The sequence below is a fragment of the Monodelphis domestica genome, chromosome 8 (assembly GCF_027887165.1).
Source record: "Monodelphis domestica isolate mMonDom1 chromosome 8, mMonDom1.pri, whole genome shotgun sequence".
Lineage (NCBI taxonomy): Eukaryota > Metazoa > Chordata > Mammalia > Didelphimorphia > Didelphidae > Monodelphis > Monodelphis domestica.
In genome coordinates, this window is record NC_077234.1 from 44,722,664 (window position 1) to 44,866,842 (window position 144,179).

Below are 144,179 nucleotides of genomic sequence, written 5' to 3' on the forward strand. Positions count from 1 at the left end.
TTGTCTAGAGGCCTTGATGTGTGACCAGTAGCCCAGAGGCTGCCCTTCACCCCTGGCCTTATTCTGCCAGGGCTCTGCCCACCCACACGGACACAGCAGGGGGAAGGGTTTCAGAGGAGGCAGAATCAAAAGCTGAGGGATGAGGAGGGGGGAAAAAAGTGCTTTTCAGGGTCTGATGTGTGGGAATCAAATGAGAGGCCTAGCTCAAATCCGGTCGCCAGGCAACCATAGTGATATGCTGAGGGAATATCATTAAAGTTGGGAAGTAAGCAGGCTCTCTGAATTAGTAAACCTGCCCACAGTGCAGGGGATGGAGGGGATGCGCCCCAACTCCACTGGCTCCCCAGCACAAGCTCTGCAAGGAGGAGGAGAGGTGGGGGACTTGGTAAAGTGGGGGTGGGGGTAAAATATGGGGCCCAGAGAGAGAGAGAGAGAGAGGGAGGGAGGGAGGGAAAGCAGCTGATTTGTGGAGTTTTCATTAAAAAAAAACTACCAAGACAATGGCTGTCCAGACATGGAGTTGTGGTGAAATATGGTAGATGCCACGGCTGCAGCTGGCTCTCTGACACAAGATTAATAAGGTGCCGTCTCCTAGCCGACCAGAACCTAGTGGGAACTATCCAGCATTCGGAGCTTGAATTGTGGGTAACAGCCTTCCTGCAAGCTGGCCTAGTTTACGGCTCTGTTTTTTCCAGCTCTCCCAAAGTGCAGCGAACATCTGTGACTCTAATGAGGTCATCATCGAGGGTGTCCAGAGAGCTGGGCCCTGAGAACCAACCTCGACTGCCTTGGCCTGGACGGAGAGTATGAGGGCTGTTGGGAAGCTGGGCTGGCACTGGGATGGGAGGGAAGGAAGCTCGGCAAGAACTTGGGGCTTGTTTGTTGGTTTGTTTGGTTTTTTTCCTGTGAGAAACAGCAAGCAGGAGAGAAAAAAAATAGACAGATAAGAGGAGAGAGGGAGAGAGAGAGAGAGAGAGAGAGAGAGAGAGAGAGAGAGAGAGAGAGAGAGAGAGAGAGAGAGAGAGAAAGAGAGAGGGAGGGAGGGAGGGAGGGAGGGATGGGGAGAAAGAAAGAGACAGAAACACAGAGAGAAACAGACACAGAGGACACAGAGACAGAGACAGAGGCAGAGACAGAGAAAGAGAGAGGCAGAGGGACACAAAGAGAGAAAGGAGAGACAGAGAGAGACAGAGACAGAGAGAGACAGAGAGATGGAGGAATGAAGAGAGAGGAAGAGAGATAAGAGGAAAGAGGGGAGAGAGAGAGGAGAGAAGCACAAAGAAAAGAAAGACAGAGAAATACAGAGACAGAGAGAGAGGAGAGAGAGGCAGAGAGACAGAGATAGAGATGGAGAGTGGAAAAGGACAGAGAAGGAGACAGAAAAAAGAACAGAGAGAGAAGAGGGAGAGACAGAGAGGATAGAGACAGAGGCAGAGAGAGAAAGAGAGAAGATAGAACGAGACAGAGACAGAGCAAGAGAGGAGACAGAGAGGAGAGAAGTGGAGACAGAGAGAGAGAGATAGGAGGGTAAGAGAGAAAGGGATAGACAGAGAGAAGAGAGGAAAAGGAGGAAGGGAGCAATGATAATACACAAGGGCTTTGGAAGCCTTGAGAAATAGATTTAGATCATGTTGATGAACATTATCACTGACAGAATAAGCAAAGTTTATTGAGGTTTTCCTTCTTGAAAAGTTGAATGAAACTGAATTGCTCAGTCTTGAATACCTCCACATTTTGGTGGAAGGGCTTTGAGACAGGCCCATCAGATGACTTCCACTATGGCTAAGCCTGAGTACAAGCCTTCAGCAAGTATCTATTTACCTTTTTGACGAGAGAAGCTAAAAGGCAATGTGACAAGGTGAGCTGTTTTATGGGTGACTTGATCATGGATGCTTTGGCAAACAAGTCAAGCTTTCCTACAATGTCCTTCTCCTCACCCTGGCACAGCAAGGGAAGTCCCAGTATGATGAAAACAAACACACAAGGAAGAAAGAGCACTGTTTAGTATCCCTTGTGCCCTCCCTTCACCTCTCCCACTCCCCAGGGGTCTTCCCAATGGTGCATGGTCATTGAATGAATGGAAATGGCCCAGAGGCTAGGAGAAAGCTGTTTTCTTTTGTAGTTCCATTGATGAGTAAGGCAAGAGAAAGGTAAGATTTTGAGAATTAACTCACTTTCATAATTTCTACAGGGGTGTTGGTCACCTATTCCTTCATTCAATGAGCATTTAGGACTTACTCTGGACCAGCTACTGGAAATACAAAGACAAAGGTACAATTATCTTTAACCTCATGAAGCTTCATTCAGTAACACTCAAACAGAGGTATGTGTCATTTGTGAAAGAGAAAAGTGTTACCAAAAAAATACCCCCCCCCAAAAAAAAAGAGGAGAGAGAAAGATGGAGGCTGAATCTATGGCACAACTAAAGTACCCTTTAGCATCTTGCAAGGATGCAGCTTCAAGTCCCAGGTACAGCTTCTGTCATTATAGCACTTTAAGATTAGTAAAGCACTTCATATACATTACCTCACTGGAGCCTCACAAGAAACCTGAGATATTTGTTTATAATTTACAGGTGAGGAAACTGAGAGTTATAGGATTATTCCAGGGCAGAGTCATGCAGCTAAGATGTGTCTGAGACAGGATTTGAATTTGTGTTTCCCTTACTACAAAACTAACCCTAAACTTTTGTTTTGATTCTAAGCAGAAGACAACCAGGATTGCAAGATACCCAGACCTGGTACACACTCAGCTGTCTATGCTGAGCTTCTTTTCTGGAGTAGAAGTTAACATGCTGAACTTGGAAACAGGAAGGGTTGCATCTGAATCTTACCTCTAACTCTTATTACTTATTGGACCTAAATACAGGTCATTTTGTTTCTCTCAGCCTCAGTTTCTTCATCTGTAACATAAGGCCACTAATTGCCACGGTGCCTCCTTTGTTAAAAAGATAATGAGGCTCAGAGAAATTACAGCTAATTAGAATCAGATAGAGGACAAGAAGGTAGATTTCTTGCCACTCACTCCAGTGTTCTTATCATTATATGTTACTAGGCTAGGAAGTAAAGGTATGTATACAGTATGTGCTCACGACAAGTTGGTTCACTATAAAGTCTTACCAAAAACCTGCTCAGGACTCCCATAGTTCTTCCTGCATTTCCCACTCATCCAGTTTTTTAGCATGTACCACATCGTGACATCTCTCACTTTGCACAAACAAATATAAAATGGCAACTCTTTATTTTTGAAATGTTTATTTAGTCAATTTAGAACATTTTTTCCTTGGTTACAAGAATCATATTCTTTCCCTCCCCTCCTCCTACCCCTTCCTGTAGCCAATGCACAATTCCATTGGGTTTTACATGTGTCCTTGATCAAGACCTATTTCCCTATTATTGATGTTTGCACTAGGGTGATCATTTAGAGACAACATCCCCAGTCATATCCCCATCAACCCATGTAACCAGGCAGTTGTTTTTCTTCTGTTTCTATTCCCTCAGTTCTTCCTCTGGATGAGGATAGCATCTTTCTCATAAGTGCCTCAAAATTGTCCTGGATCATTGCCTTGCTGCTAATAGAGAAGTCCATTACGTTCGATTGTACCAGTGTCTCAGTCTCTGTGTACAATGTTCTCCTGGTTCTGCTCCTTTTGCTCTGCATCAATTCCTGGAGGTCTTTCCAGTTCACATGGAATTCCTCCAGTTCATTATTCCTTTGAGCACAGTAGTATTCCATCACCAGCCTATTCCACAATTTCTTTAGCCATTCCTTAATAGGAGGGCATCCCTTCATTTTCCAATTTTTTGAAAATGGCAACTTTTTGAGTGTGGGGACTGCTTGATTTTTTGCTTTTGTATTCCAAAAACCCAACCAGTCAGTCAATCAACAAGCATTTATGAAGTGTTGTTTACTTTGTGTCAGGATCCAGGCTGAGCATTAGAGACACAGAGGAAGACAACACAAGGTCCCCAATAATGAATGCTGCATGGACTTTCAACTCCTTTGTGTGTTCTCCATATTTAGAGGACATTCAGAAAAGGGGTTGGCATATATAATGTGTAATGTTTTGCATATCATATTTTGTGCTAGAAGATATTTAATTTTACACATGAAAGGGATATGTGCGTGTGGTAGAGGAGGAGGAGGAGAGGAGAAGTGGGGCTCCTAAGGATAGGGATTGCTTGATTTATTTTTCTTTGCATTCCTAATACCCAGCAAAGTGCCTGGAATATAGGAGGTTCTTAGTAAATACTTTTTGAATTGGGCTGAAACCATTATTAAGGAAATATAAGAGTAATGTGAAAGAATGAATGAATGAAAAGGCACTTATTAAGCACTTACTGTATGCCAAGCACTCTGTGTAGGTCTGTGAATACACATCCAACCAGTCCTTGGCTGTGAGGATGTTACAAGCTAATGGGGGACACAACACACATGGAGAGGACAGACCAGGAAAGGAATTTTTGGTCCAGGAAGTCCCTGACATGCCTTTTCTAGAAGCAATTATAGTACTGATTAGATTACTTTTTTCAGAGCAAGCAGTGGGAAGTGAGGGAAGAGAGTCTCAGATGGATGACTTAGAAGGGATGTCAACATGGTCTAGGTCTGGGTCATCTAGATATGATGGACTTGATGACTTTACACTAATTAACTGATTAAGCAGGCTTAGCCTCAGGGCAGGAGTTCCAGAGATGCATTGGATTAATTGCCTTAGAACTTGATTTATGGAAGTCTGGTCCCGAAGATGCAGAGCCAGATGTGGAGAATCTGCATAGCAACAGGATGAATGGCAAGATAGCAAGTGACTAGAATGGTTCATTAGGAGTATTGTAGAGCTGGGCTCAAATTCTGCCTCTGAGGCTTACTAAAGATGACCACAGGAAAACCACTCATGCCATCTGAGCCCATTTCCTCATCTGTAATAATAATAATAATAACTCTTGTGGTACCTACTTAAAGCATTATTTAAATATCAGGAATCGTTGTTATTGTCTACCTATTAGTAGTCATTACCCATGACTCCTTTATGGTCCTGGGTTCACAAATCTAATGTAGGAAAGGACTTTGAATATTACCAAGTCCAAACTCTTCCCTCTACAAATGTTATGCAATGAACAAACATTTCTGAAGCACTTACAAATGCTAGACACTCTAATAACCACCAGGGGTACAAAGAGCTCTCATTCTAAATGGGGAAAGAACACGCAAAGAAGTAGGTACATACAAAATACATAGTAGTTATTTTTAACAGAATAAGGCAATCAGTGAAGGGCAGAGACAGAGTCTTAGTGCCCTGGTTATCATTCTTATTATTGTTCTTACCAATAATAATTTTACATTTATGCTGCCTGAGTATTTACAAGATGCCTTTCTTACAGTAACGCCATGAAGGAAATAGCATAAACATTGCTGTTTCCATTTTTCAGATAAGGAAGCCAAATGTGAAGTGACTGATCAGTCTGAGGTCATTCATTGGGTCGACTTTGAACCTTGGTCTTCTGGTTGCAAGCTCAGTGCTCATTTCTCTACATGAGCTGCCTATTTCTTGAATAAAATAAATTTCATTCAGTCTGGATTGTGGCCCAACTGGACTTCTTTCTTTCTCATCCTGCCCATCTCTATCTCTAGAGAAAGCCATTCACCAAGCCCAGAGTGTATTCCCCTTTGTATTGTAGTTGTAGGTGTGTATGCCCATGAAATGGGCAACCTGGTAGAGGGACCAGCATGCTGGTCTTGTAGACATGAAAACCAGGACTTGAAACAAACTCCATCTCTGACACTTGCTAGCTATGTTACTAATGGCAAAGGATTTAACGTCTCTCTAAGACCAAGGGAACCCTCTTAGAAGACTCCCTACCGGAGACTTGGCCACATACTATATTTTAGGTAGTCTGGAATTTCCGAAGGTGAAGGAAACAGCCCCCACATTGATGAGACCACAGACCCAAGATGCATGAATGTGCAGATATCTCAGATTCCCAATTAGAATATGAACTTCTGACTGGCCATATATAGTAAAGAGAATAGAGTCCTGCAAAGTACAGAGTGAGATAAAAGGGAGTTAGATAAGGGGAAGGGGGCAGGTGGATGAATAACTCAAAAGGACTTAGAGTTAGTAAGGAGGAACTATGTGGAGTGAGTTCAGGGGAGAAACTCAATGAGGTAGGAAGGCTTGCTTCAACTACAGCACCAGATGACCAGCTGGAAAACTGGAGAGCTAGAACAAATCTGACTTAGCACTCCACCACACTTGTCAGTGCTTCAGCATTGCATTCTAATAAGAAATAAATAATGTATTTTCCTCTATGAATTAAGTAGTCAAGATTATTATTCAAAAGGCCCTCCATGATCTTATCTTTTAGCAACAATTACAAATGACCTCTTATGGGAACCCAGAGTATTTTCACTTCCAATCCAATGCAATTTCTACTACGTTGTGCAATTTGGAGGAGTAAAGAGAGGAGTGATCTGTGTGACAAAGTGGATAAAGGGATAGACCGAGTTTAAGTCTGTATGTTGTCATATAATAACACTGTCACTATGAATGTCACTGAAATCAACAGTGCCCCCAGGCAGCTGTCTAAGATTACAGACAACAGGCAAATTATTAATCTCCATAGATGAGTGGACTTCTCATACTGGCAGCTCCCAATACTAAGTCACACTTTTGGAGTAACCTGTGCCTCCTCTCAGGGCAGCTGGGTGGCAGTGGAGAGAGTGCAGGGCTTGGAATCAGAAAGACTCCTCTTCATGAGTTCAAATATGGCCTCAGACACTTACTAACTATGTGATCCTGAGCAAGTGACTTAACTATTTGCCTTTGTTTATTCATCTGTAAAATAAGCTGGAGAAGAAAATGGCGAGCCACTTTGGTCCCTCTGCTGAGAAAACTCTGTGTAGGGTCACAAAGAATCAGACATTACTGAAACAAATTAACAACAAAAATCTCTCCCCTATCATACACATATATGATACTTTTCATCTTTAACCTGATACTCAATATCAACAAGCCCTCCTACAGTCCCACAGTGGCTCTTCTAGAAACCACTCTCAGAAACAACACCAACAGGGAAGCTGTATATATAATGGAAAGTGAACCAGCTCTTGAAAGAGAGTATCTGAGTCTAAATCCCAACTCTGACATTACTACCTTTGTGTCCTTGGACAAGTCATTTCATTTCCTTGGGTACCAATTTGTTCATCTGGAAACCGTAGACATGTGGTTAGATGACTTGGCCCTCCCAGCTCTGGAGCTCTGATGTGAAACTTTGCATCAGAGATAAGATGGCTTTTTATCTCAGTGGGTGCTAGGAAGAGTTTTTATGTGCCCATGGAGCTTTTCTTGGTAGCAGAATTAAGGCTAACACTCACAGTTCTTGAATTGAGGACTTCCTCATGAAAATTGCCATGCTGTACACATGCCCACAAAATACAAATATGGAGGAATATATTATATCAAAGAGAAAACTAAAGGTGTCCCTAAAAGTGGTGACTTTATTAAGGATCTCTCCATGTGCTCCAGGTTAAGCACATTTCAAATCCTGGGGACTCTTGGAAACTGGGAGCAGCCCCTGATTTTCTGATCAGTTGGAAAACGGGATAAATAGCATGCCTGCATGGAACTCAAATATTGATCTGAGAGTATTTTTCATAGTGCATTAGTTGTGGTTCCCAAGGTGTTTTTCATGGTTATAATTTCACATCCTGGAGTAAGTTAGTTTTGAGCTAGAATCCTGATACTGAGATTTGTTGTTACCTAGAGAGGACCAATGAGGAAGCTGCACATTTTTTACTCTTTGAAGTTATGATAAGTACTTAATAGGTATGGGAGGCCAAGGTAGAAAGAAATATTATCTGTTGGAAGCAGAGAAAAATGGAGTAAGGTATGAAATATCCCTTAAAATACATTATCCTTTGTTTCTATATTCGACAAGGTGGCTCCTTTCCCTTCAGAATTAGGACTGAAGATTTTTCAAATAGCCTAAAAACTTTCTTGCACTTTAGGGATCAAATCCAGCCAGTCACCCTGGATATCTTCTTGCTTTTCAAACTGTCTCTCCATGGTCTGGACCACCTGACTTCCTAAGACCATGCCCTGGGCAAATTAATTCACTCAACTCTGGAACCAAGCTATCCTCATTGGTGAGCAAATATAAACTCATATAGGCTATTATATTCTGGCAGGACGGCTTCATATATCCCATCCAGTGAGTCATCCCAACCATCTTCTTGTCATCAGCTATGCCAATGTATATATACATCCATGCCTGTCCCCCTTCCCCTCTCACTCTGGAAACTAAGTAAATCGATGCTACATTGCTTCTGGAAAGGGTTTGTCAGTCAACTCTCTTCTGGCTCTACTCACCATCCCAGCGACTTTTCAGACTCAGGCATCTTTGCTTGCCCACCACTTTCCTTTAGGATTGGTCTTCGCCTATTTGAGGGCAGGCACTATCCTGTGGTAATCTCCTTGGGGGTAGATACCATCTTGCCTTTGAATTTATATCCCCTCCACATGGTAGAGTCCCTGAATATAGTAGGTGCTTAATAAATGCTCTTCATTAATTCCTCAGATTAGGTACTGTGATGACCCATTTACTATTTTCCAGATATACCATCCTATCTCCCATTTGCAGTCCCCTTCGCTGACTTTAGTGCATAGAATGAATTACCTTCTTACCTCTGAAGATCCTTGACTTCCTTCAAGGCTCAGTTCAAGTATCATTTCCCAAAGGAGACCTTTCTTCATCCTTCCATTGGCACGTTCTTCACTCCCTCACATTTCAGTGCACCTTTGAATTTACTTTTCATATATACTACCTTTATCTGTGAACACATTATTTTCCACCAGTAGAAAAGAAGCTCCTAAGTGCCTTCCTTGAGAAAGAGATTTTTTCCCCCAAGTGCCTAGCAAAATGTCTGGCATAATACCAATTAGATGTATACTTATCAACCTCCTAGATCAAATTCTTTACAGTGCTTTGCAAAACATAAAGTGTGATCTAAATGTTTATTATTATTATTAGTAGTAGTAGTAAGTAGTAGTTCTGTTTGTTGTCGAGTCATTTCAGTCATGTCTGATTTCTTGTCCCCATTTGGGGTTTTCCTGCAAAGATACTAAAGTGGTTTGCCATTTTCTTCTCTAATTCACATTATAAATGAGGAAATTGAGACAAACAGTTAAGTGACTTGCCCAAGGTCACAAAGCTAGTAAGTGAAGTTGTATTGTACTCTATCTTCCCTTTGAATGATGGTTTACTCAGAAAATCCTAGAGATTCAGCAAAGATAATGATTGAGATAACTAATAGCCTTGATAAAACAATAAGAATAAAAACAAACCTACAAGGGTAATTAACAATTCACCTTATGGACTCAAAATGAATAAAAGACAAAAAGGGTCCCACCAAAAAAAAAATAGAAGAAAACTGTATCGAGGCCTTTCACAGGCTAGAAGTAAAATTATTAACCAAATGAAAGTCAGTGGCTATCAAAAAAGAGAAAATAGATTTTATTATTATTATGTGAATTTGAAAAAAACAAAACTAATGCATTCAGGTGGAGAAAGGAAACTCTGTATTCAGAAAATAACACTTTGAATCAAATATCTCTAAGGATTCAATAGCCAAAATACACAGTGAATTCACATAGATATATAAGACCGAGAGTCATTCACCAAGGGAAAATGGTCAACAGGTATGAAAAGGAAGAATTACAAACTATTAACAATCACATGAAAGAAGGCATCAAACCCTCACATAGAAAACTGGCAAAATAAGGAGAGCAATTCATATTGGAATACTATAAAAACACAATACATTCTTGGTGGAACTTTAAATTACTTTGACCATTCTGGAAAAAAAATTAGTTATACTAAAAGGTGACTAAAATAACCGTACTGAGATCCTATTGCCAGGTATATACCACAAAAGGATCAAAGATGGAAAGGCTTCATATAATTGGAATATTTCAAGCAATGTTGTTTTTTGGTAGTAGCAAAGCACTGCAAACAAAGTAAGACATCCATAAATCAGAGAATGGCGAGTCCAACTATGGTACATGAAAATAATGGGATGTTAGTGTACCAGAGAAATTTGAGTATGCCAAACACAGAGAAATATGGAAAGACATAAGCGAAATGATGTGTGAAGTAAGCAGAACCAAGAAGGTTAATACACAATAATGACAGTGTATTCAGAAATAAGTAAGACAATATAACACACGCATAATGTAATTATGTCTGTAGAAAAGGGCTGAGAAAATATGTCTCCCTCTTTCCTTTTTTGCAGAGCTGAGTAACTAGATTTGGAAAGTTCTATATCTTGGCTGGTTTTGAGCATCCTGGCATTTGTGGGGGGTTTTTGTTTGTTGTTTGTTATTTTATTTTGTTTTTGGATTCATTTTAAAATTCTTTTTACAAGATTTGGATCTCTGCGTGCAGAAAATAAGAGTTATGTAAAAACAAAAAATTGATAGAAATAAGATTTTAAAATGAGATGATTTTAAAAGTTCGTTAAATGATTCAATGAATTGGGTAGTGGAAAGAGCTCTGTTTGGAATTAGAAAATCTAGATTTAGATTTCAGCTCTGTTACTTACTACCCATATGACCTTAGACAAGTCCTGCAACCTCACTGGGTTTTTGTTTCTTAATCTGTAAAATGAAAGGTCGGACTAGATGATTACCTTCTCAGTTTAAATCTCTTGATAAAACTAGATGACCAAATGTTGGTCTTTCTTAATATACTGGAACTAATGAGATGATTTCGAAGTGCTAACACTGAAATCAAATGAATTATTGGGCAGCTAGATACAAGCTTCAGTAATTTCTGAAATTAAGAATGAAAAGTATCTTCCTTATTATTCAAAAGCAAATGAGTCAAATAATTCAATGTTTTTTTTCAAATATTATGGTATATATAAAATATTTGCAAACTTTGAACTACTAAGTAAATATATATTATTATCAACTGAAGAATCTATATAAAAGTATTTTATACAGTTGTAACTATTGTTTATGTAGAGCAAAAAAAGGCAAAGGAAGGGAAAAAAGAGTCAAAATCTGACCACTGGAATAGTTACATTGAAAAGGGATAGTCTCACCAGGGACTGTGAAGTAGAGAAGACATGGGTACAGTGGTTGCCCTGAGAGGAAGACCCCCTCTCCTGTCCCAGTGCCCATTCCATTGCTTGTTCCACTCCATGTTGTTGATCTTTTGCAAAACTTCCTTATAATCAAGCTAGTCCCAATTCTGGCTTTATAGGATTTGTTAATGCCCTTAAAATAACTATTTTCATAAAGTTTTTTTTAATATTAAACTTAATCTATTTTGCAAAAATTTGTTTTCCATGCTTTGTTTTTGTCTTTGAATTTTAAACGCTTTATGTAGAACTTAATATTGATCAGTATAACCCGAACTTGCTTAATGCCTATTGCATTTAAAATGAATTTTGGAAGGGTTGGTCATCAATTAAGTCATGATATAAAATTTTAATGGAACCCTATCGTGGCATAAGAAATGATGAACAAGACAATCACAAAAAATAATTGAAAGACTTATATGAAATGATGCAAAGGGAAAAGAGAGCACAATCAGGAGAACACTGTACACAGTACCAGCCATAATGTATGACGATCAAATGTGAATGAGTAACTGTCATCATCAACAAAGCAAGGTTCAAAGACAACCCCAAGGAACTTCTGACAGGAAAAGGTTATCCACTGCCATAGAAGGAACTGAAGGAGTTTGAATGCTGATCGAAGCATACCATTCTTCATTTGATTTCCTCTATGAATTTTTCTTTGGTGTAAGTGATATGTGTCTTCTTTCACAACATGATGAACATGCAAATACCTATTGAATTATAACACATGTACCATATGTATCATATTACCTTCCATTGTGGGGAGAGGGGAGAGGTGGGAGGGAGGGAAAGAACATAGGATTGCGAATGCCAGAAAACAATTATTAAGAATTACATCACTGTTAAACAATTTTAAATTTAATTTTTTAAAATTAAATGAATTTCAATGAAAAATGTTCTAGCACTGTCAGCCCCTCTATGTTCCAATCCAATCAGAATCCTGTGTCCATTCATTCTCAATTACTTTTCACATGAGCATAGTTTGTTTATCCTGCATATTTCTAGCTATTTTTATTTTGCACTATTTCATAAAGATCTTTTCAGATTCTTCATATTCCTAATACCAATCAGTTTTAATTTAATTATGAAATTCCATCAAATTCATGTTCCACAATTAATTTAATCATTCCCCTATTTAGGGAATTTTGCTCCTTTCCTATTTGTGATTATGAACAATACTACTACAAAAATAGTTGGACATGAATCTTTTTTGTTTGGATTTTTAATAACACTTTAACAATTTTGTCATACTTTACCGTTGGATTTAATTTTTTTTTAAATAGCAAATGACAAAGGTTATGATGATTTGGTATACATGATTTAAAAAAGAATAAGCAAGAAATATATATTGGAAAAATAAATACACCCAATTAATTCATGTAATGAATGCCATGCAAATGAATGAATAAAAACATTTATTAAGCCCTTACTATTAACCCATGCTATGTTAAGTAGAATGGATACAAATTTTTAAAATGAGATTCCTCAAGAAGTTTATATATTTTTAATTTTTTTATTTTATTTAACTGATAAATTAAGAGAATGTTTTCATGGTTAAATGATTTATGTTCTTTCCCTCCTCAAGGAGTTTATATTCTAATGGTGGGATTCACCACATTTGATGGAGTAACAAGAGAAAAGTGTTTTGCTCTAAGAAGTTACTTTCATGGATGGTAATAAAGAGTAGCTTTGTGATTGTCATATCCTCTCCAGCATAGTGGTGTAGATTTGGTTAATTGTGAGTTCCCATAACAAGAGGTGGAAATGGAGGGCTTTTTATGTGCAGCAGCAGGAAGAAGATGGCTCAGGTGCAGAAGTATCTTGGAATCTGGGGGCAGTCCAGTTTGGAAGTGTAGAGCAAGAGATAGGGCAGAAGATAAACAATGAAAAGAAGCATGGCCACCTCTCAGGCAAAGTATGGGTGCCACTAGTCAAGAGTAGCCTAGTTCCAAGACAGGAGTTCAGAAGCTGAATGGCTATTTTTTCCAGGGCATGGGTGTCTGGAGATCCAATTCAGAAGGTATCACAGCAGTGATAAGATGAAATATCTGGGCTAAAGTAGCATGGCTGGGTCTTGTACTGGTCCATTTGAAGTATTAGCCATAGCAACAGAAGCAACATGGCAGATGGCCATAGTGGGAACGTTTGGTCAAATCTGGGACTGACTCCTTATAGTGATAGTTCGAGGATCATCTCATTCTTACAAGGGTATGACACCCCTGAGAGGCACCCTTCAGTAGCTCACTGAGAACAGCAGCACCAAGAAACCTTTAGTTAAAGAAAATTCAGAAGAAGCCAAAGGATGATGCTGGCTAAACATAAAAATATACATGTAGAACAGTTGTGTATGTCAAATGCAGAAAACTCGTTGTCAAGCTAGAAACCTTGTTGATATTACTATCCAACCACTGCAGCCTAATCCCAAGCAAGATCTCAACTTCCACTTGCCCCATGAGCTATTTTTTAGTATTCTGGTTTTCACCTTTCCATTTCAGACACCATTAAGTGATTTCTAACCCTTTAGCTCCATGACCACATGTGTTCTTGACCAGTGCCAATGATGTGAAGTATGCTCAAGTCTTGCCTTGTTTCAAGACAGGAACTGCTTCTTTATGATTCTAACCTCTGTCACTCCTATCAAGAAATCCTGGCTTACAATCAGACCCTAAACACTGACTAGCTATGTGACCCTAGACAAGTCATTTGACCTGTCTGAACCCTAGTTCCCTTCTCTGAAAAATGAAGGCATTGAACTCAGTAGTCTCTAATAACCCTTCCAGCCCTAAATAATTAGTTTCATGATTTTTTGAATCCTAGAAACGAGGAAGCTTTCAGTCAGCACCATGGTCCCTTCTAAAGTCCATTGTCTCACAAGACAATTTAACCACTGAAGCAACTTTTAAATATAACGGGCACTTTAATTTTTCAGAATAGCAATTAGAATTTTTACATTTTTTTCTAATTCAATTAGTATTGCAAAATGCTGATGAACATTGCTGCCAACCACAAAAAGGCCAATCAGAAACACACCCTGGGTACTAAAAATATGGCACTTGGAAATAACAAGGGTTTAAGCTGTTGGTGACACTTTCACAGAAACCCCTTGAAATTCAGAAATTATTTTCATGACCCAAAGTCTTCTCTATCAATCAACCAAGTCAACAAGTGTTTAGTAATCTCCTTCTATGTTCCAGGCACTATGATAGGCAACAAGGACACAAGTACAATGAATGAACACAATCCTTGTATGGAAGGAGCACTTTGTACATCAATGGAGGAGATAACTACATTAATATACAGAGTAACTATAATCTTATAGAATAACTATCAAGAGACTAAATACAAACAAATTAGTTTGGGAGGCAAAGCAAAATCATTTGGGAGAATCAGAAAAGACTTCATGTAAAAATTGATATTTGAGCTTCATCAGGATGGGAGAGAAAGATTCTATGAGGCGAGCATGAGCAGAGAGTGAATTCCAAACTTGGGGAATTGCCAGTCCAAAGGAACAGAGACAGAAAATAGAGTTTTGTGTGCATGAGAAGTAGGGAAAAATAGTTTGACTGGATTGCAAAATGGGGAAGGGGGAGTAATATAGAATCAGGCTTGAAATATAGATCAAGGAAAAGTTATGCAAGACTTTGAAAGTCAAACAAAACAACGATTGATAAATGGTCAAAGAATACAAGTAGGCAGTTTCCAAAAAAATAATCAAAGCTTTCAATAGTCATATAAAATGCTCTAAATCATTACTTTAAAAATCCTTACCTTTTGTCTTATAATTAATACTAGGTATTGGTTCTAAGGCAGAAGAGCAGTAAGGGCTATACAATAGGGGTTAAGTGACTTGCCCAGGGTCACAGAGCTAGGAAGTATCTGATGTCAAAGTTGAACCCAAGATTTCCCCTCTCCAGAGGTAGCTCTGAATATATTGAGCCACCTAACTACCTCCTCTAAATCACCACTGATAACAAAAATGCAAATCAAACAACTCTGAAATACCACTTCACCTATATCAGATAGGCCAATATGACAGAAAAGATATACAATAAATGTTAGAGGGAATGTGGAAAAATAGGTACACCAATGCATTGTTGGTGGAGTTGTGAACTAGTCCAACCATTATGGAAAACAATTTGGACCATTTCCCAAGGGGCTCTTTGACTCAGTAATGCTGATATTAAGTCAATACCTCAAAGAGATTAAAGGAAAAGGAAAAGGACTCATAATACAAATATATTTCTAATAGCTCTTTTTGTGGTGGCAAAGACTTGGGAAGTGAGGGGATAGCCATCATTTGGGGAAAGGCTAAACAAATTGTGGCATAGGATTATGTGATATCCCCCAACATATAAATTATCTCAAAATCATGTTCAAAAATCCCTAGCGTCTTCCTATTGATTCTAGGACAAAATACATCTTCAGCCCGTTATTTAAAGCCTTTCACAGTCTGGCTTTTGCCCCTCTTTTCAACCTTATTTTGCTCTGCTTTAGTTGAGCTAATCTGTTACCTATGCACAAAATCCCACTATCCAGCCTCCAAGTCTTTGTGCAGACAATTCACCATGTCTGGAATGGACTCCTTCATTGTCTTTATCACTTAGAATCCCTAGTTTCCTTCAAGGCCACAGTTTTGGTGACATGATCTTTTCTAATCCCTCAAATTATTAGTGTTTTCTCTCTTTGAGATGACTTTGTTCAACTTTGCATTTGCTATTCTGTGGATTGTGCCTTATTGCCCTTCCCTGCCATCCTCATCCTCAACAGAACATAACTTTCTGAGGGCCAGAATAGCTTTTTTCCCTCTTCATTCCCAGTTCCTAGGCTGCTGCTTTATACACAAATTCCTCACTATTTCTTGAGCTCAATGGGGTTGAATGGAATTGAAGAAAAGTTGAGTTTTACCTAAAAATCTGATTTTTTTGCAAAATGGCCAAAGCTATTTTCCGTTTTTCTTATAACTGGCATAAGATGAAGATGAGAATTAATAAAAAATAACAATGTCTTATTGGTTTTTTAATTGCTTTCTGGCCTTACAGTTGCAAATGTGTAAATGACATCAATGGTAGAGATCTATGATCACCCATAGTTCAGAAGTAAAAAAATAATACAGGTCTTGATGCTTTGGAATTCAGCGGGGTGCTTAGTATGGTGCCTAGCACACAGTAGGTACTTTAAGCTGTTTATTGTCTGACTGACTAATGAGAGATCATAGAAGAGCTTTACCAATCAAGTGCAAACTGGTTGTTTTTTATATGGAAGCATCCTCTTTTTTTGGGGGGTGGAGGAAGTAGCCCATATAAGATGATGTCCAAACTATATCCAAACACAGAAGGATCATTACGTATGTGTTTTTAACTTTACTTATCATGCTATATGAAATTCTGAGAGCTGCAAATCTAATTTAAAACTATTTAAGTCACCCCAATACATCAAATATAGAAATAGACTGATTTTCCAGGGAATCATTGCAAATGTATCAGCCTTCAGGATACAATGAATTTGCTTCATCCATGAAAGAACAGTTGTCAGTTGATATTAAATTTGTAATCATGTTGACACTATATATATAGGAGGCAGCGGAGCAGAGTGGATTAAATACTGTTTATAGAGTCATTAAGCTCTGGGTTCCAATCTTGCCCCCGACACTCCTTAGCTGTGCAGGCTTGTATCAGTCACTTAATCTTTCTAAGGCTATAAAACAGGAGTAATGATGCCTGTAGTACCAACTTCATGGTTTTGTTTTGAGGCTGCAATGAGACAATATGTGTATAATTTCTACTTGCAACAAAGCACTATCTTAAAAAGGCCATTATGACTTTATTGTATGGATGCTGCTCCCCAGGAAAGGAAAATCAACTTTCTTAAGAAATGACACTGCATTCATATTGTCAACAAGGAGAAGAAACTGTCTCCTTGTTTGAACTGTCACCTTGTTTGAAATTTGCTTTGATTTTTTGTGGTTATTTTTTAAATAAATTATGTCAATCAGCATTCCATTCTAATGGAGGGACTTACAGTTTAGTGAAGTACTAAAAGAGAGTGTTTTTATTCAGTCCTTTTTCAGTCCTGTCTGACTCTTTGTGACCTCATTTAGGGTTTACTGAAGTGGTTTGCCATTTCCTTCTCCAGCTTATTTTGTAGATGAAGAAGCTGAGGCAAACAAAGAGAAGTGACTTGCTCAAGGTCACACAGATAGTAAACATCTGAGGCTGGATTCAAACTCAGGAAGATGAGTCTTCCTGACTCCAGGCCCAGTGATCTGTCCACTGTACTCCCTAGTATCCCCAAAGAGAGAGTAATGAAAATTCAGAGAAGGATATATCCAGAAGAAGATGGCCAAGAGTATCAAAGGCTACACCAAGTCAAGAAGAACAAAGATCAAGAAAAGGCCATTTGATTTGGCAATGAAGAGATCATTGGTGGCTTTGGAGGAAGTGGTTTCAGTTGAAGGATGAAACTGGAAAACAGATTGCAGAAGGTTCTGAAGAGAATGAAAGAAAATCCTAATTGACTTTCTCAGGCAGTTTAGCTGAGAAGAAAAGGAAAGATCTGGGATGATAACTGCCAGGCACAATAAGATCCAGGGAGGGTTCTGTAAGGACAGGGAAGACCTGGAAGGTACCAGGAGAGCAAGATTGAAAGGTAGAGCTTGGGAATATTTATGAGAACAACCTCTTAGAGATGATGGGAGAAGATGGGACTAAAGACTTCATGAAGGAAAGTTCATCTTGGAAAGCAGAACCTTATCAATAGAAAAAAGCCTTATCATTAGAAAGTGGAGTGAAAGGAAAACTAGCATTAAGTGATGTCAGAGGGATGCCAGGAGGATGAAGAAAGTGAGTGGTCAGTGAATGAACTCCTTTTTTTTTTTGTCCTCAACAGAGGCAGGAAGAGGCAGGAGTGTCATGGAAGGCTTAGGAGGAAAGAAAGTATTTGAAACAGCCATTGTGATGACATAGATGGAGTCCACTCATACTCTTCTAGCTCATGGATAGGATTATAAAATTATTATAATTAGGTTGAACATTATAAAATAAAATCAAGCAATTTAACAAACAGTTATCCAACGTCTGCTATATGAGATACATTGTGTGGTAAAGACAAACATGATACACAGTCCCTGCCCTTAAATAGTCTTTTGGGTGGGTAAGGGACATGAACACAGGCAAGTAAACATAAACTAGATTCAAATACCAGGTAATTTGTCGGAGAGGGTTGAGAAATATTGGAGGTGCCACTTGAACTAAATTTTGAGGCATGCTATGAATTTTGTATGGCAAAGATAAAAAAGACATGCATTCTGGGTATGGGAGTAATCCTATACAAGGTCATGGAGATGGGAATTGAAATGCCATGTATGAAGAACAGACAAGTAAGACAGCTTGGGAGGATATAAAGAGAAGCCATTTATAAAAGCTTGAAGAGGGATAATGGAACTTAGATAGAATATGGAGGATGTGAAGAGGAGCCATGTATGAAAGCCTGAAAAGGGTAGGGGAACCGAATTGTAAAGGATTTAAATACCCAAGAATTTATACTTGATCCTAGAAGTAACAGGGAGCCAGCCACTGGACCTTCCCAAGCAGGGAAATAACAAAGCTTTGGAAAAATACTTTGGTAGCTGTGTGGCGGGTAGATCAGAAAGGCAAGAGTCCTGTGGCAGGGAACTGATAAATAGGTTATGGCAATAGTCCAGTAGAGAGGTGATAAGTACCATGACCTAGGATAGCAGCTATGTGCATTGAGAGGAGAGTATGAATGTAAAAGACGTTTTGGAGAATGAATAAATAAGACTTGGCCATTGATGAAATATGGCAGGGGTTGAACGAAGAGGCAAAAGTGATTGAGGCTGCTAACTTAGGTGAGCTGAAGGATATTCACACCCAAAATACCAAAGTGCAAAAGAAGGAAGGTCTTGGGAAAGATAATGGGTTACAATGGATATGCTCAGTTCAGATGTCAATAAGATGTCTAGTGTTGCAGATATCATATAAGCATCTGGTCATGTGGGATGATGTTCAGGAGAGAGATTAAGACTGGGTATCTAAATCTGGGACCCAGCTGCATAGGAACTGGTTGAATCCATGAAAGAACTGTGCAGAAAACCTAGTCCCAATTGTTCCCTTTCCTACTCTATCTTATAATAGACTTTTAATATCTTGGTTCATTCTAAGAGTCAGTCTCTGCTACCAGTGGCTGTACCCAATGTCTGTTGCTATCTTTACCAAAAAATCAACATCACCAAAGGTTTTTGCTAGCTCAAGATCAATCATGGAAATATATTTTTTAAAAGATCTGAACAAGGGAGATGGCTTAGGAAAGGCAGAGCCTGAGGAGGTGGTGGCAGCAGATGATCGTGGAGGGGCTTGTTATGATATTGTCAAATTAATTTCACATATGATATGCCCATTCAGAATTGCAGCAAAACACAAAAACTAGCTCTCCTTCACTTTATTCTTTGTTTTAACAAGACACTTCGCTGTCAATGCTGCGTGTAAATGAATAATGAAATTGATGCCTTTGGGGGAAAAAAGAGAGGAAAATACTTCTTTACTTTGAATTAAGAATACGTGACATCTTTGCTGTCAGTGATAGTGAAGTGAAATACATCCCAAATATGTCTTGACATAACTTGACAGGAACGTATGTCTTCTTTTCTCTCATTTATTTATTTTTTGTGATAAGAATATGTGATTTGGCTGCCAAGGAAGCTTGTAATGTTGTAGGGAGATGGCAGTGAAATTGTGTTGGGGACATCCAATTTCCCCTGACAGAAGAAGTGGCATTAGCTGAAGTATGCAAGCAGTTGGAGGCAGTGAAGAACGGGCCAGAGCCAGCCAGTGCTGTGTATCGACATTTGTCAAAACAACTCCTCTCTAGGCATCCAAATGTGCCTCTCTTCTTTGTTTTATTCAGATGGGCTCCAGTTCTGTACTTTAGCATGTGATGACTGCCAAAGAGCCAACACCACTCGTTTGGAGATGGCATTGCGAGAGTGGAAATCACCCTTTCCCTTTCTGTCCCACCAAAAGAATGCATGTAATAAGCATCTCAATCTTGAGTTTCTACCAGGCTCAGTTCAGTCATCGCCTTCCATTGGAAGACTGTCCTGATTCCTCAGTTGTTGCTGCTCTCTTCCTCCTCCTGAAATATATAGATGCAGATATTTATTATACACACATACACACACATATGTATACATATATAATATATCTGGATATGTGTACTTTTAGAGTAGAATTCAATTCAGCATTAAATTATTAAGCACCTGCAAGATGCCAGGCATTGGGAATACAAAGACAAAAAACAAAGCAACCTCTTCCCTCAAGAAGTTTCCATTCTATATTTGGCAAATAACCTAGACCCAGTTCTAATCACACAGCATGATGAGGCATAGCTAACAGCTGGAAAGGGTAATCAGTCTATGGCTCAGGAGTGGAGGCAGGGAGGCTGAGCATTTAAGGAAATTAGGGATTTTAAGAGGAAGGATAAGGACATAACTTCTGACTTTTGCCTCTTACAGTTCCTGCCTTCCTTCAAAGCCTAGTTAAGGTGTCGTCCCCTACAAGAAGTCTTTCCTGATCCCCTAGTTATTTGTGACCTCTACTTCCTTTTTTGACCTCAGACAAATCACTTTATGTACTCATAAGAGGAGGAATGGGCTTCATGACCACTGAGGACCCTTCCAGGTCTAGCTCTGGTTTTAAGAACCTAGCCTTCTCTTCCTCCTCCTCCACCATTATCAAAGATGACTGTTTACAGGTTTTCTCTTTTGCTTCCCCAGAAGAACATAACCTCCTTGAGGGCTGAAACTTATCCTGTTTTGTCTTCAAATTTCCAAAGGCACAGTGATTTTTGAAAAGTAGGTGCCTAAAAAATACTGGCCAGATTGGATTAGATTATACTAAGTGGCTCTAAATCTTTCAGTATCACAAATCTATGTGGTTAAAGAAGCCTTTGCATCCATTTAATTAATTTAGAATATTTCCCCATGGTTACATGATTCATGTTATTTCCCTCCCCTCCTCCTCCTGCCCCCCCCATAGCCAATGCCCAATTCCACTGGGTTTTACATGTGTCACTGATCAAGACTTATTTCCATATTATGATAATTGCACTAGGGTGATCATTTAGAGTCTACATCCCCAATCATATCCCCATTGACGCCTGTGATCAAGAAGTTCTTTTTCTTCTTTGTTTCTATTCCCACAGTTCTTTCTCTGGATGTGGATACTGAAGAAGCCTTTGCATCAAGCAAGAACAAAGGATACTCATATTCTTGGCTCTGCAGGAAAGAATAGATGCTTAATTCAAACTAATTCCATTGAGCTAACATGTATGAAAAGCCTACTGTGTACCAAGCTAGACGATGGATATACAAAACCAAAAATGAAAACAGCCCTTGCCCTCAAGGAGCTTACTATTGACATGATAAATGGTATGTCTTTCATTGGGACTTTACTGATGGAAATATATCAAGATGTGACATGTGAGAACTTGACCACACTAGCTCTCAGCTTCAATAGTAACTGTTTTTAATTCCTTTGTGGTCCATTGAAATGGCAATATTCCTTGCTTGGCCGAGTCTGAAGTATTGTTTCTTTCAGTGAGTGGCCAGTATCCTGATGATTATTGTCTTATAGAAGCACTTGAAGATACTGGGGCATCAATGGCCCCATGGAAATGAGGTGGAGGAACCAATTATTTAATTATCAGTAGCTATTAGAGCAATGGTGTCACAAAAAGAAGAGGATTAATCCGAGCCAATGACTTGATGTGCCCTTGAATTTCTTTTTCTTTTCTTTTCTTTTGGGTCCTTTTAAGGATACACACACACACACACACACACATACACACACACACACACACACACACACACACGCACGCACATACAGTTTTTCTAGAAGCCTGGCAACAATTTCTACAATAAATGGTGTTTGAAGCAAGAAGCCCTTCCCTAGTGCAGGCAGAAAGGGAATCAGCCCAGCAGTGTAATCATTGCTCGGCTGTTTGAAGGAATACAGAGCTCAGATGCCTCCGGATAGCCCACCAGGCCCAGAGGCACTGGACAATGAAAGGGGGAAAAATAATAGAAGCGGATGCTTTATTAAGTATATTTTTTCTCACTTAGGTGCCCATCCCCTGGCCAGACAATTAGTTGAAGTTCTTTCCAGAGAAAGTGCTTACCCACCAAGAAAAACTCTTTTAACCTTTCAAAAATAACAAATATCTCTAATGACTTTCATCCCCCTTTCCATTGACATCACAGATACAATGTGGCCTGTCTTGAAGTCAGGCCCAAATTGAAATAACGGCTGGCGGGGAGAGGAAAAATAGAACCCTCGACAATGAGAGTGACAGATGAAGCCTGGGTAGCCTTGAAAGAGAGACTAACCCACACTATGACCTGGTGCAGAGAGACCGTAGCTTAGTAAGATACCTGCCCAGGCTGTAAGCTAATAAGCAGGGGCATTTGTGCAGGATGACTAGCTGAGCCCAGGACTTCACGTGTGTTACCATTTTTCGTTTTTGTGGCTAAAAGGAATCTACAAAATGCTTTCAAAATAAGGATCTTTTTTTTTTATTATTATGTTACAAGAATTCAGCCTCTACCTCTCCGTCCAGTGTTTTTTATTTTGTGTTGCGAAATGAGAACAGCCTCTTGGAATAGTTCAGAAGACTACATCTCCTAAATCCAGCAAATTCCTACCATGTCCACCTTGAAGAGAACAAATTACAAATAACAAGCATTTATTAAGTCCCTTCTTAGTGTTGAGTATTCTTTTAGGCACTTGAGATATAAAGACAAAACAGAAATAGTCCCTGGCTCTCAAAGTCATTATTTTCTCTTGGGATTTATAGTATTTGAGATATTTGCCATCTCAAAAAATTATGATTTCCCATAAGACCTCTGAATCTTGCCATCCAGCCCCTTCCAACATATGATCATCTATTTCTTCTCATTTCATTACTTTATGCAGATAAGGTCCTCCCTCCCTTCCTCTCCTAGAATCTCTAGGTTCCTCCAAAGCTGTGCTCAAATGTCATCTTCTAGATGAGGCATTGCTCAGTTTTACTTTCTATTTCCTTTGTATGTTTTTGTATTTACTTATGCAGCAGGCGTTGGAAGGCTTCCCTCTATTCTACCTGCAGAGACCTGCCTCCCAAACTCTATTCCATTCATATATGAACATGCAGTTTCCTCCAACAGAATATAAGCTTCTCAAGGGCTAGAATTGTTTTCTTATTATCTTTGTCTTCCTAGCCCAGAACCTGGCACACAGCACATACTCAATAAATGTTTGATTGGGTCAGGGAAAAAGATCAACTTGAGAAGGTATTTCGGCAGTGAGTGTACCCAAGACTCATTCCAGTGTTTATCTCTAGTTCTGTCCCAGATCAAGGACATGACAGTGAGCCCAGATTGCTCCTAGAAGAAGTGATGATTTCTGTCCCCATACAGGAATACGGCTATAGATTTTGTCACTTAGCTTAAGCTCTGTGCCACCCACCTGCCCACACTCTGGAACAAGGGAACTTGGGAAGGGGAAGCCTCCTTTACCTAAACCTGTTTGGGGGTTCGTCTGAGCCCTGGTTGAGAATTTTCTCCATGGGATGGCCATTGTGGGCTTGACAGTTTGAAATCTTGCAGATTTCCCTGATTCTCATAGAAGAGAATTGAATTCAGGCAAAAAATGATCAGAGAATGAATGATTGGATACGCTTCCATATGGTTTAAACTTGGTTTAGAAAATAAATACATGGTGGATACTTTTATAATGTAAGCACTCATGTATTTTATGTGTGTGTACATATATATATATATATATATATATATATATATATATATATATATATATATATATATATATATATATATATATATATATATATATATATATACTTGCCCAGAAGTTCAATCAGCACAAAACATTTCGCCTACCCAAATAAGCATTTAACATCCCAGTAAATTAAATACAGTAGCCTTTGTTGCCATTCATATTTGCAAGTCCTTGGTAGAGGAAAAGGCATTTGAATCATTCCATAGGGAATAATAGAAGAAAGTTTATTTCTCTTTCGATAGAAAATGAAATGAATGTGGCAGCTCTGGGTTCTCAGTGACCTTGCCATCCATTTTTTTGACATTTGGGATTTTCTGTCAAATGCTAAAACCATTTTGCTGGATGTGTTTTCACGCCATTTCTAAACCAATGCGTATTTTTAAGGAGAATTTAATCCATATGTTTCTGTTTAATTTTCACTAAACTCATCAACATGGTCTTATGTAAGAGCAATCTGGTGTCCAAGAAGTTTTCTGAGTCTTTCTGTAACGAGCCTTCTTAAAGCTATTTTTCTTTGAAACAGGAAGTCATGTTTTGCCAACAGTAAAGAAGCTCAAACCCCCAAAAGGGTTGAGACCAGTTTGAAACATGGAGCCCCAGGCTCTGGCGGGTTCTACATTTGGCAAAACTGAACTGACTTTCCTCCTAGCTTTGAAGTACCTTATTGTTTTCCCCTAAGAAATGGTTCATTTTATTCTTCATTAAAATTGAAGTACTTAAAACTATCTCCTAAATTTTTTTCTGCTGCATTCCAAAATATATGCCATCGAAACCAAAGTCGAATGTTTTCACTTCAAGTCAAATCAACTTCACTGGACGTTCTGTTTGTATTCATTCCTCTCTTAATTTCACCAATCTCAATCTCTATTCCCTGTGATTCACAGGAAAGGTGATTGATTATGGATGGAGATGGTGTGTTAGAGGAGTGGGATCCGGACACCATTATCCTTTAGTTCATTGCCCAACAATGAAAGATTTCCATTTTCTGAGTATCTGAACCAAGTACCGAATTCTACATTTTTGGGACATTCTCTTTTCACCCTAGGAAAGAATCTGAGAAAGTCTGTCCTCATCTGCTGAGAACTAAAAACTCAATAGAGAATATTGTTAAGAGTCACCTCGATGAGGGAACCCAGAATTTTTTTTTAGCCATTTAGGAGTATGAACCATCATCCAAGGTCTTTATCCATTGCCGTCCTTCCTGCAATACTCGTATTAGAGTGGTTTGCTCCTAACACGGCGAGGAAGGCTGCTGAGGGAGACCCTGGAGAATACATACAGTCAATGAAACACCCGGGTCACTCTGGGCCTTTGTCCTTGTTTCCTTTTGGTAATGAGGTGGCACTGCCCTCTAGTGAACATTCACCAATATTAGACCGCTGTTGGATCTTAGTTCAGAGTTCTTTTTAAATGTCTCTTTCTGAAGTCTCTCGGGATTAAAATCTGCTACAATTGGATCATTTTTTAAAGGAATAAATTAGAAGCAAACAGTAGATTCCTTCAAGCAAAAACAGAACTTGGGGACTTGGAGCTGAATAGGGCTCCTGGAAGCTCACAAGGAAAAATGTCGCTGCTGATGGTAAAAATAAGTGTTAAATATACATGTGTATACATCTCTGCACACATATCCATCTTCCTAGAGCAGCAATGTGACTTGGCTTAGAATCAGAAAGACCTCGATTCAAATCTTGCTTCTGACATATACTGCCTGTGAGACCCTGGGCAAGTCATAACTTCTCAGTGTCATCACTCTGTTCCCTCCAATCTAGACAACTCTCTAAGATTAGAAGCAACAGACCCAAAGATGCATGGAAGCAGCCCTAATCCTTACACACCCATGAATGAAATCATAGACCCAGACAAAACAAAACTCCAAACAATAAACCTTCCTGAAGCTACAATTATCCAAAGGGTGAATTTACAATATAAGAAAACAATTCTCTTCCCTTACTACAAGGTAGAAAAGCTTCCTGAGACAGAAATGATTGTGAAATAATTTGGAGAGTAGAGGGAGCTTGGTGGAGTAGATTACGAGGCATGAGAGTCAGTCTGGAGACACAAGAGTAAAACAATAAATATCTTAGGAATTGAAAAGGCTTCTATTTGGCTTTCTTAACTGAAAGGAAAAGTGACCATAGAGGCTAACACAGTTAAACCATGACAGTTGTAAAATTGGTCATTAAAAATAGTTGTAAAAGTAAAAAAGTTTTTAAAAATTGTGCCATAATGCCTGGCCAGAGCAGTGGTCTCTAAGTCAGCAAGTCATGTACCTTTAGGAAATGCACTTTCTGTCCCATTAAATGGGGTTAGTAATTATAATACTTGACCACCTAAAGGGGTTTTTGTAAGAGTCAAATGAAATGAAATGTGAATGTATTCTTAATTTGGTATGACATATGAACAGAAGGGATGAAAGAATCAAATCCATGTGGTGATACCACTGGTATGATCTGGGGCCAAGAACTTTCTCCCCCATCCAAAGCTTCAGTGTCTTTATCTATAAAATTAGAAGATTGAACTTATACCCTGTGGGTGGAGTTGTGAAGTGGTTCACCTCTTCTGGATAGCAATATGGAATTATGTTAATAAAATGACCAGAATGTCCATCCCTTAGCTCTAGAGATCCTACCATTGGGCATGTATTACAGAGGAATCAGAGACAGGAAGAAGAGTTATATACCCATCAACTTGTCCAAGTAGCACTTTTTATGGTAGAAAAAAAAATGGACACATCGTGGGTCCTGAATGTAATAGAATGTTGTTAAGCTATAAAAAATAAAGAATAAAGAGAAGCATGGGAAGAATATGAACTGATGCAAAAGGAAGTATACAGAACCAAGAAAACAAAATTCACAGTGAGGACAATAATGTAACTACAAAGAACAACAATGACAACATTAAAACAAAATATTGAGAAATAATTAAAAAGCTGATCCTTAGGAAAGATGAGAAAACTAACCACCCTCTCTCACCATCCTTGCTCTCTCTCTCTCTCTCTCTCTCTCTCTCTCTCTCTCTCTCTCTCTCTCTCTCACTCTCTCTCACTCTCTCTCTCTCTCTCTCTCTCTCTCTCTCTCTCTCTCTCTCTCTCTCTCTGCAAAGTAGGAGAAAATGGGTGCAGAGCACTAAGGATTTGATGGATATGCTAACTAATTTTGCTAAACTGATTTTTTTCTCCCTTTCTTATTTTCCTTCCATCTTTTCTTTTCCTTCCTTCCTCCCTCTTTCTTTCATTCTTTTTTCTTCCTTCCTTCTTTTCCTTCTTTACTCTTTTCTTTTTTTTTTGCTTTTTCTCTATCTTTTATCTTCCTTTTTTCCTTCTCTTTGTCACAAAGGACAGCTCTTTATAGTAAAGGAGGGAGAATATAAATGGAAATTAAACTTAAAAACAAAAAATATAAATAATTTTAAGGAGATGATTAGAGGAAATAATTTCTAACATCCCTTCTAGTTATAAATCCTGTGATCTTCATAGAACCTCCTTCAGACCTTTAAGACCTCTCATCTGGAATATTGATATTCCCTTCTAACTGGTCTCTGCCTCTGATGTCCACCCTCTCTGATTGACATTCCATAGAATTGTAAACTATATTATTAAGCATAGACCTGATTTCATTCTTTGGTTGAGAAATTAGCATGGCTCCATATTTGTCTGAAGCATAAAATATAAACACTTTTGTGTGGCTTCTAAAGCAAGTCCCAATCTGGCTCCAGCCATCACAATGAAGATGCCATTTTCCAGATTTATTAGATAATATTCTGGTTTTTACCCTTTAGATCAACTAAACTAATCTTTTCCCTGTCCCTCACACACATTATTCTATCCTTTATATTCTTGCCTTTGCATGGGCTGCCCTCCATGCCCACAATGCATTACCTCCTCTTGCCCCTATCTCTCTTAATGCTTGGTTCAAACAAGAACTGGTCCACAACATCTTTCTTGACTGCAGGAGCTTCTAGAGGGTTCTCCACCCAACACCATCCCACACACATTGTTTTATATTTACTTGGTATATACTTTAGCTCCAATTCTATAGGTACATATTGTTTCCCTTAGTGGCTGGGTACTTCTTGAAGGTCCTGGGCAATTTCCTTTGCAGTTTTGGCATCCTCTGAACCCAGGACAGTGCCTGGCACACAGTAAGAATTTAATAAATGCTTATTGATTATTTAAAATTATTCTCCCCTTCATAGTGGTAAGAGTGAAGACAACATCCTCTTCAGAGGTCAAAGAGAGAAAAATCATCCATATCATTACCTGGTTCTCTCTTGGAGCAGTAATTACCCCATAGCTCAAAAATAATAGTCATTACATATTTATTAAGTGCCTACTATGTGCTAGGGACTCTGCTAAGTGCTAGGGATTTAAATAAGGAAAATAAAGATAGACCCTTTCATCAAGGAGCTTACAATCTAAAGGAGGAAGAAAAATAGACACCGAGAATAATGACTAAGGACAGCTAGGTGGCTCAGTGACTTGAAAGTCTTGCTTAGACATGGGAGGTCCTGAGTTCAAATTTGAACTCAGATACTTCTTAGCTGGGTGACATTCGGCAAGTCATTTAACACCCATTGCCAAGCCCTTACTGCTCTTCTGCCTTGGAACTAATATTCAGTATTGGTTCTAAGATAGAAGGTACGGCTTTAAAAATAAAGCACCTAAATACTTCTTAGCTGTGTGACCCTGGATGAGTCACTTAACCCACATTGCCTAGCCCTTACCTCTCTTCTGCCTTGGAACCAATACACATGATTCTAAGATGAAAGGGAAGGGCTTTTAAAAAAGACCATGATGACCACCAGCACCACAATGGCGATGCCATTTACCTTTCACCACAACCCTCTCGTGTATCCCTTCCACAGATTCCTAGCCTCTTCTTAGAGACGAGGACATGGAGAATTAAGGAGGTCATCCAAGGTTTTGTCCAAAGTCACACAAGGCTGGTTTGTGGCAGAGCTGGGCTGGGGGCCTGAGCCTTCTGCTTGTGTCCCTGTTGCCAAGCTGCCTCCCAGAAAGGAGTGAAGTGATGCTCAAGATCAAAGCAGCAAGACAAGAGGCTTCTTTACCTTTACCTCGGGCAGTCTGACTAACCCCAGGGATGCCTTCTTAGCATTTCCCAAGGCATCAAATGCCCTGTGAAAGCCTACAAAGGAAACAATTATAGTGAAATGCCCTTGTCAACATATTTCTTCATAAAACAAGTTCACAGACTCCACATTAACAATGCCCCTGCGTCAGGCTCTCAGAATCTGTCTACCACCTTTACCAATGGAGAAACTGAGGTCCAGAGAAGGGAAGGGATTTGTGAAGGGTCACACAGCTACAAAGCTTCAGAGGCCAGCTTTCTAACTAGTCCCAGAGCTGGCAGGGACCTCAGAAGTCACTGAAAGAATAAATCACATGCCCAGGATTTCTCAGCTGGTACAAAGCTGAGCTGGGATTAGGGACCAGGACCTTTGACTCCATCTCGGGTGCTTTTCCCATCACACCACACTGCCTCCTATGCTGTGCTGGCCAGTGAAATGGAGTCCCCATCTGGCATCTTCTGACCACCTCACTTCCTGATCTTCCTGCTGAGGTAATAGCCAAGCAGAAGGGGCCCTGCCAGCGAAGCTGCCTTCAAAAAGCCCTCCTTAGGCAGGCAAGCTGGTGTGTGCTAGGTGGCCAGTGAGGGAGGGTAGCAATTTTCCTTGCTGGGTTTATACCCACTCTCCACCCTGAACAGAGGGAAGAATGGTTTGAAAGCAATGAAGCTGTTATTTGGCCTTACCTGTAATCACAATCATCATCAACATCCTTACCAGTTTAAATTTAAAATTGTTTTTCTTGTCTGGATGTGATTTTATGGAAAAGAAAGATTCTTCATCAGGCAATATGGTACAGTAGAAAGAGCATTGTCTCTGGAGCAAGAAGATGCAGGCTCCGACCCTGCCTGATTCTTCTTACTTCGATGATGTTGAACAAATCCCCTTATTTTTCTCAGCCTTAGTCTTCTTACCTGCAGAATGGGGAAGTATGGACCACATGGCATCTGAGGTCCCTCCTTGATCTAAATCTATGTCCCTATCATCCTAGTGGAAAAATTTTTTGCAGATTGACAAATTCATCTAAAAATTATAGTATCAGACAATTCTCCGAGACACTGAAAAACTAAATGAATTGTTCAATAAGTGTCAGAGGCAGGACTTGAACCCATATTCACCCCACATCCCACTGTCTCTCTTTAAAAATGTGTATTTTTAAAATTCATGGGCCTGATTTCCCTCATCTATAAAACAAAGAGGTTGTTGAATTAGATAACCTAAGAGATTCCTTCCAAATCAGATCCATGATTCTATGATATTTCTAGAGATGTGGCATAAATCTTTGGCATGGAGTCTATTTTTCTTTCTTTTTTTTTAAACCCTCACCTTCCACCTTAGAGCCAACACTGTGTATTGGTTCCAAGGTAGAAGAGTAGTAAGGGCTAGGCAATGGGGGTTAAGTGACTTGCCCAGGGTCACATAGCTAGGAAGTGTCTGAGGTCAGATTTGAATCCAGGACCTCCCATCTCTGGGCCTGGCTCCCTATTTACTGAGATACCCAGCTGCCTCCTGGAGTCTATTTTTAAAGAGCTTGGGAAATGGTTTATTGTTAGTTATGGTGATTCCAAGGGTCTCTACTGGAGAAAGAAGGACTCTTTTCAACCACCATAAGTCCTTCAAAACCTTTTTAATACCCCTCATATTTCCTAATGTGGGTCTAATGGTTCCACTTCACCCCCATGGGAGTTTCCTCTTGGGTTTCTCACCAAGGTACACATTCCTCTTCACCTCAATCTAAGCTGTGTTTGTCCACTTTCCACATTTAGTGAGACACGGACTTTTCACTAGTTCATCCCTGACTCCAGAAGGGCCACACATTACCACAAATCTGTAACCAACGTGGGAACTTACAAGTTCAGAGTGAAAAAACCCCAAAAGCAACGCCACAAAAGTTTTACTCTTTCTGTCCTGGGATTTATTGGTAGCATCAGCAGAGGGATTGGTACTTGACAAGAAGGGTCTGTGAGGATCAAAATCGATGGCTTTCTCACTGCTTCTAGGTCTGCCTTTTGGAGAAATATAGATATGAGGGTTGGAAAGGCTATCCCACGTCGTGCATTCACAAACCAACCCCTAATTTTACAGCTGAAGAAAATGAGGTCCATAGAAGTACGAGGCTATTACCCAAGTCATCCAGGGGAAAGTCGGGGAGCCCAGACCAGCCCTTTTACACTCTCTAAAACAGCCTCATAATAACCAGAGATCAAAAACTTCCTTTGTTTCCCTTTTTTTCTTAGAGAAAATTCAGGGCACATGCTTTCTTAGTCCTCACTGTCCAGGATTATGGCTGCAGCAGTCTACCTGTTTGGCTGGGAAACTGGGCTTTCCAGAGAATCCTTCTTCCCTTGGCTCAGTCAAAGCCCCCCTTGGATAAGCAAGATGCCCACCTCACAGTGGCACGTCACAGATGCCCACAGAGACGTCGGGCTCCACCTGTATCAGAACCTTCCCTGACCTTTGTAGAACAGCACAAAGCTACAGAATGCGAAGGTCTGTTTGTGTCCGATTTTCCCTTATTAATGCTTAGTCCCAGTCTACATTTCCAGCCAGTCTTTCATTTAAAAACACAATCTCATTCAAAACCTGTCTGGTAAGCTGATCCTAGGGGTAACTGTTACCTGCGATGGGGGCCGACCTGGGGCCTTGTAGCACTTGACATCATCATTTGGACGGGTTACAGAAGCTTTTGAGGGACTTGTTAGAAGCAGGCTCACCCTGCAACCCGGAGCCAAGCATAGAAGAAAATTAGTGCATTTATCTGTCAGCATTAGACTAGATTTTCAATCCAGTTCACTAGTCACAGGGTCTGGTTTTTTCTTTCTCAGGGGAGATGAAACCGATACACTCAGAGGTAGTAAAGGTGTCAGTTATAAATTAAACCATTGGTACACACACACACACACACACACACACACACACACACACACACACACAGAGTGATGGGCAGCTTTGAGTCAATATATTTGGTCTAAGTAAAACACTTGCCTAGAAATAGTCTGGCTTATTAGAATACTGAGATGTCAAGCTATATCACCACCTGGCTTCTTTAAACCTGTTTCTGTGTTCTAAGGTTCCAAAGTGCGTATGGTGGCAGCTGGGCTACATTTCACCAAGAAGGGGTTAATGAGGCAGCAGCCATACCATTATCCTCACCCTCTGGGTACCAGAGACCTCTGTCCGTTGGCCACCTGCTCCTTACCTCCTCTTTAAATAAACAGGAACCCTCTTTGGAATGGCCTCGAAGTAAGTTCCGGGACAGCTTATAGACTTCTGGAGAGGCCAATAGTCCTTCTTGGGGATGGACCTGTTTTCAAACTTTTTTTCCCCTCGTTATCCAGCCAGAAATATTTAAGGAATGGAATGACCTACTATTCTGGAGAGCAGTTAGAAAGCACAACAGGAAAGCTTCTCCAAGAACCCTGAGAACATCATCTCTTCTGCTGCTAAATGTACAAATGGGTCCATGACCCTGCTGAGACCAAGATAAAGCCCTATTGTGAAGTAGCTAGGAAGCATCCACTGTGGGCTAAGTGAGGCATGAGAAAATCGTGATAGACCCATCTTATTTTGAAGGAGAGAGAGAGAGAGAGAGAGAGAGCGCAAAATCGATGCACCAAGAGTCATCCACCTAGTAAGGAGCCCAAGTCCTCTGGTCCTGCACCGTTCCACTAAACCTCCAAAGATACCTAGAAACCACTGGAAAGTAGCAACCTCTTTGCTACATGCTATCTCAGAGTGGCCTGGGACTCAGTCAGGAACCCTGAGCTCAAATCCCGCCTCAAGCTCTTATTAGCAGTAAGATCATGGGCAAAAATCATTATCTTTTGATCTGTTACTTCATACAATATAAAGGTAACAACTAGCATAACAGATATTATCTACATGTAAGGAAAATATTTAGCAACCCTTCAAACTATATATATATATATATATATATATATATATATATATATATATATATATGTGTGTGTGTGTGTGTGTGTGTGTGTGAACTACTGTTATCTCTGACCAGGAGACAAGTTAATAAATAATTATTAAGTGCTTACTATATGTCAGGAATGATACTAAGTTCTGCGCATATGGAAAGTCAAATTAATTAACAACTATTAAGTGCCTACTCTATGTCAGGAATGATACTAAGGAATGGAATGACATACCATTCTGGAGGGCAGTTAGAAAACACAACAGGAAAATACAACAGGAAAAGTTCTGGGAATATGAAAAGTCAAATTATTAAATAATTATTAAGTGCCTACTATAAATCAGGAATGATACCAAGTGCTGGGAATATGAAAAAGTCAAATCAATAAACAATTATTAAATGCCTATTATATGTCAGGAATGATACTAAGTGCTGGGAATATGAAAAAGTCAAATTAATAAACAATTATTAAATGCCTATTATATGTCAGGAATGATACTAAGTGCTGGGAATATGAAAAAGTCAAGTTAATAAACAATTATTAAGTGCCTACTATATACCAACCAAGATATACCAAGAAAGTCAGTGAGGTGGCTAGCTCATGTCACAGAATCAGTATGTCTGGGAATCTGGATTGGAACCTAGACAAGTTCTGGGAATATGAAAAGTCAAATTATTAAACAATTATTAAGTGCCTACTATATGTCAGGAATGATACTAAGTGCTGGGAATATGAAAAAGGCAAATTAATAAATAATTATTAAGTTCCTACTATATGTCAGGAATGATCTTAAGTTCTAGGCATATAAATAAGTCAAATTAATAAACAAGTTAATAAACTATTAAGTGCCTATGACATATCAGGAATGATATTCAGTACTCATAATATGAAAAAGTCAAGTTAATAAACAATTATTAAGTGCCTACTATATACCAAGCAAGATATCCTGGAATATAAAGGTAAACACACACACACACACCCAAAACACAGGGGTTTTTTTCTCTCTCAGAGCTCTCATAGTTTAACAGGGAGAGGCAACACAGGAACAACTATGTACAAATAAGATTTGCAGAGAATAAATTGGAAATAATCTCAGAGGGAAGGCATGATATAAAAAGGGATCAGGAAAAGATTCTTGTGGAAGGTGAGACTTGAAAAACAGAGTCTTGAAGAAAGTCAGGGAAGCCAAGATGCCAAGAGGAGGAGAGAGAACATTCCAGGCTGATTTGATATCTACAATATTTTAAAGGTTGAGTATGGATGTTAATTAAAGTACTCCATTAATGTCAGCTATTAATGAGTTTCAGAGATTTCTATAGAAGATTTTTGCAACCATTTAGGGAGCAGAAGGAAACTGAAAGACATTATGAATTTAATTTAATTCAAAGAAGCACTTATTAAATGCCTATTATGTACCTGACACTGTCCTCAGGACTCGAGATACAATGACAAAAATATTAACCCCCAATGTCAAGTTTACATTCTATTGGAATCACATCCTGTTGGTCCTACTTAAACCAACAACAAAAAGCATCCATCAGTTCAGACAGGCAAACCAAAAAGTAGTTAAGCTTTTATTATAGGGCATTATTGATACATAATAATAAAAATATTTTTACAGCACTTAAAGATTCACAAAGCTTTTCTCCTGCCCCCTTTTCCCTTCCCCCTCTCCTCTGTAGCTCTATGAGAGTGATAGCACAACTATCATTATCCCCTTACTTCACATAATGGCAGGAGAACTAGATGGAAGGACCCCCGTGGAGGACATAGATAAGAGCTGCAAAGATGAGAAGGTAGAGAAGGGTCTCTGTCTGTGTAATTGGAAGAAGTGTGTCCATTGATGAGAGCACCGATCTCATCATTTAGAAGTTCACAGATGAGGAAGTCAGTGAGGTGGCTAGCTCATGTCACAGAATCAGTATGTCTGGGAGTCTGGATTGGAACCTAGATCTTCTAGCTCAGAGGGGCAGGGGCTTTCCCCACAATGCCATCAAGAGTGGCTCCTACTCATCCAAAGCTGCACAAATCAGAGGAAATGGGAGGGTTCCATAATCTCTCTTCCCCCCCCCCCAACCCCCATCTCTCTCAATCTCTCATCAAGAAATCCTTCAGTTTACATTTATTAAGCTTACATGGTATTTGAATTCTGGGAATTCAGAGGGGGGGGGGAAGTTCCTACCCTCAATGTTCTTACATTCTAACAGATGAAGTAACATGTAGGCATCTAAGTAAATTTTAAACATATACAAAGTAAATACAAATTAATTTTGGGAGAGCATCAGAAGTTGGAGGAGATAAAAAAAAAATCCCATGTAGGAGAGCTGATCTTTGAAGGAAGTTAGAGATTCAAAAAGATAAGAAAGGAGGGCATTCTAGGCATGAGGAAGAACCTTTGCAGAGGCATGGAGTATGAGGCTAGAAGGAAGGGAGAGAGGGAGAAAAAGAGGAGGAAAGAGAACATAACAAAAAAAGGCAGAGCGTGGGATGGGGAGAGGGAGAAAAGAGAGAAAAAAAGAGGAAAGTTGGAAAGAAGTGGACAGGAGAGAACAGAAGAGAGAAAGAAGTGGAGGGAAGTTGGAGAGAGAGAGCTAGGAGAGAGCAAGAGAGGGAAGGGGTAGAGGAATAAAAAGAGAAGGGGATGGAGAAGAGAGGGAGACAGAGAAAGAGAGGAAGAGGGACATAGAGAAGCGACAGGAAACATTTAAGAATTTACTATAGGGTAGGCACAGAGGATATAATGAGACATAACAATCCCTGCCCTCAGGGAGGGTACTTCTAATGGAGGAAGACTATAAGGATAGCTGGAAAGGGGAGGGAGCTAGTATGGAGATAACTGAGGAGTAGTGTATAGGTCAGTTTGGGGGCAATATAAGGTGAAAACTCACCTTTCGGAATCTAGGAACAGAAGCTCAGAGTCCAACATTGAAATGAGAGGAGGGTAGGATGATGACCAGAGTGTAGAAAGCAGTGAGAAGATAGCCAGAAATGTAGTATTGTGAAGAGTGAATCAAATTCTCTTTGTCTATCAATCAATGACTTTTAAGTTAATCAACCAAAAACTTAAGTACCCCTACTTAGTATCTTGCCAGTCACTGAGTATGAGAGTTCACAAGTCACTTGCTAGAGTGGGTGACAACTCCAGAGGCCACTGCCCTCACCCTGGGCAGTGCTAGGCAAACTGAAAAACTGCAATTGGTTCCCATAAAGTGGGGAAGGAACAGGAAGTGATGTGGAAAAAGGACTATAAAAAGTCCTGAACTTCCTGTCCAGGACTTATAAGTCACTGCTCCTTGGGGCTTTGGACTTTGACTTTGACTTGGAGCTTTGGACCTTTCAACTGGAGTTTTCAACTTTGGGACTTTGACTTTTGACTTTGGAACTTCTTGGAGTCAGGGACTTTCTTGTTGGGTTCAATGCAGTCCAAGATCACATGTTCTGTATGGAGTATGAGTTCCTTGAAAACAGAGACTGATTTCTGCTTTTTTTTAATTCCTAGAGCTTGCCAAAATGTCTGGCACATAGTAGGTACTTCAACAAGAAAGTCCCCGACTCTAAGAACTTTTATACTTAGTGACTAGTATGGTACTAAGTAGGGGTACTTAAGTTTTTGCTTGATTAACTTAAAAGACACTGATTGATAGGCAGAGAGAGTTTGATTCACTCTTCCAAGTCCCCCTTGAAAATACTATTACCAAAATATTTTATAAAAAGTTTACAGGCCCTAGGTTAAGTAATCTTTCTTAGAGGTAATGATGACCTCCCAAAACTTTTTGAGCAGAGGATTGACATAATCAAACCTGTGCTACAGGTAATATATATATATATATATATATATATATATATATATATATATATATATGTATGAGAGAGACAGAGAGAGGGAGGGGAAAGAGAGAAAATGATATTTTCATAGAAATATGTCAAGGTAAATATAATATATATAATATAAAAAGGAAGAAAGAAATAACCATTTTATTTGGCCCCTCTCCACCACTCTCATTAATTTCACAGAGATCTAAGTTAAGGTATATGTTTATTTGTGTATTTATAATATATAACTTCTTATATATAGAATTTCTATTCTTTTTTCATTGAGAGAAATCTTTTTATGTCCAGATATATAAATATATATAAAGATATAGCTAAGCCAAGATACATAAATATATGACAAAGCAATGGTGTCAGGAGGCCTCTGAACTGCTCCTATTGTGACCTATAAAATGCTTTTGACTTCATTTAACAATATAGACCCACAGAATCATGGGATCACTCACACCGCATTGATAAACCATTCTTCAGAAAACTGGTCAAAGAGAGAGAGTCTAGAGCGGTTTCCAAGCTCTGAAGGACATGTATATAGAGTAGCATCAAGATCCCAAAGAGAAGATCTAAAGTTCACTCTCAGCACAATCCAGGGGTCAGCAAGTGAGAGAGCATGCCAAGATTGCAGGCAAGGGAGGAGTCTCTCTTTCTCTATCTCTGTCTCTATCTCTGTCTCTCTCACTATCTGTCTCTCTCCCCCCCCCCCTCGTCTCTCTCTCATACACACACACACACACACACACACACACACACACACACACACACTCATATCACATCACATGAAGGGCTCAGAACCCAAGTGTCCCAAAACAGGAGAGAATGAGGTGAGGTGAGGTAGAAGATCAGGCTGTCAACAAGGTTGACAATAGTTCCTTCTCAGAATCACAGGGATGGGAAGAAACTTCAGAGAGACATCCAGTCCTCTAGGCTCTTGGTAGTAAGAAATCCATCACTAAAGGAATATCTATGAAACTAATCGAAGTGGAAGAGAAAGACAAGACTGTCTCTGTCTCTGTCTCTATCTTTGTCTCTCTCTCTGTCTCTGTCTCTGTCTCTGTCTCTGTTTCTGTCTCTCTGTCTCTGTCTCTGTCTCTGTCTCTCTCTGTCTCTGTCTCTCTGTCTCTCTGTCTCTGTCTCTGTCTCTCTCTCTCTCTCTGTCTCTCTCTCCCTCCGAAAGACAATGCTTCTGTCTCTTACTAAGGATCTCGCCCTGGACTAGTCACTAACACCTTAGTGCCCTGAGGCAACTTTCCAAGACCATGGGTTTGAGAGGAGTTGTCAGGTGGCATCAATGGAGGGAGCTCTAATAACAGAAATTTGCTATCCTAATTAAATCACAAGTCTGGACCAAAAGGTAAACATGCTTTGTAAGTGAAGTAAAGTGACTCCCACAACCTACCGACTGTTCCCCAAACAGTTAGGGTGTCTCTGGGCTTCCTCCCTTACCCTTTCCTCCACAGGGTTAAGACTGAGCCCAGGCTGGGTCTTCCACACCTCCTGACATCCTCCTCCAAGCTGCTCAGGGCAAGACACAGGTGAAACCAATCAAACAGAAACAACCAGGGGCGAAGGTTGAGCACAACCTGGCATGGAGATTTCCTAGTGGGATTTCCATTAACATGAATGGGAGTTGTTCCGCTAAATCCCTCCATACTGTGCGGAAAATGGATCTCTAAGTGCTCAGCAGCAACATTACAGCTGATGGAACAAAAACACAGACGGCCCAAACCGGACAAAATGCTGTCGGAGTCCAGGTGCCAGTGTTCAAAGCAGAAGAGGCCTCGAGTTAGCAGCCACCAGGGCAAACAACACAGGTTCCAAGCATGATGGCGGCAGCAGGCTAAACCTAGAACCACACCTGGGTGATGGAGCCAATAGCACCAGCCTCTGCACGCTGTGTGTCGAAGGGGCTTTCCCTTGCAGGTATCTTTGGACAATGACCTTGTACAGAGAAAAAGATGATTTCCCTTCTCATCAGTGATGCAAACTTGAAATTGTGATCAACTGCAGAATCAACATTAGATACACACTTTTGTCTTTTGCTCTTTGAATGTGGTAAAAAACTAGAAAGACACAAGGATCAAAAAGGACAGAAGATGACTTACTTGTCTTCATTTTGGCATTAAAGTGTCTCTTCTTCTGTATCCTTCCCTATATGTCTAGTCCCTTCTTCTCAAGGGAGATTCTCATCAAACCTGTATTTTCCTTGGTCTCAATCCTTCAATTCTTGGGCTAGTATTCTGACTTGCTCATTTCCCAAAATCTAATTTTATTACATATTATTACATATATTACATTATAACATGGGGTGTATGGGGTGCTCAGGGAGGGGTAGTATCTCTGTTGTGGAGGGCTTGTTGTGCCCTCCTAGGGCAGCTCTCCAGCCTCTGACCTGACACCCACCTCTCACTTGTGGCTCCCAGTAGCTGCTAGCATGAGGCAGAGGCCACACCCCGGGCAACGGCTTCAACAGGCCGGCTAAACCTTGTGAGGGTAGCCATCGGGTCGTCGTGGACCCCTGGTGAACCAGGGCTTTGCTCACCCAGCATGTGAAGACTGCTTTGGCGGAACAGACAGAAGAAACCAATAAGAAGGTTCAACGGCTGAGATGGCGACGCAGCAAAGCACTGTGGAGTGCTCAGGGTGTGTTGGAGCACAAAAGACAACACGGCCATCCAATGCGGCTGAGGAAGTCTCCAGGTGTAACGACTTTTCGTGCCCCTGGACCAGAGTGGGACTGTCTCTGTGCATCGACTTTTCCACTTAAATCTCCTTCACGCACAAGTGTCTTTGTGCACACTCATCTATATCACAGGTGAAAGTGCACAAAGACAATCGTCATCCTCGGTTACCGAGAGACTACTATTACTACTACATTATAACATAATTTAATTATGTTAAGGTATCATTGACTAAGGTAGCTTCATATGTTACCCGTCAGAAAGGGGTATCAAAGAGACAATGCCCTAAACCAGGGTAATGAGTTTCTGGGGGAGATGCCAGGTAACCTGGCAGAAAACATGGGCTAGTGTAAGGAATACTGGATTTCCAGTCAAGATCTGAGTTCAAATTCTGATTCTGATACTCTCTGTTTGGGCAAACTCCTTAATTTCTCTAAGTAGCAGAGCCTCCATCTTCAAGATTAAAGGGAATAGACTAGATGACCTCTAGATACTTTCCAATTGTAAATCTCTCATTCTATGACCAAAGAGTAACAAAAAGGATTTCAGGCACTCTTCAGGATCCACAAAACAAGTAATGACACTGAAGGTGATCTGGGCTTTAGAGTCCAAAAACCTGAATGCATTTCTCTTAATTCTGTTCCAAAGTTTTTACTGTGTCAAAACCTTTCAAAAATATTCAATGAAGAGTTGCAGATTGGCTCACTTGTCAGAGTCGAGGAGAACAAATTTGGGGTCAGAAGGGACCTTAGAGGACAGTTTATTCCCACCTCCCTATTTTATAGAGAAGAGGGAGTTGCAACCCAGAGAAACCCAATTCAAATCCAAGGCTTCTGGATCCAAATTCAGCCCCTCTTTGGCAGTCACAAGAGGAATTTTTCTAACTGGACCAAGGATCACAAATTGTCTCTGGGGTAAGGGCACCTGGTAGCTTCCTTTGCTAGCTTGATGTCACACTGTTGTTTCAGCAGCACAGAGGAATTTAAAGTGTTGTCTATGCCATCTAAATTTGGTGCCCTGGGGCAAAACTCCAGTTCTGCCCTTCCTTCCCTTCCCCCCCTCCATATATTTCCTCTTTGGTCAAAAATTCTACCTGAACAGAAGACCAGCCCAGAATCAAGGAGAACCTCCATAAAACATTGAGTTTACAGCGTCTCTATCCTCGACTTATTTAGTGATATCACTATGGAATCCACAGGGAACTTGTGTTCTTGACTCAGTTTCCCCCTGGTTAACCGAAGGATAGTGACAGAATCATCCAGGTGCTTTGAGTTCCATAGCTAACGGTGCTGAGGAAGTCCAAGGTACTTCTCTTCCCTTCCAGGTTTCTGTATCTGGCACGAGACACAAAGAATTTGAGTCCCCTTTCCCCCGGGCCCCCTTCTCCCCATATTGAGTTTCCCAGAGTTGCTTCATCAGGCGAGATCCTGAGCACTCCCCTTGCCTGGCTCGTTTTCCTAGTGACTAGAGGGCAAGGTTAACTTGGGATCCCGAATCACTAGATCAATATTATAACATCTGTGAGAGAGGAGTAGCAGCCCAAGGAGACAAACACACTTTCTTTTCCCCTTAAAGCTTGTCGTTCTCATAGTGTTAACTTCCCCCCACTGTCCCCTCGGAATGCCCCCCCTCCTCTGCCTGCCTGCCTGCCACCAACACGCCCCAGATCACATTAGAGTCCCAGGGCACAGGGAACAGTTCTCGTCTATCCGTCACCAAGGAGGCAGGCGGGACAGGGGAACAACAAGTCATTTGTACCTGATGAGGAGGACACTCCTGGGAAACAAACAGATGAGACACCCCATGAATCTGAGCCATTCTCCGAGGTAAACAGAACTGCATGAGAAACCCACCAATTATCAGGACATCACACTTAACTCGCTCCCTGCTTCTCTGGCAGGCAGGTGGGAGACCTGAAACTGTAGCTCGGCCCCAGATTTGATGCTGAGAAAGTTAACCCTAAGCAAGTTTAGGGGGGAATTTTACAGAGGCTCCCAGAGAAGAACAGCTGAATCCATTTGTATGGCGTTTTATTTGTAAGGCGTTTATTCAGGACAAGAGAATTTCATGGACGACCTCTAAGAAAAAACTTTCAGAACCCGTCTGGCAGAACAGCGGTATCTAACAGTGAAATTAACACGGAGGGCCGGAATTGGAGAGGGATCATCTTAAAACCACTTTTCCTCATATTTCTTCGTTTATCCTCATATTTTATATGCAATATAATTTTATATCCCATACATAGTGATATTGTGTTTTATTTAAATAAGGGTTGTCATTGGGGGTTGGCTTTTTATCTGAACCTGTGATTTCCCTGGAGTCAAACACTCCTTGTGAGCAAACTCCTTCTACCACTGCAAACTGATGCCAGGTCTGCAGCTCTTAGACAATGTTAATAATTCACATCAATAAAACCCCTAAGCCTTCTCTGCTTGGGCTTCATCTTTCTCAGACCCCTGATCTGCAATGGATGTTGGTTATTATGATCAGTTGTTGTGACTTGGTAGGACAATGACTAGCATTACCTGTCCCTGATGGGGTCAGCCATTCTGATGACTTTTGGATACGTAGATCACAAAACGAATACTAGCAGGTATCATGATTAACTATAATTATTATTAATGATGATAATTATTAACACACACACAAAAGGAAAGGTAGAGGAAGCAGGGGAGATAAGACAATGTTCAGAGAAAAAAGGAAAGGTGGTTTAGGCACCTGAAGAATTCTTTTTTTTTTTTAATCCATCAAATCCAAATATAAACCTTTTGGTGCCTGCACAAGGACAAGAAAATCATGAAGGCAACTTTTTTTTTTTGTAATACACCAATGTCTTTACAATTATTTATGTGCTACTTTCAGTTTTGCAAAGCACCTTACTGATATTATCTAATATCTCATTTAATCTTCACAACCCCAGAAGATAAATATTATTAATCACACTCATTTTGCAGAGAAGGAAACTGAGGTACAGAGGGGCTAAGTAATTTGCCCAGGGTCACATAGCTAGAGTCTGAAGCTGTGTTTGAATTCAGTTCTCCCCGATTCTAAATTCAATGTTCTATCTATTGTACCTTATATCTGTTAAGATTCCCACAATCTCACACCCAATTTTGAAATTGGCACAATTTGAAAATCAGAGGCTGGTCCCCAGGTCCACCATTAGAGCAGGAGAGATCCACCCATGTCGGCAGCTTCCCAGGGTGGCAACAATGTCCTTCTTTACTCTGACTGAGACAGTCATTCTCTTTTCACAGTCCCATGAAAGGAAGTTAATTAAGACATGTTCAAACAGTGGCCTTATATAGAAAGTCAGAATGCATTTTCTGGGGGAGGGGGCACTTAGAACCATAGAGTTAGAGCTGCAAGGGCATTAAGAGATGATGAAATCCAACTATGTCTTTTTTTACAAATTGGAAAACCAAGGTTTAAGATGTGATTTGCCCAAGATCATAGAGGTACTAAAAATACAGGCAGGATACAAATTTAAGACTTTTGATTTTACCATTCTTCCTTGAAGAAAAACATTACTATAGTCAAAGAAGCAGGAAGACTTAGAAGAAAGCTTGTTGGACTTAGAGTACAAAGGACATGGGTCTGATTCCTATGCCTTACACTTCTAATTTGGACAAAAGTCACTTAGTCTTCAGCCTTTCATCTGTGAAATGGGCATAATGATAGCATCTGTCTCAGAGTGTTATTATGAAGATCCATATCTATAAAACAATTTGAACTCTTTAAAAATGAATAAAATAATGATAAATGTATTCCTAATACAAATTAATTATATGGATATGAATCAATAAAATGGATAAATTAAGCCTAAATTTAAAAACAAATTAAATCAAGTAAAATGATTGGTGGGTAACTAAAAACAGTAATACCAACCAGGGAGTGACTGGAGGTTCAGAAGCATAGTTTCAAGCTTTGGGGTTTGTCACCACAGAGTTACCCCCAAAGAAGGTTGAGTCCTGTCCAATTGCCAGTCCTCATCTGGTCTCTGTTGTGTGTCATTACTGCAGATCCATTTCCCAGCCTAGCAGCCCATGGCCTGACAGGTGCTGTTTGGGCACCAGGTAAGAGGATGCCTGGGAGTGCTCCCTGCAAACTGGCCCTGAGTGGGCAGAATGGGGGAGTCATTGCTTATCTCCGTAGATTTCTATCGATTCAACTACTGATCCCTCCTCTCTTTTACAAAGAAAACTTTAGAGCTTTGTCACCCAGTAGGTGGGAGGGTCCTGGGACTCTTTTCTCTCCTTCTATCATGACTTTTATCATCCCCCACTCTGGCTTAGCTTTTCCTTACCCCCTTGTCCATTAGGATTTCCTTTCATGTCCTTCCATTCTCACCACACTGCCCTTTTTTTCAGCCAAAATGAAAAACCATTTTCTCATTCTCAGGCAGGAGCCTCCCTTTCCCACCTCAATCACACCCCACCACCATCACAAAAGACACCAATGTTTTCAATGCCTTTCAAGCAAATATCCTTAACCTGAATTTTCTTCAAGTGGAAAGGAGTAAAGATGATGTTTAAGTAGCTATAGTAATTTAATTCTCTATTTCTATCACTTTTCTTCCTGAAGTAAATAGAAGGGATATTCAGTTATTATAGTCAGTCATTATTTCTCTTTCCCCCAGCACAGCTCACTGGCCAACTGAGCATAAGGGATGCAATATAAAGTCTTAAAGTATGGTCCTGTTCACAGGTACCGAATTTCTAGGTTATTAATAAAAATAGCATTTTCCTAGATACGATTATCAACATTCCCAGCGAATTGATGATTGACCTCAGCCCCAGGTTGGTACTCTCTGGAGCACATCAGAAGGCAAAGAGAGGCTGCTTTGAGGAATGATAATAATGATAATGAAAATAAGAAGAACAGTATTAATAGCTAACATTTGGATGGCATAACATGCCAAGCACTATGCTAAGAGCTTTACGGGTATTATCTCATTTAATCTTCACAACAAACCTGGAAGGTAGATATTATTATGATACCCATTTTACATATGAAAAATGGAAGCAGACAAGACTTAAGTGACTTACCCAGGGACACATAAATAGAAAGTGCCTGGGACTAGTTTTGAACTCAGTTCTTCCTGACACCATTTTCCTAACTTTAATCCTGAAACACTTCACAAAAACCTTTCTCAAGCTTTATCTATCCAGCATTTTCCAAACCTGTCTCTCTAGCTTGTTGCAACATGTCAGTAAGTTTGTTTTACACGAGTGATTTCCTGTTAACCATTTTCTAATTAGTAGAATTGGACCCAGTTTCACCTTCTACCACCCTTGTGATTCATAGCATTCTAGCCTGCTTAGCTAAACTCAGTTTTGCCTGATGGAAAAGACCCAGGACTCTGGATAAGCAGTACATTAGTTCTTTTGTATTTCCTTCATCTGGAAAGTCTTTCTTGACCCAAGAAAAATATTCATTTAATTCACCACGAGATCTTCATCATAACTTGACCCACCTTTTGCTCCAATGAGAGCCCTACTGCCTCAAAAAGGTTTTCCCCCTTTTCTCCTTCTATTTTGCCTATGTACACAGAGCTCTTTGCAAACTTCAAAGAGCTCTATAAATATTATTATTAAATTGAGTTCACTGATCTGAGACTAAAACTCTGTGCTTATTATTATTGAAGAAAAATGACTACTCATTGATAATACTAATGACAAGGAGGAGGCTAGCAAAGAGTTAAGTAACTTATTCAACCCAAACTGACTAATTACAGACTATACACACAGTAGGGTAGGTTCTTAAGTAGACACAAGATGCATGTCTTGCCCTCCCTTAGGAAGTTGGTAGAGTAAAGTGTCCTGTGACAGAGCCAGGGTTCCAAAGAGTTCAACAAGCTCGAAAGCTGGAGAAAGTCTAATCAGATGAAGTATAAAGTCTAGCATGTATACACGGAGTGTGGAAAGGGCTCAGTGACAGCAATTTAGCTGAAAAAGATTTGGGGCTTTCAGTTGACACTAAGCTAAATAAAATCAAGAGTGTATATGGCAGGTGAGTATGGAAGCCAAGTTCATCTGACCATTGGCTGCCATAAGAGACACAGGGACCTGCAATGGGGAGGTGATAATTCCGATTTTTCTTTTTCAGAAAGAGCATGGCAGAGTGAGCAAGGAAAACCTTGGTCAGGACATGTCTGGAATCCTGTATTCAGTTCTAGGTGTCACATTTGAGGGAGGGCACAGAAAAACTTGGGTCCGGACCAGGAAAGGATGACCAGCATTCTGAGGGGTTTTGAGTTCAAATGAAGGGATTAAGAATGTTTAGACTAGGGAAGAAAATATTTTAATGGGCACCCAATAGTTGCCTTCAAGCATATGACTAAGTGTCCTAAGGAAGAGGGGTCAGTTGTTCCCTAGAGGTCCAAACTAAGAGCAATAGAGTTATAACAACTAAATCTGTCCCCAAGTGGAAGCAACTGCCTAGGGTGATCTTGGCTTCCCTCTTACTGGAGTGAGGTCTTTGAATTTAGTCCAGATGACCGACTCTCATTCACATTGTAGGGAGGATTCTTATTCAAGTGTGGGTTGGCCTAGATTGTTCTTGCAGAGATATGTTTCTATGAATATACTGGATTTAAAATTATTTACTTTAAAATTTCTCTTTTTAAAGACATGGCTATTGTTTTTGTTTAGTCATTTTTAAGTCATATCTGATCCTTTGGGATTCCTTTTAGGGTTTGTTGACAAACATACTGGGGTAGTTTGTCATTCCTTTTTCTAGCTTATTTTACAGATGAGGAAACTGAGGAAAATAGGGCTACGTGACTTGCTGAGGCTGAGGATCACACAGCTAATATCACACAAGTAGTAAGCACCTGAGGGCAGACTTGAACTCAGAAAGGTAGAAAGTCTTCTTGACCCCAGGACATGAACTCAATCCACACTGCACCATCAAGTGCCCCATCAAATCATATCCTCTATTTATTAGGAAGAAATTGAGACCCAGAGAGGTCAGTAACTTAACCAGGGTTGGGATTTGAACCCAAGTCTTCTTCATTCTGGTGTCTATGAACACTAATTCTATAGACGACATTTAACTTTGCTCACATCCTACTGGTTACACATGTTCTTTTTCTCTGATTAGAGTACTCTGATTTAATCATGCTACAAACAGGAGACATAAGAGTTATGTGTCAAGTTCTTCAAAATTATGGAACTTGGAAATGTTGAGAAATGGCTAACTACACATGGGTATTCTAAGCTCACTGTGCTGGATGTCAAAAAGACCCATATTTTTCCATTTATTGCCTGTCAAAAGAGCCAACCTCAACAGCCCTAATTATGATAGCTCATGGAACAGGATGCTGTTCTGTTTGTTTCTATTGCCTCTGTGATCTGATGTCAATCCACCTTAATAACTGGATCTTCTATAAGAATTCTAGGTCTACTCTATTTTTCTAACAAACTGGATCACTACCTTTTTGATACATTTCTCATGCCTTTTCATCTCCAAGATTTTGCTTACCTTGTTCCTGACACCTAAGATGTCCTCTTTCTATCCATGGGTTGGAATTCATTGCTAATAATGCTATCTGACATTGAACCAGATTTTGTAAATCTCTTAAGATATGTAATCTCATTGTGACATCCTGCTCTAAAATTAAGAAGGTGCCTCTTCCCAGTGAATAATATTATCTCTGGTGGTTAGCTTCCCAAATTCAATTAAGGTAGTATTAGAGTTCATCTATGGAAAATTGAAAGGTTGTGTGGTCTGGCTTGGGAACCGACCACTACTCACAACATTGTTTCTGTGGGAATATGGGTGCCAACTTCCAAACAACTGACTTAAGGAAGGAGCTTTTGGAATACAACCCAATCTTCACTTGAAGGCTATCTGTATCGGCCATTGGGATCTTCAAATGAAAAATAAGTTTTCTGTCAGCCATATAACTTCACTGACTTACTCTCCCCTAACATCTTTTTTTTCCTTCCATCTTGGGTCTGAATGATGGAGACTTCCAGAAGTCAAATGTACTCTTTTTTCATCATTGCTGTCAATATAATTTGAAGATGAAGATAATTCACTTGGAAACACTCATTGTCAATTGGACAAGTGATTTCAGTTGGGAGGTTGAGGGAAGGTCATTTGTGCAGATATAGGAATTTGGTTGCATGGCCATCAGTGTTGGTTTTTTTTTTTCCTGACTCTACTGAGCCTTGTAGGGAGATATGCTTTCTTTTGTGCTAAAAATAACAAAGAGGGTATTTGGAAGAAATCAGAATGGGCATGCTGATAAATTATTTATAACAATTTCTAGCAGCCTGCCAATCTGTTTTGTAGTGTAGTTGAATCTTAATTTTTAATGAAGTAACCTATGAAAATCGGCTGGGGCGAACACCATGACCTCTCGATGATACCACGGAAGAGTTCCCATCCTATAGCTGAGCTGCGTTCTTTCACAGGCCATCATGCGGTCCTTACCTCCAGTTGACCTTAAGAGTCTACTAACTAAAGGGAGGTGTTGGTACTATGCCTGACTAAGACAGGAAAGGAGGAGTCCAAGAGAAGCCCAATTCTGAATGGAGATAAAACAAACTACCCCGGCATGACTATTGTGTATCATTTCAAAGGTTGGTTTTGACTACAGCATTAAGCTATTCAACTTTCCATCCCTAATCTGTTGTCTGTTTTCCCATTAAACAAATCAAGGGAAAAAGTATATGGGAATCTAGCACAAGAGTAGACAAAGAGGCGAGAGATGAGAACATGGGGGGGGGGGGGGAAGAGAACGAGTGCCCTGAAAGTTGCTTTGATCAGTATTGAACGTGAATCTATAGTTATAGCAATTGATCCTATATTTTCCCACACATACATACCAGGAAAAATGTCTCAGAATCTTTATAATGATTTTGAGACTCACTAAGTGCTCTTTTTAGAGTTCTCTGTATTATTAGTAACCTCCCCCTTTTCAACAAATTGATGGACAAAATGGTATTCATTGACTTCCATCATCAACTGACATTTTGTCCAGTTTCTCTTCCAAGAAAAGTAATATTATTACTTTAGTGAATATTGAATTATTCCAAAAGGAGTTTTTGGGGGGAGGCAAGGGGGTAGGAGTGGGGTGAGTTTGAATCTCTGGTTTTATCTCTGTAGAAATTCACTCCATTAATGCAAATTGCCAAATTCTCTGTAACTTACAGTTTTAGGGAGTTGTTTTGCTTTGTTTTGTTTTGCTGGGAAGGGTAAGGAGCGGGGAAGGGGAGGGACACTGAGAAGTTAGGTAACTTGGACAAATTTATCCAATAGAGATGGGTCTTGAACCCAGGCCACCTTGACTCCAAAGCTAGACCTCAGAGTCAGGAAGATTTAGGTTTAAATCTGGCCTCAGACATTTACTATGTGACCCTGATCAAGTCACTTAACTAAGTTAGCCTCAGTTTCCTAATCTATAGAATGAGCTGGAGAAGCTCATTTTGGGTAGGATGTGAGTGAAGACATGCAGGACAAGAGTAGGACATGACTGAAAATGAATGAACAAAAATATTTGATAGATGACCTCAAAGGTCCCTTCCAACTTTGTGATCCAATGACTTATTATTGAAACCAGCTCAAACTTTCAATCCTTTATTGATGTCAAGCCATTTTGACTGCAGTAATTGCTATAATTATTGTTGTCCATAGTTGGATATTCAATGGATATTTTGTTTTTACATAACTGAGAACCAATTCACTTCATATCACAAAGCAAAGATGATATTCATTTCTGTTTTCTGAAATATGTCATCAATAAGAAGGCATTCAACAACTGTGTATTAAGATTCTCTCTTCCTAGACTTTGATACAGAAGGGACTTCAGAAATCATCATTCTCCCTCCAGTATGCAGAAAGGTGAATGATAATTCAGCATGATGAAGAATATTTCATTTAATTCTAGATAATAAAGAGAATTATGCTTATTACTATGTGATCTTAAGCAATTAATATCCTGAGCTTGAGTCATGCATTGTGGTACTCAAGGTCTCAGTTTTTCCATCTATAGGAAGTCAGAAACAGTGGGTTCTCTGATATCTGTTCATTTGAGCTCTATGATCTTAAATGACTTCTCATGCTAGGCCTCAGTTCCCTTATTTGCGAAAAGAGAGGGGTTGGACTAAATGCCTTTAATATCTCTACAGAAGTTTTAAGCATGGACTTCCTGATTTTCTTGTTGCTATAGATGGCTTTTTATTTGTGTTCGCAATAATGAAGTATTTCTATGCTTTCTATAAGGCCAAGAACAAGATGCAGAAAGCCCTCCAAGGCTGCTATCCCTCACTACCTTTTTTTTCAGAGAGGGTGGGTGGGTTGGAAGGGGTTGGGGTCCTGGGACTAAAAGAAGGTTTTAGTTGTTGACAGCTTCCCTTCAGCTATTTTGCAGGAGAGCCCCAGGTGAGCTATAGTCTTCTGGCTGTGGTCTGACTGCTAGCTACCTCTGTTTGCTCTCTGGATGCTTGCTCTGTGTGTTTGTTTTTCTCTGCTTTGGTTTCCTGTACTGTTCATGAGTCATCCAGTTCTTCCTTATTTGTTCTCTGTACCTTGTTTTTCTGTTGGTTGCTGTATTCTTCTGCAGCTGAGGACTAAAGTTCTGTTGCCTTATAATTTGTTTTGTGGTTGGTGGGAATGAGTGATTAGAGATATGTTTGGGGTACAAATGAGAAGGACAGAGAGTTATTTGCCAGTGCAAATCAATGTGTCTATGATTCTTAGTGAAGACACAACTTTAAATTTCTTCTAGGACTCCTGTATATTCAAGATGACTCCTTGAATAAGTAGCTGGGATGAGACCCTCAAAAGACTGCATTTTTTAGTTTATTTATTGAAATTTGAAGAGAAAGAAGAAACAAGAGAGGAAGAAAGGGTTGAGGGAGGAGAGGGAGGAGGAGGAGGAAAAGGAGAAGGAAAAGGAAGGAGAAGGTGAAGGAGGAAGAGGAGGAAAAGGAGGAGGAAGAAGAGGAAAAGGAGAAGGAAGAGGCAGAGGAGGAGGAGAAGAAGAAAAAAAGAAGAAGAAGAAGAGGAGGAGGAGGAGGTGGGGGGGGAGGTGGTGGGGAAGGGGGAGAGAGGACAAAGGAGAGGGGAGTGAGGGAGCTACACACACATATACATTTTTTGATATGCTTCTCTTTTACATGTGCAGAGTTCTTCACAGTAATGTGAAGAGTTCGTGATTTTATCACCTCCACCAATGTTAATTGCAACCTCCCTTTGATTTAGAAGAGAAATTCTAGAAAGTTGTCTGAGATCCATGAGGGTTTAACAACTTTACTCAAAGCTACACAACTAGTTTGAAAAGGAAGTAGAATTTGAGCCCTCCCTCTCCTCCCTCCCCCTACTCCACTTATTGAGAAGACATGAAAAATAGAACCAATTACAACCATGTAAAACAAATTCCTTCAAAAGCCATGTCCATAAAGAGATACTTATTAACGAATCAGCACACATTTATTATAATGTATATAATATATAAATGCCCACTATGCACCAGGTTAGATGCTAGGCACTGGAAGTTTAAATATAAAACCAAAATTGTCTCTGCCTTCAAGGAACTTATATCCTCTTTAATCTGCCAATGACTCATTCTAGAATCTGACAACCCTTAATGTCTTATTCCTATGAATGCAGGTCAGGTGCTTCTTAAATATTATCTTAGAGAAGAAATCAATGTGATCCTGAGTCTGGTCAAAGATCCAGAGCAGAAAAAGTGAGTAGCTGAGGCATATTCCCATTTAGAAATGCATTGTATAACAATGGACCTTATTGGATTATTCTTCAGTTTGGAACCTAGTCATCCTTCCTAATCCATCCTATCTCCATTCCTTCCTTCACCTAAAAGAACAAGGAAACACTCTGGGCATTATGAGGTATTATTACCTTCATAGGGATGAGAGAATGCTCAGCAGAAAGACTAGGAAAGGTATCAGAGAAAGAGAAACAGGATCTGAAGCCAGATGCTCTCTGATTTGTGCAGATCCAGCCTAATGCTCAATTTTATTCTTTCACTTCAGAATTTAGCGGAGGGTCACAGTGTTGGTTTATTAATTTACAAATATTGAGTCAATCACAAATGCTAGAGAATGCTGAGTCGAACCCAAACTGATATCATCTTTGTCAGCAAAATATCAAGTGGACTGATCATGGGTGGGAGTCTATGTTCCAAACCCTTTAGAAATACTGATCAACAGTTGGAAATTTTCCTTATGAATTCAATAAGGTAGGTCACTTAAGAGTCTCTAGTAAGCTGTCTAATTTGAAGAATGGCTTGTAATTTCAAATGATGGAGTGATAACTTGTTTTAAATGTTGCTATAATAATTTTATTGGTATGTCCTAATAATTCATATGAATTAATGAAGTTATTCTTGATTATATTCTTTAATGAAGTAATTCTTACTGAATAATAAAACTCATTTTGAGGAGAGTTCAATGAGATGTAATCAAAGCCTTCAAAATCAACTAGATGTATGTCTTCCTTTCAATATTAAGATATTCACCTGTCAGGGATGTCCAGTTCTAACCCTTGCCACATCTGGTCTGGATCATTGTAAAAGACTGCAAAATGCTTCCAGTGTCTCTTTCAGTTACCAAAATAATCTTCCTAAGTCATCAGTGTATATTATTCTTCTATTTTAAAAACTTCAGAAACTACCTTATGGCCTCAAGGATAAAATAGAATTCCTTATCCTGACATTCCAAGACTGCTAGATTTCAGCCTCAATTTACCTTTCCAGCTGTAATTCAGATTATTCTCCTATATATACTCTGCATTACAATTAAAGTGAGCTATTCACCAAAGTCAACATTCAATTTCCCACTTCTACATATTCCCATGGGGCCAACTACAATCTAGGCTGAGCAAGTTACTTCACCCTATTTGCTTCAGTTTCTTCATCTGTAACATGACCTGGAGAAGCAAATGGCAAACTATTCCAGTATCTTTGCCAAGAAAATCCAAAATGGGTTCACAAAGAGTCAACATGACTAAAACAACTCAACAACAACAATATATTTGAACAAGTTATATCCAGAATGAGTTGTCTTCTCCTTCCCCTCAAAGAGTCCTTTTCCTTCAAGGCACAGCTCCAGTTCCACTTCCTCAATGAAGCCTTTCCTGGTCTTGCCAATTGTTAGTATTCCTTCCCTTCTTAAATTACCTCGTATTTTACTTACCTTGATGCACATGGTATTCCCACAAGGATGTTACTTCCTGAAAAGTAGAGATTGTTTATGTTTTATCTTTGTATTCCTAGCACTGAGCACAGTGCTTTATATATAGCAAGCCTTTAATAAATGTTTGTTGAAAATATTTAATAAAATATATTTTTGTATTTTATATATATTTATATTTTATAAAACATATATTTCTAATAAAATCATATTCATTATTCTTATTAAGCAAGATTAAATTCATGATAGGATGTGGTGGTTGAGTTGTTGCTGTTGTTGTTTTTGTTGTATGTATGTGTGTGTTTTTTAATCTTCAGTGTTTCAAATTTGTCAAGGAGAGAGAGTAAGGGAGACAGAAGAAAGAAAGAAAGAAAGAAAGAAAGAAAGAAAGAAAGAAAGAAAGAAAGAAAGAAAGAAAGAAAGAAAGAAAGAAAGAAAGAAAGAAAGAAAGAAAGAAAGAAAGAAAGAAAGAAAGAAAGAAAGAAAGAAAGAAAGAAAGAAAGAAAGAAAGAAAGAAAGAAAGAAAAAGAAAGAAAGAAAGAAAGAAAGAGAGAGAGAGAAGGAGGGAGGGAGGGAGGAAGGAAGGAAGGAAGGAAGGAAGGAAGGAAGGAAGGAAGGAAGGAAGGAAGGAAGGAAGGAAGGAAGGAAGGAAGGAAGGAAGAAGAAAGAAAGAAGAAAGAAAGAAGGAATGGAGATTATAGGAATGCAGTTCCCCACTTTATTACCACTAAGGTCAAATTCTTTAACCACACCAAAACTACAAAACTGCTACCATTTCAATAGAAAAAAAAGTACAGTCTAGTATAGTGCTACTATAATACAAAGAGCTACCATCAATTAAAATCTTAACTAATTCCATTTGGTTCTAAGTGATGTTAGTTGAACAAAGATAGGTCTGGTTTTATCCTTGGACTGAGAGGTGAAATCAAAAGGCTCAGGTTTAGCATTAAACCTTGTCTTCCATGTGCCCCTCCTTCTCTTTCCCTCCTTCTCCCCTTTTATATCTTTACTGGTTTTGTTAGGTCTGAGTCTATAAATGAACAGACATTTTATATGAGAAATGACTCTAATCATTTCCAGTCAAGAAATTTATGAGGAAATCAATTACCACTGCAACAACATTCCAGTTTTGCTATATAATTCAAGAGGCAACATGGCATAATAGAGTATTGGACTGGGAGTCCAGACAACCTGAGTTCAAATGCTGCTTCAGACTTTTTCTAATTGTGTGGCTCTGAGCAAGTCACAAATCACATTAGCTTCTTTAAAAAGTGAGAACAGTAATCTCCACAGTTCCTAGCCCATAAGGTTGTTGTTTGATAAAAGAATCAGTCATTAAACATTTATTTAGTATCTTCTATGTGCTAGGCATTATTCTAAATCCTATGGATTGAAAAAATGCCAAACAACAGTCCCTACCCACAAGGAGCTCAATCTAAAGAGATAATAGAGAGAAAGTTTTATAAACCTTAACACACTACATAAATGCCTACCATATTATTATAAGATCTAGGGCATCAGAGGGGAAGGCATCAGAAACTAATTAAATAAATTCATGACTATCCTCTCCTACAAAACTATGCAAGCCTCTACCCAGAATGCCACCTATAGTTCTGATTGCTACGTCTCAAGAAAAGACATTCTGGAACTAGAAAGTATCTAGAGAAGAGTAATGGCAATAATGAAAAGGATGAAAATTGTTATTCTGTATAATGACCTTAAGTCTTTGATAAACAGTCATATTTATCAAGCACCAACTCCTGTTTATCTTGAATCTACCTAGTTGTTTATACATTGTCTTCCCCATTAAAATGTGGCCTCCTTGAAAGCAGTCTTCCTGACTCATGCCCAGCACTAACTACTATGCCACCTAGCTGGCCTACCATCCAGACATAAACTATTCTATGTTGCATTCAGCAACTGTACATCCATATTCCTTCTGTCAACTTTTGCTACTTCTTGGTGAAGTGGTATCCATTTGTCACTAAAACATTTCTATAAGTTTCTAACTGATTTATCATGTGTTCTGAGACCATCTCCCAATCCTCTTCCTCCTCCTTAAAGAAGGACATGTTTGTTTTTATCTAGTTATACTGAAGTGATGAGTCACAGTCAATAAACACTTATTAAGTGCCTATATGCCAAGCACTGGACTAAGAACTGGAGATGCAAAGAAAGGACATGAAACAGTCCCTGGTCTCAAAAAGCTTATAACCTAATGGGAGAAGACAACACATAAAAAGGAGCTGAAAAAGTGGTTGTGGGGGAGTGATGGAAGGGTACCCTACATGGGGGCAGGATGAAGTTCTACAACCAGGTGGAAAATAATGAGGTTCAGACTTGGAGACAAGAAGTCCTGGGTCCAAAACTGGCCTCAGATGCTTACTAGCTGTGTGACCCTGGGCAAGTCACTTAATCCTCATTGCCTAACCCTTATTACTCTTTTGTCTTATAACCAATACACAGTATTGATTCTAAGACAGAAGGTAAGGGTTTTGTTTTCTTTTTTTAATGATGAGTTAATGAGAGCCTCTGAATTCTCTCCTTAATTGGTAGAGGGTCTGGGAGGAGTTCTCCAAAGTCCACCATCAACCTTCTTCAGTCAGAAGGAGAGAAGAACCCCAGGAGTAGAGAGAGCTGAAGAAGTTCAGTGAGCTCCAGAGTTAATATCATTTTGCAGGACGATCTGAATCTGGAGAACCTGAATTCATGGGGAGATGTAATGTGTCCCGTGTTTCATTGATATTGTATTGGTTTTGATTTGGATACTTTCCAAATCTGTTAGTCCACTTTACAATCCCAAGATAGACTTTGACTAGTATTGTGTAGGCATTAACTGCTTTAAGAACATTCTTCCATTATTGTTTTTGATATTAATTATAATAACATTTTTTGTGATCAAAAGAAAATTCACCACACAGTGGCTGATGCTCCAGTGATTCAGCACATAGCTATTGGTATACCGACTGTACTAGACAGTGGAGATAAAAGAAAAAATGAAAAGCAATCTTTGCTCTCAAGAAGTCAATGCCTCAAGCTGCTGACATCACGGAGATGGGCTTTTTCTGAACTAAGATGGTCCTCCGATGTCACAATGAGCCTAATCACTACCAGATCTGTACGTAATGTCATTACAACTTTACAAACTGCCGAGACAAGTTTCCATGACCTAAACTTTGAGAAGCCATGTATGGCATAAGAAGACCTTCATGGAAGAGCCATAGGTCACACCTGTAAGAGAATACATTCTCAGATCGCTATCTAGTAAATGTCAGAAATCAGCACTCAAAAGACCAGTCCGGTATCCAGTTCTTCCTGAGGAAACTAGCTTCAGGAAGTTGTCCAAAAGAAGTCTTTGTATAACTCTTTCTATGCTAATCCATTACTAAGCTATTATCTTCCTTAGGTTCAATACTTTCTTTCCACAAGATAAGCAAAATTCTTTTTGAAAAGAGAAGTGAAGTTTTTCGGGAAAATAAAAATACCAGAAAATACTAACATATTTTAGCTTTCCTATGAATTATAATTATAGTTTAAAGAGATCATAAAGATCATAGGGGCCATAGATTGGTAGAGAACTTAGAGGTGATCTAGCCTATATTAAAATTCACATTTAAAAAATCTTCAGAATAATTATTTTGTCCTTTTATATTAATGATTCCTTTATTTGAGGTACTTATGAAGTATGAGGGATACTTATTCATTTGATACTTAATAAATTAATTATATAGTTATTTATGTATATGAATTAAGTAAAAAAAGAGAGGAAATGAATATTTATAAAAGTTAAGTGAACTCTCTAAGGTCACACAAGTAATAAGAGGTATAGCAAAAAATGAAATCTAGATTCTCTGGCTCCAGATATACTGTTTGATCCCCTGAACCATGTTCTACCCAACTCTAGAATAATTAATTTGAAGAAGCCAGTTTTTATAAAAATAAAAAGTTTCTCCAAAAGCTTGACAAACCCATTATTAACTTCTACAATCACATTACCAAATTTTTTAGTTATAATTCAAAATCATTTAAATAATCTTATAAACTGGCCACTATAACTTAATATTTTCTCAGATTTTCCTTTGGCCTCAAGGAAATCATGAAGGAAACTAGAGAAAACAACTTGAGGTTGACTGAGTCCCCAGGGTTCTGCTACTGTTGGATAGTAGTTAAGTAGGTGAGTCTGCGAAAGCTGAATCTTGTCCTCATCCATCCATCCATCTCTTCACGCGTGCATCCATTTATTTAAAATGTATTCATTCATCAAATATTCATTTATTCAAGCATTCATTCCAACATTCATTCAGTCACTCAAGCATCATTCATTCATTTATTCAGGCATTCATTCGTTCTGTTCTAGCATTTATTAATGACCAGAACTATGCTATGGATTGGAGACACAAAGATAAAATGAAAAGTGATTATACACAAGTGAAAAAAGTACACACAGATACATACAAAACATATATTAACAAAATATTAAAATATTAGGGACAGAATGCTGGCGCTAAGGGGAATCAGAAAAGGCCTCACATAAAAGAAGGACTTGAGCTGAGGGCTAAAAGAAACTATTTCAAAAGGTAGATGTGAGGAGGGAAAGCATTCCCCTAGGCACAGGGGTTGAGTCTGTCTATGAAAGGCCTAGAGGCATGCAAGAAATAGTATGTTGAAAAGAGAAAGCATAAAAATTGATTCCATTTTGCTTCTTCTGTAGACTCCTTTCCTCTCTCTCCACTCAAGGAAAGAGGAGAATATCAAATTAAAATCTTTCTACTTGAAACTGAGGACAAGAAGTAAGTATGGGAGAGAAGATGGAGACAGAGAGAATGAAATTATATTTTGGACACTGGGAGTCTAGGTAATGGGAGTTTCTGCCCCAAGGCATAAAAACTTGAAAAGTCCTTTTTTCACATTATTTCAAGAACCAAAGGATAGTCTTAAACAACTGGGTTCCATGAAAAAAATTTTTTTTTTAATTCTGTAACTCTAAAGGAGCTACCAAGGCAATCAGGAAGCCAGGCCAGAGAATGGTACACCCCAACTTTTAATGTAGCATATTTGGGGTGGCTGTTGTTTGCTTTATCACTTACATAATGTTAACATTCTTTAAAAATGGGCAGATGGATCTCATTCAAGTTCTGACAGTAACTCTTTGTTATTGGTACAAATGGCTTCAGAGGTATTTAATTACCATTAGTAGTCATCCGTTTGCTCCTAGCTGGTGACATTTAGAATGGTAAGGAGGCAGCATTCTTTGTGTCCAGTGAGTTCATAGAAAGTTAAACCTACTTTTGACAACAGACTCAAGCTTTGCTACCATTAACCCCTCTTCAGTTACTGGATGATGTGTTTGAACAGTATGAATGATTAATGAAGGCTAAACAGAATAGTCCAGTTTCTATCTTAAAACCTTTTTTTTGTTGTTGTTGTTACCCACCCAAAGAACAGGGCAACAAGTGAGGTGAGTTCAACTCAAGTATTCATCTAAATTGGTCTCTACTCTGGGAAATTGCTGTTTTGTCAACTTCATTTTCAAGAGAAGTAATAAATTAGTAGCTCTCCTCCTGATTAATTTTCCATTTAAAAGACTAATATCAGGGAGCACAATTTTTGCCCACTTGGCACCATAAAGACAACTTTACCTCATTGTCTAAAATAATGAACTGCCCTTTCTAAAGGGAATCAAGATAAATGTGTATACTTCAGGATTTTGCTGCTGCAAGTCCGAGGTTTACGCTAAGACAGGAAATGTTTCATCAGTGACATGGAAGGAAAAACTCATGTCTGGGAGATGCACAGGTCATTATCCTTCAAGGGATACTTATCTGGTTGATCTCTCCAAAGTGATCATTTGCAGAAGAAATATGAAAGGACTACTAGACATATATTCGAAAGAAGTCGGTGACAAAAGAATTCTCACATAGCATATAACTATAGTCCCCTATAGCATCCTATAGCATATAGTGAAATCATTTTAGCAGTATTTTTTATAGTTGGTTGTTGCCCTTCACACTCAACACACTCCACAAAAATGGCATCACTGGTGATGTCTTGTCTCATGCATGAATTGGATTTAAGTGAGTCAGATGCACCAAGTCATTGGCTTCCCTCTCTCTTTCAGAGTCACTGATACCCAATACCAAGAGTAGCAAAGAACTGAAAGAAAAGATCATCTATTTCAATTGAGGATTAGCTAAACTCATTATAATCTATCAACATACTGTGTTACTTTATCATAATAAATAATAGATGTGAAGAACACAGAAAATTTCAGGATACTTTTATGAATTTATGCAATGTGAAGGCAAATAAATGGCACAATGGATAGAGTGTCAGACCAAGAATCAGGAAGAAGTGAATTCAAATCCAGCCTCAGACACTTACTAGTTGTGTAAACATATAATTGTATGGAGATCAGAGGAACAGAAAAAAGGGGGAAGAACACATGTCTGGGCTAGTATATAATAACCAACATTTTGCCCTATCCCCTCCTCCTTGAGTCTCAAGGACCTAAACTACAGAAATTAACTCTGTGGCATCAGTGTGGTGATTCTCTGAACTTCTAGTTCTGGTTTAGAGAAATGAGAAACAGAGGGAGTGGGATAGGTTAGCACGATATTAGCTGTGCAATACTTCATTAATCCTAAGGGACAGATTTCAACATCCAGCTTAGAACAATTCTGCTCTGTAAAAGTCACTTAGAGCAAAGACCTAGAACTAAGCTGGTGAACTGTGTATTGCTCAGTACGGAAGAATACTAAGATGCTTTGAGATTCAGCCCTGAAAGTTACCATCATCAAAAGGGAGAGAGTCAGGCAGTAAAAGTAGGGGGAAATAAAGGAAAAAAATATCAAAAATTATCATAGCTCAAGAAGAAGAAAATTCAAAGACTTTGAACATGGGTAGATAAATTAACATGAACAGCAGAAGGAAATATGGCCTCCAGATCTAGTAAATCAATTCAGATTATCTATGAATAAGTACTGAAAACAAAGGAAAATTATGCAGCACTTGATGAGAGAGGACCCTGTAAAATTTGAGAAAAACATTGAACCACAGCATATTGTTCCTAAGAACTTTATTTTTAAACTATGTTTTGTTTTTAATATTATTTTGAAGTTGAGTTCCAAATTCTTTCCCTCCCCTCCCCTGCTCACTGAAAAAGCAAACAAAATTATATCAATTATATTTATAAAATCACATAAAACATTTAAATGTTAGATATATCACAAAAAGATAGAAAATTAACCTTCAATTTGAACTCAGAGTTCATCAGTATTCTCTCTGGAGATGGGTTGTATTTTTTCATCATAAATCCTTTGGAATTTTCTCAGATCATTGTATTGATCAGTATAATCAACTATTTCACAGTTGATCTTCATTACAACATTGCTGTTATTATTCACAATGATCTCCCACTTTTTCTTACTTTGTTTTGCATCAGTTCATATAGGTCTTCCAATGCTTTTTTTCTGAAACCCTTGTCCTCATCATTTCTTATAGGAAAATAGTATTCTATCACAATTATAAGCCACATTATGTTCAGCCATTCCCCAATTCATGAAGATCCCCTCAACTCAACCATGAAAAAAGCTGGTCTACATATTTTTGTACATATAGATCTTTTTCCTTTCCCTGAATAATTTAAAAGAGAAATGGGAATTATCAGAGCAGAATCTATGACTTCCAGAGAAAGAATAATTGGCAGAATAGAAAAACTTAAAACTACAATGTAAAGTTTTACCAAGGAAATAAAAGAGAAAACAATGGATTGGGAATGCATATACAAAGAAGCAAAAGAATCTAGGAAAGGAGAAGCAAAACAAAACAACAAAAAATTTTAAAATATATTCACTCTCCAAGAAAAACATACTAACCTCAAAGACATGATGCACAGAGACAATCTAAGCATTCTATAATGTAATAAATACTATACATTATAATGCAATAAATAACATGAGAATTGCCCAGAACTTCTGAACACAGAAAATTAAATGCCAATTGTGAGAACTCATAGATCGCCTCAAAAAAAAAAAACAACAATGCAGCATATTCCAAGATATATAGTGGTTAAATTAAATAATCCAGTTCAGAAATAAGTCTTGCAAATGATCAGTAGAAAAACATTCAAATACAAAGTAAAGGCAATGCAAATAACAAATCTGTTTTGCACCCACTAGAAAACATAGCAGGGATAGGAGCAATGTATTCTAAAGAACAGTGGAGATCACCATACAGCCTAGGGCGACCTCCCCCACCAAAAAAATCTGAGTTTAATTGCAAATGAAAAAAGATTTTTGAAAAGGCATCTGATAATAAAGAGACATTTGAAATATTCTTAGAAAGCAGATATGAAGAGAATATTTGCTTCTGGAACACCCTAGAACTGGAAGGGGTGTGGATAGGGAAAGTCTCCTTCAGAGAGTACAATTTGAACTGTCATAAAGGAAGACAGGAAATCCAGGAAACATTAGTGAAGAGGAAGAGTATCTCTCAAATGAAGGATAGCCAAGAGAAAAGAAATAATTGCGAGTTCATGTCATATAAAAACAACATCCAGAAGGAGTTAAGTATAAGAAGATTGGGCCGGTAGGAAGGAGCCAGGTTGTGAAGGGCTTTAAATTCCAAACTGAGGATTTTACATTGGATCCTGGAGGTGATGGGGAGCCATTGGGAATGATTGAAGAAGGAAGGGGAACACATCCAGACAAAGATCTCTTAACATAGTTTCTGCACATTTAAAAAGATATTTTGATAAATATTTCAGTATAATTGGTTTCCTTTGTAATTGATTCTACATATTTTATTTTACACATTTTTAAAAAGTATTCTGAGAAGGGGTCCATAGACTCGACCAGACTGCAAAATGGGTCTATGACAAAAAAAAATAAGAACACCTAATTTAGGCCATCCTCCTGCCTCCACAAAGTCATTAGTCAAAACCATCCCAGTTGATGGGTACATATCAATTCAATTCAACTGAAGAAACAGTGATAGAATGCTAAGCCTAGAATCAGAAAAACTACTTCCTGAGTTAAAATCCAGGCTTGGACACTTACTAGCTATGTGACCCTGAAAGGGGTCTTCATGAAGTGGAGGGTCCTAGCTGACCCTTGAGTAAAACTGAGGATTCTGAAAGCTGAGGGTTAGGAGGAACCGAACCCTAGTTATGGACTGAGGGAGTGGCTTGTAAGAATGGATGGTGGCAGCAGATGGAATGTTGAGTTCCAAAAACTGGGAATAGAAACATAGAGTATGTGTGTTTCCCTAATCCCTAAAGTTCTTAAGAGAATGAGTCTGACTACATTAAATATAAATACAAATTCCTCCAACATTTCCCCCCAGATTTGTTTCTCACTAGGTTAAAAATATCCCTACACTTCACCCAAACTGCTCTTCTCCAAATATACTCCACACTTTAATGCCTCTATAAGTCCAAACATTCTCATTTTCTCTCTCTAGGAAGTCCTAGTCCAAATCCTCTGTTGGAGTTAGTAAGTACTATACTGAGAGCTGTGCATCCATGGAAAGGAAAAAATAGTTCCTCTGCTCAAAGAGGTCACATTCTAATATGAGGGACAATAAGCAAGTAACATTAAACATGCAAAGTATTTATGGTGTAAAATGGAACACTGGCTGATTGCTGTCCTTCATACTCAAAGAGAACCAAAATGCCATCACTGGTGATATCTTCTGACATGCATAAACTGGATTTAAATGAGGCAGAATTGCACAAAGTCATCAGTCCCACTCTCTCTTCCAGAGTTATCCAAGTTGAGCAGCAAGACAAAAGCCAAGGTGACCAGTGATTGAAAGGAAGGTAATCTTAGAGAAAAGGTACGCCAGGAAAGACTTCTCATATAAAGTGGTATGTCAAACAGCACATATGCATTCATTAACAGCTCATTTTATGTTAGGCACTATATTAAGATTAGGAATACAGATACAAATAGAAAGACAATCTTTGCTCTCAAGGAGTTTATATTCTAGTGGGAGGAGACATCACAGGAAAAAAAAAAGGCCTAAAAGATGACGGAGGGAGAAAGATGAAAGGTACCTAGCCCAGAGGGCACAGCAGAAAGTTGGAGTGTCAAGACTGTAGTCTGGAGAGCAATGATGATATGCTTGGCTTGGACCTTCTCCTTAAAATGAAAATTCTAGGAGGAAATAGTCAATGAGAGGGAGAGGCCAAAAGGGCTTAAGGGACTTCCAATGTGTGAAGTCCAGGAATAGTGACCTGCCAGGGTTTTAAGGCATTGTAGATAAAGTCTGAGAGAGTCAGGAGTGGAGCCTAGAGAGGAATAAAGAAGATCTGAGCTGAGTCCTCCCTAGAGAATTGTCTGCAGAAAATAAAAGCTAAGAAAAGACCATTGGATCTGGCACTTTTGAAGCTATTAAGTGACAAAATTTGACCCCTAAGAAGTGAGAATGTACTCCCTTCTCTTTCTATAGAGAAGTAGTGGATCATGGGTGTGGAATTTACTATTTGCTATTGTGCTCATTTGAAATGTTGATTGATTTTGCAGAAACTTTCCCTTCTTTTTTGTTCTTTATTTTAGGAGATAGCACTTTGAGAGGGAGGAAGAGAAATAGATTGGGAGATGAAGGTGATATTAGAGAGATTTGAACTTGAATGACTGGACTGAAAAAGTAGTCATTAATGATACAATATGAACCAGGAAGTCAATCTCTAATGAGGTCCTCCAGGGTCTAATATCTTTAATCATTCCCTAAGGAAAAAAGTCACAGATAGCACATTGATCAAATGTGCAAATGACATCAAGCAAAAGAAGGAAAATGAAAACTAAAGGACCCGAATAATAACCACAGCCTAGATTGTTAGAACAACTCTAATAAACTGACATCTGTTTTGTTGTTCAATCATTTTTAAGTCATGTCTGACTCTTTGTGAACCCTTGTGAGGTTTTCTTGGCAAAGAGACTGGAATGGTTTGCCATTTCTCTTTCTAGATCATTTTACAGATGAGGAAACTGAGGCAAACCAGATTAAGTGGCATACTTAAGGTCACATAGCTAGTAATTATCTGAGACCAGATTTGAACTCAAGAAGACAGGAAGTAAGTCTTCCTGACTCCAGGTCACACTGTGCCAACAGGCTACACCATTGCTCTTATTAGAGGCCATGAAAACTATCTTTCTCATTTCACACATGAAGAAGGAGAGACTTCAAAGACTAGCAGAAGGTCCTGGAGGTTTAGGAAGCATTGGAACTGAGTGAATCCAGGTCGTAAAGTCTAGTAGAGCTCCAAGTTCAAAATTTTAAAAATCAACATTATGAGGAGAAGGGCCATTTAATGTTTTATTTTTAAAAATCTGGGAGGTTTTAACAGTCTGTAAGCTTACTATATATCTCAATAGTTGAGATAATAACTAAATAGTCTGACTTCAGATATGGAAGTATCACTACTTAGCAATTCCTTCTTGAGATTCAAGTGAACAGTCGCTGTGTAATCCTGGTCAAGCCTCAGTTGATGCATCTGTAAAATGGTGACACTCTAGTAAATAATTCCCAAAGTCCCTTCTCATTTTAATTCTCGAGAACTCGGTGTTTCTAAGGACTCCATTACTGATTGCTGCCCATACATGATGAATTGTAGAGATCATATTCCTCAGGGGCCAACATCATGGGTTTCTCCACCTTGATTCTTCATGGTGGAGCAGCTATGCATATTAGAACTCACTTGCTAGGGCGGTCATGTAGATTTGTAGGAAACAGCCTTGAATCTAAGCTTTCTACAATCTGCCACTAACCAGAGCTACAGGAAGGAGAGAAAGAAACACAGGAGAAGAGAGACAGAGACAGAGCAGAGAAAGACAAATGGTAGAGACTATGAAGTGCCAGGGAGGGCAAAGTCGGCCACCCAAACAGTGACAGAGACCTAGCCACCCAAACTGCAGATGACCTCTAATTGGTCTCTTCCACTGAGGCTGCTGCCTCATTGCCTTCCCCTGCTGGAAGTTTCAAAATTGGCTCTTAAAATAACTATCAATATAGCTCAAAAGAGTAACTCCATTTTAAAATCAAAGGGGACTCATATGGTGAAAAAAGGTCATCAAATCTCATTTTGGGGTCAGACTTAGAAGAAGAAAGAATTTTGACAGGAAATAGATGAAGAGATTTGAACAGAGTGGGACAGTGCCTGGAAACCTTCGTGAGGGACTCTGACAATAGAAACCTTCATAGATACACATTACTACAAGGTAAATTGATAAGGAAGAAGGAATTAGTTGCATCAAATGTTCTCATCAGCATGCTCTGCTCGGAGTGGCATCAATACAATACACGTATCATTTTTAATGCTAAATATGATGAAATCAGGGGTGTTGATCCCTTCTTATATTTGGAGAGTGTTCCTAAGGGAAAAACCAGAAATGACCAGATTGTGATCTACCTTACTTAGTAAGCTTCAGGTGCGATTGAAACTTGGTGTCATAAGACCCCATTACTAGAATATGGCTCTGGTGGACCTTAGTCAAAATAAACAGGATAGGTTAGGGCCCTAGGGTGAGGTGTAACCTTACGACCAAGTAGCATATTGGATTGAGTGCTGGGTCCAGAGTCAGAAAGACTCAGCCTCCTGAATTCAAATCTGACCTCAGATATTTACTAGCTGTATAACCCTGGGCAAGTCACTTTATCCTGCTGTTCTCAGTTTCCTCATCTGTAAAATGAGTTGAAGAAGGAAATGACAAATCACTCCAGTGTTTCTGCCAAGAAATCCTTAAATAGGGTCACAAAGAGTTAGATTCAACTGAAAAACTAATATTAAGATAAACTATTTAAAGAAATCCAAGAACCAGGAAGGGAAGAGGTATGGTAGAAATGCAAACTATTACTACTGTGATTTGGGGAAGCCTCAGTATCATCTTAAATTAACTTCACAGTTATGTCTCCCAATGTGGTAGGGGACAGTATTTCCACAGGCAGGGAATGAGAAGAAAGGAATGGGTGACTGTTGGAGAAGTCAAGTCCTGCTCTACACCTACCCAAGCTTTGGAGGAAAAGAAAAAAAGGTAAGTCCCCGATTGAAAGAAAGTATCCCCTTCTTCCCCCATACACACTCCAGGAATGAAACGTTAAGTCCACAAACATTTCTTAACAGTTGCTTACTATGTTCCGGGCACTGTGCTAAATAATAGACAGTGTAGCCCAGCTGAAAAATACATTGGAGATATAAAACTGTGTATACCTTCTGACCCAACAATATTATCATTTGGTTTAGTGGTCAAGGAAAAAGGAAAAGAAACTCTATGTTCTAAAGTATTTATAGCAGCTCTTTCTGTGGTAGTGAAGAACTGGAAACCAAAGGGATGCCCATCATCTGGGGGATGGTTGAACAAATTGTAGTATGTGCTCGTAATGGAATACTCTTGTGCAATAAGAAATGACAAGCAAGATGATCACACAAGAAAACTAAAACTGGAAAGGCTTATAGCTAGTGATGCAACGTGAGATGAGCAGAACTAGGAGAATGCTGTACACAGTAACAGCAACCGTGAATGATGATCAGTTGTGAATGATTAACTATTATCAACAAGGCAAGGATGCAGGACAGCTCCAAGACATTAATAATAATAATAAAGGATTTCCACCATCATAGAAGGAGCAGACACAGTCCAAATGCTGATTGAAGTATAACATTCTTCATGTGACTTCCTCCATGAATTTTTCTTTAGTGTAAGTAAATATGGTTTTTTAAATGACAAACAAAGAAATGAGTATGATATGACAATATATGTAAAAACTACATCATAATGCCTGCCTTCCAGTGAGGAGTGTTGAGAGAGAGGGGGATGACCCGGAGTGCAGAATTTAAAAAAACCCAAATTTTTAAAAATTGTATAGACATATAATCTTGAAAAATTAAGAATTTTAAATTTCAAAAAATTGGATTTGGAGCCAGATAAATTTAGTTCAAAATTCCGCTTTATTATTTACTACCTGCATGGAATTGGGCAGTAATTTTCCCTCTTTCTGAGTCTGTTTTCCCAACAATAAAATAAAAAGTTAGACTAGATGACCTTTAAAGTCCCGTCTAGCCTATTTCCTACAAAATCTAAGCTCTCACAAGAGTGAGAGAGAAAATAAATTACTTGAAGCCAAGTCCTGCTACTGATCATTTATTTACTTTTACCTGTGAAAGAGAAACTATGTAAGATGAAGTGTCGTTGTTATGATCACACATATTTGGGAACTAGATAACTTTTTGACGTTTTCTACAATGGCAGATGAGTTTTGAAGTGTTTCTGCCTCCTGGTCTAAGTACAAAGAGGAATGAAAGGAAGAAAATCAGACCCACTTTCTCAACCCCAACATTCTCCATGTCCTAATCCTCAAGCTCCTCAAGAGAAAGGCATTCTATAAGTGAAAGAGATGGCTCCAATTCAGTCTTTCACTTAGCACCATCATTATAAGCACACTCCCCTCCTTCCAATTTAGTTCTCATTTGCAATCCCCCTAAAATATTGAAGTTTCTAAGGTCTTGGGCTATTTGTGCTGGACCTGTGGTAGAGCCTTCTAAGCTCCTATTGGTTTGATCCACCATGGTCAAACACACTATACATTGATCCTTGTGTACTGATATCATTTTTGGTCCTCTTCTAATACAAAGGACAACCACCAACCAACCAGCCAGCCCTGGACCATTCCAGATTTAGTGCAAACTCCCACCACTGGCAAATTTTCCTATCTTCTGTTTCTGTCTGGTTCTCAGAGGTATAACAGTTTACTTTTGTACTGCTAAATAGTTACAGAAATGTTTCTAAAAGACTTTCCTCCAGTGAGGTATAACGTCCTTGAGGGCAAGGATCATTTCCCTTTCTCCTTGGTCTCCCAGGTGCCAGACCCACAGCCAACACTTAAATGTTTGCTTAGACGAATCAAACAGCCCTATGGTTCAAGTCTGAGGATTGTTCCAGGCATTGAAAATACAGAGGCAAAATCAAAACAGGTCCTGCTCTCAAAGGGCCTATATTCGACTGGGGAAAGTAAAATTGATGAAATAAATACAAAGGCATTTTAGGGAGATGGGTAGTATAATTATTATTACCTCCATTTCGCAGAGAAGAAAAAGGCTCAGAGTGATGGCCAGAGCCACACAGTTCATCCATTCTAAGGCTGACATTCAGAACCAGCTCTTCTGACTCCACATTCTCTCTGTCAGGTATAAGATACATGTTTCTCTTCAGTGGTCCCATATAGTTCCCTCTTCTTCTTTCCCAGTGTCTATGTCACCTGCCACTCATTCCTCTGTTTAATCTTGTTCCTTGTTGGATTCAAAACTCAATGAGTAATGCTTTCCCGGCTGTAACAATTATTTCTTATTAATATGCTTAAAGGGATAATTGAGAAATACACAGCATAAATGATGTTTGCCCCCAAGTTCATATCTGTTTTTGTACCTGACCTCCTAATATGACCAACTTGAGATATCCCAATTAATGATAATGAAACTAATTTATTTCTTTGTAATATTTGATCTAGAATAAGCACAAGAGATCCATGCACTCTATGCAGAGGAAATAGCTACACATTAGTCTTGATCAATTATTAGTGCTTAATAATAAATGTGTCTGCTGACAGGCTATGGAAGGTTTCTGGGCCATTTTAATTAATTGGGAGGAAGCTTGAAGAAGGAAAATCATTAGATAAGTTTCTAGTTGCTCAGAGAGACAAGCATTCATAGGATCAAACATAGAAAACTAGAAGAGATGTTTTTGTTGCTCAATCATTTTTAAGTCATGTCTGACTCTTTGTGAACCCTTGTGAGGTTTTCTTGGTAAAAAGACTGGAATGGTTTGCCATTTCTCTTTCTAGACCATTTTACAGATGGGGAAACTGAGGCAAACCAGGTTAAGTGGCATACTCAAGGTCACATAGCTAGTAACTATCTGAGACCAAATCTAAATTCAAGAAGACAGGGAGTAAATCTTCCTGACTCCAGGTCACACTGTGCCAACAGGCTACCCATTGCTCTTATTAGAGGCCATCAAATCTGTCTTTCTCATTTCACACATGAAGAAAGAGAGACTTCAAAGACTAGCACAAGGTCCTAGAGGTTTAGGAAGCATTGGAACTGAGTGAATCCAGGTCGTAAAGTCAGAGATTTTCTATGATGCCTCCCATTCCATTTAGATCAACATCCAAGCCAAAGGGCTGACAAGGATGCACAGTTTTGGTTCCTTTGGAAGAAAATATTTGCTTTTAAAACCTGAACATTATGGGTAGAACAGATGAGTTGAAATGCTTATTAGCAAGTCTTAGAACAAAGATTCTTCTGCCTCAAGGAGATCCTCTTTAAAGACTCTCAAAGTGCTTTGCAAAAAGCAAGTAGAATCTGCCTCTGTTAATCAGTCAGGGAATCAAATCACCGACTTAGAGCTAGACGTCTCTGAGGTCATAATGTCCAACACCCCCCATTTTGGAAATGATTTGACCAGGTTTGCACAGGGGGGTAGCAGAGGCAGACCTTTTAGGCATTAGAGAAAAACCTTCCAACAACAATAATTCCTCTTCTCCATTTCAATTAATTTCCCAACTTGGCTATACTATAATTGTCTGGGGGCAGGAATGGGGAAGTCTAGTAGGGAGCAGAGTCCACAGAGAAGAATGCAGGTGGGATGAGGAGCAGTCCCAGAATAACAGGGCAATGACATCATCAGAAGACACTGATGGTCTGGTAGAGCCACAGATATGACACCAATGAGGTTAAAGTTGTCAAGAAAGGCTTTCAAGAGAGTAAGAACTTGACTTAACCCTGAAGGATGGATTGGGTCTAAATGTGTGTGAGAGGGAAGGGGTAAAGTGCATGGCATTTATGTGCCTACAAGAAGCAGTAAATGGGATAGTGAGTGGCTAGTCCAACTAGGAAAAAACTACATGCCACAGAAGAGTAAGAAGTAAGGATAAAAGGCCTTGAAAACCAAGCATAAGAGTTTAAGATTGATATAGGACAATATGAGGGTGCCCAGAAGTTGGTCTTAAAATGATCTCTAATTTCAAAATATAGACTCCGTGAAGTTCAATAGTTCATTTTTAATCTTGGGCAAAGGAATACCTTAAAAACTTAAAAGAGATAAAGATCGCAATGACAAGTGCTCATTTCAGGACCAGGAATCACTTTCCTTCCATTTCCTCCAAAAAAACTCTCTATGGATCTCACCAAGACCAATGAGAGCCACTGTGGGTTTCCAACATTCCTCCCTCTGGGGATCATGATAATTCCTAAATGACCCTCCAGGTTTCAATCTCTCTTTCAGTCTGCAAGTTCATTGTATTTGTGAAGGAACTCATATGAATGTTACGGCTATTACATTCAGCAAGGAACTGGATCCTATTCACAAACTCTTTTTGATAAGATTAGAAAATAAAAATCCAAATGACAAGAAGTTGGAGAACCTGATTGATATAGGTTGTGAATATCAACCAAATTCGGAGAGGGAACTATTCAAGCTTAAACAGATTGGCAAAGCAGATCAACATTCACATTTGAAGATGTGGGATTTGAAGAGGGATCTAAATCCCAGACTTGAAGAGTAACTGGAGTGTAACTAGCTGTTTGATTATTTGTTATGAATTAGTTGTATGACTAATCATTAGTAACAATTTTTTGCATTTTTATATTGAAAATTTTTATTTAATTAATTTAGAATATTTTTCCATGGTTACATGATTCATGTTCTTTCCCTCTGCTCCTCTCCCCCCTATAGCCAGTGCACAATTCCACTAGGTTTTATATGTATCATTAATCAATATCTATTTCCATATTATTGATATTTGCACTAGAGTGATCATTTAGAGTCTACATCCTCATCATATCCCCATCAACCCATGTGATCAAGCAGTTTCTTCTGTGTTTCTACTCCAACAGTTCTTTCTCTGGAAGTAACAATAAATTTTAATTTCATTTTCAAAAACAAAGCTTATAATAATAGTCCCATTTCCCAGAATGGAGGGGCACATACATATGTTGACTACAACATATAACCAATCAAGTACTTGGATGAACCACAGAAGTAATGGGAAGCCATCAAGAAATTGGTTGACAAAGAACTTTGGCCAGTCACATGGACAGAAAGAGGGATGACAAGGGAATGGCCACGGGGCTTTAGTGGGATCTTTGCTATGTCAGAAAAAAGCAAAAAATACGTCATCATGTATTATGGACCCCTTGGAAAGAACATTTAAGAGGAGCTGGATGAGAGTAATAGGCAGGGAAGCATAAATAGGCTGTAGTCTGTAACACTAGAGGAGACTTAAAAATTGATACAACCACTGACCCACTTGAGTGTCATGAGAACCTCAAAGCAAAAGAACTGACCCATTTAGTCATTCCCTGCCCAGCCTCTAGATTCTTCACTCCTATTCCTGTTGCTATATTCATGGTGTTTCACCTTGCCGGTGGTGTGAAATATTTTGAGAAAATGATGCTCTCATAACTTCTACTTTGAGAGCTCAGTCAATCAGCGATTAAGCACTAATCTCTTCTAAATGTTATTTCAAGAATATTGTTAAAACTGAAGAGAAAGGTTGGGCCTTCGAGCAACATCCATTTCAATTAACTTCAGCTTCAGAGTGTGGCTATGTGGCAGCTCCTAATTGTACCTTACTAGCATTCTGCTATCCTTCACTGATCTCACTTTCCTGGACTATTCTTTGAATTTTATGAATCACATTTCTGTTTGAGCTGCTGAAAGCAAATGAATAATTATCAAGATACAATTGTCTATCGTTTGTAAAATATTATATAAAAGGATTTTTTCTTATATTATGAAGTGTGTTTGGAAACCATTGTTTCCAATTTGTGAACTCTACTGTGAGATAAAAAGGTTGTCTCTCCCTTCAGGGAATAGAAAAAAGTTTCTTAAATCAAGAAAATGGCACCAGGTAACCCATCACTTTGCTTTTTCAATAGGGCATGAGAGTCAGCAGATCCTCCTCAGCGGTAACTATGGGCACTGCTCTACCAGGGGGCTCCTCCCTCCAACCACCCACTGACTTCAATGGGAACCATTGCCATGAATGCCTGAATGTTTGACAAGAAAATAACCAGAGTACTGTCATCAGTAACAAGGTTTTTCCTCATTAAAAAATGTCCTCTTTCTAGTAAGAAGTTCTGGAGCCATTCAGTGGCTCAATTATTTTTTCTACTCAGGCAAAGACTACTGTGGGGTTAGTAGAACGATTCAGAAGATCCAAATTTAAGTTCTGGCTTGACTACTTTCTAGCTGTTATGATGTTAGACAAGTTCTTTTACTTCCCCAGGCTTCAGTAGTTTCATCTGTAGAATGGGAGGGGTTGGACTAGATCTTGTAAGGTCCCTTCTAGCTCTGATGTCCTATAAATCTATGAAAAGCAGAATGGTATAATGATTAGAGAATAGAAATAGGAATTAGGAAAACCTCTTGAATTCATCCCAGACATGAAAAAAGCTGATTATGACCCTGGATAAACCATAATTTCTAGAGCCTCAATTTCCTCATTAGTAAAATAAAGTGCAGCTAGATGATGCAGTGAATAGAGTGCAGGACCTGGAGTTAGAAAGTCCACATATATGAACCTCAGATACTTTCTAATTGTGTGACCCTGGGCAAGTCACTTAACCATGTTGGCCTCAGTTTATTCTTCTGTAAAATAAACTGGAGAAGGAAATGGCCAACCATTCCAGTATCTTTGCCAAAAAAATCCAAACAAACCCAAATGGGGCCATGAAGAGTCAGACAAGACTGAAACAATCCAACAACAACAAAATGGTACTAATTTCACCAGATTATTGTAAGACTCAAATGATAACATGTAATGATTTCATCTGTGAACTTTCAAACTCTTTGTAAATGCAAGCTATTGCTATCCTGTAGTCTATATAGCACCTAGATCTCCAAATTACATTTTTAAAACCTTAGAACTATAATTAACATTTGCCTTGTAGTGCCACCCAATCCATTTTGACCTTGTATATTCTGTGCTCTCCTTTGTTTTTTTTCAGTAGAATGCAAGTTCTTGAGGTCAGGGACTGTTTCATTCCTGTCTTTGTATCATCAGTATCTAATACAGGGTTTCTTAGCCGCAGGTTTTGATCTTGTTTTTTGTTTTCATTTTGAGAAGTATATTATTAATCCTATGGGCTTTATTTTAAGCATTTAAAAACATGATTCTGAGACATAGGCTTCACCAGATTGCCCAAGGAGTCTGTGATGTTAAAAAAAGGAAAAAAAGAAAAAAAGAAAAACCTCTGGTCTACTACATTGCCTGGCACACAGGAGGTACTTATGAAATGCTTCTTAAATTAAATTGTTCGGTTAGTGTAATTCCAGACAGACTGGCTTGAAAGCTGTCCTGTGGTCTCACTCTCATCTAATTGTCCCTCATACACAAAATGCATGGCATCTTCAAGTGTTACATCTTCCAAGGAGCCTTCCCTGATGTCCCCAGCCAAAAACACTTTGTCCCTCCTTGAATCTTCACAGAGAACTTTGTCTAGATTGCATGTTTGCTCCCAAAGCTCAAATGGATCTGGGATCTCATGCATTCAAATGTTCTTCCTGAATGTGGCTCACATACATATTGTTCTGTGCTCCCTTCCCTTCCCTATGATGACTTATGAACATCTAGAGGGACTTCAGATTTCATGTTTGTATAACTAGTCCCTGCCTTGGACATTGTAGGTATGTAATAATTATTTGTTGAATTTATTGGATGAAAGGACTTTGGAAATGGATATAAAAATGAAACCATAGCCATAGCATCCTTTTAACTCTAAAACAGGTGTTGAGGATACACACATCCCAGATGTCATTGTGGTAGTTTCTTAATAAAAATAGGATTGAAAATTTCACTTTAAAAAAATTTTAATGCAGCCTTTCAACTTAGTGTTCTCAATTCTGAGAACAGAGCTATTGGCCCCAAATCCCAATTCTGAACTTATGGATGGCTCAAGATGATTCTCACCACTGCCAGGTTACAGAAGTACCATCTGTTGCCTAGGTGTCTCCATAACTAGAACACAAAACAAGAAAGGAGTGGCCTCTGAATCCTGCTCTGCCTGATGCTCCAGATGTTTGCTGATCTTAGTTGTTATCTTCAGAGCTATTATCTAGCTTTGATGGTTCTTCTGTAATTGACGGATGAGCTCTTCTGTTCACAGTCTACCTGGCTGAATCTCCATCACTTTCCTCCTCCCCATAAATTCCATCTAAGTCCTTGGTATCTTCTCCAGTTCCTGGAACATTCTCCCTCTTTAAACAAGTCTCTTGGAATCCCAAAATTTCTTTAAAATTGGCCCAAATGCTAGCTCCTACATGAACCTTCCTTAATCCTAACAATTATTAGTAAACTCCCTTCTTGTCATTACTTTGTAAGTACTTTGTATGAATTTATCTGTATCAATATGCCCCTCCATTCCCCTTTATAGAATATAAGCTCTTTAAAGACAAGGTTTTTTCCTATTTGTTTGTATAGTCAGAAGGTCATTAATAAATGAAAGTGAAATAAGTATATTGTATTTTCAATTAATGTTGCTTATTATATATGGTCCCAGATGGGCAGATGGAGCCACAGGATGATTTATTGGAACTATGAATTCTTTACTGGGAGGATAGAGTCTCCTCATCAAACCCTACTCTCCTTCCATCAGAAACTTAGACTCTGCCCCTGAGTGCTCCAGTTCTTCTAGTTGAGTTTTTGCCTTATCTTGACATCTCCAGCTCTACATGACCTCCTCCATTTGACCATCTCCTCCCCTTTATATGTTGTCTTCTCCCATTAGAATGTAAGCTCCTTGAGGGCAACAATTGCCTTGTTTACTTATATTTGTCCCTACTTAGTGCTTACTTAGCACAGTCTCACACAAAATTAGGATTATATATATATAATATATGTGTATAATATGTCTGCATATATATAATATGTATTATCATATAAACTATATGTATGCTCATATATAAAACATATAGGTGGCAAGATTTCTCACTGATCAAAATATCACCAGGTTGGTTTTTGTTTTTCCTTTTTTTATCTTAGATATTTAGAATGAATTCAGGAAAAAAGATCCAGATGTGCAAAGAATAATAATCATACTTAATATGATATAATAAATAATAATAACCTCTTTTAATTTTTTCTCTTATATAAATTCATTATGGGTCAAGGCTGAATGGAGCTCAAAAATTTTAACCCTAAGTCAGATATCTGTTTGGAACAAATGGAGCTCAAATACAAAGGGATAAAAGAAAAAGTAGATATAAATCTGAGACGTTTGTTAGACTGAATCATTCCACTCACCACCTTGCCTCTCCCCAAACTGAACATGATCAGTTTTTGCATTTGACCATAACCAAATCTCCTCTACTTGCCTTATCAGGTCAGGCCTTTTTAGTATTGCATCCTGAAGGATAGAAGCTGAGATAGCCAGGAGCAAGACAGAACCTAAAGACCATATCTTCCACTACTGACTGCAATAATGTCCAAAAAGATAGAACAATGTGCTCAGCAGTGATGAGGAAACCAGCAAGTTAATTCACTGAGCAGAAAACTGGAATCTGAAGTCCAACAGAGAGTAGGATGATCTAACCAAAGTGTGTTAGCTGCTCAGCAGTACTGAAATTTCTCCTTCAGGAATATGCACCAACTACACAAATTCTCCAAACGTACCCTATCCATTAGTCCTTCCATAATAATGGATAGCATTTTATATAAAGTTTGAAAATCACTTTACAAATATTATCTCGTTTGATACTCATAACCCTGGGGGATAGGTGCTATTATTATCCCCATTTTATATATGAGGAAACTGAGGCAGACATAGGTTAAGTGACAACCAGGGTAACAAAGCCAGTAAGTGTCTGAAGTCAAGTCTTGAACTCAAGTCTTTCTGACTTCAAATTTGCCACACTCCATCCATTGTGCCACCCAACTTCCTATAAGGATCTATCCTTTCCACTCATGGCTTATTTTTGTGTAAGAGCATACCCTGGGTTTATTAGAAGACTAGTCTAAGGATATTTTCTTATTATACTAATTAATTAAAAATCTTTAATTCAGCTTCTGGGTAAACATGGTGGCAGTCTAGACATAGGACTCTTCCTCTCCTCAGCACTTACCGATATAGACTACCTCAAAAGAACAAAAAAATCAAATTCATATGAATGAAGGGACTCTATAGTAGGGCACAGAATTGAAGGTATGTGGGATTTGGGGCATTTCCACACTATAAGGGGGTGAAAAAGCTACCACCAAAATGCGAGCTGATCTACCTTCTCCCACCCCACCTTTGGAAGCAGAGTCAGAGCCAGCACTCATTAGAATCAGTGAATGAGTGAGGGGCACCATTTGAATGAGTGAGGGGCACCTCTAGGTCCTTGGAAGCTTACTAAGACCACCAAAGATCTACCCCTGACAGCAGCTAGACCTGAAACCACATCAGGTTGAAGAGAGCATGGGCTCTCCTAGGGAGATAGCACAGAGAAGGGCAGCAAAAAGCAGAAGCTACAGAGATTCGAGAGCTGGCCTTAGGCAAAATCCTTTCTCCTTAGCTCCATACACTGAGAGCCTGCCCATCTCACTCAGATTTATGACTGAAAAGGGAAGGAAAAACCACCACAGTGGTGGCAAACAGTGCCCAAGAACAACAACTTCCCAACACCAACAAAAACAAGCAGAAGGGGTTGACTCTGGATAATTTCTATGGAGGAAAAACCCAGGCTACAGAGGAAATAGAAGAGGAAATACAAATAAATGTACCAAAACCTTCCCCTCAAAATGGAAATTGTCCACAAGCTCTAGAAGAATTTAAATTGAAGCTTTTAAAAAAGATGGAATTCTGGCAAGAAAAGTGGGAAATAGTTCAAAAAGAAAATAACAGTTTAAAGGAGAAGAACTCCCAACTGGAGAAATAACTGGAAGCCACAAAAATCAGGATAGATCAAACCAAAAAGGAAAATCAAAAGATTATAGTGGAAAACCAGTCCCTAAAGACCAGAATTAGGTAATTGGAAGCCAATGATCTTGCAAAACAGCAAGAATTAATAAAGCAAAGTCAAAAGATTGACAAAATAGAAGAAAACATAAAATAACTCACTGACAAATGACAGATCAGGAAAACAGATCACAGAGAGTCAATTTGAGAATCATTGGTCTACCTGAAAACCCAGAAATAAACAGAAATCTTGACATCATTCTACAAGAAATTGTTCAAGAAAACTGCCCTGATGTTCTTGAACAAGGGGGCAAAATAGACATTGAAAGAGTTCATAGAACACCCTCTACACTAAATCCTCAAAAGACAACTCCCAGGAATGTAATTGCCAAAATCAATAGATTCCAAGCTAAGGAGAAATTTTTACAAGAAGCCAAAAAGAGACAATTCAGATATCAAGGAACACCAATCAGGATTATACAAGATCTGGCAGCTTCCACACTAAAGGGCCGCAAGGCTTAGAATATGATATTCAGAAAGGCAAGAGAATTGTGTCTTCAATCAAGGATCACCTATCAATCAAAACTCACTATATACTTACAGGGGAAAGTATGGGCATTCAACAAAATAGAAGATTTCCAAGTATTTGTGAAGAAAAGACCAGAACTAAGTGGAAAGTTTGATATCCAAACACAAAGATCAAAAGAAACATGAAAAGGCAAATAAGAAAGAGAGGGGAAAAGGGGGAAATATTTTTTATTCAAACTTTCTTCTTTAAGGGCTTCAATAAGATCAAATTATTTTATAATAATATATGGGGGAAATATAATTTTTAACTCAAAAATTATATTTCCTATTATCGTAATTAGAAGACTCATTCATAGAAAGAGATTGAGGTAATAAGTGCTACAAGATACTATGCAAAAAAGAAAAAGTGAAGGCAGAATCAAAGATGGCACCAAGAGATACTTGAAGAAATAAAATAAATGGGATAATCTTTATCACACAAAGATACGCATGGGAAGGGGAGGGGAAGAATACTCTTATAAGAAGGAGAGGAAGAGAGTGCTAATAGGTAATACTTAAACCTTACTCTCAGTGAAATCAGTTCTGAGAGGGAAGAGCATCTAGATCCATTGGGGTCTTAAATTCTGTCACATACTACAGGGAAAGTGAGAAGGGAAAACTAAGAGGTGGTAGGGGGTAGGGAGTACAAAAAGGGAGGGAAAGAGAGGGGAAGAGGAAACTTAACAGACCTAAAAAATAATAAGGGAACAAAAAGGGAGGGGGAAGAAAGGGAAGCATATTAAGGGTGGCAATTAGGTGGACTGATTAAAAACAAACCACTGGTTTAAAAGGATACATCAAAAGAAGAAAAGGCAGAACTAGGAGAGGATATCAAAATGCTGGGGAATGCACAAGTGACAATCATAACTTTGAAAGTGATTGAGGATGAACTCACCCATAAAATGAAAACAAACAGGAGAGTGGGTTAGAAACCAAAATCCTACCATAGTTTGTCTACAAGAAACACACTTCAGGCAGGTAGACACTCACAAGGTTAGAATAAAAGGTTGGAGCAAAACCTATTGGGTCTCATCTGATAGAAAGAAGGCAGGAGTTGCAATCATGATATCTGACAAAGCCAAAGTAAAAATAGATCTGATTAAAAGGGATAGAGAAGGTAAATATATCCTGATAAAAGGCAGTATAGACAATGAGGAAATATCAGTAATCAACATGTATGCACCAAATGGTATAGCATCCAAATTTCTAAAGGAGAAACTAGTAGAGTAGAAGGAAGAAATAGATAGTAAAACTATACTAGTGGGAGACCTGAACATACATAAATCAAATTTAAAAAAATAAATAAGGAATAGGTAAGATATGTGAATGGAATCTTAGAAAAATTAGAGTTAATAGATATATGGAGAAAAATAAATAGAAACAAAAAGGAATACACCATCTTTTCAGCAGCACACGGTACATTCACAAAGATTGACCATGTACTAGGGCATAAAAACATGGCAAACAAATGCAGAAAAGCAGAAATAATAAATGTAATCTTTTCAGATCATAACAAAATAAAATAATGATTAGTAAGTACATGGAGAGTCAAATCTAAAATTAATTGGAAATTAATTTACATGATTCTCCAAAATTGGTTAGTTAGAGAACAAATCATAGAAACAATAATTTCACTGAAGAAAATGATGATGATGAGACATCCTTTCAAAATCTATGGGATGCAGCCAAAGAAGTACTCAGGGGAAAATATATATATTATTGAGTTCATATATTAACAAATTAGGGATGGCAGAGGTCAATGAATTGGACATGCAAATCAAAAAACTTGAAAACGAACAAATTAAAGATCCCCAGATGAAAACTAAATTAGAGATCCTAAAAATTAAGGGATAAATTAATAAAATTGAAAGCAAAAGAACTATTGAACTAATAAATAAGACTAGAAGCTGGTATTTTGAAAAACAAACAAAATAGACAAATATTGGTCAATATAATTTAAAAAAAGGAAAAGAAGAAAACCAAATTAACAGTATCATAGATGAAAAGGGAGACCTCACCTCCAATGAAGATGAAATTAAGGCAATCATTAAAAACAACTTTGTCCAATTATATGGCAACAAATATGGCAATCTAGGTGATATGGATGAATATTTACAAAAATATAAATTGCTTAGATTAACAGAAGAAGAAATAGAATTCTTAAATAATCTCATATCAGAAAAAGAAATTGAACAAGCCATCAAAGAAGTTCCTAAGAAAAAATCCCCAGGGTCTGATGGATTCACAAGTGAATTCTATCAAACATTCAAAGAACAACTAATCCCAATATTATACAAACTATTTGACATAATAAGCAAAGAGGGAGTTCTACCAAATTCCTTTTATGACACAAATATGGTACTGATTACAAAGCCAGGCAGGTCAAAAACAGAGAAAGAAAACTATAGACCAATCTCCATACTGAACATAGATGCAAAAATCTTAAACAAAATACTAGCAAAAAAGACTCCAGCAAGTCATCACAAGTATTATTATGATCAGGTGGGATTTATTCCAGGAATGCAAGGATGGGTCAATATTAGGAAAACCATCCAGATAATTGATCATATCAACAAGCAAACCAACAAAAATCACACGATTATCTCAATAGATGCATAAAAAGCCTTTGACAATATACAACTCTCATTCCTATAGAAAACACTAGAAAGTATAGGAATAGAAGGTCCTTTCCTAAAAATAATAAACAGTATTTATCTAAAACCATCAGCAAACATCATCTGCAATGGGGATAAGCAGATGCTTTCCCAATAAGGTCAGGAGTGAAACAAGGATGCCCATTATCACCACTATTATTTAGCATTGTACTAGAAACACTAGCAGTATCAATTAGAGAAGAAAAAAAATTGAAGGCATCAAAATAGGCAAGGAGGAGATCAAGCTATCACTCTTTGCGGGATGATATGGTGGTCTACTTAAAGAATTCTAGAGAATCAACTAAAAAGCTAGTGGAAATGATCAACAACTTTAGCAAAGTTGCAGGATACCCACATAAGTCATCAGCATTTCTATATATCTCCAACACATCTCAGCAGCAAAAATTAGAAAGAGAAATTCCATTTAAAATCACCCTAGACAATATAAAATACTTTGGAATCTATCTGCTGAGACAAACACAGGAACTATATGAACACAACTTCAAAACATTCTCCACACAATTAAAACTAGATCTAAACATTTGGAAAAACATTAACTGCTCATGGATAGGACAAGATAACATAATAAAAATGACCATCCTACCCAAAATTATTTACTTATTTAGTGCCATACCCATCAAACTACCAAAAAAACATTTTTACTGAATTAGAAAAAAACATAAGAAAGTTCATTTGGAAGAAGAAAAGATCAAGGATATGCAGGTAAAATAGTGAAAAAAAATGTGAAGGAATGTGGCCTTGCAGTACCAGATCTCAAACGATACTATAAAGAAGTGGTCATCAAAACTATATGATACTGGCTAAGAGACAGAAAGGAGAATCAGTGGAATAGACTTGGGGTAATTAGCCTCAGCAAGGCAGCCTATGATAAGCCCAAAGTATCCCAGCTTTGGGGACAAAAATCCACTATTTGATAAAAACTGCTAGGAAAATTGAAAGACAGTATGGGAGAGATTAGGTTTGGATCAACATCTTACACCCTACACCAAGATAAACTCAGAATGTGTGAATGACTTGAACATAAAGAAGGAAACTATAAGTAAATTAGGTGATCACAGAATAGTATACATGTCAGATCTTTGGGAGAGGAAAGACTTTAAAACCAAGCAAGAGTTAGAAAAAAATCTCAAAATATAAAATAAATAATTTTGATTATATCAAATTAAAAAGATTTTGTACAAACAAAACCAATGCAACCAAAATTAGAAGGGAAGTAAAAAATTGGGAAACAATCTTCATAACAAAAACCTCTGACAAAGGTTTAATTACACAAATTTATAAAGAGCTAAATCAATTATACCAAAAAATCAAGCCATTCTCCAATTGATAAATGGGCAAGGGACATGAATAGTCAATTTTCAGTCAAAGAAATCAAAATGATTAATAAGCACATGAAAAAGTGTTCTAAATCTCTTTATAATCAGAGAGATGGAAATCAAAACTACTCTGAGGTATCACCTCACACCTAGTAGATTGGCTAACATGATAGCAATGGAAAGTAATGAATGCTGGAAGGGATGTGGCAAAGTTGGGACATTAATGCATTGCTGGTGAAGTTGTGAATTGATCCAACCATTTTGGAGGGCAATTTGGAACTATGCCCAAAGGGCACTAAAAGACTGTCTGCCCCTTTGATCCAGCTATAGCACTCTTGGGTTTGTACCCCAAAGACATAATAAGGAAAAAGCCTTGTACAAGAATATTCATAGCTGCACTCTTTGTGGTGGCCAAAAATTGGAAAATGAGGGGATTCCCATCAATTGGGGAATGGCTGAACAAATTGTGGTATATGTTGGTGATGGAATACTATTGTGCTCAAAGAAATAATAAACTGGAGGAATTCCATGAGAACTGGAACAACCTCCAGGAATTGATGCAGAGTGAAAGGAGCAGAATTGGGAGAACATTATACACAGAGACTGATACACTGCGGTACAAAATAATGTAATGGACTTCTCTACTAGCAGCAATGCGATGATCCAGGACAATTCGGAGGGACTTATGAAAAAGAGCACTATCCACATCCAGAGGAAGAACCGAGGGAATAGAAACAGAAGAAAAACAACTGCTTGATTACATGGGTCGAGGGGGATATGGTTGGGGATGTAGACTCTAAATGAACATCCTAGTGCAAATACCAACAACATGGAAATAGGTTCTGACCAAGGACATATGTAATACCCAGTGGAACTGTACATCGGCTATGGGGAGGGTGGGGGGAGGGGAGGGAGGGATAGAATATGATTCATGTAACCAAGGAATAGTGTTCTAAATTGATTAAATAAAAAAAAAGAAAAAGAAAAAACAATAATAAAATAAAATTTAAAAAATCTTTAATTCAAAATAATTTTGTTTTCTCACAGAAGAAAAACAACAGCTTGATCACATGGATCAATGGGGATATGATTGGGGATGTAGACCCTAAAGATCACCTTAGTGCAAATGTTAATAATATGGAAATGGGTCTTGATCAATGACACATGTAAAACCCAGTGAAATTGCTCATTGCCTAAGGGAGGGGGGTGGGAGGGAAGGAGGGAAAGAACATGAATCTTGCAACCATGGAAAAATATTCTAAATTAATTAATTAAATAAAAATTTTCAGATCTAATAAGGAAATAAACAAACAAATAAAAGAATGAATAGATAAATAAATAAAAAAACAAACTAATTAAATAAATGTGTTTTCTGCCTGAAGAGTAAGAAGTAAGTGTGAGCAGGGGCTTTTGAGCTATGATTCTGAGTGGCTATTGCCCCAAAGTGATAAATATCAGTAGAATATTCTTATTAGATATTAGCGAACGTTATCCTATTGCCCTGACTCTTATCTCACATTCTTCATCCTCATATTCCAACACTTCTTCATTCTCCAACCTCAGTTTTCCACGTGCTTTCCCAAATGGTGTCAGAAAGATCGCAATGGCCCTACAATGTGCAGTGGCTCAAATTGCCTTCTCCACTGTAACTCCTGAGGGAGTAAAGAAAACAGAAGATGAGGAGGTGGGGTACATAAAGGCAGGCAGAGGGATTCTAAGCTTTGGAAATGCATCTAGTGGCATGACTGTCCATGAAACCTTTTGTTGCTTATTTAAACATTGTGTTGTTATTCTTCAAAGCAAAGAATATTGTGCCATGGGTTGGGTGGGGCGGGGGGGGGGGAATGTTTGAGAAACCCTACTCTAGTACTTTCCCCTCGGGCTATCTATGAAAACATAGTTCTCTGATGGGTAAATGCTTCTAAAAAAAAGTCAAGATCAAATGCTATAAAATAGTGTGATTATTGTAAATAGAAACCCTTGGGGTACCCTATGATTAAAATACTTAGCAGCCACCAGGAATATTCAGACCCTGAAATATTGGGATCCTTCCTGGGAAATGACTAGCACCAAGGACTACTGAGTTATGGGAGTAGTTCCTCTCAATTGTGTTATCAAAAATATTAAATGGGCTTTACACCAAGTTATGCCCACAACAGGGGATGTATAGCACAGAATGCTGCCTCAGTTATACATTCTAGCATTTCCAAAGAAACAACTCTTAATGGCACATTTGGATCCTAGCAAATTCCCCTATTTTTCCTGTATTGTCAGTGAAAAACTATCTCCCTATATTATCTCTATTGAAGTCCTTTTCTGATAATACATTGAAGCTCAGAGGTGATCCTTGTTTCTTGAAGGTTGTTCCAGAAGAGTCTGGCAAGCCTTATAAGCCCTGAAGACTTTGAAGTTAGACCCATTGGTCTGTCTGTCTCTCATCTGAAGATCACTTCAGCTCAATCTGGAGCATCTCATTCCCAGATTGGCTTCAGGATGGTGAATTTTTCAGTCATATTTTATTTCCCAAATACCAATTAAGAGAAAAGACTGATTGAGACCAAATGGGTTAGTAGATAATGTTGAAGTATGGAGGAAGGAAGATCCAGGTTCTAATCCTATCTCTGATATCAGTGTAGGCACTGATAGTGTTAGGCAACTCATTTAATGTTTCTGAATTTGTTTCTTCATCTGTAAAATGAGGAGGGTGGATTTGATGACTTCTCACATGTGTTCTAAGCATAAATCTATGATCTTGTGACCTGCATCTATGAAAGGAGTATGCCCACTGAAGAATCACTGATGCTTGCAGGTTTTAAATACTGGAGAAAAATATTGTAATGCAGGGGCCAAAAATAACCAGATGGAGGGGCTTAAAAACCCATAACACTTAGCCATTTCCTGTTTTTGGCAGGAAGTTGGAGCAGAAGTGCCAATTATTAAGAGAAAGGCTGCTGTCCTCGGTTTTTATTTGGTCCATCTAAAGCCTTGTAGAAACAGCCATTTCACAAGGAGGCCTTGATCTCACTTGATTTCTTTCACATCTTGTTTTCAGATATAAGAAGTCAGGCTGAATATCTGAACTTGGAGCAGTTTGATATTTCCGATGTTTATTCGATGATTTTAAATCTCGCCTTCAAGCCTGCTCCACTCTCCTTAGTGGTTCTTGCTTTTCTCTGGGTTTGGCTACACAGTTTGAGGTCTTTCTGCTAGAATAACTCAAAGGGGAGCCACATTACTGGTATCCTAAGGCTGTCTACTCAGGGTGACCAGACTGATCTGGAACAAAAAAATCCTCCATTTCCAATTCCATAACCACTCTGATCCAACAGTCTGGGCTTGGTCTGAGCTGAAATCGGCGCTTTCATCACACAACAGAGAACAACTAATACTTCAATCAATACTTTCAGAAGTAAGACATCCTGTAACATGTGGGGTCCGATGAAAGCTCCGGTTGGGGAAAAAAGCCCTAAATGGGCAGGAGTGGTTTATCTTCTGACTGCTTCAGCCCACACACATCTTACTTCTTCCTGTCATGCTGGCTTAGGATCTTAAAGCTGGCAGGGACCTGAGGTCATTTAGTCCAGGCCCTACCTGGATCATTAATCGCCTTTGCAACACCCCCAGCAAGTAGTTATTCATTCTTTGCCTGAAGACCTCTTTTAGCAGGAAACTTCAGTACCTCATGAAGCTGCCATCCATTCCACTGAGGGGCAGCTCTAAAGGAAAGAGAGACATTTTTCCTTCGATTAAGAGAAAATCTGCCTCTCTAACTCACTTGAATTTTGCCCTCTTGGGTCAAACAAGACCATTCTGGCCCTTCTTCCACAGGAAAATTCTTTCTCCTTTTGGAAAAGAGCCATTATATCTACTTCTCCCTCCCCATGGGTTTCTCTACTCACAGCTAGGCACACACACCATCCTGCCGCCATATTTCAGTTTTCAGACCATGGTCTCCTCTTGCCAAACTGGTCACTCTTATTGTAAACAGGTTCCAGGAGCACAGATGTAGAGGTAGGATTTCAAGGGCCATCTTGCCCAACCTTCTCATTTTACAGATGAGGAAACTGAGGCCCATTCAGGTAAAGTGGTTTGCCCAGAATGGCAAACATAGTAAGCATCAAGGTTAGAATTTGAATTCAGGTCATTTGAGCTCAAAGTGGGCTCTCTTACTGGTAGCTAGAGGTTAAGTGACTTGCCTAGGATCATACATCCAGAAAATGTTTGATACAAGATTTGAATTCATCTACCTGAACCCCAAATCTAGACATTCCATCCAATGCACCATTTAGATGCCTCTAAAGTTTGGCCTACTGTCATTGTCCAACCTAGTCCTCAGGACACTATCTGCAAGAGGCTCAAACTAGTTTGTTTTTATTGTTCAAAGCCTCCCCTTCCTATTTGATCACACTCTTGATGGTGGTCTAAGATTTGATCCAGGTTTCAGCTAATAAGCAGAGTTAACATGATGGACAGCTCTGGCCCAACAAATATTCACACCTTCCCTAGCACATATTCTCAGTTTTAACTCATTCTTGGCCTCTTTCTGACCAATTTCTCTGAAGCCCTCTCTTCTCCAAGGGAGTGGTTCTCTAGAACCACATTCGTTATGAACTATTAGTTTTAGGAAAAACAAAAATAGGTTTGCTTTAGAAAAAAATAATACTTTCTCTATATAATCATCTGAGGCAAGATTTCCCACCAGTAAGGACAGAGTCATGGAATCATGCCACCACAAGTTAGGAATGATATTCATCTGTGTCCTCATTAAAACCCAAAGGAACAACATTGTCTGAGAGGTCCCAAGTTGCATGAGATATTTATAAAGTTCTCTGCAGTATCACAGTTCTGTAGAAATAGCTTACTCTGAGAGCTTTTCCTTCACTATTTGTTTTAAACATCATCTTTGCAAATTAACTGGTGAACGAGAGAGAGAGAGAGAGAGAGAGAGAGAGAGAGAGAAAGAGAGAGAGGGGGGGAAGGGAGGGAGGGAGGGAGGGACAATTGCTTTTAGAAAGACAGAACCCAGGGAATAATGGGTAAATGACAGTCAATCATCCTTGTAATGCCCCTAGATAATTAGCATCAGCCTGTCTAATTACTCCCTTGAAAGGCAAGTCGTCTTTCTTGGATTTCTGAAATATGGTCTGAGGTGTCTCAAGCAACACAATGGTTAGCCACTGTCTGGTCAACTGTACCGACTTATAAACTATATTGAGTTGTACCAAAATGAGAAAATATCAAGGTGCTACTTGCTTTCAGATGACTTCATAGGAGCTACTTCCCATAGAAGCCATTATATTGTTTTTATAACACATCGACAAGATTCTTTGTTTAAAAAAACCTTACATTGATTCATTTTGCATTAAATTAAACATTTAAAATATATAAGCATTCAACAAAAGGATGATCTTATAATAATTAGAATTCACAAATAGCTTGGTGAGAGGTTTTTTTTGCAATCAGAATTTTTAAAATTACAGTATGTAATTACAATGTACTCCACAAGCTGTCAGATGGATAACCCTGCTGCCCAGAAATGTTACTGCTATAAACAAGTCTCTTCCTTTAATTGAGCATTTGTCAGTACATTTATTCCAAGTGTCACCAATGCAAGTGTTCAGAAGTTAGGAAATAATTAAATTCCTATATATAATCTTTCCTAATCACCCTTTTTTCCCTTTTACTTAAAAATAACCTAGGGGGTGGTGGTGTGTCACCCAGAGTTGTTAGTCTCTGCTCCAAAGTATCACCCACCCAGAAAACAATTTGGGGATAAAAAGATTCAAAGGTCAACTTTTCTTTTCCTTTCCTGGAAACGCACCATCTAAGAAAAACATATGCCATCTGAACCCAGCCTCTGGCACATTTAACACAGGTTGAAAGAAAGCATTGACTTTGGGAATCTTAGAGTTAGGTGGAAGGGAAGAGGAAGAGAACAAGTATTTATTAAGCCCCTATTATGTGTCTGGTACTATGCTAAGCACTTTATAAATCTTGTCTCATGTGATCCTGGGAGGTAGATGTTATTTTATCATCCCTATTTCACAGCTGAGGCTGACAGAAGTTAAGTGACTTACCCAGGATTATGCAGCTAGGAAGTATCTAAGGATAGATTTTAAATTCAGGTCTTCTTGACTTCAGTTCTATGAGTTTAATTCACTGTGCCACCTGACTTCCTCCTTAGAGGTTATCAAGACCAACATCTGATTGATTCATGCATGCCCTCTACAAAACCTGATAGATGGCAATCCAAGCTCTACTTGAACACCACCAGGCACAAAATACTCGCTATCTCACACAGCAGCCCATCTCATTTTCAGATCATTCTAATTATTGGGTAATTTTTCCTCATCTGTGATTTCATATGTGTGCACATACCCTCCAATGATGCAGATAGCCACCCATCCCTATTATTCTATATAATGTGACTATTTTCCATAGCTTTGCATAAGATCATAAAGAGGAGGGGGTTGGGTGGGGTGAGGGGGTCTTTTCTATAGCTGTGTCTCTTCCTTGAGTTCTCCTGACATCTTAGGAATATCAATCGAACATATAGTCTCTCCATAAGTCATCCTTCATACTCACTGTGTATTCTACTCATGTTTTCTTTCTATTCTATATTTTTCATGACATTCCTTTACACTGCTTCTCCTCAGTAATTCTTTGTGATATGTTACCGACTGCTTCTTCCCACCATGCACCTCTCCATTGCTCCCTGGTTGATCATCATGATGTTTCTTCAGAGATAGTATTCCATAAATCTCCAGAAGAATATTTCTATGAAAAAGATCAGAGAGAAGGTATGGGTCACTTAAAAAAAAAACTTGTAATTTACCAAAGAATGGAATTCTCCCCTTTTCTGGATCAGGTCTGGGCCACACTTGCTGTCCATTTGCAGTCTGTCCAAGGTGCTGATGGATGAATATTTGAAATTATCCAATCTAGTTCAGTTCTAAAGGTATGCTCCAGTCATTTCATCAGTAGTAACAATGGATGCCATAATGCTTTACAGTAATCATTACTAACCTTCATTATGTTAGATGTGGCCTATCAATCTAGACTGCTGAAATATTTTGTATCCTCATTCTAGGTCTTCTAGCTTCTTGGGATCACCAAGTTTAAATTTAATTGTTTACTAGTTGTTGAAGATAGAGGTAAAAATTATGAGTCTCTCCTCAGGGACAGAGAGGTTACATTCTCCTGATGAGGATGGAGAGTGAATTGAAGACATAGATAAGTATAATGAAAGGTAAGGAGAATGGAGGAAAAGAATAGAACAGGTAGAGTGCTCCAGGAAAATTTCAGAAGAGAGAAATCAACTTCATTGAATAGAATCAGGATAAGCTGTATAGAAAAGGGAAAATATTTATGTATACTATATTATTTGTACTAAGCATAATTTTGTGACTTCCTTCAGCAGTTTTTATTGTTTTAAACTTTTTTCCAATTAACAAGCATCTCTTTTCTCTCCTCCCCACCTTGGAGGAGGAAGAGGAAGAGGAGAGCAAGAACAAGAACAAGAACAAGAACAAGAAGAACAAGAACAAGAACAAGAACAAGAACAAGAACAAGAACAAGAACAAGAACAAGAACAAAAACAAGAAGGTGGAAGGAGGAAATCATTGTAACAAGCATACAAAACCAAATAAAAGTAATTCCTTTATTGGTCATGTCCCAAAATGTATTATTCTGCATATTCCTCTGTCTGGACAGAATTCTTCATCATTGGCCTTCTGAAATAATCATTAATCAATGCATTGATCAGAGTTCATAAGTCTTTCAAAGAGGTTTTACTATGTTTTTATAGTACAAATTGTTTGCCTGGTTCTGCTCACTTCATTCCTCAGTTTACACAAACTTCCCAGATCTCTCTGAAACTATTTCATAATTTCTTACAATACAATAGTATTCCAGTACATTAAGATATCATTATGTGTTCAGCCACTCCCTAATTGATTGGATCTTACTTCAGTTTCCAGTCTTTGATGTTACAAAAAGAGTTGTTATTTATTAGTCGTTATTTCTGTATATGTCAGACATTTTTTTCCTTTTGCTGATCTCTTTGGAGCATAACCCAGTAGTATTGCTGGGTCAAAGGATATGCACAATTTGGTAACTTTGGGGACATAGATCCAAATCACTTTCCCAAATGGATTCAAACAAGGAATTAATGAGAGTGCTTGAGAAGCTCAGGGGTAAAATAAGAGAGGAAGTTATACCATAGTGGATGACAGCGCCTTATTAAACTAGTTAGCCAAAGGGTCAAGTCAATGAAAAGACAAAAATGAGGCTTCAGCTGGTATAGTAGTTCAGAAATGAACTGGGCAACTAGAAGTCTCAGTAAGGACAAGGAGTAGACGCAAGGATGAGACAACGAGAGAGATAGAAGGATGGGTAATTGCAATCAGCATGCAGTGGTTCAGTTTTCGGTGAGGTTGAGTTTTAAGATGCAATTCCCTCTGTAGGTGACTAAAGTAGAGTGGAAGTAGCAATCATATAAATAAGGGAGTTAAAGGAATTGCTTAAAGTATCCTCAGCCTGAATATTGACATCACTCATAATTCTGGGTGAGTTCAAATGGAGATTCATCTCTGGTAACAAGTTGTCAATTCCATTGATTCTTTGCTTTTTCAATCTAACATTAACCAATAATTTTCTTTCATTATTTCACAAAATATGATATTCAGAGGTTTTTTGTTTCAGCATTTTTTTCTAGGAAGCCAATAATAATTAGATTCTATTTCTGGACCATATTTTCCAAATAAGTCATGTCTGGAACTATCTTTTTTTTCTCTTGTTTATATATGTAGAACTTTACATAATACCTCACATGTAACAAGTGATTAATAAGCTATATCCATATCTCTATCTATGTTTATCTGCCTACATGTCTACCTCTATTATTTGTCTATGTCTCTATCATCTATCTACCATATATCTATCTGAATATTATCTAACTACCTATACATCTATTTATATGTATCTATCAATTTATCTATCCATCTGGAGGGCTGTCTATATTTATGTATTCAGTTTCCTTTCTATCTGTATGTATGTATGTATATCTCTATAGGTATCATCTATCTTTATATCTATCTGTGTATATCTATCTCTCCCTCCCTCTATCCATCTATCTATCTGTCTATTTATTTCCTCATAATTTGGCCATGGGCAGATTATTTCCTGAGCCTCAGTTTCCTCACCTATAAAATGGGGCAGATTATTTCCTGAGCCTCAGTTTCCTCACCTATAAAATGGAGCTAGAAATACCTGCAGTACTTCTTTCAGAGAGCTGTGGAGATGATCAAACAAGATAATCAATATAAAGCACTTTCCAAGCCTTAAAGCATCATATAAGTGCCAAGATTACTGTCATTGTTGAAGTCAATTGTAAATTTCTCACCTATTCTTCCCATTTTACTGTATTCCGATTTTCCACTGATCTTTCCTTTTCCCATTTAGTTTCTGAATTCTACCTCCATTTTTTTCACATTGTCCACTGTTTTATTGAGCCTTTTTCATATGTTCTCCAGTTTATCCTTTTGGGTTTTTCAACAAGAGTTTTATTTCTTTCCTTCTTGTTTGCTTCAATATCATTAAGACTTCCACCCATCCATGAGCTTTTTAAAGCTTAGTTTGTTCTCTTGTTTCAGATTCTAGTTATAATTATTGTAGTGTAATTCTTTTTCAATGGACTTTCATCTTGGCACTCTCTTGCCCCTAATATTTTTGGAATGCATTTTATTCTTGAATTTGGGTGGTTTTCTTTATTTGCTCATTTTCTCATGTGTGTGTGTGTGTGTGTGTGTGTGATTTTCTTATAAGGATTTCTTTCCTTTCTGCCCTATGAGTCATTGTATTTATGTTAGAAATGGATGAGTTTCTAATAGTGTTAAGGGGATGAAACTCACTCCCTTCCAAATTCCCTCATTTCTATTGAGGACAGCACTATCTTTTCAGTCACAAAGGTTAGCAACCTTAATGTCATCCTTGATTCTTTGTGCTTTCTCTCTGTCTCTGTCTCTCTCCATGTGTGTCTCTCTCTGTCTCTGCTCTGACTCTATCTTTGTCTCTCTCTTGCTATCTATATATCTGTCTTGTGCTCCCTATCAAAGCAGTTGCTCATTTTTATCTACAACATCTTTCATATATGTACCTTTTTCTCCCTAATTCAAAGCCTCTTCATCTCTCCCTTGAATTTTTACAACAGTCACCTTCGACTCCCAGCCTCTAGTTTCTCTCCTATCCGAGTCATCCACCTCCCAACTGCCACAATAATCATTCCAAAGCACAACCCCAAACACGCCATTCCCCAGTTCAACAACCTATGGTGACTCTCTTTTGCCTCCAGGAAAAAATGTAAGACTTCAGCTTAGACTTAAAACCCTTTGGAATCTGGCTTGGCCTATCTTTGCAGACTTATTTAACCCAATTTGTCCATCTTCACTTGAGATTCCGATGAAACTCTCCTCCCTTCTCCCTTGTTTTTCCTTATGTTCAGAATTTCAGCTCTCACACCCAAGCCCTTGTACAGATTGTGTCCCCTTCCTCGAATACTTTCCTTCCTTACTGCCACTTCATATAATCTCTGGTTTCTTTAGAAATTTAGCTCATGATCCATTTCCTTTGGGGAACCTTTTTGTTCTTTCTTCTTCACCTCAAATTTCTGTGTGCATGCATGTATATATTTATATACCCAAATATACATAGATATGTATGTGTCTATGTGTTGCTCCCACCCCATTAAAATGTAAGTATCTTGAGCACATAGGTTAGCTTTTATTTTTCCTTTGCAACCCCAACACCTAGAACAATATTGTGCACATAGTAAATGTTTAATAAATGCTCACCGGGTTAGACTGAATCAAGGATCTGCCTTATATTCAGTCTGTCATGCCACTACCTTCCCAGAAGTCTCTTCTGGTATTTTTCTTTAAGATATACTTTTCTTAAATCCCTTACTTTCCATCTTAGAATCAATGCTATATATTGGTTCCAAGGCAGAAGAGCAGTAAGGACTGGGTAATGGGGGACAAGTGACTTGCCCAGGGTCACACAGCTGGGAAGTGTCTGAGGTCAGATTTGAACCCAGGACCTCCCATCTCTAGGCCTGGCTCTCAACTCATGAACCACCCATCTGCCCCCTAAAGGCATACTTCTTAAAAATTGCTTTATTCTCCTCGATAACCTGGAAAGTTGAGAGATGTTTTTAAATCCATTAGTTTCCTTGTAGTTTTTCCACACCTAGGTGATGCAATGGATAGAACTCTGGACCTGGAATCAGGAAGGCCTGATTTCAAATCCAACTCTGATACCTAACTCTGTGATGCTAAGCAAGCCACTCAACCACTGTTTGCCTCAGTTTCTACATTTGTAAAATGTGGATAATAATAGCATCTACCACTAGGGGTTTTGTGAGGATGAAATGAAATAATTGTAAAATACTTTGCACAATGCCTGGCACTTAGTAAGGGCCATGTAAATGTAAGTTATTATAAGCTATTATTATTAGATGAGAGACTACTCATACTTTGAGTATAGATAAGAGTTATTTTGTCTTGGCAAAAACACAAACATCAAACACTCTATGCAAGATAAGGCAAGTCCTCCTTGCTCTCAGGAAGTGAGATCTGTAGGGTTTCGTGGTCTTGTTAATGCTTTTCTGGAGAACTACTGGTTTTATAGAACTGGACATATCATTGACATCTAATTTAGCTGATCAGTAAAGCAACAAGGCAAAAAGGATTTTCAAGAAGGGGAAAAAAAGGCAATTTGAGCTCCGGTCCTGGCTCTGCCCCTGCGTAACTTTAACTGAATCTCTTGGGCTTCTATGGGTCTTCGCTTCCTCTTCTGGAAAATGAGGGGGTGGGACCAGGGGAATTCTAACATTCTCTCCAGCTCCAGCATTCTCTCTTTCTATTTAACATGCATTGTGGTGCCATGTCACATCCTGTACAGTGGAAGCCATTTGTGAAGACTGTGGATACAATGTGAACTGTTAGTGCAAAGAGGAATGAAAGCTCCACATTGTTTCCTTGAATCTATTGTAGCAAAATGAATAATGGAGTTCTCTTGTGGCTAAGAATGGCTTTGCTTCCCGAGTCCTCCTCTCTATTTTACTTGGATTCAACACTCGTCAGAGAGCAGTCAGTCAGATACAAGGATGAGACTCCATAAATCTGAACTCAGGTGAAGGGTGATTCTCCAAGACAACTAGGAAGTTGTTTATAACCTGAGCTTCTGAGACCACTTCGCGGAAGGTCACTAAGTTGGAGGGAAAGTTGAGTTTCCCACATACTTGAGTGTGTCCACTTGTGTCTGGGTTGCATCAGAACAAGGAAACTACTACCCTGGGTAGCACCTAATCCAGCCTCTTCTCACGTCTGGTCTTCCTTTTGGGCACGGTTTTGGAGACAAAGGAGACGACAGATGATTTCCAAGGAGAGTGAGCGCAATTCCTTCCCATGCTACTCGAGCTCACACAGGCTGCCCGACAATGGATGTCTTGGTCCCAGAGGATACAGCTAACAGCAATAGGAAGATGAGGCAAAGGCAGATTTAGACTTAATGTCTGGAAAACTTCCTAACAAGAATAGCCATCCAAAAGGGGAATATGCTACTTGGGGAGATAATAGGGCTCCCAGGGAGATCTTAGACTGAAAGCTGGAAGGGACTTCACAAGACATCTAATCCAATCTCATATGTGACAGATGAGGAAATGAAGAATCAGAGAAGAGAAGTCACTTGCTCAAGGTCACACAAGTAATCAGTGGCACAGTTGAGACTTAAACTAAGACATGCCAATTTCTTGCCTCTCCTACTATCATTACTGTCTCCTTAAGGTGAATGGTGACCCCTCTCTGGAGTCTTCAAGCAAAGGGAAGATGATCACCTGTCAGGGATATGTAGAGGGGTTTCGATGTCAGCTACGGGTTGAACTAGATGACTTCCAAAAGCTTTTCCAGCTATGAGATTCTTGATTTCAGAGGAACCAGGAGAACTACTTGTTCTCTAACTAATGCCTACAGTTCTTATAATTGGGGAAGGGGAGAGGTGGGGCCGGGGGCTTTTATTGTTCAATGAGGGATAAGGCACAAAATGCAAGTACTTCTAGGACAGGTAGCCCATAGCTATCTGGGACTCGAACTTACACTGATGTACAAATGAATTAATGAGACACTACATGACAAAAGGCAGAGGAAAAAGAAAAGGAGTGCCAAAGCTTATAGAAGGGGAGAAAGCAAGTGTGACATCCAAAATAAATTTGATCTATTTTAAAAGCAACTAAACATAGCAGAATGAATGTTGGGTTTAGAGTCAGAAGAGAGCTAGGTTTGAATCCTGCCTCTGACAGTTTCCTTTCTAAATACTCTAATTAACTTGAATTCCCTGGGCAAGCCAGTTGGTTTTTCTGAGTGTCATAAAATGGTCTTCAATAATATGTGTAGTATTGGTCTCACTGAGTTCTGAATCTCCATTGGGATCCTAAACGTGAAGCCTCAAAGTGAGCAATAGAAAGGCCAATGGATCTTACTATTATACAGGTTGTTGTTGTTGTTGTTGTTTTAAATCTTCTGCTTGCTAGTATTGTCTTTTTTTTAAACCCTTACCTTCTGTCTTAGAATCAGTACTGGGTATTGGTTCTAAGGCAGTAGAACAGTAAGGGCTAGGCAATGGGGGGTGGGGGAAGTGACTTGCCCAAGGTCACCCAGTTAGGAAGTGTCTGAGGTCAAGTCTTGAACCCAGGACCTCTCATCTCTGGGTCTGACTCTCAATCCACTGAACTACCCAGCTACCCCCTAGTATTGTCTTTTAAAAGAATAATGTCCATATGCAAAATGAATATGATACTGAATGGAAAAAATACCTTTAGTGAAACCATTTGTTTTGTGGTCTTTAGGGGACCATTAGAACAAAAGATTGCCTCACCAAGTCAGTCTCACTCCAGTGTTTTGTCTGTTAAGAGACATAAGTCAGTAGCAAGTATTTATTATGGGCCAGGTGCCATGCTAATAGCTAAGGGTACAAAGAAAGACAAAAACAGACACTCTGCTCTCACAGGACTCACATTCTAATGCAAGAGATAACATATAAACTGGTATGGGAATGAAAAAATCTACCGAGTCAGATTGCAGGTCATCTCAAGTGGGAGGTATTAAGGGAGACGTGGAAAGGCTTCTGGGAGAAGACTGGATTTTGGCTGTGACTTGGGAAGTCGGGGAAGCCAGGAGGTAGAGTATACGTAGTATGAGGGATAGCCAGTTAAAACCCATGGAGTCAGGAGATGGGGTGATTTGTGCAAAGACCAGCAAAGAAGCCAGACTCAGTGGATTCTAGAGTAAGTAAAAGGGATCAAGGGCAAGATGCCTCAAAAGTAAGAAAGGTCCAGGTAATGGAGGGCTTTAAGAGCCAGAGGGATTGACATTTGATCCTGAAGGGAATAGGGAGATGAGGAATTTATAGAATGGGATAGAGAGCGTGATAGAGTCAAAGGGTGTTTGAGGTAGATCACAGCAGCTTTGCTGTGGACTGAAGTGGAGAGAGACAAGGTCAAAGAGACACATAACAGGTTATTGCAATAGTCCAGGCACAAAGTGATGAGGGTATACGAAATGATAGTAGTGGTGTCAGGGGAAATAAGGGAATATACATGAGAGATATTAGGAGGGCAAAATCTACAGGACACGAGAACACATTGGATGTGGGATAAGAGAGAATGAGGAAGGTTGTAGTAGTGGCAAAAGATTAGGAAAGGGAGACAGCTAGGTGGCTCAGTGGATTGAGGGCCAGACCAGGAGATGAGAGGTCCTGGGTTCAAATTTGATCTCAGACACTTTCTAGCTGTGTGACCCTGGGCAAGTCATTTAACCATCATTGCCTATCCTTTACTGCTCTTGGAGCTGATCCACCGTATTTATTCTAAGACAGAAGATGAGGGTTTCAAAAAAAGTAACAGGAAGGTCACGAAGAAGGAAGTGCTTTTTGCTATGGTTGTTGTTGTTTGAGAGGGGGAGATGAATTAACTTTTAAACCTGTTGAATTGAAGATGTCTATGGAACATGCAATTCCACAGAGAGCATTTGGACCTGCAATCCTGGAGGTCAAGAGAGAGGTTAGGATTAGATGATTAGAATTATCTTCCCGGAGATGACAGTTTAATTGAATATTTATTAAGCACCTATTTTGTTTGATGCACAATGCCAAGGACTGGGGATGCAAAGAGGAAATTATACACTGTCTCTTCCCTTGAAGAGTTCACAGTCTAACAAAAGGGTAGAGTAGGGTAGCAATAGCAAATAGCAGTAATGCAAAGTATAATATCAATGAACAAGATATATCCTAATAATATGTCAGAAGAGATACAATAAAGTTATATCCTTCTTGTTCAGTTTTTTAATAATAAAAATCTTCACCTTCCATCTTGGAATCAATACTGTGTATTGGTTCCAAGGCAAGAGTGTTAAGGGCTGGGCAAGGGTTAAGTGACTTGCCCATAGTTAGGAAGTATCTGAGCTCAAATTTGATCCCAGGACCTCCAGCCTCCAGGTCTGGTTCTCAAACCACTGAGCTACCTCACTGTCCCTTCCTGACCAGTTTTGAACCCAGTTTATTCTCCCTCCTTGGTGCTTGTCTTAGATGTAAATTTTCATTGATGGGCTAATTCAATGGCAACTCATGGATCTTTATGTAACACTGTGGGAAATGGGTCTGCTCACACTGAAAATTTAACAATTAGTTTTCTGTGCCTTTATGAGCTGGCTCCAGCACTCCCTTGCATGGACCTCTCTGGCCATCTGAGAAGTCTATGGACCCCTTCTCAGAGTAATATTGGCCCACATTAGTGATCAAAGAAAATGCTAAATTTTAGAGGTTACTGAAATTAAAAATATATTTTTTCTATCCAAATTCAAGCACTCGCTGAAATTTATCCATAGTTTCTTGGGAGATCCATGGACCCAGCTTAAGAATTTCTGGTGACATCATGCCCAAGTGATAGGAGAGGGAACAGAGACTTATTCAGTGACTTACCCACGATCACACAGCTTAGTCAGAAATGGGATTCAAGTCCAAGTCTCTATTAACTCAATGGTCAGCCACACTTCCTTTCCCCTAATGTTCAGAGGCTCATGAGATCACAACCTTAGAACTGGAGGAGACCTCAGAGGCCCCCAGGTCCATTTCCCTCATTTGACAAGAACCTGAAGTCTAGAAATGGTAAATGACTTGTCCAGGATCATACATTGCTCTAGCGTAGCTAAGGAAAAGGAAGTTTTTAAATTCATTCCTGGAAAATTGTGAAACTTAGACTGATTTGGAGTTGCCTTTAATTTGTTCCAAATGATGTTCTTCTTAAGCAAGGTTAAGAAATAAGAGAACAAAATCACAAGAAAGCATTTATTTCCCTGTGTTTTTTTCTTCCTCTTTGCCCCCCTGTGGTGTAGAAAACATACCAGTTTTCAGTAGGCCTTCATGCTGAGATGCACAATTTTATGCACCTATAAGTAATACCCACTTGCCCTGTGGCATTCCACACACACAAAATAGAATTTTATGAGTCATTGAGCAGCTCCCAAGGTGACACCAATTTCATGCAAAATGTTCATCTAATGGCTAGGACAATATTTAAGATTAAAAACCCTTTCTACTTACCTGACCCCAAAGGATATACATGGGCTGGACTCTTCCTCTCTAAAAAGTAACCCCACAGGGTACATGGAGTTAAAGAGCTTCTTTTAACTTCCCTCCCTTTTCCTTTATAGGCGTGCTATTCCCCTCCTTCCAAGTACATTCCTCAGAGTGGGAGGAATCCCAAAGAAAGAAGGCTCATCAGCTTGGGATCTGCATTGGTCTCATCTTGGCAACATTAATTTGGGGAAACACACGAGCCGTCCAAACCTGCCTGCTGGTGCTACTCTGGTGTAGGAACCCTTTCTGGACTGCATGCCAACTGCCACTGAATAATGAATGGATGTCCATAGGGAGGGAGGACAGTGATTTCCCAATCCAGAAATTCAGAGCTGGGGGATAATGCTGAAGGGATCTGTCATTCTAGGGGATACAAAGCCCTTCTGCAATGGGGAAAGTGAAGTCTGTCCCTAATTCAAAGGTTCTAAAATGATATTTGGGTATCAAAATTGTTTACATACATATAAATATGACACATTTGTATGTGTAAATGCATACATATGGCATATACATTTGTCCGTATAGAAGTATGTATATAAATGTACGTGGGTATACATTCAATGATGAAGCATTTAAATAGGATTTGGGAGCCCTGTGGTATATCTGTAAATCTTATCAACTTCAGTCATTTTGGTTCATATAGAACTTCATCTTTTGATGCTATTCTATTCAATATTTTCCCCTTTTACATTTTAGTTTCTAATCTACCATTCTCATTTGAGAGACTGTATATCTGAGAAATGGAGTCATAGCTCTAAAGTTTCTATCCTTATTGTTGTTTTGTCAACATGGAATCTAGAAACTCCAAACTTGTAGCCTAGTAAGATCTGATGAGTCCCAAGTTTTAGGACTAAACTGTAAGTTGGAGACCCCAAAGCTTGTACTTGTTCCCTGTTCCCATGAGAATTCATCTTGAAGGGAACCTCAGGCTAGCAGTTTCACACTGAATAATGGACTCCAAGGTAAAGACAATCCACTTGAGGTGGAGGCTAAGCCCAAGTTGAGTGACTCTTTAGCTCAGTAGGCAGTGCATCAGTCTTGAAAGCTGAAGGTCCTGAGTTCGATCCTTGGAAGGAGGGTGTGACGTACTGGGAGAGGCTTCTGGAGACAAGAAGAGTCATTCAGCTTGGGCTTAGCCTCCACCTCAAGTGGATTGTCTTTACCTTGGGATCCATTATTCAGTCTGAAACTGCTAGCCTGAGGTTCCCTTCAAGATGAATTCTCATGGGAACAGGGAACAAGTACAAGCTTTGGGGTCTCCAACTTACAGTTTAGTCCTAAAACTTGGGACTCATCAGATCTTACTAGGCTACAAGTTTGGGGTTTCTAGATTCCATGTTGACAGTATAATCATCATTTTGGGGTTTTCATGGCAAAGATAATAGAAGGGTTTGACATTTTCTTCTCCATCTCATTTTACAGATGAGGATACCGAGGCAAACAGGGTGAAGTGACTTGCTGAGGGTCACACAAGTAATAAGTGTTTGAGGTTGGATTTAAACTTGCCAAAATATCTTTCTAAAATGTATTACCCACAACTGAGCAGAGGATTCCTGGTGTGGTCTGGCCAGGTAGCATACAGTGGACCATCAATTTCTTTTTCACTCAACTATTCCTCTCTGCAGCTAAGATCCCATTAGCTTTCTCGGCTGACTCATATTAAGTTTGCGAAGTCTGAAAATAGGTGAAGCGATCTACTAGAATCACTTCCATAATCCCATGAGAGGAAACAGATCTGAGATGGCAAAATGCCATTATGTAAAGATTGCTTAAAAGACAGAACAGCAGAGATAGCCTGGATGGATGGTCATCTGATCACTAATATTAATTGAGACATAACATAGGGATACACAAACTTGCTTAAGGTTTTCCCCACTATCTTGGAGGAGGTCAGTCACAAAGGGATTTCCTTTAGATGACAAGTTCTTCCATATGTTCTTGTTTGTGCACAATATTGCTGGCAATAAGCCCTGGGTTATGCCAGAACCTCTTAGACAAGATTCATAACCACTCAAATGAGTTTTACTTAACAATCTACAACGGAAATACCAAGTGGATGACAATATCCATCATAGTTGAATGGATAACTTATAGAACTCATTAATCATTATGGGGCTTGAACAGATATTAAGGAGAGATAGCAAATTGAGCCTGGATTGGAAAGGGCTATGGAGACAGAACTGGAGTGTCTGTGGGAAATTCTGCAGTGCTTTTAATGACCCCAAGATTCCTCCTGAAACAAACACCCACCTTTCAAAAAGCAGTGTTCTTAAAATATTGTTTTGTGGCTGTGAGTCTGGGAACGTAACAATCTCTGGAAAATTGAAACTGGTTTATCCAAAGAGAAGTAAAGAGGTATTTTGGGTGTGTGAGCAGGTGAATCACACTGCAAACAAGATATTATATGAAAGCGGCATGAAGAATATCATATGGTTGTAATCACATAGTTGGAGGAAAACCTATCATGGCTACTCCCCCAGACCCACTTGAGTTTGTTTTTTCAACCCTTACCTTCCATCTTAGAACCAACACTGTGTATTGGTTCCAAGGCAGAAGGGTGGTAAGGGCTAGGCAATGGGGGTTAAGTGACTTGCCCGGGGTCATATAGCCAAGAAGTGTCTGAGACTAGATTTGAAGCCAGAACCTCTTTTCTCTAGGTCTGATTGTCTACCAACTGAGCCACCTACCTGTTCCCACCACTTGAGTTTTTGAGTATTTCTTTATTAAAATCTTGCCAGCAGTTGCAATATCTACCTTAAAAAATATGGAGGCCACCAAACCTGAAAGTCAGTTTCATATTCAGGGCATCCTGAGCCATAGAATTATAAATTTAGAGTTGGAAGGGACTTTGAAAGATGACTGAGCCCACGCTCTTCATTTTATAGTTGAAGAGAGACCCAGAGAGAGCGAGTGATTTAGCCAGTCACACAGGTGGTGAGTGATAGAGTAAGGAATTGAAACCTAGACCTTTGACTCCCTTTATATGCTATTTTTAAAAATAACATCTTACTAAAGATATTGATTGGGTTATTGTATGTGGTCACCTTAAACCATCATTTGAAGTCAATACCACAGATATAATCTCATTTGACAGATTAGGAAACTGAGGCCAAGAGGTTAAGTGACTTGCTTATCATCACATAGCCATTTAATGTTAGAGGCAGGATGTGTCTTCTAAAATTGAATGCAGGACTCTTTCCACTTCCACAGTCTAAACACTGTGCTCAAAACTTGTCTGTCCTGAAGAAAATTATCTCTGTCAGTCAACCCAAAGTAATCTGCTTTTTGGGGGAATGCATTTGGGTTTTAATGGGTGGGATGGAGAGGTTTTAAGGAAGGTGCATGGGTGGGTGTTCAGATAGAGAAAACAAAACTCAAGAAATAGCCAAGCTGTATCTGAAGCTTAGTTTGGTGCAGAGGTGAATGTGGACCTCAAAAGGGGCCCCAAAGGACAAGCCCCTCATTGCACGGTGAGACCGATGATCTCATCTATAGGACCCTCATAGACTTGTCCGATCCACCAGCCTCAATGGCACCAACTTGCAGCTTTTTGAAGCCTGCTAAGAAACACGTCCAATAAAAGCAGGACACCCCTGTCTCTCCATTATCTTCCCACTCATCTCCCTCCCCATCTCTGAATATGACAAATTAGTTTTTGTTTTGGACAATTAGTTAATCTGACAGTGCAAAAAGAGGGATAAAAATGTTAAAAAAAAAAACAACTAACATCACAAACAGAATCAGCCAAAAGCCAGTAGATGGCTTTCTCTTTCTGGGCTCTTCCCCCTAGCATGGTCCATTCGGAATTAACCGTATTTATGAACACAGGACTTAAGATACACCAGTCTCAAATAAGATTCTCTCACTTCTCTCAGAACACAGAACCTTTTTTCCAATTGAGATTTACCTGCAGTCTTAGATTTTGCCAAATATGGAAGGCCCTCGTCACTCCTGTCCTAGACTATTTTTAAAAAATCCTTAACTTCTATTCCCTTTGACTCCACTTCTTTTTTTTAACCCTTACCTTCTGTCTTGGAATCAATATTGTGTATTGGTTCCAAGGCAGAAGAGTGGTAAGGGGTAGGCAATGGGGGTCAAGTGACTTGCCCAGGGTCACACAGCTGGGAAGTGTCTGAGGTCAGATTTGAACCCAGGACCTCCCATCTCTAAGCCTGGCTCTCAATCCACTGAGCTACCCAGCTGCCCTCTGCCTCCACTTCTTGAAACCCCATTGTTCTCTTTAGGGCTGAGCTCCTGTCAGCTTTTGCTGGAGACCTTTACCTGATTCCCCCAGTTGATTGTGTCCTTCTTTGAAATTAGTTGGGATTCATCTTTGCATTCAGTTTTCTGGGTTCATGCTTCCCCCTCCAAGCAGAATGTAAACTCCTCAAAAGCAAGGATTGCTCCATTTTTGTCTATATTCTCAGTGCCTAGCCTTGAGAGGCCCTTCTTCGCCTATCCACGGCACAAAAATAGGCCATGAGGAATCGATTGTATTGAAGCCTTCATCAGAGAGCACCCATATAGACCTCCTCCATGTCCAGCGGGTCTTCTCACAATTCTCCCCCAACTACTGCTCAAATTACAAAAATACTGGTGAAAATCTAACCTCAAATCAGCAGGACATTTTCCCAAATGAGGACTCTAAAGCAAACTGATTTTTCAACCATGGGTTTTTGTTATTGCTGGGGATATAAGTGAGGCTAGGCATGGAAAAACCAACATCAAATCTTCTCTCCGACATTTATTCCCACTGTGACTTCTCAGTGTCCTCATTTGTGAAGGAATTGACCAGATAACCTCTGAAGTCCCTTCCTGATTGCGATCCCAAGTCACTTCCTTGATCCTCAGTTTCCCCATTTGTAAAATGAGGGGGAGATAGACTAGATGGCCTGGAAGGTCCCTTTCAGTTCTAAAACTATCACAGAATGGGTGGTCAAAAGAGGTTATTTTCCTTCCGGGAGTTGGTTGGGTTTTTTTTTTAATCCCCCACCAATCATTTCCAAAGAATCCTGCCCCTGATTTTGCTAATGTGGACAAATCTGGAGGCATCCAGGGAAGGTTAATTGGAGATGTCAGAGACCACAGTGGGCTAGATGGGACAGCTGCTCTGTTCCACGCTCCCTGATCAGCACTTTTCCCCCAGCCCCAGCCTGGGTTGTCGCCAGCTTCCTGGCTGGCTCTCCTCTCTCTAGCCTCTCTGGCTCCTCATTCCTGTACGCTTCACTCCCTCTCACCTCTCCTTGCTGGCCCCATCCATCCAGCCACAGCTCTCAAAGTTTGCCATGTGCACTGACCCTGGGCTGACCCTGAGCCATGATACAAACCAGGGGATTGTCATGACCCTCTAATTGCCCACCTTCCCTCCATGAGAACTCCGGTCATCGGCCACCGACACAGCCCCAGCCAAACTCGGGGCCCCGGAAGCTGGGAACCCCACGCAGTAGCTGCCAAATGAAGCCTGCTGTCTATGCTTCTGAGAACTGACAGGAAGATTTACCTCCTTCGCTATGAATCAGAGAGGGAGTTATCACATGGTGATTCATCCAAGCACTATTTGGGGGCGTTTGTTCTCCCTTTCGGTATTTATCCTATCCAGAGAAAAAGAGAACCCTTCAATTGCGGGTCAGGTTCAATGGATCCCCCTGAACCCAAGCGAGATTGCCTTCTGTTCCATCTTATTACTCTCGGTTCCATGGATCACGCCAAAGCTTTACTTATTCTATGAAACCCAAAATTTGTTTGTATTTAATTACAGGGCATAGGTAGTGCTCAGTTTTCCAGCAGGAAGCTATTTTATGCCCAAGCAGCATGAGAAATTGCCAAGGCAGGTGGGCTAATGGATGCAAAATGGCAGGAGGGGAATGAGAGGTGGCGTGGACGGGCGACAGCATTGCTATTCTTGGCCTTGCTTTCAATTTACTCACAGATCTCGGGTGAGCTATCACATTTGGCTTGCCTGGAATCCACAGAGTCGCTCAGAGAATTAAAACAGAGGAAGACCAGGAAAATACTTTTAAAAGTTTGATTGGTTGGTTGGTTGGTTCTGACCAGTGCTATGATTTCATTTGCAAAGAGAATTCTTAATATGGAAACTTCTACTTGATGAGTCACTTCACATCTGTTTGCCTCAGTTTCCTCATCTATAAAATGAAGATGTGGTGAGAATCTAATGAGATAATATTTGTAAAGCACTTAGCACAGTGCCTGGCATGTAGGAGGTGTTAATGAATAATAAATATTTATTATTATTATCATGACTATTATCTATAACAATACGTCTTAGACAGTTTCCCAGGTTAGGGAAAAGCTAAATGACTTGCCCAGGATTATATAGTCAGTATGTGTAAAAGGAGACACTTGAATGCAGATTTTCCTGACTCCAAAGCCAGTCCTCAAACCACTAACAACAATAACAACAATAATAATAACAACAACAATAATAATAACTAACATTCAAATAGCATTTACTATGAGCAAGATATTGTGCTAAGCACTTTACAAACATGATCTCATTTGATCCTCACAACCCTGGGAGCTAGGTACTATTATTACTTTCATTTTAAAGATAAGGAAACAGAGGAAAAAAGAAATTAAATGACTTGTCTGCAGTTACACAATTAATTGGTAAGAGTTTCAGGTTAGATTTGAACTCAGGTCTTCTTGAGTTCTAGAGATCTAACCATTGTGCAACCCAGCTACCTCATCAGACCATATGATCTCTTAAAAATATAAAGCAACATATATGTTTGTTTGTATAGATGACTATTGTTGTTATTATAGAGATGCCAGTAGTGAGTAGCCTGGAGAAAAGAGAGTCTTGAGTAAACTGTCTCCAATTATTTGAAAGGTTACCTCATAAGAAAATGGATTAGACTTGTTCTGCTTGGCCCCAGGAGTCATGGGTAGTAGTTTCATGGAGGTAACTTCAGGTTTGATTTCAGGAAGCATTTCCTAACAATTAGAGCCATCCCAACATGGAATGGGCTGCCTGGAAAAATGTCAGGTTCATCATCACTCGGGATCTTCAAGGGAAAGCTGAATGGCCACTTGTTGGGGATGGCAACCAGAATGGAAATACCTGCCATCCCCTGAAGATCTTCATTTTGTTTCCCTAGACTTGGGAATATTTAGCAAAGCTTCCTGGATTCCTATTGGCAGTGTCATAGTTTCTAGATGAATCAGCAGAAATGATTTGCAGTCATCTGCTTTGACAAGCCTAGGGATGGTCTCTGTCAAAATCTGAGCCTATTCCCAGGAAAGGTAGCAGCTTATTTTATTATGATTCAAGTGACAGCTCCTCAGGGCCCCTCAGCAGGCAGTCACCACCCATGACCACTACTATGCCTTGTCTTTTCCCTCTCTGACCTCACTCACCTAACAAAACCTCCATCCATGCCATCAATCTTTGGAGGACAAGTAGCCACCACCTCCTCCAAAGACCCAGTTCCCTACTCACTGGGGAAAGTTTCACATCTCTTTCTTTACTCCAAGTACTTCGTGGGCCTTCTTCTTGTCCTACATTCTTCCATTCTCCAGTTTCCTGACAGATCAGGATTCCTCTCTGCCCCTCCAGAGCCTCTTCCTTCCTTCTTTTTACCTTGAAGATTTCCCAGTTTCTTAAGGAACAAACACTTCATTCTCTTTGATAGCCTTGAGTGTAAAGGGGAATTCCTCAGGTCCCTTTATTCTGTCTTAGGAGGGAAACCAGGTTAGGCTGTGAATATAGATAACAACCACTTGGCTGTGGCAGAAATCCAAATATCACCCCATCCATTTAGATCATTGCAAAATTCATCCTGCTCTCCATGCTGGCTAGAAGTGAGATCCTCACATAATGTTGCTCTTTTGAGTAACGTCCGTGTAGCACTTTTTGGAGGAGTCTTCAGCTCTGGAGGTCTTAACACTGCCATCTACGTTACCACATCTAATTTCCTTTCCTCTGCTATATTGATTTCTTACTTTGTCTTGCTAACTTGGCTTACTTTCATTGAATTGCCAGCTACTTTCTTCTTCTGGAGACCTACTCTTCCTTATTCTCTAATGTTCTTCCTGGAGTCCATCACTATCTTCTCCTTCATCTTCTTCCTGGCTTCTTTCTTCAGTTCCACTCTTCTTTCTCCTTCAGCCACTGTACTTCTCCTGTAGCTGGGATCCTTCTTTATCTCCTTCAGCTTCTTAACTCCTCTCAAATTTGATGTTCAGACATTTTTCAGTCATATCTGACTCAAGACCCCACTTGGGGTTTTACTGGGTACTGGAGTGCTTTGCCATTTCTTTCTCCAGTTCATTATACAGATGTGGAAACTGAGGCCAACAGACTTGCACAGAGTCACATAGCTAGGATGTTTCTGAGGTCAGATTTGAACTCAAGAAGATGGGTCTTCCTGACTCCAGGCTCAGTATGCTATCCATTGTACCATCTAGCTGCTCCCTCTCAAATTTCCCAGACCTCAAGTCTGTAGGTGACCTTCATGTTTTTAAAACCAAAGGCTCCCTTATGACTTGTTCTGTAAGGTCGAGGTGGGCTGGGGGAAGAAGTGGTCAACAAACCAAATGGCAAAGGATCATGCATAGAATCATAAGAATGGCATTTCTTCCTTCCTTCCTTCCTTCCTTCCTTCCTTCCTTCCTTCCTTCCTTCCTTCCTTCCTTCCTTCCTTCCTTCCTTCCTTCCTTCCTTCCTTCTTTCTTTCCTTCCTTCCTTCCTTCCTTCCTTCCTTCCTTCCTTCCTTCCTTCCTTCTTTCCTTCCTTCCTTCCTTCCTTCCTTCCTTCCTTCCTTCCTTCTTTCCTTCCTTCCTTCCTTCCTTCCTTCCTTCCTTCCTTCCTTCCCTCCTTCCTTCCTTCCTTCCTTCCTTTCTTCCTTCCTTCCTTCCTTCCTTTTCCTTCCTTCCTTCCTTCCTTCCTTTCTTCCTTCCTTCCCTCCTTCCTTCCTTCCTTCCTTCCTTCCTTCCTTCCTTTCTTCCTTCCTTCCTTCCTTCCTTTCTTCCTTCCTTCCCTCCTTCCTTCCTTCCTTCCCTCCTTCCTTCCTTCCTTCCTTCCTTCCTTCCTTCCTTCCTTTCTTCCTTCCTTCCTTCCTTCCTTCTTTCCTTCCTTCCTTCCTTCCTTCCTTCCTTCCTTCCTTCCTTCCTTCCTTCCTTCCTTCCTTCCTTCCCTCCTTCTTTCCTTCCTTCCTTCCTTCCTTCCTTCCTTCCTTCCTTCCTTCCTTCCTTCCTTCCTTCCTTCCTTCCTTCCTTCCTTCCTTCCTTCCTTCCTTCCTTCCTTCCCTCCTTCTTTCCTTCCTTCCTTTCTTCCTCTTCTGGAAGAGGCTGAGAAAGCTACTTATGAGGGAATTATGATGGTGAGTGAGGGAAGTGCCTGAGCTTGCTAAACAAACCTTTTTTGATTGGCTGCAGTTACAGAAGCACAGGCTGGGTTGAGGGGGATGTTGGGACAGGAGCATTAACTAAGCATTTGTTGGCCTTGACCTCATCTTTCTTGACTTGACTCCCCCCCCTTCCCAATTTACTCTTGCTAGATGGGATCTGGTAAGATCCAATGCTGTAAGGGCCCTCTTCCCATTGAGGTCAGCAAGGAAGCTGGGCCTCTGGGCCTCTGTCCTTTGGCTGCCTCAGAGTCTGTGCTTTCATTTTAAAGAGAATGGAGGAGGCTATAACCTGATGACTTCCCAAAATTCAGGAGAGCAAGGCAGTCAGGGCCTAGGAGTCCACGTGTTGAGTTCATGCAGGCTTTGCAGCTAGCAAACTACTCAATACAGAAGGGTTAAGACTGGACCCATTTGGATATGAACTTGATGGGATGTATCCTAGACACAAACCAGGCTTAGTCTGAGCTCTCTCCCCCCAGAGAATTAAGGGAGACTGGGAGATGAGGGAGATGGTGTGCCCAGGGGGTTGAAGGAAAGGTTTGCATTTCTAGTCTTGTCTTTTTGAAATCAATGAAAACACTGGGGAAAATGCTTTAAAGTCCCTTTGCAAAAGCTAGTGGTGGTTAAATGGAAGTGGGGTGCTAATCCTTGGTGGTTAATCATAGAAGGAATACATCCTGTTGGAGCATGAGCTGATAGCATTAGGGGAGAGACACCTGAACCCCCTCAGGGCCATACCTGGGACCCTGAGGGTGAGATGTAGCTGAGCTTGCTCTGGGAGGATGAGGCCATGGATCATTCTAGCTAAACCTCCAGGGAAGATGCTTATTATCACTTCACACTTAGGTTGTCAACACAGTATAAAAAACAACTTAAGGAATAAACTTGTGTATTTACTGGATTGGTCTTAACATAGAGCCAGATGGGCCAGCAGAAATGGCTCATCAGAATGTTTGCCTTAAACCAGCTTGAACTGCTATTTACAAGGGGAAGTTTCCAGTGAAAACATTTCTTGGCTGTCATGCTGAGAATGAAAATACTTTTCAGGAACTTTCTATCATTGGCTTTTATAAAATAAATTTGACTTTTTGTCGTACAACAGTGCATTGCACTCACTCACTACTACTGTATTCATGGGGCACAAGGACTTAAATCCCATCTCCTGGGAAAGAAAAGAGCAGCTCAATAATTCAACAAATATTTATCTATGAAGAACCTGCTCAACTGCTAGGGCCAAGGCTCTGTATGCGGCATGATTTTGTTGGTTTGAAGAGTTTCTGGGGATAAAATCACTTTTACAACTTAAAGTCTTGGAGTGTTACCAAGGGCACTGAGAGATCAAATCAACCAGTCACCAAGCAAGGATCAAGCCCCCACTATGTGCCAGGCATTAGGATATGTGCTGGGAATACAAAGAAAGGCAAGATGATAGTGCAAATGTACCGAATGGAGAGAAGAAGGCAATGGGAAGAGGAGAGGAGAGGAGAGGAGAGGAGAGGAGAGGAGAGGAGAGGAGAGGAGAGGAGAGGAGAGGAGAGGAGAGGAGAAGAGGAGAGGAGAGGAGAGGAGAGGAGAAGAGGAGAGGAGAGGACAGGAGAGAAGAGGACAGGAGAGAACAAGACAGGAGAGAACAGGAGAGGAGAGGAAAAAATCACTTTAAAAATATTATCTCATTGGTGGTATCATATGTGACGAATAGCAAATAGGTTAGTCAGGAAAATGGCTGTATGAACTGCATGTTTGTAGTGTTACTTTTTTAGGATTTTGCATGATTTATTGCTCATACTTTTATGTCATGTAAAGCAATCCCTTTATCATGAAGGATTCATTTATTTTACATAATCAAAATGCCCTAAATTGGTATCCAGGAGCTTAACAAATACTCATTGATTGAGTAGCCTATCATATTGATATAGCAGCAGCTATTTGATTTAATTTAGCATTCCAACCCAACTCTACAGAGTGGTAACAGGTGAAGATCAAAATTCTGGGGGCTTTGAACATGGGGCAAATTATATATAAATATATTAATTATATTAATTATATTATATCATATCATATCATATCATATTATATCATATTATATTATATTATATTATATATGGGCTATATACATTATAGGGTATATATGTTGTATATAATGTGTATTATAAGGTGAGTGTATATATGTTATATATCTATATCCTATAATTTCTAGGGTAAAGAAATGGAGCTTATAATGATAGAGATCACTAAGCAAAGAAATTGTTCTAAAATATTAGAAGTTGTTGTTCAGTCATCTCAGCAATGAACAACTTTTCCTGACTTCAATTGGAGTTTTCTTAGTAAAGATACTAGAATGGTTGGCCATTTCTTCTCATTTGACAGATGAAGAAATTGAGGCAAAGAGGATAAAATGACTTGCCCAGTGTCAGGTAACTAATAACTTCTGAAGCTAGATTTGAACTCAGATCTTCCTGATTCTAGGCCTTCTAGGACTCTATCCACTGAGCACCTAGCCACCCAATGAGAAATTATAAACAAAATTTTAAATTATAGTAGGGTAGTACCATACCTGTCAGGAAGAAGTTACTGGAACATGTAACATTATTTTCTCCATCGTTCCACACAGTAGACGTTTAGTTCCTTGAAGGAAGGAATATTTTTGTTTTTGTGTATTCCCAGTAACTCACACATAACTAGAATATATTAGGTGCTACAAAATACTTGCAGATTTATTTGGCAGCAACACACACAGAAGAGACAGAATTTTTCCATCTGCTACCTGTGTCACTTTGGGAAATTCACTTTACCCCTTTGGATCTCAGTTTTCTCATCTGTAAAATGGAGAGAGTAGACTAGATAAGTAGTAGTGTCCCTTTCAGCTCTAGACCCTATAAATTAACTTTTTTCATTGAACTTTCAAATTTTGTTCTAGTATAAAATTTTTTCTTTGGGAATTATTTCTAAATTCTCATACAATCCAATGAAGGAAGCATACTTTGATTTTCTGAAATTGATTTTCTGCAGCTATCCTGGAAAGAGTGGGAGACACATACATTTCAAAGACAAAATTACATACATGTGCAGATAGAATCACATTTGGGAGACTAACCAAGACACAGATGGAAATGCCATCATTTAAAAGAGTAATTTGGCAATCAAGACTCAATTCATAATAAAAATTCAAGTTTTCATTTTATATGAAAATCATGAAGATGTTTTCCCTTTTATTCATTTTCCATATGAACCAAGACTTTAAAGAATCTAATTTACAACTACCTACTATTCCCAGAATATCCTTTAGAGATCATACAGTTTAAGAAGAAAATATTGGCAGAACACCTGAAGCTAAAACCCAGCTTTGTCCATTTATAATGGGGTCTCCCTGAACAAGTCATTTTAACTCTGAGCCTCAATTTCCTCAGCTGTAAAATGGAATAATAAGACTTACACTGAATCACTCAACTCCCTTTCAATTGCTGCTAAAAAAAACAAAAAAACATTTTTCAAGCCTTAAAGCACTAGTCACCCATATAAGCTCTGAGTATCCTTATGTGAACTCCCTTTGTAATGATTGGATTTCCAAGGTGAGGATGACTTTGTCTCTCCTTCTTGGTTCTAGGGGTATCCCTGAAAGACTGTGAGGTTTCCTTCTAATACTATTGGCTCAACCCCCCATTCCAGTGTATTCTCCACAACAAATCATCAGTTACAGGTTAGTATCTGCCTTAAATGATCCATTAATTACAATATTATTTACCCAATTAACATCAGTTACTTGTAATAAGAAATATTAATGAAAATCAATAGCAATAACAGAAATGCAAATAAGTCCCCCCCCCAAAGTAAACTCATGTTCTCCAATACTACTTCAGTCTTTAGGGAGAGTAGGCTCAACTTAAGAGGTTTCTTCAAAGCTTTCCTCACCAAAGTTTCATGCTTGCTCTGGGTGATAACAATCCTGAGGCTCCCCACATATACACAGCTAACCCCCCAGATCAGCTCCTCCTCCTCTCTCACCCACCAGGCAAGAAAATTGAGTATGCCCGTAGGATATATTTATATGTACAACTAGCCCTAGCTGGACAGCAATCAAAAGGGCATGCTGTAAGCAGCATGGAAACAGGAATAGGATAATAGTACAGGCTCCAAAGTCCACATAGGAGACTGCATCTGGCTGAGAGTTTCCTACACCTTCTAAGGACTGAGCTTTCACTGGCCAGTCAACTATCCATTATTATTCTGTTTCTGGAAGAGGCACATATTACCTGAATTTCTCTTTTGTCCCTATCTCATTCCACCTAGAGGGTGTTTATTTGGATACCTATTCAATCCAATAAGTACTTATGAAGTGCCTACTACATGCAAGGCACTTTTTAAGGGTGTTGAGGATTATAAAAATTAAAATTAATGTACAATAATTAAAATATTATATATTTTTAAACCTTTACCTTCTGAATTGGAATCAATACTGTGCATTGGTTCCAAGACAGAAGAGTGGTAAGGGCTAGGCAATGGGCGTTAAGTGACTTGCCCAGGGTCACACAGCTGGGAAGTGCCTGAGGCCAGATTTGAACCTAGGACCTCCCGTCTCTAGGCCTGGCTCTCAATCCACTGAGTTACCCAACTGCCCCCTAAAATATTATATTTTAAGAGATTTATTAATGTTCATTAGAAGTAAAGGAATAAAAAGGTAACAAAATAAAACCACGTGCCCATGGCTAATCTATCTGTTCAAAAAACCCACTTATCACCACCACCCAGGAAGTCAAAAGGCCAGACCAAGAACCCCCACTGAATTTATCCCTCTGTCTATAGGAAGTATGTAATGACAGGAAATCAGTGGGCTCCTGGGAAATGCAGTTTTTAGGGTAACAGATTCCCAATTACAGAGGATACAAAAGCAAAACCAAAAAAGGTACTGTTAAAAAGGGGTTTAAATGCTACCTATCATCCCTTCTTTTAGTCCAGAGGTTCTGAACTCTTTTGGTCAAGAATATCAGGGTAGTTTTCTTGGATAATTTCTTATAGTATGATACCAAGGTCTCTATTTTTTCCCAGGTTTTCAGATAGATTAATGATTCTCAAATTGTTTCTCCAAGATCTGTTCTCCAGATCTGTTGTCTTTTCAATGAGATATTTCATGTTTCCTTTTATTTTGCCATTCTTTTGATTTTGCTTTATTAATGCTTGCTGTCTTGTGAGATCATTAGCTTCTACTTGTCCAATTCTAGTCTTTAAAGATTGGTTTTTGGTTATGATCTTTTGATTTTCCTTTTCAGTTTGGTCTATCCTGCTTTTCATGGCTTCCAGCAAACCAATTCTGGTCTCCAAATTGCTTATTATTTCATGTAATTTCTAGGCTTCTTTTTCCAAGTGGGAGATTCTGTCTTTTAAACAGTTATTTTCTTTTTTAATTACTTGCATTTCTATTTCTCACTTTTCTTGCCAACTTTCTTCTATCTTTCTTACTTGGTTCTTGAATTCCTTTATCAGTTCCTCAAGAGCTTGTGACCAATTTCCATTTATTGGGAAAGTTTGGATGTGTTTTCTTGTTTGTCACTCTCTGCTGTTGCCTCTGTACTCTGCTGCTTTTTTCTGAAGTTATCCAATGTCAGAGGCTTTTCTTTCTTTCTCTCTTTCTTTCTTTCTTTCTTTCTTTCTTTCTTTCTTTCTTTCTTTCTTTCTTTCTTTCTTTTTTTTTTGGTAGTTGTAGATTGTAGTTCTTGGGTATTGGTGGCCATTGCTATATTAGTTTTTTCTTCCCTTCCCAGACAGAAGTCCAAGTGTTGAGCTATAGAGTGGTTTTTGCCCTATTGGCTATTTTTCCAGTCTCCACAGTGTCTGTTGTGGACACCCCCACTCTGCCCTATCTCTGTGCCCAAGCTCCACATTCCTCAGCCTCCTTGGTTCCCAAGTCTCGCTGTTCTCAGGGGTAAGTCTGTGGAGCCCTCAGCCAGTTGAGAACCTAGAGATTGCCTCAGCACTTGCTCTTACTCTGGAGAGGTAGATGGAGTTGAGGGAGAGATGATCAGCTTGCATTTTGGTAGGTGTACTTTTATCCCCTTATAGCATGGAAATGCCCAAACTCTGCTTACCTTCAAGGCTGTGCCCTACAGTAAAGCCCCTTCGCTCATCGGATTTTGATTTTTGTCCTTTTGAGGCACTTTATATTGGTTGGTTGTGAGAAGAAGACTCTTACTTCTACTCTGTGGCCATCTTAGCCCAGAAGTCTCTGAACTCTTGGTGCCATGGACATCTTCAGCAGCCAAATGAAGCCTATAAACCCTGTCTCAGAGTAAGGTTTTAAATGCATAGAATTACAAAGTGGGAGAGAGGATTATATTGAAATAGCTATCCCAAAAAATTTTTAAGTTTACAGATCCCAAATTAAAATTGTGATCTCCTTGATAAGTCACTTAACCTCATTTGCCTATTGTATCATAGTTGCTATTAGGAAAGAAAATAAGGGCTGAAAAATAAGTAAGTGAAAAGTTGTTTTTTTTAACTGTGATCTTCTTGCCTGATACACCATAGGTTCTATATAAGTACACATTCTTTTCTATCTCCACTTCCACCTCTTTACCCACCCCCATCTTGCTAACAGAGATGAAAAATTGAATGCCAAGGGAGTTTCCACACTGGAAATATCCTAGGTTACTGTGATATTGAAATCACTTTAAAAAGATTGATATATATTAATTTAAGGTCACCAAGGAATTCACTTATGTAATTCCTAAATGAAACCCTCAAGTCAGCCGCCAATTTTTTTATGGTGTCTTAATTACAAACAGGAGGAAGAAAGTATTAGAGGGAGAGAGAAAGAGAGAGAGAGAGACAGAGAGACAGAGAGAGAGAAGGATAAGGGAGAGAAGGAAAGAAGTTTAAATACCCACTCTGGCTCAGACTGAGTCAAAGTGGGCTTTAAGGCCCTGGATAGCCAAGGCAAGGAAAGGGATCAGTCCTTATCACTCACGTGACCAATCTGAAGGAAAGCAGCCTGTGGGGCTCTTCCAACTCCAAGCACCAGCCTCCAACTGCCTCTAACCCTCCTCACAGGAAGTCCCGAGAACTCCAGAGGCTGTTTTCTACCTCACTTCCTGTGTCTCACATGTGCCAATGGTGGCTCTAGCTTGACCTAGGACCGCCCAGAGGTCTGTCCTTTTTTGCACATGTATGTTGAAGACCATATTCTCAAATAATTAAATCTTGAGTTTTGCTGCATCCCTTCCTAATCTTGTTACACTGAGTAGGGTGGAGATTGTAGTTTCCAAGACCTGATTCTATTATTCCAAGTATCTCTATTGTTATTGATCAGGAAATAGCTAAATCTGATCTTCTAAAGAATGGTCTGAATAGGATGGAGTAGTTTTAAAAATCACATTCCTGAAATTACAGGTGTAAATTTTCTCCCCTGGGGGGGGAATATATATATATATATTCTGAGTTCTAATGCCAAGAGTCATTGAATGCAAGTCCAGTTCTCTATCCACCATACCATCTGGTTTCAAAGTGACTGTACCTTCAGAGTTTTGGAAAATTGCCTAGAAAAATAACTGTGTGACTGGTTTCTGGCTTAACAAGTAATGTGAATTGAATGTGTCATTGTCATGACTTGAACCCAGTTCTCCCAGACTCAGGAATATTTCTCTGTGTGCTGTCTAAGAGTCAATCCAGCTCAATTTGGAGGTTCATTCCCAGTTGGTCAAAGGTAGATGAGTTTCAGCCATGACAGCTCTGATCTTGGAAACTCAGTAACTCCTGTTTGAACTGATGAGCTTACAGACCTTTTAGAAGTTGGTTTAATTTCAATTTACTCAAAGAGAGCAGTGGGAAACTCCTATCAACATGCCTGCACGCATCCCCTTTCATAGACACATTTGTTCCTTAGGTAGAAATTTTGAAGGAAGTAGAAAGCCAGACTAAGGCATTTTTGTCATTACCCAAGCCCTGGCCAGGCAGCTGTGGTACCAAGCTGCTCCTAAGTTGACTGTGGGGATCTTTTTGTTTTCAGACAGCAAATAGTCAGGGGAAACTTGTCAAACTCGTTGGGGCCTAAAGGCTGATCAAGTGTTCCCTTGTCTGCCTTGCCTTATACATCCTCTTCCATTGACCTTTTTGGTCTTTCCCATCCTTTTTCACCTGTCAACACCACAGGCTTTCTCCATTCAGCCCCTGCCCCCATGGATGCCACTTGACTTTGGAATCTTGAACCACATGATCCTCAGATGACTGCAAGGTGAGTCACACAGACAGCTCCTGGCAGTGCCAGGAAGTTCTTGAGCTTTGCTGGGTGACCCACAGGGGACCTGATGCATCATCCAGTCAATTGATGCTATGGTTCCCACAGCTTTTCATTCTCTGTTGCAATCACAGTAGAAGAGAAGGTCCCCTCCTTCCAGACAGGCAGCTCAGCATTGTTGGCTCTGATCTTGAGGTGGGGAAGAGGGTCATGGGAAAGCATCTTCCTACCCACTGTTGTATTCCATTTGCTTTCCTTCTCCTCCCACCCCAAACTCCCCATTCCACCTCAAGCCAGAGGCTTTTCTTAAGTTATGGGGATAAGGGAGTAGAAAATTCTCCAGGATCCAAAAAACCCCAGTCAGAGAAGTGTAAAAAGGATAGAGTAGACTTAGTAGCTGCTGGAGGAAAAATAAAAGATTAAAATGGAAATGCCAAATCTTCAAAAGAATTCTTTATTATAATCATTGATCAACCTCCACCATGCACAAGGACAATCACCTCCTTGATCTAATCATCACCCACAGATAATTCACTTCCATGAACAAATATTCCAAGGCTTTTCCAGTCAATCAAGACCTTTTATGACTCATTCCATTTAAACCTATCATCTCTCCTCACCTTACCTACAGTTCCACCACAGGGCTTTCCTTCAGATTCTCTTCTCAGTCTTTATCAGCTCAACATTCCACTATTCTATACTCTTCAATTCCTCATTTTCTTTATTGTAGCCTGGCTCATGCCTTGCTAAGACATAAATTTGTTTTACTTACACAATCTGCCTTCTCCACTCCTACACACATGTTGAATGGTACAGGAATTCATAGAGGCACAGAGATTGAGCTTACTAAAGATTTTTAACCAATCTCAACTGGATTGCAACTGCACCGAGTCAATCCTTTTACTCTTCCTTAATTGATCCCATTCTTCACAATGGCTATTCCAATCCTTCTCGTCTCTCAAGTTTCTCATGCCATCCTGTCACTATAATCCCCCCACCGCTGCAGTAGATCTCTCTCCATATTTTATTGAAAAAATAAAGACCATTTGTTCCAAGTTCCCTTTTTAACTTGTCAAAACCATTTGACATCCTTCCTCATTATCTTCTTCTTTATTTCACTCTCTGATAAAAAGGTGGAGCTTCCCATGATGTTCAATCTCTCGACACGTATCCCTCTATCTGCTCCAACAATCTTCTGCAGTCACCTCCTCTCTGTTACTAACAGTTCATCTTCCTCTTGCTACTGATCTCTTCTCTGTTGCTTACAGATACAGACATTAAATCTTCTCCTTCCATGCCTTTGCATAGAGGGTCCTTCCTGCATGCCCTCCTTTCTTCCACCTAAGCATTTCTACTTTCCTGCAAAGCGTAGCTAAATCACTACTTCCTAGATAAGATCTTTTGTGGCTACTCTCAGTTTCTACTGACCCTCAATTACTTTGTATATGTTTTATGTATATTTATATGTGACTATGTTGTCACCTTTTATCAAATATAAACTTACTGAGGGCAGCCTCTCATTTTTGTCTTTGTATCCCCAGCTCTTAACACACTACCTGAAACAAGGTAGTCATTTTGTAAAGGTTTATTAATTGGCTGATTGAGAGCTGTGTGACAATTGGTAAGCCAGTAACTCTTAGAACTTGTTTCCTCATCTGTAAAATGTCCCTCTTACCTACCTCAAAAGGGTGTTATGGATTAAATTTTAAAAAACGTGTATAACATATCTTATAAGCCTCAAATTGCTATTCAGGTTATTTTATTTAATAATTCCAAGTTGAGAGACAGGAAACCTATTTGAGTCTTTCCAAAATTGAACACTAAGCTCAGATATCACTTTAAGTGAGTCAATAAAATGTATTGTTGACTTCAAAGAAATGTGAATTTAAAAACTATTCCACCCTAATCAGACCATTCATTATAAGATGTAATTTAGCTATTTCCTGATCAGTAACAATGGAGATACTTGGAAAAACAGAATCAGGTCTTGGAAACTCTACATTCTTCACCCTACTCAGTTTAACAAGATTTTGAAGGTCTTCATCAAACTCAAGATTTAATTATCTGAGGAGATGGCCTTCAACAGACATGTGCAAAAAAAAGGACAGATCTCTGGGCTGTCCTAAGTCAAGCTAAGTCCTCATTGGTACAGATGAGACACAGAAAAAATGATGTAAAAACATCCATATAAGGCACTGCACTTCCTGGCCCCTCCTCTTTCCCTGGAGAGATGACTCTGGCTGGCAACACACTAAGCATTCCGACATCTTGGAGTGTTGGGTGGAGAGTTTTGCCCTAGAGCTGATTTCAGGTTCGGGCATCTTAGCTAAGCCTCTTTGGAGGTCAGGCTGATTCTTTCCTCCTTCAAACTCAAAACCTTACTTTCTAGATCTCCTATCTTCCTGCCCAGTACTAGCCCCTTCCTTCCTCCTTCTTCTTAAAATCTTCTCTACTATATCAATTAAATCACCATAAAATTTGGCAGCTGACTTGGGTATTTTATTACTTGGGATTTCTCTTGGTGACCACTTAAATTTAGATTTTTTTCAGTCTCAACCATAATTTCACCCTTTACAGAAATTAGGATGATTAAACAAGCTAGGATCTCGGAGAACTGTTCTATATTTAGCGTTCTTCTTCTAATGTGAGTAAGAAAGAAGATCATAAAGATCATGATAGAAAATATACCTAAAAGAATAGTGGTTCAAAAATGACATTCAGAATGAAGAGACACAGAGGTGTTAGAAAAGTTCATAGACTAGAATAAAAACACATGGCAATAACACTGGAAAAACATGAATTCTATAGAAGAAAAAGTTAGCTCTCCTTGAAGATAAAATACAGTAGTAATCCAAGAATCACAAATCTATCAGAAAAATGTGATGAAACACCTGACTATCATGATTCAGGGAAAATATTTTTTAAAACTGGAAAGTGGAGACTGAAGAAAATACAAATAGAATCAATATGATGACACCAGGATGAAAAAATACAACTAGAACCAACAGTATGAAAACACTGCATTTAACTTGCTAAGAAATATAGCTGCAAAACATGATCAATTCAGTGTCAAACAACAAATGTAACAGGCAGCCAGGAAAAACCCCCTCACCTATCAGGAAAAAATGTCTAAATCACCCAAAGCATTCATTTGTTTACAATAAGTTTACAAAAAGCTTAAAAATAATACTCATTAAAATATTGTCTTTCAAGCTTTCATTTGCTTACAATAAGTAAAAAAAAACTTAAAAGATAATATTCTAATGAGCATTATTCCACAAATAACATATACTGCAAGGCTGATCCTAATCAATAAAAGGAGAATTTTCTGCAAATAGAGAACTCAAATCATTTTTTCAAAAGAAATCAAGAGTGAGCAGAGTATTTAGCATGCAAACCATGGTGCCCAAGAAAATTTAATAAATACAAATGTCATGGAAAGACTAAACAATAAATAAAAATTTTCCTGTTTCTAGGACTAAAAAAAAGTTATTGTTTAAAAAAAACTCATGTTATTGGTAGATAAAAAGAGACTAAGTAAAATGTATCTATGGACAAAAGAATCTAAAGTACAAAAGAGCTAAGGAGATTTTTAAAATCAGAAGAGAAAATAAAGAATTCAATTAATATTTATTGAATAATATTAACTTAATATCTATTTCCCCATTAGTGTAATGAATCATTACTTTGGGAGGTAGAGAAGTATAAGAGCAAATTATTTGAGTGGTGAGTAGTAGAATAGTGTATCAAGAAGAATCCATAATAGTATTCCCACCTGGCATGGAACTGCAAGGAAGGGCCCATGACTTACTTAGTCTCTTATTTTTTATGGTTGATAATAAAAAATCAGAAAAGGAGCATTGTGGAGGATGGTGACATTTGAATAAGAGAGCCCAAGTTGGGTCACTCCTATGAAAAGAGAATGTATGTCCTCAGGTTAAGTCTTATAATAATTTCTTTTGTGGGGAGGGGGAATTTCAAGAGACTTCCAGCATGAGTCATACTTTTCAGGACCATCTTCCATTCCCAAAGAAGTGTCTGTTGGAGAGAGTCAGAATATTGGGGCACATAGGTCCTGGTTTTTTTTTACCTAGACATGGAATAGATTGCCTTTTTTATGAATCAATATGTCAGGAAGGTAAGCCGCCCAAAAAAAAATCCTTAAAAAAGACTAATGAAGAGAAGGAAAGTGTAGGTGAGATATGTGATTGAATTAACAAGTGAGAGGGATAGAGAGGGGGAAATAAACCTTATCTGATAGGAGTGCATTAAGAAAATAAAGAGAGAATAGGCAAGCTGGGGAGAGGGTGTGAAGAGAAGATTAGATTACAGAATAGTCTACAAAGGGAAAGGAGAAAGAATGTGATAAAGTAAATTAATATTTCTTGGAAAGACACTGAGGATGGTAGTTAAGTGGGGAGGCAGGGTTGTAGCAGGAAACAAATGTGAGCAGTACTCTTACCTGAACTGGGAAATGAAAGGTCAAAAAGAAATAAAGAATGAGAATAGAATAAACCAAGTTCAATGAACTCTGTCAAAGTGATATGTGCTAGAAGGAGAGTCTGTGGGAGGAGACTAGAACCAGCTAGTGTAAGCAAACAAATCACAAAGACTAAGTATTGACTTAAAAGAGGATAAAAAAATCAATACCAAGGATTAAATGAATGAAAATACAAGGTGACTATTACAAGCTTGGGTGTAAGTCAATTCAAATGATCAATAAAAGAAAGAGGATAGTAAAATGAATAAGAATAAACCTCAACAATTTGCTGCATACAAGAAAAGTTAGTGAACAAACATGTATTAAGCATGTACTTTGTGCCAAGCACTGTCTTAACAGTTGTATACAAAGGAAGGCAAAAGACAGTTCGTGCTGTCAAAAAGTTCACAGTCCAATTATGGATATAAAATGAAAACAACTGCATACAAAATATATACAAGGCAAATCAGAGATGGTCAATAGCAGAGAGACACCAGCATTAGAAGGAACTGGAAAATCTTGTGGAAAATAAATTTAAAAATAATGACACATAATGAAAATGAGAAGTTAGAAAATGTTTCTGGTGATTCAAAAAAAAACAGTAGGAGTTACAATCATTATTTTAGATGAGACAACAAAAATTCAAAATGTAAAGAGAATTAAAAATAATAACTGAAATATGTTTAAAGCCCTAGAAATCATGAAATAATATCATTTTAAAATATATGTATATCTATCTACCAAGTGGCATAGCACATAACTTCTTAAAGGAAAAGTCAAACAAATTACTAAAAGTCATTGACAATAATTCTGCATAATGCAACTCCTCTCAGAACTCTGCCTACTTTACTTCAAAGTTCTAAGTTCATACTCAGAGTTTCTTCTTGCCTCATCTACTCTTCGGTCTCTGAGACAGCCATCCAAAATTTCTTATCTTACCAAACCTTATCAATATATTACTAATTTCCTAATTTCCTTACCATACCTTTCAGAATTAGATAAAGATAGCAGAAATATAAACAAGAAGGAATATAAAGAGGTGAAAATATTTTAGGGGGAAATGGATTTGAAAGGCTATTGCATTGTGAATGGTAGTATCAAAGAATATAAATGTTTCTAAGCATTTCATGATACTTTCACAAAAATTTGCCTTATGCTAAGGCATAAAAAATAAAATAAAGTAAAAGAGGTAAAAATGTTAAACATGTCCTTTGCAAGTCATAATATAGCAATAATTATTATTATTTAAAGCATAGACACATAAATGAAAGCTATAGACCCAAAATCCTGAATAAAGAGTAGGCTAAAGAATAAATTGCAAAAACAAATAATTAAGTTAAAGAAAAGGATAGAAGATTAAAAACACTCTGAAACTAATACGGTACAACAAAAATTGTCCTGATGGTAATTTTTTTCAATTTTGAAAACACATATAAACAAAACATAAAAAGAGAACTGATCTATAGGATATGCAAGCTTTTTTTTTTATAAAGAGCTGAGAAATGAAAAAACTCAAAACAAACACTAATGAGGCAATTTTTAAAATTAGAGTTGAAATGGTCAAAATTGCAACCAAAAAAAAAGACAGGAAGACTGCTAAAATAGACTTGTGGGTTTGTTTGTTTGTTTGTTTTTTTTAACAAAGGCTAATAATAAAAAAGTTTATTTGGTCAAAAGTGGGCAATAAGGGGATTAGTAAAAATTAGTGAATGAGGTAAATTTATAGTGCATAGAAAATATTAAGGAAAATAGCCAAATTAGATACTGAGATCTTAAATAACTCAAAACCAGCAAGAGAAATTGAATGACAGAACTGACTGCACTGCTAATGGAAACTTTTTTAATTGATTCAAATAGATTTATAAGTAGACTTAATCAATCATTTAAAGAATAATTCATATTTATGCCTGAAAATCATAATAATTGAAAAAGAAAACATTTTATAAAAGTACATTTAGGAAAAAATATAGTCCAAATGAGGGAAAATAAAAGCAGAAAAAAAGGATTAACACCAATTTCATTAATAAATATTAATTTAAATTTTACATAAAATATTAATAAAGAAAGCAGAGAAATATATTCAAAAATCATTATGAAAAAGTTGGATATATAACAGGAATGCAAAGATACCCTAATGGTAGGAAATCAAAAGGCTTTAATGATTTTTTTTAGTAGAGAATCCCTTGTACCTAAACTCCCTCTACCAATGCAAATGGGCAACTAGTGTGTAACACAGGTTTCAAGAATAGCTGCAGACACTATGAAATTAAATGATTTGACCATCTTCACATACTTACTGTGTCAGAGGAAGGACTGAAACCCACTTCTCATTGTTTCTAAGGACAGTCTAATCTTCACTTGATGGAGCTATTTTTAATTAATCCACATAAAACAACAGAAAGCGATATGTTTATATCCATAAATTCAGAAGAAGCTTTCACCAAAATATAATACTCATTTATGTTTAAAAAATTTAAAGACATTGCATGAAAGAGCTCTTCTTTTAAATGATCAAAAATGTATCTGTGAAAAAAAAGCTAGCCTTATTGGCAATGTATATCAATGGAATAAGCTTAGAAATAAACAAGGCTGATCTCTGGTCCCATGTGATTGTGCATAGTGCTAGAAATTATAGTTTTGACAATAAAATGAGAAGGAAATTGAAAATGTAAATATCAGTAAAGAGAAGACAAAAATACCCTTATTTACAGATGACAGATTTATTTACTTAGGAAAAATTCAGAATCATCTAATAAAATAGTTTAATAAAATAAAAGACTACCAAATAGATCTATAGACAATCACAATAATTATTAGGCAATAGTAAGAAAAAAATCAAAAAATTAGAAAAGACATTCCATAATTACAAGTGCACAAAATACCATGCATTTAACCTAAGACATGGTGGACTTATATAAAAAAAATAAAGTAAGGCAAATCATTGACAAGATATTCATTGCTCATGATTTGGCAAGTATTGAACTTGGATCCTGGAGTATCTGGATTCATCACTATCCTCTTACAATTATTAGCGACGTCAATGAACTTCTTGGTATCTCAGTTCTCTCATCTGGAAAATGGATATAATAATACCTGGGTGTCAACTTCTCGGGTTGTTGGGAGGCTCATGGGAGGTTAATGTAAAAAAAAATGCTTTCTTTTTTGAATATTTTCCCCCAATTACATGTTAAAAACAATTTAAAATTCATTTTTAAAAAATTTGAGTTCCAAATTCCTTCCCTTCTTCTTACCCTCACTCCTCATCTTTCCCCTCTCCCTGAGATGGGTAAGCAATCTGATATAGATTTTACATGTGTAATCATGTAAATCATTTTTCAGTATTGACCATTTTATTAAAGAAACCTCAGTCCAAAAAAAAGAGAGAGAGAGAGAGAGAGAAAGTGAAATATAGTGTCAGCCTACCTTCTGAATCTATCAGTTCTTTCTCTGAAGGCAGACATTTTTTTATCATGAGTCTTTGGGATTGTCTCAGATCAATGCATTGTTGAGAATATCTAGGACATTCACAGTTGTCCAGAAAAAAAAAATATATATATATATATATATTGCTGTCACTGTACAATTTTCTTCTGGTTCTGATCACTTTATTTTTCAACAGTTCATTTAAGTCCAATTTTTTTTCCAAAATGATCCTGCTCCTCATTTTGTACAGCAAAATAGTATTCCATTATAATGATATACTTGTTCAATCATTCCCTAATTGATGGACAATCCCTCGATTTTCACTTCTTTATTATCACAAAAAGAGCTTCAATATTTTTTTTAAGTTTCAAAACTTAAATTTGGGGGGCAATGAAGTAGCTAAGTGAATTGAGAGTCAGGCTTAGAGGTGGGAGGTCCTGGGTTCAAATATTCACACACGTCCTAGCTGTGCGACTCTGGACAAATCACTTAACCCCCATTGCCTAGCCCTTCTCCTTCTGCTCTTTTAAATTGTAACTGATACTTGGTATTGATTCTTAGATAAAAAGTAAAGGAGAAAGAAAGAAAGAAAGAAAGAAAGAAAGAAAGAAAGAAAGAAAGAAAGAAAGAAAGAAAGAAAGAAAGAAAGAAAGAAAGAAAGAAAGAAAGAAAGAAAGAGAGAGAGAGAGAGAGAGAGAGAGAGAGAGAGAGAGAGAGAGAGGAAGAGAGGAAGAGAGGAAGAGAGAAAGAGAGAAAGAGAGAGAGAAAGAGAGAGAGAAAGAGAGAGAGAAAGAGAGAGAGAAAGAAAGAGAGAAAGAAAGAAAGAGAGAAAGAAAGAAAGAGAGAAAGAAAGAAAGAGAGAAAGAAAGAAAGAAAGAAAGAAAGAAAGAAAGAAAGAAAGAAAGAAAGAAAGAAAGAAAGAAAGAAAGAAAGAAAGAAAGAAAGAAAGAAAGAAAGAAAGAAAAGAGAGACAATGGGGAAAATAGTCAATACTATGAAATTTTTTCTAGATTACATATTAATACAATTTTTATTATACTTTTTTCTTATATTTTGCCATCTCTATGCCTAACTCTCATTCCACTGGGCCACCTATATGCCCCTATCCCATAGTCTTTTCCTTTCCTGTTTGGCTACAGGACTTTGTATTTTTTTTTTTGTTTACCCTCATGTATGCATGATCAAGTGAAGTCCCATGTAAAATATTTGCCCACCTAAAAGCAATACATAAATTCTAGCTATTATTATTATTGTGGCATTTCTCTCCAATAAGCTACTTACTTTCCAAGTAAATGCCTTCAGAATGGAAACTATTTTATATTTATTTTGACATCTCTAAAACTTGGAGCAACCTTGAATAAATGCTTGTTGAACAGAATTAAAAGAATGTCATCAGCCATCTAATTTGTAGCCCATATTGAGGAGGGACTCCTCCCTCACCCTTGCTTCCCAGCATTCCTAGCCTCCTTCAGAGCTCAGTTTAAGCATCATTTCCTACACATGGCTTTTCCTGACCTCCTCAGCTGCTGGTACCTTGCCCCTCAAAACCACCACCAATTATATTTTTGTATTATATTTTGCATATAGTTATAGGCATGTATTGTGGGGGGTTTTGTGTGCTCATGCATGTGTGTATACTTGTATGTGTGTGTATTCTCTGATGAAGTGCAAGTTGCTGAAGAGAAGTACTGTTTATTTTTTGCATCTTCTGCCTAGACCAGTGCCTGGCAGATCCATAAGTCAATGAATGCTTCTTCACCAATTGGTTAGTTGAATCCTCATCAGATATAGACATAGTTATCCCCTGAGTGAGCTCAGGCTTTCAGATCCTGAACATTTTACACTCATTTCAAGATCCTTAAAAACAAGAAAATAAGTCTGGGAAAAATGTAATAATAGCTAATATTTACAAAAACTCTTACTATGTGCCAAACACCATACTAAGAACTTTACAGTTATTAGCTCAGTCGAACCTCATAGTCTGGTCATGGGGTGCTATTATTATCCCCATTTTGGAGGATGAGGAAATTGAGGCAAACAGAGGTTGTGACATACTCAGGATCTTACAGCTAGTAAGTGTCTGAGCCTGGATTTTAACTCAGGTCTTCCTGGTTCCAGACCCAATGCTCTATCCTCTGGGTAACTTTTGTTCCTTTTGCAAATAAGCCCTATTGACTAAATCCTGGTCCCTTAGAGGTTTTGAAAGGATTAAATTTCTCAGAACAGAAGAAAATATATTAAACCTTAAAACAATATCAATAGTGAATGTGAAGATTTATATTGTTCATTTGCAAGGCACTTTACATATATTATCTCATTTTAATTATAAGGCAGAGAGCTTAGCACACCACTCAGCTCATAGTAGGTGGTTAATAAATGCTTCTTGACTGATGGACGTTGTCTACTTATTTTTAAGAGATTGAAATCTTAAAGAAATCCATGCCATTGGAAATGAATAATTTATTCTAGCTGTTTCCTATCTAGGATTTCTCTAGATCTCCAGTTTGGAAATAAAGGAGAATTAGTCCCAGGAAAGGGCCCCAAGGAGTTTTCTACTACATAGGTATCACTGGGGCTCCCTACCCTAATTCTCACTCTAATCCTAACTCTCTTATAATGTCTCTCACCATCCAATTTTCTGCCATCCTAAGGAGCAGAAAATGTTTTCGTGCCATCCATGTCTCTGTGGGTCAAACACAGCAGAATAAAACAAAGACTAGCTCCTCGTTACAAAGTACCCCAAAGCCCCTTTCTTCTGTCATCCTCCTTCAAGGAGAGCAACATAGCCGCTCTTATTGGAATTCTTGTTAAATACTGGTTCTCCTTGCATGGCCGTTTAAGAGAATCTTATAGGGCTTTTTTTTTTTTTGAAATGCTCTCCAGACATATTGCTTTTATCTTTTTTGTCCCCCCTCTTATTGATTTTTCTCCTTAAGACTTTAATTCACTCTTCTGCAGTGTCTCTAGTCAAGAGAGGAATTCTGCAGATCACATAGAGATAACATTCCAACCCAGACTGGGTCACTCACATTGCTCCTAAGAATACCAGCTTCCTGCAGGTTGCTGGTCCTTTCCTGCTTTTCAGGTCCTTTTGGTCTATCTTTTCATTTTCCCTCCTCTCCCTTAGTATTTGAGTCTTAATCTTTCTTCAGACTTATTCTTCATGCTGTGCTCATGTGAAATGTACCAATAATTGCCCTGAGCTAAGCCTGGTCTCTTCATTCTGTGTGCTCCATGGAGAAGCTGGCAGGGCCTCTGGGAAGAGGAATGTGAGCATTTCTTCAGATGGAACCCAACATGGGGGACGGCCCTTGGGGATCATGTGCATTGTCCATTGTTTTCTATACATATGCCCCAGTGCCATATGGTAGCTGTTTTCAAAAGATACAAATAAATAAAGTTTAACTAAAAGCTACAACAAAATAACTTCCCTGTTTGAGTAAATATTTTAGATGGGGGTGGGAGATGGGGGGGAATATTTTGGTCAGGTCTTTTGGAGTACATGTTCTGAACTCACTCCCATTGGCAACTGAGTAGGATGCCAATGCTGCTGATGCAGTGTTGTTACTATGTGGACCGTAGGGCTAGCTTTAGAGGTTGAGGCAGTTGTTTATCTAAAAGAACCCCTACTGCTATGCTTCTCAACTGGTGTGATTACCGGTTAGTATTATTTAGTCAGCCAGAAAATTCCATTTTTTTTAGATTTTAGAAATTTTAAGAAATTTAAGATAATTTAAGAAATTAAGAAAATTTAAAATTTTAGATTTTGGAGATACTATATATTAAGGTGATATGGTTGGGATAAAACATCATCCCCCAAATCCCCCCTTATAATTAACTGAATTTTTAGACGAACTCTTCCTCACATTATACATTATATCTTTGCCATTATTCAAAACAAAGAATTCATTCCCAAATATTACAGAGGCTCTGTATTCTCATGAATGGGGATCTCCCTCCAGTCAATCAAAAAATGTTTGCTATTGGGGACAGCTAGGTGGCTCAGTGGATTAAGAGTCAGGCATAGAGATGGGAGGTCCTGGATTCAAATCTAGTCTCAGACATTTCCCAGCTGTGTAACCTTGGGCAAGTCACAACCCCTCTTTATCTAGCCTTTACCACTCTCTGTCTTAGAACCAACACACAGTATTGATTGTAAGACAGAAAGTAAGGGTTTAAAAAAAATTCTTGCTAGGTACCAGAAATTGTGCTAACCTCTGGAGATAGAAAGAGGAAAAAAAAAAACCTCTCTATTCACTCCATCACTTGGATATTCAATATCGAAGTGTTTGCTGATTTTAAATGGATGGATTCTTATTTTGGGAAACAATTTAGAGTCTTTTAAGAACCGTTGCAATTCCTGCAGGCAATCTGGGCAACTAGGTGGTACAGCAGATAGGCTGCTGGACTTGGAGTTGAGAAGGCTTCAATCCAAGTCCTTCCTTAGACATTTACAAGGGAAGTCACTTAACCAGCTCATGCTTCAGTTATTTTATAAGTAAAATAAGGGTTTGGACTTGATGGGGCCCTGCCACCTGGAAAGCTGTGATCCTATGATAATTTAGTCTGTTCTCTTTTCTCTTTTTATATTCTGGGCCCAAATTATTGCCCAGTAGTGATATTTGTCATTATTTCCTCTGATAGATTGTAAATTCCTCAAGAGCAGGGATGGTTTTATGCTGGTCTTTGTATCCCAGTCATAATTCACAGTAAAAATGTAATAAATGAAATAAATACATATATACACAAATATCTGCTTATAATTAAAAATTATCAACTGTTCATCTAACTCCATGTCATCACTTGGACAAACTTATCTGTCATCCATTTGTGTGTTGTTGTTGTTTATGAGGATGGTGAAACTAAACTCTTTTGAGTAGTTATTCTCATTCTGGCAATGTTTCTGCTTGACTCAATCACCATGATGTCATCTGCAGATAGGAGACTGGAGACCTCAGTGTACAAGAGTAATCAAGAGTGGTGGATGCTTCCTATTCTTTATCTGTATAGCCCCATCAGAGCCTACGCTCTATGGCATAAAGTAAGAGTTATTATCATTAAAGGGATGCTAAGAATATCCCTAAGGACAAGCAACAAATGCCACTATTGCAAAAGTCTTTTGAGAAAACGATAGGAAACTTGCAGAAAAACACTGAAATATTGGGTCAATACCCAGCTGGAACATTAGTGGAAAACTTAGAAATAGTCCCACCCTATTAAAGGCAAGAAAAAAGGGAAAAGGTGGAAAATGGACATTTTCTCATATGATCCATTGTCCTATATAAGACTTATCTGTATAAAATTATTTACAGTCTCCATCTTTAGACTGTAAGCTCCTAGAGACACATTTCTTGATGTCCCCTGGTTTAACCCAGTGCCTAGTATATAGTAGGTGATTAATAAATGTTTATTCAGGGGGCAGCTGGGTGGCTCAGTGGATTGAGAGTCAGGCTTAGAGGTGGGAGGTCCTGGGTTCATATCTGGCCGCAGACACTTCCTAGCTTGTGTGCAAGTCACTTAACCCCCATTGGCTAGTCCTTCCCACTCTTCTGCCTTGGAGCCAATACACAGTATTGACTCCAAGATGGAAGGTAAGGGTTTATAAATAAACAAACAAACAAATAAATAAATAGATAGCTAAATAAATGAATGAATAAATAAATAGATGTTTATTCACAGACTGACTGACTAATACTGAGGGATGTAGGTGCTTTTGTCATCCCCACCCTTAGTCCAATCCAGGGGCCAGACAACATAGTACCTGCATTCCATGCTGGAGGTACAGAGGGCCCCTGAATGCCCTCCAGGTCTCCCAAGCATCAATGGAGGACCCTCCGTTTTCTCAGCTCCAATTTTTTCCACTAGACCAGCATGCATCTCTGAGCTACAGTATCCAAGGGAAAAGAATACCTGCATTTTTCTGGTCAATTATTTGGAAGCCGATGGGAGCCTTTTGTAGGTCCCACCCACTCATTTTTCGAGCCCATCTCCAGTGACGTCAGCGCACTCCCTGGATAATTGGGTAAGAAGTGGCCTCAGGCCCCATTCCACGGCCAACGTTCATCTGAGAAGCATGGCTCTGGGCTGTGGAATACGGCAGGGGAATCCGGGCAGAGTGGGGCTGGGGGTGGGGGCTGGGGGACAGTCGGCCGAATTCCAAATTCCCCGGGCTCTGGCCCCACGGAACTCTGGAAACATGAATCGAGACTGGGGCTCGGTAGGATTCAAGTCCCAGAGCCTCTTCCCCGACTGGCAAGCACAGAGCCGGAAATCCAGTTGAATAGAGCCCTAAATGTTTTTTTGTTTGACATTCATGCCGAATAGAAAATGATGAATCCATTAGCAGCTTCTTCCGCTGCCAAAAGAAACAGACTTGCACTTGTAAATTGCTTTCATTCGGGGCTATCAAGTCACTGCCTGTGCTGCTTGGACAGCACTGACAGTCATCTGTCATTCCGAAGAAGCCGGGTTTGGAGGTGCGGAGGTACAGCCTTCATTGCCTAGTGTTGGTGTGTTCATCTCAATGTGACTCATTAAAAGTGGAGGACCCGAACGGTTTAAACAGAAATCACTGGGAGGGGGAAGGGCAGAAGGTTGGATGTCACATTTGGGGTTTGTTTGGGTTTATTCTGAAGTTGGTCGCTAATTCTGTAAAACAATGGGCTTTATTGGCCTGATTTCTTTCTCCTCTTCCCCTGCTCTCCCCCCCCCACCCCCCCGCAAAGAAGTGCCATAGAGAAACAATTTGCTATTTTATTCCTTGGCTCAGAAATATGTTTCCAGGACAGGGAGGATCACAGTCATTCTCTGGTGCTCTAGAAAATGGCTTGTGAACACAGAATTGTAGATTTACAGGATCTCAGGGTTGGAAGTAGCCTCAGTGGCCAACTGGGCCACACCATGCCTGACCAAGAATCCCCCTACACTATGTTTGACGAGTGATCGTCCAGTTTTTGTTTAATCACACACACACACCCCACCATTCAGAGCATCATCCAAGCCCTTTGTTATACAAATAAGGGAACTAAGGCATAGAGAAAAGAAATAACAGCCAGGCTCCCATAGGCATCACCACATCAAACACAGCCTCAGTTTCCTCATCTATAAAATATGGATAAAAATACTTTGACCACCTACCATCTCAGGCTACACAGATTCACCAAATGTGAATGTTGAAAGGAACTCTACTTCAAAACACACTTGAAAAGAAGTAGTTAGGTGGCTCAGTGGATTGAGAGTCAGGCATAGAGATGGGAGGTCCTGGGTACAACTCTAGCCTCAAACACTTCCTAACTGTGTGACCCTGGGCAAGTCACTTAACCCCCATTGCCTAGTCCTTATTTTTCTTCTGCCTTGGAACAAACACACAGTATTGGTTATGACAGAAGGTAAGGGTTAGAATATATATATATATATATATATACATAATATATACTTTATAACATATTATTATTATATATGTTATCAAGTATGTGTTATCTATATATTATGTTTATTCTATATTCCATATTACTTTATTATATATTATATTGTTATTATAAAGTATATAGATGATAATTATATAAATATACTTGATAAAGAAATCCTTTCTACATTTATAGCTCCATAACATATATATGTTGGTTGATCACATATATATATTTAAACCTCAAAGTCTTATCCCTTCCAATTCATAAATAACTTATTTGACAATGCAGGATTTAATATTAATGGCATTTCATTAGTTTCTTCATCTTCTCTAGAAGTCTCTATAGAATGCCTTTTGAAGTCCACGGTTTAACATATGGATTACATTTATTTTTATTTTTACAAAATGCATCTAAATATGAAGGAGGACAGAAAGCACCTGGAAAAATGCATCTGGGATGCCATAGCTCCAGGCCTTATTTTAAACACTTCAAGATGTTCATCAGACATTGCTGATTTAACCTCATACAATTTCATTTACAGCCAGCATTTCTCAAGTACCCACTGTGTGCCAGGTACTGTGCTAAGGATTGGGGTTTGGAAATTTTGAACTGAGTCTCTAATTTCATTCCTTTAGAGAATTTCCAGTGAGGAACTCTCATATCAATGTAAATCAGAACCTACTCTTCTCTTCAATTTAGAGTCTTTTTTTTTTAACCCTTACCTTCTGTTTTGGAATTCATATTAAGTATTGTTTCCAAGGTAGAAAAGAGGTAAGGGTCACACAGCTAGGAAGTGTCAGAGGTCATATTTGAACCCAGGATTTCCTGTCTTTAGGACTGGCTAACTTCTTACAGCAAAGGTCCTTAACGTTTCTTGTGTTTTTGACTGCTTTGGCAATCTGGTAAAGCTTATGGACTCCTTCATAGAATAATGTTTGTTTGTTTGTTTTCAAGCCAGTTACCCACCTGCCCCAGAATAATGTTCTTAAACACAAAAAATACAATTACATTGAAATAATTATAAAAGTAGTTTTAAAATAAATCCATGGACCCTGCTTATAAACTTTTCCCTTAAAGAATTTCTTGGTAAACTCAAAGCTAAGTAGCACTTAGGTGGTACAATGAGATTTGGAGTCGTGATGACCTGAGTTCAAATCCTGCTTCAGATACTTAACAATTTTGTGACCCTGGGCAAGTCACTTAATCTCTATTAGTTTCCTCATTTGTAAAATGAAGATAATAATAGCACCTACTCCTAAGGTTGTTATAAGAATCAAAAGAGATAATATTTATAAAAATCACTGGACATCATAGGTACCTAATAAATACTATTCTCTCCCATCTCTACCCCAGCAGATAGTACATTTTTGTTGTTTTCTTATCTTTGCTACTCATTATAGTACCTGGTACATGGTAAGTGTTTAATAAATGTTGGTTGAATGGAATTAGATAAACAAAATATTAAGCCAGGTGTAGTAGAGCATAACTATTCCTCCTTTCAGGAATTCTGAGACTGGTGGATCGTTTGATCTCTGGAGTTCTGAGTTATAATAGGGCTAAAGGAGATCAGACTAGCTTCTGAGAATGGGTGGGGGAGAGGGGGGGAAGCTATTTAAGGAGAGGAAAACTGGTCCTGGGTCCAAAGTGGCACAGGCAAAAGAGTTCATGTAATTGGCTGTAAGATCAGGACCATGAGTGAGATCTATGCTTAAAGCATGGGTAAGAGCAGATGACCCAGTCTCAAAAATGGATCAAGTAAATAAAATATCAAATTATTGGACTTCCATCAGTGAAATTCCAATGGAATTTTTCCCAAGCTAAAATTGCTACTGGTGTTTTCCAAACACTAGGGCGTGGCTTTGTTCACATTAGTTTCTCTTGAAATTAGACCTGATTCCTTTGATCCTAAAGTAGTTCATAGGATCATGGATTTGACAGCTGGATGGGACCTTAGAGGTCATCTGGTCCAAAGCCTTCATTCATGTTCACACATGAGACAAGTGAGACAGAGAGGCACTAAGAGTTTTGCTCAAGGTTACACAGATAATAAGCATTGGAGCTGATATTTTAACTTCCTGACTCTGATACTTTATACACTATACTATACTGATTTTCTTTTCTTTTTTTTAACCATTACTTTCTTTCTTAGAATCTATATTAAATACCTCTTCCAAGGCAGAAGAGTGGTAAGGGCTAGGCAACTGGAATTAAGAGACTTGTCCAGGGTCAAACAGCTAAGAAGTATCTGAGGTCACATTTGAACCAGGACCTCCTGATTCCAGGCCTCGTACTCTATCCACTAAGCCACCTAGCTGCCCCATTATGCTCCATCACAGGACAAAAGAGGTCATTCCCTTCAGAGAAGGGATTGATTTTATTTTTGTTCCTGCTTCTCTTGCCCCTGAATGCATCTTAAGATAGTTTGTACTGCTATTTATTTTAAATATGTGGTTTTAACTTAGTGCCCATTAATTTGATTTAAACATATTTTGATGCATACATTTCAATATGATGTTTCTGTTGTGATCCTACACATCTTATTTTTTGTATTTAAATATATTATGGTGAGAGGGAGTTATAAAGAACCTCTATTTTTTTTAGAATAAGATTTAAGAGAGAAGACTATTTATAAAAATTGTGATACCAAAAGGAACCAACCAGAAATCCAGGAATATTCTGTTACAAATGTACTCTTAAAAAAAAAAACGCCTTGTTTTTAAACAAAACAGGATACATACAAACAAATAATCAAAGAACACGAACAAGGGTGGTAGTATAGGGTCCCTCAACAACTAAGACTGCTTCTAGAGCCTTTCATCTAAATTTGTAAGCCCAGACTTATTGCCTAATGGTACTGCACTCAGCCTTCAATTCAGTGGGAAAAATAAAGTGGATTTAAAAAGTGATCATGGAAGACAGAAGAGCTGTCTGTGAGTCAGTGCTGAAACTGTGTAGAGTTTAAGAATAAGATAGTTGAGGGGAAGAGACTGAGGTCAAATTTCCCAAATTCCATTCAGTCTGCTCCTGGCTAGCTGTATGAACTTAGTCAAGTAACTTCTCTGCCCTGCAATATAGAAGAAGATGGTGCTGTTGTTCTAATTTGCCTAGATTTCAGCAAAGCTTTTCATAAAATATCTCATGCTATTCTGGAGAAGATAAAAGATGTAGAACAGATGAAAATGAAATCAGATTGACTCAAAACTGTCTGGACATAATCATTAAGAGTAGTCACTAAAGGTTCCATGTTAATGTGGTTGGAAGTCTCCAATGGAGTAAGCCAGAGATTTGTGTGGCCATGTGCCATTTAAAATTTTTTCAGTGACTTGGACAAAGGCATAGGTGGAATGTTCATCAGATTTTCAGATGACACAAAATCGGAAGTGGTAGTGATGACAGTGTCAGGGTCCAAAAATATCTTGATAGGATAAGAGCATTGAGTCTGAACATACTAAAATGAAATTCGGCAGGGAGAGATGAAAAGGTTTACAGTTGGAAAACGATAAACTTCACAATTATGAGATGGGGAAAGTGGTTAGACAGCAGTTGTTTGGACAAATATCTGAGGGTTTTAGTAAGCTCAATAAGAGTCAACCATGTGGTATAACCACCAAAAATGCCAATATGATTTTGGTTTATATTAAGCAAGTACGGCTTCCAGGAATAGGGAGGTGTTAGTCCTAACACATTCTGCATTCATGAATGACTGTGTTCACTTATAGGTGCTGACGGGCATTTAGAAGGGCATTGATAAGCCAGAGAATGTAGGGGAAGGCAACTAGAATGATGAAGGAGCTAAATATGAGTATAAGGATCAGGTGAAAGAACTGAAGATAAGGGAGAGAAAAGATATCTATACTAGAGGGAAAAAAATTCAACTTTAGCTTGGCAATATGGAGGAGTTGTCAAGTTGTCAAGAATTGTCTACAACAGGAGTTGTAGAGAAGAGAATCTATTCGTTCTGCTTGATTCCAGAAAGCAGAACTTTAGGCTTGATGTCAGGAAAAGCTCCCTAGCATTTGGAAGTGTTTCAAAGGGTAATGGGCTGCCTCCAGAAGTGATGGGTTTCTCCTCTTTGGGGGTCTTTAATTAGTGGCTGAACATCCCGTTTGGGGATGTTATAGTGGGAAATGTATTGGATAGGGTTGCTGAAGTCCCTTCCAACATTCAAATACTAATTCAAAGATTGTGATGGTTAAATCAAATTTACTTGCCCTACTGAGTTGAGGTAAGGACCCCATGAGATTTCATTCCAATCAGTTCAGTCACTACTTCTCTGACCTGTTGGAGGTGAGATCTTTTCATGTATGGATTGAACAAGATGGTCCCTTCCAATTCTCAAATTCTTTTTGATTCAGGGATTTTATACAAATTTTATGTCACTGAGTTTGTGGATGGGGATAAACAGGCAAAAATTCACACCATCTTCAGGTAGCTTAAATTCTTGAAGATCCAACAATAGAAGTTTAATGAAATGCAAAAGTATATGCCAAAAAATTCAAAGTGATTTTAAAAGGGAGAAAAACATTGACAGTAGGTATAGCAGGACATCAGGAAAGATCTGATGTAGAAGGTAGCACCAGAGACCCTAAAAGGCACTAGATACCCTGAAGGCAATGAAGAGTTCCAGGCAATGAAGCTAAGAAGAAAGTTAAAACCCTTTATAAGTCTTAGCTATCAAGATTATGATTGTTTACAGTTATTCATAGATTCAGCATTGTATAATAGAAAGAGTTCTAGAGAGGACTAGGTTCAAATCCTCTCTCTGATATGTACTAACTTACTATTCCTGGGTCACTCATTTCACTCCCCTGAATCTTAATTTTCTCATCCATAAAATGAGCACCATAATAGCAGTGGGACCTAGCTCAAAGGGTTACTAGGGAAATCAAAAGAAATGAGTCTCATAACATAAACTACTTAGCAAATTTCAAGGCACCACATCCATCAGGCACTTTTATATTTGGAAAACTTCAGAAAGAAACAGAGAATCCTTTATCCTGTGTGGAGAGGTCTCTCCTCTGCCTAAGGCAACAGAGTGGGTCCACCCATCCTTAAACATATCTTCTTTCCTGATCTAGGAAGCCACAGTGAGATTTCTGATCACTGAGGTCCATCAATGATGTGATGTGACCTTCACATAACAGGAGGTCCCACCATGAATTTAAATAAGAGTCCATGTATTTTTAGATGTATGAGAAGGGCCAGCACTGCGAAACACACTCAGAAAACTCTGAGTTTGAATTGAAGAGGTCCCTGAAGGGACCCCACACTTTAAAGGCTTCCTGGAACCAGCTGCTTTTCATCTTCCCAGGCATGTTTCCCCACTTTCAGGTATCCCAAGATAGTAACAGGAAGAGAGACACCACTAGGTAAACACCCTCGTCCAGCACACAGCAACATCAAAGGCAGACCAGGGTAGCCTGGGCTTTCATTTTCATTCAGTTGAGATTAACGTAAAATAACTTGGGCCTGCTTTGGTTTGTAGCAAAAGTTCCAGTATCTGGTTGTCCTTAGCAACCAACATCAGAGGTCTGACTTCATGTTCCATGAGGGTGTAACCTTTCTGCATCCATGGATCATCCTTGGCAGGTGTATTTGCATTGGGAATCAGAATCCAAATAAAACAGCTTCCAAAGGCCCAGAGCAAAAAAGGTGCAGGGGCCATGAAGGGCCCAAGGGTGACGATACTGAGCCTTTCATGCTGGGTTTACCTGGTCTGGGGAGCAGGGCACAGGGAATGCCATCAAAGGAAAGGAATAATAAAAGCTCACAGCTTTCAGTGCCTTAAGATTTACAGAGTGCTTTTTTCCACAACTGCCCTATGAGGAAGGCAGTAGAGGCACTGTTCTGCCCATTTCCATCTCAATGGTCATCTCAATGGCCATATTGTCTGTGTTCCAGTCATCTTCTCCAACCGGACTCTGGGTTTCCCTCCCAGGACCTTGGGGCTCTGATATAAGCTTTTCCTTAGGTCCATGATGCAAGTTCCTGCCCATCCGCATGCCACAACAGCTAGAACATTCCTTCTACCAATCACCATCCTACTCCTATATCCTTGCTTTCAAACAGAAATCAAATCAATACTGCCTTCCTGCCTTCACCCAGTGAATCAAGTCACCATTTCCTCTGACTTTCTAGTCCAAAACACACTTCGGTGGCACTCTTTCCCTATGTGTATGCGTGTACATGTGTGTAATCTCACACACATATTTATATATATCCCTACTGGAATTCAAGCTCTTTGAAGGCAGGCTTTCTTGTACTTGTGTGCCCAGGCTTAGCACAGGATCTACTATATAGCAAATGCCTATTACATGCTTAAAGATAAGGGAATTGAGTCAAAGAGAGATTCAATGATGAGATTCCTAACCTAGTTGCACCGCCATGGAGAATGAGAGGCAGAACTACTTTGTAATGCTCTGCACATTCTTATTTGCTCATTTCTTTTGTCCCTGACTTTTTGGTAGTGTCCAGTGTAGAAACTCCTCTCAACCAACTGAGATCAGCAGCACACTAGTCTTAGAGAGTTGGTCAGGATTCTGAGAAATGACTTGTTATAGATGACCCAGCTTAGATGTATCAAAAATAGTTCTTGAATCCAGGACACTCTGGAGTCAAGGCTGTCTACTAATCCACTAAACCATACTCTCTACTTCATTCTTATCTTAAAAGCACATGCACACCCAAATCAGTTGGCTACCTCCCTCTCCAAATTTATATGATGTCCCTGTTGTGACTAGTCTTGATTATTGTGACTGCTTTCAGTGATGGAGAGCCGCCTGGCTCCCTTTGGTTCTCTTTTTGCTAGTTAAAGGGAAGGAAAAAATGTACATAAAATATGGCTCATTGCAGCAAGAGCTGAATCATAATGTCTTGGAAAGTGTGGGTCTCTGTGACTCACTCTGCTTGGGGTACAATGGGGTTATCATGGAAATCACACTAAGTGATGGACATGTATTTATGCTGAACATAGGATACAGCATCTCTCCTTGAGTCAGGAAGACTCATTTTTCTATTTATAGCCATGCTCTTTGTGGTGGTAAAAATTGGAAAATGAGGAGATGCCCTCCAATTGGGGAATGGCTGAACAAATTGTGGTATATGTTGATGATGGAATACTATTGTGCTCAAAGGAATAATAAAGTGGAGGAATTCCATGGAGACTGGAACGACCTCCAGGAAGTGATGCAGAGTAAGAGGAGCAGAACCAGGAAAACATAGTACACAGAGACTGATACACTATGGCCCAATCAAATGTAATGGACTTCTCTACTGGCAGCAAAGTAATGATCCAGGACAATTCTGAGGGACTTATGAGAAAGAATGCTGTCCACATCCAGAGAAAGAACTGAGGGAGCAGAAACACAGAAGTAAAACAACTGCTTGATCACATGGGTTGATGGGGATATGACTGGGGATGTAGACTCTAAACGGTCACCCTATTGCAAATATCAATAATATGGAAATAGGTCTTGATCAGTGACACATGTAAAACCCAGTGGAATTGTGTATTAGCTACAGAGTGGGGAAGAGAGGGAAAGAACATTAATCATGTAACCATGGGAAAATATTCTAAATTAATAAATTAAACAAAATTTTTCAATCAAAAAAAAAAAGGAAGACTCATTTTCCTGAGTTCAAATCTGGTCTCTGATATTTCTTAGCTGGGTGACCCTGGGCATGTCACTTAACCCTGTTTGCCTCAGTTCCTCATCTGTAAAAGGAACCAGAGAAGGAAATAGCAAACCATTCCTGCATCTCTATCAAATTCAAATCTTGTCTCAGATACTTATTAGCTGTGTGACCCTGGACAAATCACTTCACCCTATCTACCTCAGTTTCTTTATCTGACAGATGAGCTGGAGAAGGAAATGGCAAACAATCTTTGCCAAGAATACTCCATATAGGGTCATGAAATGTCAGACAGGACTAAAATGTCTGGCCAACAAATGAATCCAAAAATATGTGTATACATACATGTGTGTGCATGTACATATATATATGAAAAATGACTAATACAAGACAGAGTATAAAGAGTGTCAAGCCATCTGCCTGAAAAGCTGAGCTCTAGGAACTCACTATGGATGAGTGTGGACTAGACAGACTCCACTTAAAAGATAGAGCTTGAGTACGGGGCAGTGGTGTGAGGTGGGGAGAGGGGTAAACAGAGAATGGATGGGAGATAGCCAGACGTCAGCTAATTCATGGCAGAAAGAGACCTGCAGGTTTTAAAAGATGGCAAACACCATAAAGTCAACTATGTGATCTGAAGGCCAAGAAAGCTAATGGGTTCTTTGGATGCACTAGAAGTGTTACACCTGGAAAGGGGGAGAATTCTCGTGTGTGTTGGAGGAGGAAAGAGATCATTCTGGCATAGAGTGTCATGAGCAAAGATGGTGTATCTGTAAAGCTTTTGTGCCCATTCATTTTTTAATTATTTCTATATTTGCTTTTGTGTCATCTACATCCACCAGTCATTCAAAAAGCATTTATTAAGCACCTACTATGTGCTAAGTACTCTGCCAAGTGCTTGGCATACAAAGAAAGATATTATCCCTATTCTCATGGTTCTTAAACCTACCAATATATCCTACTGGTTAAAAAAAAAGATAAAGAGGAAAAAGAAAACGAGAAGGCATTTTCCTCCCTTCCTTGCAGAGTTGGGGGACTAGAGATATGAAAAAATGGTATACATCATTGAGCTTGGTTAATGTGTTAATTAGTTTTGCTGAACTGCTTCCCCCCTCCCCACACTCATTAAAACTTAATGAAATTCCCATGATCCTCTTTTGGACTTACCCCAATTCTCCTTTCTCATCCTCAGCTTTAATATATCCCTGCCCTCAAACGCAAACACATTCTGTTTTCACAAAATCCCAGAATATCCAAGTTAAAGGGGACATTCGATGCCATTTAGTCCAACTGAGATTGGACAAGAATCTCCTCTATGACATGTCTGACAAATGATCATGAACCCTCCATTAGAAGACCTCCATTAACAGGAGCATTCATTACCTCCCTGGCACATCCATCCCCTAGGTAGTGCAGTGGAGGGAATGGTGGGTCAAGAGTCAGGAAGACCAGAGTTTGAAAACCACCTCAAATAGTTGTGTTACCCTGGGTAAGTCACTTAACCTCTCTTCCCCTCCGATTGCCCATCTGTAAAATGGTGATAATAATAACACTAGGTCATTATGAGGATCAAGTGAGATAATTTATTGGTAAAGTGCTTTGCAGACTTTAAAGCATTGTATAATTATAAATGCCAGTTATTATTATTATTATTATACTTTGAGACAGCTCTAATTGTTCGGAAACTTTCCTTACATCAAGCCTAAAGCTATTTCTCTGAAACAATCCCATTCCTTCTGGTTCTTTTTTTCCTTCTCTTTTTGCTCTATTTGTGAAGAACAATGGCCCCTGTTTCCAGCAGTTGCCATCCACTCCACGCTTTAGACGTACAGGAGCAATAATTGGCCGATGCTTTCGTTGATGCCCGGGCCCCCAAGCCCAATCCTCCCTCGTGCTGTCTGTGGGCTGCTGCTCAGGTAGAGCTTGCCTCCCTTCCCTTCCCATGAGCTGAACTCGCAGCAGGAGACAGGTTGGCCAGACTGTGGGGCTGCTGCTGTTGCTGGGACGGCTGCTCCAGCCAAGAAACTGCATTGGAGTACAGACGATGCCAGCACGGATCTTTCTGCTTTCCTATGATGTCGAGGTCTTAGCGAACCCCTTTGGTAAATCTTGTTTCTTTAATTCCTCTTTGGTGCCCAGCATAATGCTCGAGGAATCACTCGCCCACCTATATTGTCCCAGCTACATGGCATTCTTAAGAGAGAACATGGAGAGTAAAACCCTCTTGAAATTTAAGGCATTTGGAGGAGTTATATTCTTAAGTCATTAAGTCAATATACTAAGGTCTATAAGCAAATTCTCCTAAGCTTTCACACGCCCAATTTGGCAAGGGATCATCGCTGTGAATAGGCCTTTGTTTTCACTCCCAGGATCCGTACAGGTTTTTACAGAATGCAGATTGAGTCTTGCAATTATTTAAAATTCCTCTGAAATACTTTAAATCTCAGATCCGCGTTTCTGAGCAGGGGAAATGCCAAAATGCCAGCAGCTGAAGACTTTTAGATTAAACGCAGCATCCCTCCTAGCAGGCTACCAGGCAGGAGCAACCAATCAGAAAAGTTTTCCTTCCAGAGAGCTTCTAGGACCTGCTTTAGCAACCTGGAGTCACCCATAGACTTAGAGCTGGAGGAGCTTTGGAGATGAGGAGACCCACAGAGGCTAAGTGACTTGGCCAGAGTCATAGAGCTAGGAAGTGTCAGAGGAGTGATTTGAACTCAGGTCTAATTCTTCAAGGCCAACCCTCAATCTACTGACTGGTCCTCATGGACACTTCTGGTCCAGTGAGATGTCAACTGTACTTGTCAAAGGGAAGACACATCCAAGGGAATGTCCGCATAAGAGCAAAACCAATTCCGTTCCATTCCCTAAGACTTTGTTATTAATTAGTAGCTCTGGGTTTGGCACAAGGCTAGGTTGAAACAAAACAGTCCCTGGCTTCAGGGAGTGTACCTTCTAATGCTTGATCTGCTTGCCTTAACATACACCGGACTTATTTTGGCACTTTTAAATATTTTTAAATTATTTGAACTTAATTAAATTAATTATATATATTATATTGTTTATATTATATTTAATTAAATTAACAGTTATATAATTATATATTATATTACATATATGTAATTATTATATGTATAAATACAATAATGTAATATATTACAAATATGTAATATAATATATAATTATCATCAATTATACATTATTGATAATATATTGCTACATATATGATAATATAATTTTCATCGATGTATACAGCCAAATGAGGATAGGAGTGAGTGAGGAGGTGGGGAGATGAGTTCTAGCCTTCATTCACGGGAACAGATCTAATAATTTTCTAGGGGTGTCATTTGCCTGGTGGACACGTACCTCCCATTCTGCTCAGTTCTCCTTATGACTGACGGTGTACAACTGGGAAATAACTGGTGAGGCTCTAGAATGGGAGACAGAACAAAGAAAACTGTCCTGCAAGGGGGTTAAAACTAGGACCACGCTCTTTGGACCCAAGTCTATTGAGAGAACTTTTCTTCTCTGTCTCATTTTCACACACACACACACGCACACACACACACACACACACACACACACAGAGAGCTCATCATTTGTCCAAATGATGGAGAAAATTATTAAATTCAGCTTGTTAAGCCTACTATTCCTAGTAGGTGTTTAAGCTTAGGTGTTTAAAGGATCAATGTCTATTTTGATTATAGCCCTCAAGAATGAAAAACACAGCTGGATTACAAAATTATTTAAATTTCAAAAGATTAGTGTTTCACACCCCAGACTTCAACTCTGAACTTCCCAGTACAAAAGGCTCTGGTGTTGCATGGGAACATACCCAGATGCTGGAGGGCTCTTTAAAGAGGAATATAAAAGTAGCACTAATAAATAGAAGAGAATGTAACGGGAGGGGACATAAAGGACTGGGAGTCTGATCCAGGCCTCCTTCACTTCTTTTCCCTCCTCCCTTATCAAAACTTCCACTGCCAGGCTTATCTCCACTAGGGGCTGATTTGATTAAGGAATAGGCTCTAAAGTATGAATGACCAAGAGCCTAATGCTGTGATTGACAGATTGTATTCAAAAAATAAATAATTTTGAGCTGAAAACAATCCAGTCTTTACCTACTTTAGGCTGCCCTATCTTATCTCTTCCTCTCATTCTGTCCTCAAAAAAGATAGTCACAATCAAACAGATAATTAGCCTTAGGAACAAAAAAACTAAACAGAAACATAATACATACATTTGTTAATTGTTCTGTAAATCATCCTGGATTTTAGAGGAGAATTTGGCCTTTAATCATCTCACACACACAGTTCCATGGACACTCATGAAAGTAAGCATTGCCTCTTACAACTAAAGCCACCCTCCAAAATTGGGGGAAACGCTGTGAACAACAATCACAGGGTGAATCAAAGTGAAGTCACTTTTATACTCTCTTTTTCTTTATTTTTCATAAATCTGTATGTTCACAAAGGAATTTGTATTTCCTGGAAGCAGCAGCTTGTTTTGGCTTTACAACAGTAGAAGGAAGTGGGAGATTGCAGGTAAAAGAGGGAATGATGGTAGAGAGGAAAGAATGAGGGTTGGCTCTGGAGTCAGGGAAGCTGGCTTCAAATTCTACCTCTGGCAGTAGCTTAGGTGACCTTGGACAAGTTCCTTAACTTCTCCAAGACTCAGTTTCCTCAAATCTGAAATGAGGGGGCCAGACTAAATGACCTTTGAGGTTCCTTCTATTTCTAAATTTGTGATTTGGGGAGATATAGTTGTGATCCACTTACATCACAGGGTTTGAATACAATTCAAACAATTCTTGGAAACCATCTAATCATGATGCATCCCCTTCAGAATGACTCACTTTTCTAAAGCATCTTATAGTGTATCAAACGATTTCTTTACATCAACCCAGTGAACAAGGTCATAGAAGTATTGTTATCTCCATTTTTTAGAGGCAGGAAGTAATATTCAGAGAATTAAGTGAATTGCTGCTCCTACACACACACACACACACACACACACACACACACACACACACACAGTTATAGAACTTATAATTTCCTGACCTCCAATTTGAATTCAAGTCTTCTGGGTCTCAAATTAGTTCTTCTCCCTGTACACCAGAAATATTGTTGGGTATTTGCAGAGACCTCCAAGGGGACTGTTGTCATCCTTATGATTAGACATCCTGCATGGAGTAGGTCCATGACCAGTCTAAGCAATGTAGAGCCTAGTTGGATATAGTCGCACCAGCATGGTAAGGGTGAGGATGTAGACAACAAAGTCTTGGAATACTCTGAGTCAGGCTCAATATCATTACCACGGATCCTATGTGCTATATGTCTCTAGGACTTTGGATGAGTGGGTACTCTGCCCTGGAAGGACTGAGAAGAAGAATGTGACAAAGATGGGACCTTTAGAGACAAGATGAGGATTTGGGGGCACATTATTTTCCTTCCCATGCCAATCCTCCTTACCTCCCAGTTGTCCAATGGCCCAGAGAGAAGCCAAACTCAAAGAGGTTAGCACTAGGTGCTATTTTTGGTGATTGTTCCCTCCTCCAGATTCCTATAATGTTATCTATGCTTCTCCTCTGGCACTTAGATTGCTGCTTCCATGCATCATTATTTGTTTGTTTTTGTGTATCTGTCTAGTTCTTCCAACCACATTCTTAGCCCCTCATGGACAAGGATTGTGTTTTATAACTTGGGTTGCCAGAGAGAGCCTAGCACATTTCCCTGCACATAGCAAGTACTCAATAAATGTTAAGGATGATACATGGATTCCCAAAGTTCTGTGATTTCATCAGCAGGGA

General features: G+C 38.9%; 2 long non-coding RNA genes across 7 annotated transcripts; one reads left to right on the forward strand and one right to left on the reverse strand.

Moving 5' to 3' along the window:
- Nucleotides 1-19,795: 19,795 nt before the first annotated feature.
- LOC103095705 (uncharacterized) lies at nt 19,796-114,305 on the reverse strand. 3 transcript variants are annotated; one of them, XR_001624383.2, is made up of 7 exons: nt 114,164-114,305; nt 87,737-87,928; nt 67,732-67,838; nt 31,691-31,787; nt 30,924-31,078; nt 29,790-29,986; nt 19,796-20,289 (listed from the first exon to the last, which is right to left on the reverse strand). It is a non-coding gene; the product is annotated as an uncharacterized LOC103095705 (long non-coding RNA). The 3 variants fall into 3 exon arrangements; XR_001624384.2 differs by lacking the exon at nt 67,732-67,838 and having other exon boundaries at nt 29,759-29,986; nt 114,164-114,279; XR_471887.2 differs by lacking the exon at nt 67,732-67,838 and having other exon boundaries at nt 114,164-114,274.
- Nucleotides 51,360-71,846, forward strand: LOC103095240 (uncharacterized). Of its 4 annotated transcripts, XR_471880.3 has the most exons (6): nt 51,360-51,712; nt 56,736-56,838; nt 62,425-62,529; nt 65,588-65,695; nt 67,745-67,845; nt 71,596-71,846. It is a non-coding gene; the product is annotated as an uncharacterized LOC103095240 (long non-coding RNA). The 4 variants fall into 4 exon arrangements; XR_008914179.1 differs by lacking the exon at nt 56,736-56,838 and having other exon boundaries at nt 51,363-51,712; XR_008914180.1 differs by lacking the exons at nt 56,736-56,838; nt 67,745-67,845 and having other exon boundaries at nt 51,364-51,712; nt 65,567-65,695.
- Nucleotides 114,306-144,179: the final 29,874 nt, after the last annotated feature.